This window comes from Corvus hawaiiensis, chromosome 6 (genome assembly GCF_020740725.1).
Source record: "Corvus hawaiiensis isolate bCorHaw1 chromosome 6, bCorHaw1.pri.cur, whole genome shotgun sequence".
Lineage (NCBI taxonomy): Eukaryota > Metazoa > Chordata > Aves > Passeriformes > Corvidae > Corvus > Corvus hawaiiensis.
The window spans coordinates 3,927,296-4,069,697 of NC_063218.1; the positions used below are offsets into that span (position 1 = coordinate 3,927,296).

General features: G+C 47.1%; 1 protein-coding gene and 1 long non-coding RNA gene across 9 annotated transcripts; both read left to right on the forward strand.

The window, feature by feature from the left end:
• The first annotated feature begins 26,292 nt into the window (after positions 1–26,292).
• On the forward strand, positions 26,293–37,182 carry LOC125328123. Of its 5 annotated transcripts, none has more exons than XR_007204548.1 (5): positions 26,293–29,192; positions 29,579–29,704; positions 31,127–31,294; positions 32,757–33,876; positions 35,109–37,182. It is a non-coding gene; the product is annotated as an uncharacterized LOC125328123 (long non-coding RNA). The 5 variants fall into 5 exon arrangements; XR_007204546.1 differs by lacking the exon at positions 26,293–29,192 and having other exon boundaries at positions 29,269–29,704; positions 35,109–35,293; positions 36,105–37,182; XR_007204547.1 differs by lacking the exon at positions 26,293–29,192 and having other exon boundaries at positions 29,273–29,704; positions 32,757–32,917; positions 33,636–33,876.
• Positions 37,183–55,344: 18,162 nt separating this feature from the next.
• On the forward strand, positions 55,345–89,420 carry TMEM260 (transmembrane protein 260). Of its 4 annotated transcripts, XM_048307765.1 has the most exons (16): positions 55,347–55,565; positions 60,552–60,583; positions 61,341–61,489; positions 74,099–74,276; positions 76,199–76,312; positions 78,555–78,734; positions 81,039–81,079; positions 81,440–81,523; positions 81,895–82,012; positions 82,260–82,435; positions 83,647–83,818; positions 85,241–85,389; positions 86,239–86,415; positions 87,147–87,200; positions 87,592–87,682; positions 88,766–89,420. In XM_048307765.1, the coding sequence occupies exons 1-16, from the start codon at positions 55,394–55,396 to the stop codon at positions 89,036–89,038; spliced, it is 2,160 nt and encodes a 719-aa protein (XP_048163722.1). In that variant the 5' UTR covers positions 55,347–55,393; the 3' UTR covers positions 89,039–89,420. The 4 variants fall into 4 exon arrangements, with proteins under 4 accessions (XP_048163723.1, XP_048163722.1, XP_048163725.1 ...); XM_048307766.1 differs by lacking the exon at positions 88,766–89,420 and having other exon boundaries at positions 55,345–55,565; positions 85,241–85,378; positions 86,262–86,415; XM_048307768.1 differs by lacking the exon at positions 61,341–61,489 and having other exon boundaries at positions 55,499–55,565.
• Positions 89,421–142,402: the final 52,982 nt, after the last annotated feature.

Consider the following 142,402-nt stretch of genomic DNA (forward strand, 5'->3'; position numbering starts at 1 on the left):
GGGATGTTTGTGTGTAACTGTGGGCCCTCCCAACAGAAGAGTGAACCCTTTTTCCTGTGGGATTGCTGTCTGTAGGGACCAGTTTCACTCCAGGACACCGTAAGAGCACTCCTGGTGGCATGGATGTGGTCCTGGGTTCCTGGACAGGCTGGGGAGAGGGCTCATGGAATCACTGAGTGGGTTGGGGTGGAGGGGCTGTTCAAACCCATTGCATTCCACCCCCTGCCATGGCAGGAACACCTTCCACTATCCTGGGGTGCTCCAAGCCCTGTCCAACCTGGCCTGGAACACTTCCAGGGATCCAGGGGCAGCCCCAGCTTCTCTGGGCACCCTGTGCCAGGGTCTTGCCCCCCTCAGAGGGAAGAATTCCTTCCCAATATCCCATCCAGCCCTGCCCTCTTGTCACTTTGAAGCCATTCCCTGAGTCCTGTCCCTCCATGCCTTGTCCCCAGTCCCTCTCCAGCTCTCCTGGAGCCCCTTTAGGCCCTGCAAGGGGCTCTGAGCTCTCCCTGGAGCCTTCTCCTCTCCAGGTGAGCACCCCCAGCTCTCCCAGCCTGGCTGCAGAGCAGCAGAAGTGTCCCAGCTCATATCCTAAAGCAACCCTCAGTACCCCTCACTACCGACCTTCCTTGAGCTTGTCATGAAGATTGTGTGGATTTCGTATCAATTCTGTCACAAGTTTGTTTTTTAATTGAAACCTTCGGCTTTGAGCCTATTCTCCATTCATTTTATGCAAGACAAACCAGACCACACATCATCCTAATGATCCCATTCCCTTGCTGCTTTTTTCCTCATCCCTCCAGCTCCCTGATTAGAGATTCTGTGGTCTTTTTTTCACTCCCCTCTGAAGGCAGCATCGATTCCTGGCTGTGTTACTTGGCTGTAAAATTTCACTACTTACTCACTGCAGCTTGTGCTGCTGGGAAATCACCTTTGTGAGAGGTTTCCAGGGCACCTGTGACTCCTGCTTTCCTTTGCCTTTCAAGGCATGGCTGCATGGATGCATATTTTTAGGAGGAACTTAAGAAATCTCTTTCATGTAAAACTGAGGCAGACAGAAGTTTGACAGAGGAGTCTGAGCCTGATAGTTCTTTTCTTTTCCACTCACTGAAAACTCCTGTCTGAAGACAGGCTTGAGATGAGAAAAGACTTCACAGCAGAAAGGAATTCAGTAGAATCCCAGTTACATCAGGGCTTAAAATCATAGGCGTGCCTGTAAATAATTAAATAATCATACTTGCAAAGAAATACTCTTTGGGGAGTATTGGCCTTAAATGCTGTATTTTTAAAGGAGACTGCAGGGCCTGGCCTTTGAACTGAGCCAAAATCTGCTAATTCTGGTAGGAATTGTGCTCTGCAAGGACAGAAGGGGACCAGAAAGGGACCCAGGGACTAGAAATGGGATGTGCTGCTGCCCATGCAGGTGGGATTCTCAAGGATGGGCTCTCTGTGTCCCTTCCAGGCTGCTGGGATCCAGCTGTGGCTCTGCACAGCCAGCTGTGTTAGCAGGGACAGGAGTCACAGCCTGGCCTCAGCCCCAAGGGGAACAGGATTTGGGCCAAGGTGCCTGTTGAGCCAAGGCCACAAATCCAGCTCAGCTGGGCAGGGAGGGCAGGGAGCAACATCTGGCACATCTTGGGTCTGTGGAGCATCCCCTCCCCTCTTTATTTCTCCCTGATTAAATGCAAGTGAGGAGCCAGAGAAGGGGTGGAGGGAGAACAGGCCAGAGTAATTCCCCTGATGAGAGGGTCCAGATGAGCATTAAGCTGAGCTTTGTCCAAACTGTGTCTGTACAAAGGGAGTCTGTTCTGGCTGCAGATGTGGTTTAGCAAACCTTACCTGTGAGTGGGCCTGGAGGAATCATGGAATGGTTTGGGTTGGAAGGGACCTCAAGGATGATCTCATTCCACCCCCTGCCATGGGCAGGGACACCTCCCCCTATCCCAGGTTGCTCCAAACCCCATCCAGCCTGGACTGGAATCCTTACAGGGTTGGGGCAGCCACAGCTTCTCTGGGCAACCTGTGCCAGGGCCTCCCCACCCTCACAGCCAGGAATTCCTTCCCAGTATCCCATCTCTCGCTGCCCTCTGGCAGTGGGAAGCCATTCCCTGTGTCCTGTCCCTCCATCCTTTATCCAAAGTCCCTCTCCAGCTCTCAGTGTCAGAAAGGCACCAAGAGGTGCTGCCACAGCCACCCCATGTCATGGGAGCTGCTTGGACACCTAAAGCCAAAAAATACCACATTTCCCAGTGAAGGCACAAGCTAACAGGAGGGCAGGTTTGACTTCAGGCTTTTCCCTGCTCAGCCCTTGGGTTGGCTGTTTTTCATTTCCTCTTTCCTATGCAGAGAATAGGAACTGCAGGGCTACCTGGCCCTGCCTGAAGCTATTTGAGATTTTTCTTTTAAAAATCTGGCTTTTGACTAAATGGTTTTATCCCCTCCTTGCAAGCAGATAATAAACATGTCCCTTTTTTCAGGGGGAATGTTCTCTGCAGAATCCAGTGTCTTCCTTCAGGTGTCTGTTCTTCCTTCACCCTCTGGGTGCTCCCAGGAGTCTTGTCCTTTTGGCAGGATCTATTTTCTCCCTTCCCACCCTTCCCATCAGGATGCACCACCCCAGCCCTGGAGTCCTCTGGCTGGGCCCTCGGTATCAAGATCCTCCTGCCTTTTCCTTGGCTGGGGAGAACTGTGCTGGCAGGGAGAGCCGGCCCCTCCTCGGGAGCAGAGCCAGGAGGGTCACTCTGAGCCAGATCAGGAGCGTTTGGGGATTTGAGTGCCTGTAACCGAGCGTGTCTAGACAGCCAGGAGCCTCCAGTGCAGGGAACAGCAAGTTTTCCAGGCAGTCCCTGGAGTACCAGAGGAAATCTTTCCTTCCCAGCACAGGTGTGGGACAGATGTTGGTGCTCACCGTGGCAATCCGCAGGATCCCAAGCTCGTGGGCAGTGAGTGGTGACAGTGAGCTCCTCTCCTTCCCACTGTGACATTCCTCAGGCAAGGACGTTCCCGTGTCCAGTGAGTGCAGAAAGGACTTGGACACGTGTGGAGCAGCAAGAACCTGAACCTGAGAGACTCCAGGTCTGATCTGTCCGTGCAGAATCCAGCTCAGGTCCGTTGTGTCCCACCTAAGGGCTCATTGCAAGCCTGAGATTTCCAGCATATGGAAGCACACAAATATCCAAACCTCTTTTTTCTTCACTTGGATAGGATTTTCAGGCAGAGGAAGAGGAGGTTCCTATTTACATTTAAATAATTCAAAGCCCCCAGTCAAGGGGCAGGTTCTACAGCATCAGTGTCAGGGTGGTGTATTCCAAGGAGCAACTTGTTGTCTTCATCCTAAAAATGATCCCATCCAGCTCCCAGAGAAGGTAATTTTTATTGGTCTTTGCTCAAAAATGCAAAGCTCCACTGCTGCTGATTGCTTTAAATAGAAAAACTTCAGATCTGGATAAAGTTTTCCCAACTCAGAAAACTTCCACCAGCTTGGTGTGAGTAAATTCCACAGTGAGCAGCATCCCTCCTCCATCAGGTTCCAAACACGTGTTGGGAGTGGTTGGTTCTGCAGCAACTCACAGCACTTTTACCTTTATCTCAAAGAACAAAATCAATTAAAATACCCAAAACATCCTTAAAGTGGCATTTGCAGAAAAATTCAGGGGTTCAATGACTCTGCAGTGGTTCTGGTTAATGGAGACATCACAAGTGCCAACAAACACACCAGAAATTCCGTCAAAAGCCCAAAGTCTTTTCAAGTGACTCAGGGTGCCAGACTGGCTGGGAGCAGAATCCAGACACTGCAGATATGGAGGATTTGGCATATTTTGTATTCAAGGTCTGCAATTAATAAACAGGAGCCTGGGCAGAGAGAGAGCAGCTCAGCCCACTGAGCCCATGCCCTGCTGCAGGGGGGGATGGAGCTGCTGCACTTCACCGCTCTGGGCCTGCCTTTTTTTTAAGGGAAGTTGTTGGAAACTTGGGCTTTGGCAGTTCTGAGAAGCTCAGCTGTGTTTAGCCTGGGGGGGAAAAGCACCTTCAATGCCTCCATGAGCAAGGATCAAAGCAGCCGGGTCCTGCCGGTGACAAAGCTCACGCTGATGGATTTCTCCGGAAGAACCCAAACATCTTGGGTTGGAAGCGAATAAATCCACAACGGGGGAGCAAAGCATCTGATGGATGCTGCAGCCCAGGGCTCACGCTGGAGCCCTGCCCTGAGCACAGGTTTCCTTTGGGACGCTGACCTGCAGAGCATCCGGCAGCACTAAAGAACAGCTCCCAGCTCTGGGGCTTCTTCAAACGCTTCTTTCAGCAGCGATGGGATGAGGGCTGAGCTCTCACATCTTCGCTGCCTGTGAAGCTGTGGCAGGGGCAGCTCGTGTCTCCCAGAAGTTGAGGTGTCAGCATGGGGCTTGTTTTTCCACTGGAATCAGCAGCTTCTGCTGTGTTTTTGTTGACAGAGAATCACTGTAGGATTATGCACAGGTTTGAGGTGCCTCCTGCTTCTCACTCCTGAGGAGTGTGTTGCTAGTGTGTCTCATTAACTACCCTGGGTAGATGAGTGCGTTAATTAGTGCTGGCAGCTGAAGGAAAATGAGGGATCAGAAGTTCATAGAATGGTCTGGGTTGGAAGGGATGTTAAAGCTCATCTCATTCCAATCCCCTGCCATGGGCAGGGACACCTTCCGCTATCCCAGGTTGCTCCAAGCCCCATCCAGCCTGGCCTTGGACACTTCCAGGGATGAGGCAGCCACAGCTGCTCTGGGCTGTGCCTGTGTCTCCCCACGAACACGGCCAAGCCACTGCCAATCTTCTTTCCCTTAAGCAGGATGAGATCCTTATGGTCCTTTCCACATGGCTTTTTCTCTGCCCTCAAGACCCTTTTGGTGCTTTTCCTTTGCCTTTTCAGGTTCCCTTTCTGGATCTGGGCATGTGGCTTCCCCGCTGAGCTCCTCAGTGGGACGATGTGGTGTAAGGCCACATCCCACCCTTGCAACCCCCCTGTCCCCACACAACAGCTGGGAGGTGATGGGAGTTGCTGGTTTTGCTGAGCTGAGCTGAACCTGGTGGGATTGAGGCTCCCCTGGCTGCAGACCCCCACCTAATGGAGCTGGAATCCTCCCCACATGCCAAATTCCCCCTCCTGCCATCAGCCCCGTTCCCTCACGGAATTGCTGAGGTTGGAAAACACCTCTAAGATCATCGAGTCTTAACAATTTTGCAGCCCTGCTTTCCACTGTCAGGGCTTTTCAATCCAAAATCCTCCTGGAATTCCTCTCTGGAGTTCCCTGCTGTTGGTAAAGCCAAGCATTAGCTCATGAGGAAGGAGAACACTCGTGTTTGGTGGTTATTCCCGCACATCCTCCCAGTGGAACCAGTTGTTTTTGCATTTCCTTATCATTTGGGCTGAATCCTGGAAAAATACCTGTGGTTTTCCACCTGGGACAGACATCTAGTGGGAAGTAGCCACCATCTGGTGGGTCATTCCTTTTGCCTTATTTGATCCTGGATCCACACTAAACCATCTTTCTAATTTTCCAGGACTTCCCTACTATCCACAATTAATTAGATGTCATTAACAGCACTGCGTTGGCTCTGGGAGGTTTCTCTCTCTGCACCCAACATTTGTTTTTCACTTCTCCCTTCCCTTCCCTTCCCTTCCCTTCCCTTCCCTTCCCTTCCCTTCCCTTCCCTTCCCTTCCCTTCCCTTCCCTTCCCTTCCCTTCCCTTCCCTTCCCTTCCCTTCCCTTCCCTTCCCTTCCCTTCCCTTCCCTTCCCTTCCCTTCCCTTCCCTTCCCTTCCCTTCCCTTCCCTTCCCTTCCCTTCCCTTCCCTTCCCTTCCCTTCCCTTCCCCTTCCCCCTTTCCCCTTTCCCCTTCCCCCTTCCCCCTTCCCCCTTTTCTCCTTTCCCCTTTCCCCTTCCCCCTTTTCTCCTTTCCCCTTTCCCCCTTCCCCCCTTTCCCCCCTTTCCCCTTTCCCCCTTCCCCCCTTTACCCCTTCCTCCCTTTTCCCCTTTTCCCCTTTTCCCCTTTTCCCCTTTCCCCTTTCCCCAGCGGTAACACCAAACTCTGTACTCCAGGATTTACAAGGTAAAGCCTCTCCTTGCAGAATCCACCAGCAGCCATCGAAGTCCCGGAGGCTTTTATTCCCTGCTGATGAGCCGGGTGCTGCCGCCGGCCCGTGCCGTGCCAGGCAACTCATCCATTTATTTAATCGGATTATGCAAAGTGTTTTGCCGTGGGGATGAGGCAGGCACCTGGCACGGCGGCCGGGATGAGCTCAGATTTGGGGATGGAGACGCCGGATGCGGCGGGAGGGGGGCACTGCTGTGTTCCCCGGCGATGCTCGTCGGGGATGCGTGGGGATTTCCTTTAATTCCCTCCGCAAACGGAGCAGGAATCAGAGCGGCTTTTCCTTTTCTCATCCTGGGTGGAGGATGTGGGAAATGGGGGTTCTCCCTGTCCCTGTTAATTCGGGGGTATTGATTCATTCCTGGGCACTGGTTGGTTTCACAGGCATCCCTGTCACCTCAAAGAGATTTTTCTAGGATTTTACCTGCACGTTTCTGGCCAGCTCCTGATTTTCTAGCAAACCCGAATTTGGCAGAACAAAAAGGTACCTGGCACACGCCCCATCTTGGTCCCTGTCCCTGCTCTTGAGCACAGGACATGGACTCCCGAAGCACCCTGGATTCCAGGCAGGATTTTGGATGTGGGGGGAGATTCCTGGAGCTCCCCACCAGCTATTGTGGCATCATCCTGATGGTTTTTTTTCCCCTCTCCTATCTGCTTTGTTTTAAGCATTAACATCTAGAGCTGTATGAATGTATCAGAATTGCAGCTATCTTTTATTTTTCATTTTTTAAAGCCTACCTGGTTGCAGGGGGAAACACAACCCCAAAGAGAATGCACATCAAAAGAAAGCCAAATATAGAACATTAAAAAAAAAAAAAATTAAGACAATTTTGAATAACAGCAGTGTATGAGTGAGATTTTTAAAAAAATCTGCCGACTTTGACGTCAGTCTCATGACTTATGAATATTTAGAGCTGACAGTCCTGGATACAGGCTTTTCCTTGAGCTTATTTGGGAAAGTGGTGCTAAACTCCAGTGTGTGATGAGCTCAAGGCAGCTCAGGGTGTTGGAGCTGTGTGAACTCAGTTCCTTTGGTTTTGGGGGTGAGGTTGGAATCATGGAATGCTTTGGGCTGGAAGGGACTGTAAAGATCATCCAATTCCACCATCCCAGGTTGCTCCAAGCCCCATCCAACCTGGCCTTGGACACTTCTAAGGATGAGACATCCACAACTTTTCTGGGCAACCTCTCCCCACCCAGAGGCGCTGAGGTTTTGGGAAGCAGCCCACCCTAGGAAACCTCCTCCTCTGAGCATTTTGGATTATGCTCCTGAGGTTGGAAAGGGAACTGGGGCTGGTTTAGCCTCCTGCATCCTTATCTGCCTCAGGAGACTCACAGAGTCTTCCTAAAATGATGTGAGGAAATAGCAATTTGGGGTTCACTTCCCCTTCGGAGCGTGGGGAAATCAGAATCCCAGAATGGTTTGGGTTGGAAGGTCCCTTCAAGATCATTTATTTCCAACCCTCAGCCACAGGCAGGGACATCTCCCACCAGAACAGCCCCATCCAGCCTGATGGGGGAGGGATGCTGCTGCTGCTTCCAAAGGATTTGGTGTTTTGGAGACTCAAGACTGCAGGCAGAGCTTAATAAAAAGGCAGGACTGAAGGAGATTATTGATGAACTGGCTGGATTTCCCTGTTTCCTTGTGTATCTCCAGTTTTTGGGTCTGGCACGTGTCCTGTGGGATACAGCTGTGGGATTTATCCACGTGTGTGGTGTTTGCCATGGGAATCCATCACATTTAAGCTGCAGGTGGGAACCCCCAGACCCAGCACCGTGAGATGCTGCAGGACCCTCAGAGAATCAAAGCTTGGCCAGAGCCACCTCAGTGCCTGTAAGCAGCACTCAGCCCCAGTCTGGGCACCCCCAGCCCTGCAGATCCCCTCATCCCAGGCAGACAGGGGTGCACCAGTTATTTCCATCAGGGATTTCCTGCTTTCCTCCCCTCTGCAAAGCCACTTGGCCCCCACAGCCAGGGCTGTGCCCCAGCCAGGCTGTAACTCATGGGAGAGCATCAGCTCGATGGAAGCAGTGGCCAAACCCACGGAGCTCTCAGCAGATGTTCAGTCCTGCAGTTCTCAGCACTGTGTGGGCACAGGTGATGCTCTCTCTGTCTGGAACCAGCCAATACACTGGAAAATATCATGGAATCACAGAATGGTCTGGCTTGGGAGGGACCTTAAAGCCCATCTCCTTCCAAACCGCCTGCCATGGGCAGGGACACCTTCTGCTATCCCAGGTTGCTCAAACCCCCCTCCCAAAAACAATCTGGAGGGTTTTTCCTGGTGATTTTGGCAGGAGAAAAAAGTGGACCTGAGCAAATAATGAGCCAAAGGTGCAGCTCGAGGCCTTGCTGTTGGTTTTGTGATAAAGGTCCTGGGGTGCTGCATGAGGTCTCTATTCCCAGGGAAGTACTGCTCTAATAAAGGGATTATACGTTTTTCCAGATGTATTTAGGGTTAGGAGGCTAAGAGGAAATTCCTAGCTGAATTCCTGTCTGTGGGATAATGCTCTTTCCATGATCCTCCCTGCCAAGAATCACTTAATTATGAGTAATTAAAAAAAATAACCCAACCTATAGCGGGGCTTTGGTTTGGCTCAAAAATGCTGAGGGATTTGGGGACAGGAAAATCGAATAAGGGAATAAACAACAAAAAAATATGAACTGTGTGACCTTCTGTACAGATGGGACTCGGCAAAGAGGGGGATGCTGGGGGACAAAGGGATGTGGGGGAGAGAGGGGATGCTGCTTATCAGGGCAGGAATTTTGGCTGCAGGCAGAGTGTCCCATGCCCGTGCTGGAACCAGGGATGCTGTTTGGTTCCTTAAAAAAACACAGCGCCTTCTTGCCAGAAGAGTTGCTAATTCTGTCATTTCCCTCTTTATCCTCCCTGCCAGACAAAAAAAAAAAAAAAAAAAAAAAAAAAAAAAAAAAAAAAAAAAAAAAAAATCAGTGTTTTCTGCAGGGATTTGGGATCGCTGCGGTGGACGGGGGACTGTTGGCTTGCTGGTGTGTGTAAAGATGCAGCTTTCCCAGGAAAACCTGATGTGTTTGGACAGGGGCTGGCTCTCAGATGAGGTGAAAAATCTGAACCTTGAAGCATTTGTGGTCAAAATCTGGGGGGATTCATGAATTTTCCCCTTCCCTGCCAGGGATTTGATTATGGACCCTCCAAAATGTAACACTTAAAGCAGCAAAATGATTCCAACATGTAACTTTATCCCTGAGAAATCAAAAGTTTTGCTCAAGCCTCATCTTATAAAAAACAGAAGAAGGAAGTTTTGAGATTTACATCTCTCAGCTGTGCCCCACCAAGGAAAGATTGGACAGTTTGAAAAGTGGGGTTGAAAATGCCCTTTGCCAATTGTTTGCCCTGGAGATGGGCACCAAATGGTTTTATTCTGAAAGTGCTTCGAAACCACACAAAGATCTGGTGCTGTTGCACACCTGTGCTGGGTTTGGGGATGGATTCCCCCATGCAGTGCCCCTGGGGCAGCCTGGTGTATTCAGAGATGCTTTAGTGGAGCATAAACCAAAGTGGGATTTTCCTGTGGTCCATCCATGTTTATCCTGTAACTCCGAGACCCTGGCACCAAGGGGACAGGGAGGGCTGGCATAGGGACATTTAACACTTCCAGGGCTGTGGGTTTAAGCTCCTGGAAATAATTTCTCCTGTTTTCTATTGGAGTGGGTGCCCAGAGCCCTGGGCACAGGGGGATTTTTACCTGGAGGGGTTGGATGTGTTGCAATGAGATATACACGGATATTGTGCACATCAAACCTGTTCAGGGCAAACTCCTGGGCTGAGGGATTTGGAAACCCTCCTGGCTTCGTGGCAGGAGAGGAGAGAGCTGGAATTGATGGAGGGAAAATATGATGCTGAGGGAAATGGGCGGGGGAGGATGGAAAAGGAGGGACATTTAGGTTATGATAACCACGAGGGCAATAAAACAAGTGTGAGGCTGGGAGGAGCCTGTGTCTGTAATCTCCATCCCCAGGTGTTGATGCATCCATCTGGTTCTGTGGCCTGGATTCTGTCCAGCCAAGGGGAAAGGTGGGGAGGGGGCAATAAAAAGTGCTTGTACTGATTGCATCTCTCCAAACTCAGAGTTTAGGGCTTGGGTTGGAAGGGACCTTAAAAATCATCTCATTCCTACCTCCTGCCATGGGCAGGGACACCTTCCACTATCCCAGGTGGCTCCCACCCCCATCCAACCTGGCCTTGGACACTTCCAGGGATCCAGGGGCAGCCACAGCTTCTCTGTGCTGGGGACTCCCCACCCTCAAAGGGAAGAATTTTTGTGGTCAATGCAAGGTACTTACTGTTCCCATTTAATTAAAATTTGGGCAGAGGTGGGATTGCAAGCAGCCAGGCTGGGATGGACTGGGTGGGCCAGATGTGCCTCTCTGCCTGACACCAAGGGGACAGGACCTCCATGCACCCACGGAATTTGTGTGGTCAAAGGTTGAACTCGATGATCTTGGAGGTCTTTTCCAACCTGAGTGATCCTGGGATTCTGTGAAATGTGGGGGGACCTGGGAGGGTGCCCAGATCCTGGAGCAGGACACGGCCAAATCCCTTCTCTTTGATCAAACCAGATGCCAAGGCAGAAAAATGTGGGGAAAGCCAAGGTTTTGGTGTCCTGAAGGGACCCACTGGTTGCAGTCTGTCCCAACAGCCAGGAGCATCCTCTCGGAGCCTGGTTCAGCGCCTGCCCATCGTCTCTCTGGGATGACCGGGAACAGCAGATTACAGCCTCACTCCCTGGCTGAAAAACCCTTTTAAACCTTTTGCAAAAAGCCTGGAGGCTCTGAAAACATGCTCCTCATGAAAAAAGCCACAGCAACTGTCTGGAGCAGCCCTGGCTGTGATCTTGAGCTGCCTGGGAGAGAGCCACCAGCACACGGATGCCTGCGGAATAATAAGGACTCCGGCGGCTGTGGAGGACAGGGCAATATATTTCTGCAGGGCAGTAAAACCCGCTCAGTGCCAGGCTCTGGCAGGAGCTGAGGCTCTGATCTGCTCCCTCCCCATCTCCAGAAACAGTTTTCCATGGATTCAGCCCCGTGCTTGGCACAGCACATTCCTGACATCCCATCCTCGAGGTGATGCTGAGCAGGAGCTCGCCTGGACCCAGCGGGTTTTGGGGAGCTGTGGAAAGAGGATCTACCTCAGGGTGCTCAATTTGTGTTTAACCCCTCCCACCCCCCCTAAATCATGGAGGAAGGGTTTGTCTGTGGCTGTTATGGAGAGGGATGCGGGAATTTATCGCACTCCAACTGCTGCCAGTGAATATTCAGGCAGGGCTCTGAGTGGTGAAGGATTTCTGGATTTATGGGAGAGGGAGCACAAATGCAAGGTAAGAGTCAGCTGGGGATATTCCCGGATCAAGCAGTTTAACCTGCAGGACTGAAGGCTTTTAGGGCTGGTGCAGGGGCACAGGGAATGCCATGAGGGATGGCCAGACACCCCCTCCCCTCCTGGGGCCAGGGAGGGCACGTGCAGGGGAAAAGCACAATTTTCTGCTGCCGCACTGCTGCACTGGGGAGAAAGGGAGAGATGAATAGGATTTTGGGGGTGGGATCTGATGCCCAGCACCCCAACCCTGAGCGATGCTGGCTGGAGGTGCAGGACAGGAGCAGAGGGCACCCACATTTCCCTCTGGCCATGCCAGGCCCGTCCCCAGCACTGGCAGTGCTCTGGGTCCTTGCTCCATCCCCTCACACCAAAGCAGCAGCCCTTGGGTTTGGGCAGGTGGGGAGAGAGGTTGAGCTTCCCTTGTACTCAACAGAGGCTGTGCTCCCCCAGGATTAACCTTTTCCCTGACCACGCTGGAATCCTGGTGCACTGCTTTTAGTGCTGGTGGGGATTCCCTGCAGCAACCCCAGCTCTGCATCTTGTCCCCAAACTCTGCCCACGAGTCCTGCACCCAGATCCTGCCTTCCTGGCTGGTTTTCCATTTTAATCTCTTGTACTCTCAATATCTTTGAGTCTTCACTGGCTTGGAGATGTCTTTTTTTTTAATTCCCTCTCTCTCTCTTACCCTTCACGCTGCCATCAGCTTTCTGACACGGGGGTTTTATTGGAATAAAAGCAGATTTTTATCTCCCAAGCCTGTTTATTAAACTCTCTCCCTTCTTTCACAGCGAGCTACCACCCATCCTCCTGGACGTTTGTCGATTCAAATCAGCTTTAATCAACTCACAATATTGGACACAGTAAAATTGGATTTTTGAAAGCCCAATAAAGTTGTGCCACTGCTCTGTGCTGTAGCTTGAGGAGCTCAGATTTCATCACATCGTGTCGGCAGCCACAAGGAACAGCCCATGAGAAACTCATCTGCTGGGAGCAGCAAGCTGCTAAAAATGGATGGAGCCTCTCCCAAAGAAATATTGACTATTAGTATTCCTATTAACATTCTGCTGTCAGAAATGACCAGTGGTAATAAATATGGCTGTGTCTTTTCATCCCCCTGCCCATTCATCACTGTCTGCCTGAGCTTCCCTCGGTGCCCAACCTGCTCCCCACTGTGCACATGACCCTTCACTTGGCCTCATCCCTCTGCCCAGGAGGAGCTGTTTGCCCTCATGCTGTGTCCTTTATTATTATTATTATTATTATTATTTTACTTTTAATTTTACTTTTACTTTTAATTTTAATTTTAATTTTAATTTTAATTTTAATTTTAATTTTTATTTTTATTATACTGTTTGGGTTGGAAGAGACCTCAAAGCCCATCTCATTCTAAACCCCTGCCATGGGTAGGGACACCTTCCGCTGTCCCAGGCTGCTCCAAGCCCCGTCCAACCTGGCCTTGGACACTGCCAGGGATCCAGGGGCAGCCACAGCTTCTCTGGGCACCCTGTGCCAGGGCCTCAGCACCCTCACAGGGAACAATTCCTTCCCAATACCCCATCCAACCCTGCCCCTTGGAAGTGGGAAACCATTCCCCCTTGTCCTGTCCCTCCATCCCTTGTCCAAAACCCCTCTCCAGCTCTCCTGGAGCCCCTGGGAATGGAGGCTGCAGAGCCTGATATTCACCTGTGGATTCCAAAATCTCCACAAGAGCTTTTGTGAGTCTGTGCCTGTGGAACAAAACCTTTGGGTGACTTTGGGCTGGGGATTCAGCATCACTTGTGCATTTAGCTGTGGGGTTATGGCATCCCTATCCCAACATCCCAATATAGCTGTGGCCAAAAGGACCAGCTTGGAAGGGACTTTGCTGCTCTGAAGGAATTCAATGAGCAGTGAGTGTCTCAGCTGTTGAAAAGCAACGTTTTAGTGGCTGGGAACGAATGGTGACTGGCCACTTTGGGGTAAAAAATGCCACAAAGGCAAAGCAGGTTGTTTTGGTGGGCCTTTTGGGATGGGATGGGCTTTGCTGGGCAGAGTACAGCAGCACCTGAGCCTCCTGTGGTCCCAACCCAGCAGGAACAGTTTAATTTTTAATGAAGAAGAAGCACTAAAGCCCATTTTAAAAATATGTTTTGAATGGCTGCATCATAAATTAAGGTCAAAATACAATTTCTAAATTCTCAAGCTATGACGTAGAATTAGCTTTATTGATCTTCTGCGTGATTTGTAGGAGCTCCCATCATTGTTTGGACAGTTTTATCCTGGAGTAATAGACTTCCTTTTGGATAATTACAGTTCCTACATTAAATTTCAGTCTTCTGTTGGATTTAGATAATCCCACTTAGATTGTGTTTCTTTCTTTGGTTGTACATACTCAGTAAACTCTGGATAACAGCACTAATTGTTTTAACACTGGAGTTTCAGGGCATACAGAGGCAAGTTCAGGGGTTAATCATGCAAAAAAACCTTTCATCTTCAACATCAGCGGCAACAAGTATTTTATAAGAAATGAACACCTATTTTAGGGAAAGAAAAAGCCAAATAGGTGATGTTGATCCACCACAGAAGAGATTTAAAGCTGGTAAGTTGCACGTGTCCCATTTCAGTGTGTACCTGTGTCTCATCCTAGGTCACGGAGGGGATGCCAGCAGAAGTGTCACCACTTCCCTCTCCCAGCCCGGCACCGTGGGTGTTTGAGGCTGTTAATTAACCTTTACCAGAGTATGAAAACAGATTCTCCCTCCAGAGCAAGCACAGGAAGGTGCTTTATGGCTGATGCTGCAGCCACCGCCGTGTCAGGGATATCTCTGCATCTCCCAGCCTGGAGTGATCTCTCCCTCCAGTGCCCGGTCATTAAAAGGAAATTAATTTCACCAGGCACTGACGTAAGTAAACCCTCAGATTTCCGCTCTGTTATGACTGTTAACCAGCTAGATCTCACTTTAATAGCTTATTTAAAGCATTGGGCTCCTGACAGGCCAGGTGATGGATGGAGCTGTCAGCGCCGCTCCATTTGGAGAGGAGAGGAACATCTCTTAAACCACGAGCTCTATAAATCAAAAGGATGAAAACCAGCCAGTGCATTTTCCTGGACAGGAGCGTCCTTCTCCCTGCAGAGTGTAACAGGCACTAAATTGAGGCTGGATTTATCAGGTCTGGAACCCCTTTGGACAGGTGCTGGAATGGGAAGGAATGGGCACGGAGCAGCAAAGCCAGGAGGCAGCCGGACCTTGGGGATGCCAGCCACGCTCACCAGCAGCCCTTTCATGGCAATTCCAGAGCCACTGCTCGTGGAAACAGGGAACTGCTGCTTCTCCCTGTGGTCAATGCTCCCAAAATCCCGTGTGCTCCGGGACTCCATCCTGCCTGTGATCCCTGGAGGTCTGGCAGCACCCGAACCACCACTCTCGTGCCAGTGGGAAAAGTTGTGCCTGGGGGGGTGGTTCTGCCCCTCATTCAGCCCATGGAGCTCCAGCAGGAAATGATCTCTTGGCTTTTCCCAGCCACAAAACCACCGTCATGTGGTACCAGCTTGAGCAAAATTAAATCACCATCCCTGGAGGGATTTAAAAGACATATGGATGTGGCACTTGGGGACATGGGTTCAGGGTGGGCTTGGCAGTACTGGGGGAATGGTTGGACTCAATCTTAGAGGTATTTTCCAACTTTAAAGATGCTAATATATCAAATATTGGCAGGACAGATCCGGGTTCTGCCAGGTTTGAGACCCTGCTAGCACTACAGCCTTTTCTCCACATTTTTTCCAGGCTGCCTTTCCCACTGAGCTGATGGATGGGAGCAGGAGCCACCCCCACCCCCCTGCAGATGAGTTATTCGCAGCGCCTCAGTTTTGTTTAATATTGAAAGACGTACAAAGCGTGGCTCTGACCTAGATTGGAGCTCTTCGGGGGAAGGCTGTCGGCGGGCTGGGGAGCAGCCAGCAGAGGCAGGGTCTGTGCCTTGCCATGGAATGCTGCTGCTGCTGTGATAAAATAATCATTTAGGGATGGGAATTAACCCACTTAATCAGCACCGCTCTGGGCTTGCTCCTCCGTGAGTGCTCAGAGGTGACTCGAGGTGCACAGACCCTGCTGGGCCCCAGTGGCTTCTGTGGCAGCTCCCACCCTTGCCTTACTTCCAGGATTGCAAAATGTTTGAGCCTTCCTTTTTCCCCCTTTTCCTTTTCTTTTTCCTTTTCCTTTTCTCCTTCCCTTTCTCCTTCCCCTTTTCCTTTTCCTTTTCTCCCCTTTTCCTTTTCTCCCCTTCTCTTTTTCTCCCTTTCTCCTTTTCTCCTTCTCCTTCTCCTTCTCCTTCTCCTTCTCCTTCTCCTCCCCTTTACCCTCCTCCTTCTTATTTTCCCCTTTTCCTTATCTCATTTCTCGCTCCCATTTTTCCCTTTCTGTTCCTTTGCTGGGCTCTCCTCTAGCAGTCCCCAGCTCCTTTGGGAGCACCTGCCCTGACACTCCAGGAAAGCAGAGGGGTCCTTTGGACTCCAAGGATGGACATTTTTTAGAAAGCACACCCAAGGAGCTCCTTTTAGGTCAGAAGATGCATTTTCAAACACTTCCCATCATGTCCCAGTCATCACAGCGAGGTTTGTGTTTGACATACAAACCCTGGAATGCTCCCACAGCTCCTCCAGGCTTGTTCTGAATCCCTTGGTCCTTCCCTTTTTGGAAGGAGGAGGCATTTTGTGTCACAGCAGTGGCAGATTGTGGCTCCCTGTTTGTCAAGTCCGGGGGTTTCACAGTGGAGCTGTCGAAGGAAAAGGGAAAACTGGTGAACCACATAATTAGTTTTTGATTCAGTGATTAATATCACTTGCAAACAGGTAATCACAGCCCAAGCAGGCTCTTCCATGATGTTCTTCCTAATGAACCAGTGTGGCTGGCTGGTCCTTTGCCTTTTAATGGGAACACAAACACCGGGAGTTGCCGCTGGAATAAACAGAGGATGTAACAGCCAGAGCAAAACTCTTCCTTCGGGATCAGAGACTCCCTGATATCCCCCAGCAGCTCTTGGCCTCTGCCTCAGCTGACACCATCCCCTTGCAAGCCCCCAGCCCAGCACCCTCCCGTCGCCATCTGGCAGCAACAGAGGCCCTGCCAGCCTTCCCTGCCAACTGAGAATTCCCGATGGCTTTCCACAGGCAGCAATCAGCCCATGGAATCATGTTTGCTGGTAGGACCAGGAGCTGTAATTCAGAGCATTTGTGCATAAACCACAGGTATGGGACCGTGATGGCTCCGTAATCGTGTCCCACAATAATCCCGGAGCGCGGTTGAGGAGCCCCGACCCCCGAGCCGGGTCCTGCCCTCGTTTCAATCTGATTTAACGAGGCCGGAGGAGCACGCTCCGATTGCTCCGGGTTTTGCAGGCAGGTGGTGTGGCCACGACAATAATTTGGGGGAATGCTGTTTCGGGGCTGAGCGGAGGAGCTCAGTGTCAGGATGAGCCCAGGATCAGCCCCAGAGTGTTCCCAGCAGGGATGGAGGGTGCTGCAGCTCAGTGCCCCATGCCCTAATCCCCATCCCAGCAGCTGGGGCTTCTCCTTTTCTCTTTCACCCCTCTTCTCCCTTCCAGGCGAGTTCTCCAGGGGGGTTATAGAACTGCCTCTTCCCATGGATATTTTGGGTGCTGAATTTCCAGGGACAGGCTGTGCCTCTCTTTCCCCCCCCCAGGTTGTGGGTACGGGGGATGCAGATGACCCCACTGCGGGAAGATCCAGGCACTTCTCGGGCATTTAAAAATAGCAACACCAATAACGATCTGTCTCCCTATCAAGCCCGGAGGGGAAGGAGCTTGATTAGCTTATGGATCTCCTCGTTTGCGTGAGAGTGACCGCGGTGTCCAGGGAAAGGGACGGAGGAGGTGGGGATGTGCAGGGGGATATCTGGGAGCAGCCAGGAGGGGACACCCCCTAGACACATCCATGGGTTGTGGGGTGTGCGGTGGCTCCGTGTTTTTGTCCCCAAAACGCCCTCGGAGGGTGGTTTTTGGCTGGTTTTGGAGCTGATGGATGAGCGGGAGCCTCCGGGGCGCCGCGCTGGGCTGCGTCACCGTGATCGATGGCAGGGAGACGGGGACACAGGGACGGGGAGAAGGATAACAAATGCAGGAATTTGCGAGCTGTGGCTGCTCAGTGCCAGCCTGCCACGCGTGCTGAGTGCTGCGGATCCCCCTGTGTCCCACCCCTGTGTCCCTGCACCCAACCCCAAGGTCCCCAGGGAAACCCTGCGAGGTGAGGCGGGGGCTGCTCCCAGCTCGTTTTTAAGCACCAGGGAAAAAGCTGCTTTGCCTTCCTTCCCAAAATCCAAGTTGATAACACGGAACAGATTGTTTTGCAGCCTGCACTCGCTGCCCTCCCGGGTCCAAATAAACCCCCAAAGGGGTGCGAGTGGGGAAGGAAGAGGGGCAGGTGGTGGGTCCCATCCAGCCGGTGTGGAAGGCACGGGCATTCCCTGGATGCGGATGGAACACGTGGATCACGGGTGGCTCCGTGCATTCGGCTGGTTGGAATCAGCCCCGCGGCCACCGGGAGCGGGGCAGGGCGGTGGCACTGCCGGGCAGCTCGTGGGATACGGCAAATGTTGTCTCCCGATGGCCGGGGAGGGCCTGGCCACGCTTTAAAAAAGTGATTTATGCTCTAATCGGTCTTGAAGCTTCATTATTCCGAGCATTAGCGTGTCTGAGCCACTGGCCTTATTTGTTAATGTACTGAAAGCGGCAGCAGATGCGCTATTTTTCATCTGTGACCCCATCAGCTCGCTGATTCATCTACTTCCATTTTCATTTCCCTGTCATTGATTTATTAATGATGTCTTACTTATCTGGGGCTCCTCTGGAGGGCTCCTGTGGCCCAGCCCCCAGAGGGATGCTGGAGGAGCCCTCTCCCCCTGCCCAAATATCCTGTTTTTCAAACCATATTCATCCTCGGCGTTTCAGAGATCAGATGCTTAAATCATTTAGTAACTGTGGCTTGTACAATTTGTGGGTGATTTGTCTGCTGAGACAACAACATCCCTTTTTTCTGTGGCAGACAGGGTACCCCATCCTCCAGGGATGTATTTGGGAATGAGAGCACATGGGGACTCCATCCAGGACTCCATCCAGGAGCTCCACAGGATGCAGAGGGCAGATGTCCAGCCTGAGAAAATTGACTGGCCTTTTCTTGCTTTTCTCTCCTCTCTGGGCTGGTCCAGCCTGGAATAATCCCAGGGGCAGATTTTGTGCAAGAAGCTCAATTTCCTTCTTAATTTGAAAATCTGGCGAGGAGCTTGATCAAACTGTGGGGAGATTATATGGATTTCCTTGGTCAGTCACATCCTTTCTACACTGCCTGTTTGACCTGGGCCATGCTGGATTCATGAGAAATTATTTATTTTCTGCACCCCATGCTGAGAAAATACCTTTATTCCCACACCTGTCTGAAGAGTGAGCCTTGAGCAGGTATTGGTTTGCTTTTGCCTTCCAGTCGGGATTTTCCTCCTCCTCTGATCCAGTGATGGATCTCCTGGACAAGCCACAAAGCAGAGGGAGCTGCAGTGACCTGGGAAGGCTCTTTCCCACGGGATGTCTGTCCCAGGCTTTTGGCATCTCTCAGCCTTTTGGCTCCTGACCCTTTTTTCCCTTGGCATCGCACTTTGAGCTGCCCAGAGCAAACCCTGCTCCTGCTCACTGAAAAGCATCTTTTCACCGAGCAGCTCTGACCTAATGCCTCCAGAAGCCATATTCTGCCATGGAACACACACAGAAACCCACTGGATCTAAGGAAGGGCATTCCAAGTTTATTCACTGACCCTCTGTGCCTTTATTCACCAGACCTAACCACCCCCCCTCGTCCCTGTGACCCGCTCCTTGCTCCCACCTTTCCTGCTGGGAAACACTACCTGTTTCTAGCTGCTCAGCTGGATCCCTGGGGAAACTTTCTTAGGCTTCTGGGGATATTTGAGGGATTTATGGTGTTGGTGTTGATCCCTGAGCCTCAGATGTGCCAGAGATCCCGCTGCTCCCTCTGATCCCCTCTTTGATTCCCAGCCTGGTTAACTCCTTGGCTCTTGGCAGGGTGGTCAGCTCATGGAAAAGCATCCCAGCCTTTGCTGGAAGGTTTAGCCTGCTTATTTTTCTCAGGAAAAATAAAGTTTCCTGGTTTTTTTTTCCCTCTTTGCATCCTTCCCTCATGATGAATTTTAGGTGCTGATAAGGGACTCGCCGGCCTGGAGCCATCAGGTGTGTTACATTATTGGCACTGCAGACAAGCCCTTGCTGATTTATAAATGTAAGTACCTCTCCTAATCAATAAATCAACATTAACACTGCTTTAAATTGCCACGACATGGCGAGGGAATTTGCTGGGCAGCTCTTTTTCTTCCTGGTTAATTTACTTTGTCCCTGTAAAATTCAGATTTTCTGGGGGCAGATCCTCATCTCAGCACCCTGGATTCTCACCAGTGCCATTTCCAAACACTTCCTTGGATTAGAGTCACAGAATCTTGGAATGGTTTGGGTTGGAAGGGACCTAAAAGAAAATCCAGTTCCAACCACCTTTCAAAATCTTCTGTGTCCAGATTGGGTTGGGAACTGTGAGAAGGGAAAACAAACGGACTTGAGGTTTTGTTCTCTTTCAGAACGGAAAATATCCAGTGCCACAACCAGGCACTGGTTATTAAAAATTCTGTAAATGTGCAAATCAGCCTCTTTCCACAAGGAAGGGGCTTAGAGGAGACCAAAACCCCAATGACCTGCATGGATAACCCCTGTCCCACTCCGAGGGAGACAAGACCTACTCCTGTGAGCCCAAAAAACACATTTATGGCCTGCATAGGAAACTTTCCCAGCTTCTCTTTTCCCTATAACATCTTGAAAACAAAATATCTGGGCACCTCAGGCTCACCTTCCCTCACAGGGGGTGAAGGGCAGATGCTGCATCCCTGGAGCACCTCGCTGCATCCCACATTTCCCCTCACAGCCCCTTAGGATCGGGGGTATGGATTAACCTCACACCTTTTACAGTTTTCTTGCCCAAAAGCAGTTTGCAATTTTACAGCATCAGCCTCTCCATCCCTCCAGAATTGGTGTCTCCTTTTGGCTTCCTCTCTGTATTTTCTCTCCCACTATTCTGACTGCCTGTTTTTCTCCATTTTCTCCATTCTTTTTTTTTTCTGTTTATTTTTTAATGTATACTTTTCCCCTCATTTTCTTTATTTTTTTTTTAATTGGTTTTTTTTCTTCTCGCTTCATCCTATCTGCTTGGTGTACAGCCTTGGGAAAAGCCAGGCAGCGATGTGGTGGCTTGGGCTGCCCTCTCTTGGCACTGCCGAATGTTGCACAGAGAAAAATCCCCAGCTGGGGAAAAAAAAAATCCACGTTTCTTGACAGCATCTTCCTCTCCACAGCTCCCTCCCTGCCGGAGAAGGGCTGGTTTGAAGCTCTTCCACCCCCTCCTTTCATTCCATGGTGGTCAGGTTCCCTGTTTTAAGGTCAGGGACCATGTTGTGACTCCGTGATTCGGGCACATCTGTCTGCCAACTTCCTTAATGAACCCTTTCAATCTCGCTTTTGGCCCGGCAGCAGCTCTGAAACGGCTCTTGGGGGAGTAATTAAGGATTTTTTTCCCCCAACATTTGTGAATGTGACCTCTTGCTCCGCCCGCTGACGGCGGAAAGGGCTGCAGAGCACATGTGATAAGGCACAAAAACCCCCGGAGCCGGGAGGGCACGGGGCTGGATGGAGCTTGGCACGTCCTGCCACTCCTCCTTGGCAGGCTGGCTGCAGGATCTCATCAGCCAGACGGAGAAAGGGCAAGCCCAAGGTTAAAAGCAAGCTCTTCTCTCTCTCTCTCTCTCACTCTCTCTTTTTTTTTTTTAATATGAATTTGGTGAGTATTGATCTGGCTGACTTCTCTGCAGCCTGCTGGCTTTTCCCTCTGCAAGGTGCAGCTTTGGGTGGAGGGGGACACGTGATGCCAGACCCCAGCCTGGCCTGGGACAGGGCTGCTTGCCAGGTTTTGAGGCTGGGCCAGCTCATCTGTGGTTTTCTCTGCCATATCTCCAGTTTGTTGTATTGTTTGGTTTTTTTTCTGGCTGTGAGGGCCTTGCATTTGCAGAGAAGAGGTTTGGAAGGTGTCTCTGTCTGGAACCAGATGGTTTTTAAGGTCCCTTCCAGCCCAACCCCTTCTGGGATTCTCTGCTGGTAATACAGCAGACACTGAGGATCAGCATCTTTCCTTGGGCTCCTGGAGCAAAACCAACTCCAAAAAAAAAGGTGATTTTTTTTGGCTGAAGCAAAGACTTTCTAGATTCACTTCATGGCCAAGCACCCTGTGGCATCCAGGGCTTGAACCTGCTGCTCCCTGCAGGAGTTTGGGTGTGCCGGGTGTTTGCAGAGGTGGGACCAGGAAAAATAAAACTGAGAGTCACGTCATCTCTCTGACCTGTTTTGGAAACAGCCATATGGTTTCCAGGCACCCCTATCTCTGGGGGGCCAAAGGACACACTGCTCCCTGTCCCTGTGTTTGTCACACAGACCTGATAAAGTGGCCCGTGATTGCTAATTTCTCTGCTGGGTTTTTCTCTGGGGCCCTTATCAGGATGGCAGATAAGATAACGAGAGGCTGAGAGAGTGGATACGTCAGATAAAAAAAAATAAATACTGTGCTCTGCAAGTCCCCTCCTGCACCCATGAGTTTGCTGCAGCAACAGCCAAGATGCCTTTTTCCCTTCTCCCATTTTTTTGCAAAGTAATGATCTGTTCCTGATGGACACAAAGCCAGAGAGCTGGGAGTGAAAACACGTTTGTTTGTGAAAATACCCATCCAAGGGCTGCTCTTGGGTTTGGGGCTGAGGGCACTCCTTGTCTGGGACTGCATTGCAGCTCCAAGCCAGCTCCCAGCACTGGGATCACGCTCCAGTGATCCTCATGGAGCAGCGGCTGCATGTCCTGCTGCCACCCTGAGCTGGTGGTCACAGATCCTCTGCCATGGACTGAGCACCTGGACCTGGGGAAAGGACCCACAGCATCTCCTAAAGCTGAAAAGCCGAGGACATTTCTTAGCTTAGGCCTGAGACTTCCCAGCACGTTCCTTTTCTGGCTGGTTGGCTCACGGGAATTACCTATTTTACTCCACCACCATCCTGGACACCCAATGCTTGGCCACCCTTCCAGTGATGAAATTTTCCCTCATATCCAACCTAAACCTCTCCTGGTGCACCTTGAAGCTGTTCCCTCTCCTCCCATCCCTGTTCCCTGGGAGCAGAGCCCAAACCCCCCTGGCTGTCCCCTCCTGTCAGGGAGTTGTGCAGAGCCACAAGGTCCCCCCTGAGCCTCCTTTGCTCCAGGCTCAGCCCCTTTCCCAGCTCCCTCAGGAATTCTCCAGCCCCTTCCCAGCTCCATTCCCTTCTCTGGACATGCTCCAGCCCCTCAATGTCCTTCTTGTGAGTGGCCCAAAACTGTCCCCAGGACTGGAGGCGCCTCCTCCATGCCCAGCACAGGGGACAATCCCTGCTCCAGCCCCTCTGGCCCCGCTATTCCCCATGCTCTGGGGAATAGGATACTCCAGAGGCCACGGCCGGGGTAACGCATCCAGGGCGACGCTGCCAACCCGCAGCTCTTTCCAAAACGCTTTCCTATCCTTTGCCGAGATCCCAAAGCTGTTCCTTGGCGCTGCAGGGAAGGGGGGGTGCGGGACTGCGGCTGCCGGGCTGCTCCATCCCTGAGCGCTGCTGCCATCTAATGCCCACGGCCCGAGCTCCGGGCACGGCCCGCACCCCGCAGGGAACGAGGAAGGCAGATTTTGGCAGCTGAGACAAAAAGAATGACCCCCTTTCTTTAACGGGTGTTGTTTGTGCGGGTAAAGGATGCTCCTTTCCCGATACCAACCTCATGGATAGTTCAGCTCATGCGAGCAGTGGGTGATGCCTTAAGAAGCCTCCTGGAAACAGAGACTGGACAGGAGTAAGGGAATAAGGCAGGGATTTATCTGAAAGGCCTTCAAAGGTACCCCTGGGGAGCCAGAGGCCACTGCCAAGATGGACCCCAAGAGGGACCCCAGGTCATGAGTTCTTCACCCTTTTATAGGTTTGGTTCATTTGCACAGCAGGGTTAATTCTCCAATTAAAGCTTCAGTTTAATGATGTCATTCCCCTCAGCTTACCCCCCTTAGAGGCTCTTTGGTTTATACTTTTTGGGCCTAGGACGGTCTGGGTGTCCTTGGAGAGCAGGCCTGGGGAGGCTTTGTTATGTCTGCCTGGCATGAGAGGGCAGAAATTAACAGGCTACAAGAAACTTCAGAGTTACACACCAGGCAGTACAGAATTTGAAAAATGTAAAAGTTAAAATCTAAGGCATCATGGGAGCATCTGGGCAGGGATGTGGGGTAGCCTGGAATGCTTTTAGTTGGTCCTTTGGGCTGTGCAGGAAAATTGCAGGAAAAACACCCTCCGGCTCACCACGGCCAGGACTTCAGTCCTGCTGGGGCTGCTCCCCCTGCCCTTTTTCTGCCAGGGAGGGAGAGATGATTTCTTGGATAGAATCGTGTCATAAAATCCTAGAATGATTTGGGTGGGAAGGAACCTTAAGGAACACCTCATTCCAACCCCCTGCCATGGGCAGGGACACCTCCCACTAGCTGGCGGCTGGGATGATGGGCTGGATGGGAGATCTGTGAATGGAGAAAGGAGTTTTTTTCAAGTCAGATCTTCATTAATCTCTGTATCTGAGTAGTGTTGCTGCCTGTAATAACTTTGTATTTATTTAGTACTCACTGAGGTGCTCGGGGCAGGTTCCTTCCCTTGTATCACTTCTGCAGAAGGTTTACTTTTTTTCCCCCTTTTTTTATATTCACAATCATCACTCCCCAGAAGGAGTGTGGGTGGATATGAAATGGATTAAAGACTGCTCTTGTCCTTCCCAAAGAGACCCTCAGAGTGGGGTCCAATCTCCTGAGGACCTTCCAAGGGATTTTGGTGATTTCACATTTCCGTGAAGGATGCAGAGGGCATGGGATCTGTGTGGCTGGACACAAATAAACACAGAATTTGGATGTCACAACATTCGGGGTGGCCTCTGTCTTTTGGGAAGGTGCTGCTCACCTGGGGGGTGAGGAGGGCAGAGATGAAGGATGCTGATACATCCGGGGCTGATGGGCCATGGGCTCATGGGACCCAACCAAGGAGCTTCCTAATGGCTGTGCCCAGAATCTAGGTTGGAATTCCTTTAGCTTCCACAACTAATTTTACCTCTGTGCAGGTCACGGCATTCCTGGTGGGAGCTCCTGGGCCTTATGCCAGCCAGCTGACCCCAGAATCATACAAAAATCATGTAATTGGGCATTGAAACAGTTTGTGGCCTCCAGGCTTAGTCCCAAGTAGGAGAAAAGATTTTTTTCCTTTATTTTTTCCTTCATCACTCTAAAGCCCTCATCTGCACATAGACCTTTGGTGGTCACAGGACATCCACCCACTGTTTCTGAAACTCCCCTTGTACCTCCTGCCAGGAAACCATTTTTTAAATCTTTGCCCATCCCTTTGGATAAACCCAGCATAAAAAGAGGTTTTCTCCAAAGCTTGACAAGCAGTTGTTTTTAATTTGGGGATGAAGCTCATCGTGAAGGAATGGTGACCTGGAGACGGCCGTCCTCTGTGATGACAGGGTCACACCATGGTTCTGCAGCAAAGGGGACCCTTGAGAGGGGGCAGCTGTGTTTGCAGGGAGCTGTGGGGATCAAACTGTGACACTCTGTGCCCTGGTGCTCCCCAGGGCCTGGCCAAGGCTCCCTGGGGCTTGTCCCCTCCCAGTAGGCGCTGGCCAAAGCCATGGCTGTGTGCAGAGGGATTAGGTAACACCAGCTCTGTGTTTGGGGTCTGAGTGCTTCTTTCAATTTAGCTTAACTCGGTGAGGAATTGACTTAAACTAGATTGATATAAGCCACTCTTAAAAGATTTAAGCCCCATCATAAGAGGATGTGCTCATGGGTTTACACTGTATTAACCCAGGCTTTTAAATAACAGCTCCAGGCTAGGTCTATACTTGGTTTCTATCCCAAATTATTGCAGCTCAGGCCTGCCTGGTGTTTTAATTGAATCGGTGAGAAGTGTTTATGTGGATTCACTTACACTGGTGGTGAATTGTCTTGCAGTGGGATGGCTCTGGGAGTCATCCAGTTCTCCCAAGAGCGGGAATGAAGAAGGCTGCATACTCGTAGGGAAGAGGGTCTGTCAGCCCAGATAGTGCTTAAAGTATTTTAATCAGCAGGAAGAAGAAAGGAACTAAAATTTCAATGAAAAAAAAAGATTTAACCTCCTTCACTCTTTCCGGTGGCCAGCAGCCTCTGAAAAGGAGGGAAGACAGAGACATCCCGATTTATGAGGCAGATGGGACACCTGGCTGGGATGAAGCAATGATTCCTCTCATGGGGGTGGTTTCCCCAGAGTTTCCAATTCTAAACCCAGTGATTTTGGCTAACGCTTGGTTTTTAACACCGTGCCCATTGCTGTGCCAGCACCTTGCCCTGCTCACAGCTCTGGCTGAGGGAGATGCCGGTCCCACACCGGGGAAAAGCCACGCTCAGCTGCAAAACCAGCAAGTTTTGGCTAATCCCTCTCCCAGCACAGTGTATCCCTTGCACGAACACGCCACTGCTCTCTAATAGTATTAATAATTCTCCCTTTATTTCTCACTCAAACACTCTTGGAAGGATCATCCAATTTAAATCACAGCTTCTCTAGTTAGCGCGTGTCACCACGAGAGGGCAATAAATCATCTAATTACAGTGATGGAGCCGCTGTCCTTTCACAAAGCCACCCATGATGAACTTAAATGGATTTTAAACATTAATATAATAGGCATTTAGTAAAGAATGGGAAGGAAAAAGAACATTTTAAACAAGCCAGCAGGTTCCTCTGAATGTATTTGGGATGCGGGGCTTGGATTGGCCACCAAAACCATCCTGATGTGCAGCGCGACGCTGGAATTAAAACCGGGGAAGGGAGTCCTGCCTCTTTGAGATGCTAATTCAGGTAAAAGCTCATTTTGAGGAGTGCAGACGTACTGACCCTAATGATTCGGAGCTATTTGGAGAGCTAATGGAGGGTTACTAATTTCAAAGCATATCAATCTCATAAAAAGTGAAAGGAGATGGTTCCTTACTCGGCTGTCCTGGGGGATGTCTGGGGGCTCCCTGGCCCCTTCCTGAGCAGTCCGCTGGCTCCACGTGCCAAAATGCTCTGCTACACCCACTGCTAAGGCTTGGCCCTGTGGAAGCCAAGGAAAAGTCACTTTATCTCCCAGGCTGATGCTGTCAGGAACGGGTACTCTAATCCTGGTACTCTGACCCACAGCTGCTCTAACCCAGGGGTGTATTTTTGCTGTAAAACAATCCCGCTCTTTGCTTCATTCCCCAGGGTGAGGCAGCAGGGTCCTGGCAGGTGTTTTGGGGCCCCAAATGTGGCCACTGGTGGTGGCAGGAGCGTTTGGTTCCCATGTCTTGTGGGATGACTTTTTGGGGTGACCTTGGCTGGTTTCTGGCTGGGAGCTGCTTGAGGGGCAAGGATGGGAGATGTCACTGAGTTGCCCAAATCTTGTCTTGGCATTCATCAGTCTCCTCAATGTCCTCATGTTCCCAGTCTTCTGAGCTTCCACAATAGGGCATCTACCCATGGGGCAGGAGCAGAAACCACCAGAAACAGCCATTCAAAGACGAGAGGAATTTAAGGGCTGCAATGTGAGATGTTGCTGGCATATTTGGGTCATTTGATCCCTTTCACTTGCCTTCCCATGCTTGGATGGATGAGACACCGAGCTGGTGCACCTGTGGCCCTTGGAGACAGGGAGAGACCAGAGCCTTTGTGCAGAAGTCCAAAATAGACCTGGATGAACTAAGATCAGAAATGAGCAGTTACAAATTCTCAAAGCCAGGGCTTCTGGGGACATTTAGGAGAGCAAAATTGGGCACACAGGTATGAAATGGAGAAGAGGTGGGAAAGCAGCGGCACGGGGGGTTGGGTTGTGAAGGCAGAACAAATCACAGCCGAAGGCTGATTGGACAGCAAAGAAAAACTTATTTAGGGTGTTTATTATAAAGAGAGCCACATGTGAGACCTGGCAGGAAGTGATCCTGCCTTGTGTGCTCCTACCAGGCATGAGAGAAGCCTTGTGCCCAGCTCAGGGCTTCAAAACCTTGTAGGCAACTTGTAGGGAGTCCAGAGGGAAGGAACAGAAGTGATGCTGGGCCACATCTGGTGAGGGGAGATGGACTATGAGCCTCCTGGAGCAGGATTTGGCTCTCCTGTTCCTTGGGGAAAGGTCAAAGCTGCACTCAAGGAAAAACTGGTTTGAGTTGGAAGAGCAATGACATGATGAGGGGACCATGTGCAGCCTCTGCCTTGGAGCTTTCCAAGACAGAGAGCTCCTGGGGAGGGATTGGGTCATTCAGACCTTCTCCACTTTGTGGCCACCAGGAGCAAAGTAAGACTGGTGGGAATGCTATCAGCTCCATCCTGGTGCCAGAGCTGGGAAGGAGTGGGAAATGGTGTTTGCAGTCCCCTCTGGAGCTCTCCTGCAGCTCTGCGTGTGCCTGAGCCCTGTGGCTTTGCACAAGGCTGGTGATTGGCCTTAAACCACGAGAAACAGCAGCGAAGCCAATGTCAGTCTGTTAACAAGGCCCACAGCACAGCCGGTGCCTCAGTGCTGCAGGAAAAGGGAGAAGCTGCCAGCAGGAGAAGGCTTTGGGACAGGACATTCCTGCTCTAAGTAGCTTTTAGGGAACACAGGCAGCCCCTGCCAAAGGTTGTCTTGTGAAATAAGGAGATGGCAAGAGCTGAGGGTCACCACTTGCCACAGCAAGTCCTAATGTAAAGGTTTAAGGAGCTGGAGGTTATGAGTTCATGTGTAGATTTATCCTCTGTGCCGATATCCATCCACCATGGAAGTCATGGTCACCATGGGGGTCACCTGGGTCCTCCTGGCAGCAGTTTTCAGCCTCTTCCACTGGCGTGAGAAGAGGAGGAGAACAGTGCAGTTCAGGCATGGTGTGGGTGATGGACACCCTGGTAGGCTGTTTGCAGCAGTCCTGGGTGGATACTCCCCGTATTTCCCCTGGACCAGCACTGGGAAGGCTGCAAAAGTGAGTTCAGTCCTGAACGGAGCATGAAACAGGGGAGGAGAACACGGAGACACAGAGCTCAGCCAAGTTCTGCACTGATTTTCATAACTAGTAAAGATCCGGTATGAATATGAGATTGAAAGGCCTCAAAGCTGATTAAATCTGTTTGATATTTGAGGGTTTCCTCCCCCTCCCTCCCCTTTGTTAAAGGACAGTCTCCTCCTTCAAAGTGAGTGATAGTCTAAAGTCGTAATGCCGATTATTGCTGAGATTCTCACACAAATGCGGTGGGGAGAAGGGGGGAAGAATAAAAATCCCTGTAGGGTAGTTTAAAGTCGGCGTGAGTAGTGTGTAATCTACCCAACAGGATTGATCCAGGTCAGGCATTAAAGGCTAAAATGGATTAAACAAAAGACATTCCCCTTGTAACAAGAAGGAAAAACTTCAAAGGTGGGATTTGTTCTTGTTATGACAAAGGAAGTGGATTTACCAAGTGCCTGGGGGCACACACCCCTCCGCGGCTTTCAATTTGCTCGAGTTGCTCTGAAGAAACAGGACAAAATGCGTGGGGGTTTTCGCCGTGCGCCTCAACGCTGCCGGGGCCCTCCCCGGGGTAAGAACGCTGGGTTAAGAGGATCGGCTTGGCATCGCCTTTTCTTGTTTTGTTTTGTTCTCTCTTTAGAGGGAAAAAAAAAAAAAAAAGAAGAAAAAAGAAAGGGCGGGGCGGGAACAACAAAAGGAGGGAGAAAGGGAGGGTTGGTGGTGTGTCAGAGAGATATAGTGGCTGAGGGTGGTGGGGACAGGTGGGACAAGTGTGGGCAGGGGTGAGATGGGATGGGAAATGGGAGTTTCAAAGCAAAGAAAGACCAGGTTGTCCCAGATAGGCGTGAAGGGCTGGAAAAGGGGCTGGACCTGTGTTAAATACCAGCCACCCTCTGCATGAAGATGCCTTTTCCCTCCTACTCCTCACTGGTCACACCATGGCCAAGGTCAGTGCAGATTGTCCCTGGCCAGTGGACATGAAGGTGTGGGCACATCCCCATCTCTGCATGGACCACGAGGGAAAGGACGGGACCTTCAGGCCAACAAATCTCACCAGGCCAACAAATCTCACCAGGACTCCAGGTGAGTGCTACAGCCACTTGTTTTTACAAGACTTGCACCCTGCCGTGGGGGGATTATTCTTTTCTTTCTTGTTCTTGAACCCACTCCAGGGTGAAGCTAATTCTCCTCCCTGGCTGGGAAAAGGTACAGTGGCAGTAGGCATGGTGACAGCAGGGCACGGTGGCAACCAGTCATGGCTGCAGCGAGTCCTTCTGCCTGCAAAAAACAGTCCCTCCCTCTTCCCCAGGTGCTGCCACCATCACGGGGGACGTGCTGTGACACCAAACACCTGCAGGACTCAGTGAGGAAGCCCATAACACTCAAAACCTTTCCCAGCATTGGGCTTTCATGAAGCCAAAAATGCTCCTTGGTGTCTGGTGCACCCAAATCCGGAGCATCTCAAGCTGGGCTGGACTGGGCTGTTGGGCGATCCTGCAAAGGTGCTGGATGGTGGGAACGTGGCGGCTTCCACGTTGTCTCGTACCTCTAATTGCTGGAATTCAAATTACAGTCCATTTGGAACCAAGCCTGTGTCATTTTGAGCCATTTCTTGAAGGGAACAAGCCCCACGGTCTAATCCGTGTGATCGCAGCCGGGTTAAGTTGAATGTGTCTGTGTGCCCGTGTGTGTGTATGAGTTTTCCATACTAAAGCCAGGTTAATTCTGCTAGGAAGTGGATCCTCGCTCTGGTGCAGCACAGGGTTGCTGTATTTCTATCTAATTACCCAGGTAATGCAATTAGAAAATCGGGTCTAAGCTGACATCAAGAGGAGAGGTCCCCAGGTTTGCACAGCAACAGGACTACGGTGATTAAATGTGCCACACTCAATTATTGACATGTGAAAGCGTCTTTGGGAAACTCCATCTCCATCCACATTCTCCAAGATAACCAACAGATCTGAGCTGCAACTCACTGCTTTGCGGATAGAGAAGAAGGGTTTTATGGGGGCCTGGAGTGACAGGACAAGGGGGAATGGATTCAGACCGCCAGACGGCAGGGTTAGATGGCATAGTGGGAAGAAATTCTTCCCTGTGAGGGTGGGGAGGCCCTGGCACAGGGTGCCCAGAGAAGCTGTGGCTGCCCCATCCCTGGAATTGTCCAAGGATGGGGCTTGGAGCAACCTGGGATAGTGGAAGGTATACCTGCCCAGGGCAGGAAGGTTGGAATGAGATGGGCTTTAAGGTCCAACCCAAGATATTCTGGGATTCTGTGAACATGAGCTGCTTCTCCCAAAGTGTCAAGCTGAGGAGCTGGGAGTGGGCTGACTCATCTCCTCAGGGCCTTCTGCTTGGGCTCAGCATCTTCCTCAGGAGACTTTCCCAGGCAGAGAGTGTGAGGGACAAGGATCACCTCTAGCTGGGAAGGGCACTTAAGGACAGATGGGGATAAACAGCAAACAAGGTGCCCACAGTTACCACAGAGCCCCTTTCCTTTTTCTGCAGCACAGTTATTTCTACAGAGCACGACCATATCCCTTTAAACACAAGTGTAAATGGCTCCTGCTGAGGTGAGGACAAATGATGGAGCTGTGGATTTCCTCACTTCAGGAGCACATGCAGGTCCAAAGGACCACCCCTGGCTGGAAGCAGGATCGTGGCAGAGCAGTGGAGGTAAAGAAAAGGTGTGAAGGTATCACTCCATGCTTAACTTCTTCTGACCTCCAGCAGCAGCTGGAGAGGGTGGCTGGTCCTCTCCTTCTCTGACACTGCTGCCTGGGCAGCTTTGGCTTAATGCACCTGTATTTAACCATGTCCATGCCGAGCTTTAATGACAGAATCATTTATTTCTGTTTGGAGGAGTTGTGGAGTGATTCCTGCTGTGGTTCATCCAGCTCCATGGCTCTCATCCCTTTCTGTCACTTCCTGAGAGCACTTAATTGTGCCCTTATATCCCCCAAGCTTTGCTGGGGGTATCAGCTCTGCTCAGTGGCTGGGTGGATGGACAGGGACGTGGGGTGGTCTCTCTGCCAGGGCTGTGACTGCAAGATGCCCCACACAAAGGCCCAGCCTGCTTGTCCAGAGATGGGTTGGTCCAGGTCACTTTATACCTCAGTTTCTCCCCTCTAAAGTGGGGGTGCTGCCACACCATCCTTCTTCCTGTCTTCTCCAAGCAGAGGATAAGACACCCTATGGCCCATTAACATCCTCCCACACCATCTCTCTGCAATACTTTATTCTTTGGGGTCTTCTTGGGGGTCTCAGTTTTATATTAAGGTCCTGGAAGTCTTTTCACATCAAATCACAGAATCGCTTATGTTGGAAAAGGCCTCTAAGATGGTCAAGTCCAACCTTTGACTGATCACCACCTCGTCAACCACATCAGAGCACTGAGTGCCATGTCCAGTCTTTTCTGGAACACTTCCAGGGATGGTGACTCCTGGCCAGCCCATTCCAATGCTTGATAACTCTTTACATGATGAAATTCCTCCTAATGTCCAATCTGAACCTTCCCTGGTGTAGCTTGGGGCCATTTCCTCTCATTCTGCCATTGGTTGCCTGGGAGCAGAGCCCGATCCCCACCTGGCTCCAACTTCCTTTCAGGGAGTTGCAGAGAGGGACAAAGTCATACCTGAGCCTCCTTTTCTCCTGTCTGAGCCCCACCCCCAGATCCTTCAGCTGCTCCTCATTGTCCTTCCTCTCCAGTTTTGCATCTCATGACAGGGCAGTGAGCATGTGGCCAATCTCATCAGTCCCAAACATGTTCCAGGTGGTCTCTCCTCACTCCCAGCTCACTCGGGGCTTTGAAAATCCCCTCTACCTAAGCCACACCATTGCACAACCTCTTTCTTTGCATTATCTCAGCACCTACCAATGCACTGGGGCCACCACACAGCATCCCAGCAGGAAGCCTCGAGGGCTGGCAACTCCTCCATCCTCCATGGCTCTCCCACCTCCTGCTCCTTCGCAGGTTTCTAGGAAATCCTGCTGGGTTTTGTTTGGGTTTTCACAAACACCCTCTTGCCTGGGTTTTCGTGTTTGCCTCCCTATTTTTTGCTTCCTTGGAAGGGGCTCGTGCGTCCCGCGAGCTTGGCACACTCTGAAAAAGACAAGCGTGAGTTTTCCGTCTCCACAGGTGAGCTTTCTGCGCTGGGATCAGCAAGGGGCCCTCGTGCATGGGGAAAACATTTGCCTGATTATGCTCTACCGCTGCCAAAGCTCTTGTTGGCACAAGGTACTCTGTGCAGTCAGCTTGAAAAAGGGGGAGAAAACACAAAAATCGAGAAGGCGAAGGAGGTGCGGAGTTCATAGGATATGGGGCAGCGGGGGGAGACGAGAGGTGGGGCTAAAAGAGAAGTAACATAGGGATGCTGGGCACCATGGGGCAGAGGATGAGGGCATAATTCCCTGTGGCAGAAATATGCCATCTGTAAAAACCCATTTGGGCTCTTTTTATAGGAAGCAAGGTGGTAAAACTACATTCTTTAGCAAATAATTTAAATATTGCCAGTCACGTCACATTGTGGTTGTTTGGAAATAATTATATCCATATCACAGACAGTAAATAATAGATGTGCTTTCACTAACATTTTATTCATGTTCTGTTTTAATATGGCAAACTTAGAAGTAATTTAATCTCCCAGTAAATTGAACTGGTAGGGGGTTCTTCACACAGAAGATTGCAAGTTATTAATTCTAGGCAGTCTTCATCTTGTACAATTAGTCACTGTTTGCAGCTGGAAATGTTTTATTAATTTTCCATAGCAGTTGATTTTCCACAGTTTTCTCAGTTTAAATTAAGCAGTAAGAGCCGCTGTTTCTTCTTAAATAAATTTCCTTTCCACAAAAATACATGCCTCTGGCTATGTCAATTTTCCCGTTTGATTAAAGTGCCAGCAGGCAATTAATAACTTAATGCATTTTAAAGTACTTTTGGAAAAGTAATTTGAATAGCCAAACTTGTATATTTGAATTGATTGTTGCAGAAGATTTAACACACATTCTTAAATCACAGAACCTTGTAAAGGACAAATGAAGAGTTGCAGAAGCAGCAGCCACTGTCCTACACTGTCTCCTAAAACCAGAGGGATCTTCTAAGGCTCCTTCTTTTCTGGGATTGTCACCCAGATTGTGGTCTTGGGAGGGGAGTTGAGGCCTGGTTCATCTGGAGGGTTGCAAGAGAAGGGATTTGCTGCATTGGATGAACTCATTGGAGATGAGGTCCTTGGGAAGCCCTGAGGAAAGGACCTGCTCTGGTAAATAATTGTCCCTTCTCCACTGCACGGGCTGGGACATTCCCAGTCCCAATACAGGCTCCCACTGCCAGCAGGAATCTGCTCTCAGGTGTGTCCCAGAGGGTCCTTATGGTGATTCAGACCTAATTTCATTGCACATCCATCACAGAATCACAGAATGGTTTGGGTTGGAAGGGACCTCAAAGCCCATCCTGTTCCAACCCCTGCACCGTGGGCGGGGACACCTTCCACTAGCCCAGGGTGCTCCAAGCCCCATCCAACCTGGCCTTGGACACTTCCAGGGATCCAGTGGCAGCCACAGCTTCTCTGGGCACCCTGTGCCAGGGCCTCCCCACCCACACAGGGAAGAATTTCTTCCTAATACCCCATCTAAACCTACTCTCTTTTAGTTTGAATCCATTCCCCCTTGCCCTGTCACTCCATGCTCTTGTAAAAATTCCCTCTCCATCCTTCTTGAAGGCTCCCTTCAGGCACTGGAAGTCACACCGAAGCCTTCTCCTTTCCAGGCTTAGAATTCCCAATTCTACCAGTCTTTAGCCATCAAGAATTTTGTCAATTAAAAACCATTCCCCCTTTTCCTCTCACTATCTGCTCCTGTAAAAAGTCACTCTCCATGTCCACACTCATGGTTATATCCATGCCCGTTCCCATGTCTATCCATGGCCAGGCTCAGCAGGAGCAGCTCAGTGCAAGCCCCTCCTGCAATTCCAACCCTTCCCTCACACAGAAACAAGGACCTCAAAAGGTCACCTCACCCATGCCTGGCTCTCAGGTGGAATCAGCAACTTCCAGACTAGAGAGATGAGCTCTCATGAGACCCCACCACATCCCCTGGGCACCCATCCAGGCTGTGCTGCCCTTCCAATGGCTCTGTCACGGCTGCACCTCCCGTTGGATGCATTTTCCCAGGAAGTTGTGCAGCGTGGCTGGGTGTGCTGAGGTCACGGCGGGCAGGCGAGCGGGGCGTTTCTCCTCCCACACCTGACACCCTGATCCAGCAAAGCCCTTAAGCGCCCTCATAAATATAACCAGATAAACACCCCCTTTGAGTCGATGGCATTATTCCTCTGCTTGCCTTAAAGCAGCCGCTTAAGGACTTTGTTGGATTGGATTTGAAATGCTTTAGCCCTCATCTTTATCTGCCTTAAAATCAATCTTGGAATAGGGCTGTCTTGTATTTGTTATCCCTTTCAAGACATCAGCAATTCTATCACGTTTCCTCCTTTTTGCAGAGGTTGAGGAACGCTGTGGCATTGCCCAACCGTGAGGAGCTGAGGGCACCGTGGGAGACAACTCTGAATTTCATCTGGTGCATCCACAAACTGGAAAGAGATTATTTTTCTTGATGCTGAGCTGACTTCTCTGACCATCTCAATGTAGACCTGGAGCCAACTGTAGGGTGGCAGGAGGGCAAGGGGTGGGTGATTCATGTTGTGGCTATCAGCGTTTCACACATCTGAGAGTACGGCATGCCCCAGCTGAGAACTTCAACTCACTCAGTGCCAGATGAAATGGCAGCTGTGTTGGATTGATAAAAAATAATAATCATGATGAAATAATAGGATTAATGCCAGCTAGTGCTGTTTAACCAAAAGGTCATTTTGACAGAGGTAAATTTTATCAGGAAGCACCAAAATATCAGATTTGTTTTTGATTTTTTGAGGAGAGGGCACTAAGAAGACAAAGTGGAGATGTTGAACACGCCAGGACTTTTCTGAGCTGTGGCATTTGGCTGGAAGCAGTTCCCAGTCTGCAAAGAGCAGGTTCCCAGCTCCAGGGACATCGTGGCCAAAGCTCTGCCATGACCAGCACCAGGCTCTGTGTCCCAGCCGAGAAACTCACCCTCAAACCATATTCCTTTGAACTCTTGGGGGTTTTATTTTTGTCTCATTTCTTGAAACTATGGGGTAGTTTCTGATTTCTCCACTAGAAAACACCTTCCCGCTGGTCTGGAAAACCCAATTCAGCATCACTCCAGTTCCCACCTGCCCCTGGTGACCTGTCTGGTCCCTGTGGGCAGCCTTGGCTCTCCCGGGACTGCTCAGGTTATGCCACCACTGACTACTCTGCCTTTCCTCCCTGGACTGGGTTTGTGCCCATCCTAAGGATGATGGGGCTAAAATATATTTAAATGAAAAAGAAAAGAAAAGTTTTATAGCTCTGCTCCAAGTTGATTGGGAGGAATAAGTCTTTAACTGTGTGTCTCCCTTCTGCCGGTGGTTTTGCAGGATCTCCCCCTCTCTGCTTTCCCAAGAAGCCTGTCCTGCAACCCTGGATTTTCCCAGTGGGTCTCCTGTCCCTCCTGCAGGTGGGACCCTGCTGCCAGAGGACTCCTTCTGGGCTCTCCATCTGTCCTTGCTGCACCATGCATTGCCCTTTTTGCCTCCTCTGAAGACCAGAGTGGTGTCCTTGAACCTCCCGTGAACCTCACTGCCACGTGCACCATGTCCAGGGACGTCACCAATGGCTTCCCCACACCATGACCAACCTGATGAGTTGAAGGTGTCTCTGCCCACGGCAGGAGGGTTGGACTGAGTGGCCTTTGAAGGTCCCTTCCAACCCAAGCCATTCTGTGATTCCATGATTCCATGACAGCCTGTACCTAGCCATGCTCCATCAGCCTCAGGCTCTGCATTTTTGGAAGTCCCTTGGCATCCCAGGACCAGAGCTGGGGGGCTGTCCCCTCCTTGCCTGCTCCACCTGCCACCTCCCTGCTGCTGAGGGTGGTTTGTATCTTGCTGTGTGTGCACCCTCCAGCACAGCCCAGTCACAACCAGCGCACCCCAGTTCAGCGAGTGAGTGGTGGATTTGCTTTATTTTTTTCCCTTGGAAGTGAGAGGTGGTTTCCAGCAAATGCCAAAAGTGGGTTTTCTCCTGGATTTGGCTGCTGAAGTGTGGGACTGTGCTGTTTCCATCCCAGGAGCTGCTCTCCCACTGCTCCCAGATCAAATGCAAACAGGAGCTGTGGGAGGCCAGCCCGTCTCTAACTGCATGAATCCATCTGAAGGGAAAAGACAAAATCCCCAAATCTCGAAATAATGAAAACAAAGATATCCAAGTAATAAAATCTGCGAGAAGCACAAAGACAACATAACTCAGATCTCAGCTGGCTCAAAGAAAGTGTCCATTAACAAGGGATTAGCGGGAGGGAAGTACACAACCAGTCAATAGGAAGTGAAAACACACCACACAGTCACTTCATATCACAGCCCAGTGCAGGGTTAGGATGAAGGATGAGTTGGTAAAGTCAGAATAACAGCTACTCCAGAAATCTATCAAATAAAAGAAAAAAAAAGTGCTGCCAAACCTGCCTTTGCTGTGGTGCCTTGTTCTTAAGAAAAAAAAAAATCTGTTTTCCTCTTGAAAAACAGAGATTTTGCTTGTCTTGGGGCTATCTCCTCACAGATTTGGAGCTTTGGGGTGCCTTCTTTACACAAATAGGAATAAAAAATCAGTGAGATTGATTATGTTCTCCCCAGTGCTGTTTTTCAGCTAGGCTGAAAGGGTCCCAAACTCTTCCTTCCCGAAATTGCATTGTAATCACTTGTTTGAAAGGCACTGGTGGCTTGTGGAGTATTTCTTCAAAAGCAGGGCAGGAGCAAGTGCTGCGTAATTAGATATGCAGAGAGTGTAGCGTGTGTGGGTGATACATTCATTTGGAGTAATTCACACACTTGCACTTCCATCGTTATTTAGAGATTAAACCAGTTCAGCTCCTCAGTGCTCACGTCTGCCCAACACCCCCGTGGACTGCAGGCACTGGGGTCCCTCCTGAAGCCACAAAATATTAAACCCCATCCTAAAACACTGCTCTTACATGAGTGCCCACCATCAAAGCCTTATTTTAGTAACTCAGAGTGTTAGCTGCTCTGTCTCAGGAGGATGGGGGAGAGGCTGGGTGGTACCCAACATCTCTCCACGGTGATTCACAGCCCCCTGGGGGGGACGGAGGGGGTCAGCCCAGCTGCATTGGAAACAGGGCCAGGTTCTAAATAGGGGCTTAATCTGAGTTAAAATTAAATGGGCTTAATCTGGTCTTAATCGGAAATAATACCTCCGGTGTTCTGGATGTACCGGCACAGGGCTGGTGGGACCAGCCGCCGTCCTTCACGAGCCCTGGGCAGTGCTGCCAGGCAAGCTGGCTGGGACAGCAGCATCCTGCTGCCTCCTGAAATGATCTCTGGGTCTCTGTGGCCACCAGCAGTAGGGGTGATCATGCCCTCATCCTGACCACCTTCTGTAGACTGGAGACTTCAGAGTGCAAGACGGAAATTTGTTGAATTTGTAGGTTTGTGAGTGCCCTCGCAGGCCTGCCCTGGTATCAGTGGAACTCCCAAACCAGTGCAGGTGATGTTGTAGGTGACACACAGCTGTGGGCCCAGCACCTGGAGGTGTGCTGGGTGTGGCATGTGCTGTCAGGGTCCCCTCAGGGCAGTGGTCACAGGAAAAAGGAGCCCTGAGGTAAAAGCTGTGGGTTAGCTGCCCATCCTGCTGAATGCAGGTGAAACCATTCACCTGAGCCTGGAAGAAAAGGAAAATGCAATGGGTACAACAGAGAGGATGGGAAGGAAGTGTGACACATCTCAGGGACAGGGTCACGCTGGCAGCCCAAGCACAGTAGGATCCTGGCGGGGCTCAGCCCAGCACTGGGATCAGACACTCGCTCTTCCAGCATAAGCAAAAGTAGCAGGGGGATGTTTCAGGAGCAGATGAGAGGCTCTCTCACCACCAAAGTCCATACATTCATAGGATATCCTGAGCTGGAAGGGGTCCACAAGGATCATCCAGTCCAACTCCGGGCCCCGCACAGACACCCCAACAATCCCACCCTGGGCATCCCTGAGAGCGTTGTCCAAACCCTCCTGGCTCTGGCAGCCTTGGGGCTGTGACCACTGCCCTGGGAACCGTGTTCCAGTGCTCAATTACCCTCTGAGTGAAGAACCTTTTCCTGATACCCAACTTAAACCTCCCCTGACTCAGCTTGATGCCATTCCCATGGCCAAAACCCAGTGAAAGCAGAAGGAAAGCTTTTAACTTCCTTACAGCTGCCTTTGGAGCCAGGGTACAGCTGAGCCCTTCTCCACCCCAAAGCCATCTCAGTGCCCTTCAGAGGCATCAGCAGGTCCTGCTGAAGACCTTTCCTAGCTCTTCCAACATCTCCCAGTGAGGGTAGGTTGTGTACCCAAAGCCTTGCACGCATTGCCAGAGGATCTGGGCACCTCCAGCTCAGAGGTTTCTGCTCCCTGGGTTTACAAACTTAAAGCAAAAGTGTTTTTCAGTACATGTGCCCTGAATCTTGCTCCAGCCTGATGGATTTAGGTGAGCATTTGTCCGAATGGCATCATGTGACATCAACTGGCAACAGCTCCTGGGTTGGGGGAGAAGTTTTACAGCTTTGCTTTGCTTTTTGCCTGGCAATTGGTGTGCAAACACCCGCTCCCCAGAAAATAATGTACATTGTCCTGAGGATTTATGTGTTGCCAGCTGCAATTTATGAGATTCTGCAAGCTCTGCTGGTAGCTTTGTATACTGGCGGTTTCATTTTAGTGTCATCAGCCACAGATTATGACTGCAAGGGGTGCCTGTCTTTAATCTCATTTTTGAAGGAATTAATGTTATTAGTTTTGATGAATTAATGGTATTTAGGTGTGCAAGGTTAGCATGAATTAATGTCCACCTATTTCTGTTGTGTGGCTGACTATTGTAAAAGGAGTCTGGTAAGCAATCTTTACACAGTCTCTTTTTTTCTTCCCTTCTTTCTTTTGTAATGCTCTTTTAGGAGCTTAAAAATAATGTTTGAGGGTTTTTTTTTCCCTCTTTCTTTTTAAGTAAAAAGAAATATTGAGTATTTTCCCCTGGGTAGAGCTGACATTAACTTAGCCACTGCTGAGTCACGGAAGGCTAACAAGCATTTGGGAGCCCAACCAAAAGGCTCTGATTTATGGATGCTGCAGGTGGAGGAATAATTCATGGCATAGCTCAGCTTTCTGGGGAGGTCTGGCATTGCTGAGAATTGTGGATTTAATGGCTGAGGGAAGAGCACGAGGAGAGGAGTTGCAGGGAACCTGTCACCTCCAAAGTGGGTCACAAGAGTGCAGGACCACATGGGATCTGCTGCCACATGGAGCCAGGGGCCACAATTCCCTTTATGAGCTGTTCACCTTCTGCTTAAACAACTTTGTGTTAATTTTACCCCAGAATCATTGAGTCACAGAATGGTTTGGGTTGGAAGGAACCCTAGAGACCATCCCATTCCAAACCCCTGCCATGGGCAGGGACACCTTCCCCTAGCCCAGGTTGCTCCACGCCCCATCCAACCTGCCCTTGGACACTTCCAGGGATCCAGGGGTGGCCACAGCTTCTCTGGGCACCCTGTGCCAGGGCCTCACCACTTTCACCCTCAGGCAAGAATTTCTTCTGTATATCTAACCTAAATTTCCCCCTTTTCAGTTTAAACCCATTACATTCTTCTTAAACTTCCATGTTTTCCATGTTGTTGTTGTGTTGTTTGATAATTACAAAGCCTCATTTCTCCTGGCTGATCCATGATCACTGTAACCTGGCTTGGTTGGGGTCCACGCTGTCCATCAGATCAAGGCAAGTGTGCTTGTTCCATTTGTTTGAGATGATTCTCTAGGTTAACATCACTTTTATGGTGGGGGGAAAAGAAATCGGTACAAATATTGCAAACTTCATGTCCAAATGATTGCAATAGGACACGTTTTGAATTTCTGTGCCTGGGCTGAGAAGGCTTGACTTTGAAATGGGTGGACAATGTGTTGAAGGTCCTGACTGCTGCTCCATCCTTCAAAAGAAAGGACAGACAGATATATCTGGCTCTTTCTTTGCCCACCCTGGAGAGAGCTTGGCATGGGCATTGCACAAGGTTACTGGGGAAAGATTAGACTGGTCTAATAAGTTTGGCCTCTTAGAAGGGGCCCCAGCTTTGTACTTGTGAGTACAAACAGCCTTTCTGAAAACAGGCAGCAATATTCACTTCCAAACCTTGAGGAATAACCCTTCTGGCAAAATCATTTTCTGCAATAAAATAAGCACAAAATTGGGTTCTGAGTCGACATGCCATGAACACCTAGACCAGATATTTATTTATAGATCCCTGGCAATGGTCAAGGCAGGTTGGATGGGGCTTGGAACAACCTGGGATGGTGGAAGGTGTCCCTGCCCACGGCAGGGGGTTGGAACGAGATGATCTTTAAGGTTCCTTTCAACCCAAATAATTCTATGATTCAATGATTGTCAACAACCTGGGGACTGAGATCATTAAAAACCCTGAGATTTCTCTGCCTTCCCTTGGTCCCATCAGCTGGGGACTTGGTCTGTCAAAAGATACTTAATAAGATCTGAGATCTGGCAGTGTTACCTGGATGGAGGGAACATTTTACTGAGGATTATTTTTTTCCTTTCCTAGCGAGGAGTCTCCAGGAACAGGCAGGGAATGCCTGAACTGCTGCAAGGATCCAGGTTTTATCGTGCCTGCCTGTATGAAATGCTGCATTGTCTGGTGACAGCTACAGAGCCTTCCCCAAAAATTGGGTTTGTTACAATGCATTTGCTGAAAAAAATTGAACACAGAAGATCTGAACCCCTTTACAAGGGAAGCACCTGTACTATGTGATAGGCTTCTTTCTCCTGTATAGGTATATTTAGGAATAACAAAAAGTCTGTGTAAAACTGCCTTGAGCTGTTCTTTAAGTTAATTATCACTTCTTTTGGTACTATGAATGGCTGTTCAATGACACTGTCAGCGAGTGGAATGAACCAAATTACTTTAATTATGGAGTAATTGCACAGAGTGATGGTAATTAAATCTTGATCAGTTTAAGTGAGTGAATTAATTGCTCCAACTTGGAATGCACACGGCAGCAAGAGGAGTTGTTTTGTAGTTTAATTAACACCAACCACTAAATTCTTATCATATCTAAAATGCAGACAATTAATGAGTTTGATTCTGCTCTCACCTTAATAGGAACTAGGACAGAATGCATGCTGAGAAAGGTAGTTGTGGTAGCAAGATGACAGAAAACTTAATATTCCTGTCAGTGGTGGAGATACATTAGCTATACTCTCTGCTTTGCCTTCCAGTGAAATGTGAAAATAGAAATATTTCCATATAATTAGCTCCTGGCCCCATTTTGTTTCAATACTCACTGATCTGCCGAACACGAGACACTGCCAAATTTGTTAATGTTTTAAACTTCAGCTGCCTGTGTTTCCAGGTGATTTTTAGCCTCTTCTCCCTGTGTTGTCCAGCGTGCTGCTCCCAACCTGGATAAATGAGCTGCCACTTTCCCTGTGCCACGTGCAAAGGGGCTGCCATAATTTTGGGTGTGTGATGGTCACACAGACCACTCCTTAATGCAATGTCCACCTTCTGCTTGACCTGACAGCCTCCCAAAAGTGACTCCTCTCATGGGGAGGTCTTTGCTTCTCTTCCTTTTACTCCTGCCACAGCAGTGTCTTGCTGAAGGGTCAAGGGGATATAGAGGTTGTGATGTTGACATTGGTGCCAACCCACAAGTGTTTGCCATGCTGGTGACACTGCTTAAGGGGCACTTAAATATAAAGAAGGAGGGAGTTCCCAGCAGATGATGTGTCTATGGGTTCAGAGTATTAATTTTTAGCTTAATCACAGAGATTAGAGGAGGGGGGGAAATCCCTGGCCTGGTACCAAATGAAGGACTCGGCTTAAAGGTGCTTCTAAATAGTAAAATATCTGTCCTGAACACCTTCCTGGGGCACTTCCACGCAGACAGACAGCTCCATCTTTCACTAATAGCATGAGGAGGTGCTAATTTACTCTGCAGAGAGCTGGTAGAGGTGTGACCCTGAGCTGGAGCTGCCATTCCGGAGTTCACACCCACCACCATCCCACCAGGGCACTGATGGCCACTGGCCAACATCTTGGAGGGCAGTGGCCACAGTGAGAATGCCATGGCTTCAGTGGCACCAAGGTTCTACAGGTGTCAAGTATTTAATTGGAATTTGCACCCCTGAAATCTCTGAACTTGTCCAAACACAGTAAATTTCCCAATACAGAAAAGCAGGCAGCGGTGTGACCAGGACCACTGCCCAGCTGGCAGTGCCAGAGCAGCTGCCTCTTCGTTAGCTCTGATTTCTGCCTCCTCTTTGGTTGGTGCTCAGAGCCAGCGCTGTCATGGATCTGCAACGCTGCTCTGCCCAAGGCCAGCTCTTGATCAAATTTTCCACATCTCATCCTGACCTTGGTCATGTTCCCTCACTCCTTCCACATCCCCACTTGGCTCCATGTCTTGGACACAGGCACAGCTACAGGAGATAATTCCCTGCTGAGTGATATCTCCTCTGATTTGAATTGCTGTTGGTGGCAAAACACCATCTTTTGGAAGTGAAAGAAAGAACCTGCTGAATTAGAGGTATTTCTCCATCCATTTGCGAGATTTCAGGGAGTTAATTCGAATGCATGGCTCCCGTGGCTGCCATGACAAAATCAGAGCCTTGTAGATGGCCAAGGAATTCCCATTTGTAGGGATTTTTGATCCCCTGAGGCATGCTCAGCTGCTGCTAAGGACACAAGCCACATAAGGGGTTTAGATAGCAGCTCTCTCCTCCTCCAACACCATCAGACTCACAAACTCATTTTCATTTACTTCGTTTTCCTATTGTTTTCCCAAAATAACACAGCCCCACAAGGTCTGGGGCTCACTATCCAGCATCCTAGATTTTATTTTTAATTTTTTTTCTCTTCCTTCTTTGGTGACTTTTCTCATGGACTGGTGCACGATGTTTGCCTGGCTTAACAGTTATGTCCTGAAGATATCTGAAGGCAAAAGGGTCTTTTCATTCTGAAAACTGAGCCTCTTGAGTGAAAGTCCCTGTTGCTTGATTTTTGTGGTGCTGGAATAGTTGGCCAAAGGACCTGCAGCAGCTCGAGGCTGCTGTGTTGAAAGCAGCATTACAACTTATGTCCATACCAGGAAGGGCTGCCTGAACTGTGTGACAGGGTGGGAAACGCCAAATCATAGAATCACAGTGTCCCAGACTGGTTTGGGTTGGAAGGGCCCTTAAAGATCACCTTGTTCCATCCCCCCTTCCACTAGGCCAGGTTGCTCCAAACCCTGTCCAACCTGGCCTGGAACGCTTCCAGGGATAGGGCAATCACTTTATTCCACATTTTCCTGGAAGTATGTGAAAATCAAACTTCTGGCGCTTTTTCTGATCTATCTGCCTCTTTCTCCACTCTTTCTTCTCTAGGCTTTACACAGCAGATTTAAGCCCTGAATGAAGGAGGCTCTGCCAGACTGAGGGGGCCTTCATCCCCTTTGGGACCTTCATCCCCTTTGGGACCTTCATTCCACTTTGCCTTTCCCCACAAAGCGCCACCTTCATTTTGGCCCTGGAGTAGAGGCCACATGACCACTCCACACAGACAAGGCCCTGTGCCACACACCAGCCACCTTTGGGCACCTGCCTGAAAGACCAGTCACAACTTTTGACTATGGAAAGACAGGGAAGGAGGGGAATTGCTTGTCTTTACTGTAGGGACGGTCTGGACCCACTTGGACCTGAATTCCTTCCAGGTCCCGCCCCTTATGGCTTTTCTTCTACTCTCCCTACACCTCCTGCCTGGGTCTTGGACTGTGCCAGCCCTCTCCAATGCCACTGAGATGAGGCTGACCGGGAGTGACTTGCAGTGGTGGTGGAAATGTTTGAACACCGCCCACTCCCTGTCCCCTCAGCAATACATCCCTTCTGCAGGACCCTGGCTATAAGGAACGGAGCGGAAATTCTGCTAATCCCATGCAGCCGTAGAGAGCTTTTCTCCCATTTGCTGGATGTACGAAATCCATATGTCATCAATCTCTTTCTGGTGGCTGGAGCCTGCTCATGAAGCTTAAATCTCTGGCATGTGGCTGGGAGCACGAGGGCCAAGTCCTGGTGCCTGCCAGCGCAAGCTTCCACCTCCCGCTTCTCCTGCTGCCCTCTCGTCTCCCTCCCCTGGCAGCCAGCACCCCCTGCAGCGACTCTTGGATCCATTTCAGGGGAACCAAATGGTTCCCGTGTAAAGCTGGTGGTGGAGCAGCCCAAATGTGCTGTTGGAGCAAGGAGGAGGCAGAGCTGGGCAGCTGGCTGTGTGCTTTCCCCCGGGAGGGCATCACCAGTGCTCCAAAGTCTGCTTCCCAAATCACCTGCTAGCCCCTAAACCCCCAAATAAGCAATTAAATGAGCTGCAGCAGGGTCAGCTGCCTGGCCTCCACCAGTGTTGGAGAGCTGAGGCTGCTTAAAAATGACGGCTTTGCCAAATTTGGGGGCAAAAATCAGCCCTTTGTCGATATTGTCTTTGCTTCAGTGCCTGGCTTGGGCTTTCCAAATTCCTCTCCAGAGGCTGGGCAAAGGAAATGGGCAAAGGGGGCTGGTCTGGGAAACAGCCCAGCCCTCCACAGCGGGAATGTGTGGCTGAGGAGGTCCTGCAGTTGGCAAGGAGGAGCTGGCAGAGGCTGGGCACCATGGAGAGGTGACAAACCCGCTGGTGGGGACCAGGGTGCCAGGAACGCTGCCCCAGCACTGCCAAGCTGCCCCGGAGCCCCAGCACTGGTCAGGCACAGAGCAGATGTGGGAGGATGGGGAATGCTGTCACAGAGAGGTGCACAAGAACAGGGAATGAAGCCCAGGAACAGCACAGGGCTGGGATGAGGGGAGAATTCACATGGGGTCAGAGCCCTTCTCCCTTTATCTTTGGGAGATTTGGGTAGCTTACTTTATTTTAGTCCCTTGCAATACATTTATATAAAGCTGCTTTGGGTTGAGTGCTTCTTAGTGCTGGTCTCTGCTCTATTTAAACATAAATGTTTTAAAGTGCACAGATAGGTTTTTAACAGGGAAAAAATTGCATGTGAATTATATTTATTTCTTGTTTACCCACACGGCTCCAGCTGACACTTATCGACAGATTAACTTTCACTAAACTTTCTATGTAATATGTTTTAAAAACCCACTTCAAGTACAGATTCTATTAGTTCCTGACCTTATGTTTTAAGAGGAAGAAAGTGGCTTTACACTCCATGAAATGTGTTAATGCATGGATAGAAGTCCTCTTATCCTCCTGCTTACATTAGGTCCAATCAGGAGAATGGATTATGTTTTTAATAATCTGACATTAGTATTAAAAGTAATATTTAAGGCATTAGGATCCATAACTGGTGCAGTGTGTTCAGAGCTTTCTCTTTGTGTGTGTGCACACACGGCTGGGCTAAAACATATGTTTATGAAACAATGCATTAGCCCAAAACCTCCCCAAATATATGGGGATAAATTGGGGCAGCAGATTACTGCTGACATCACTTTTTCAATTAGAGGCAGAGGGAAGATTTGATGGCCATTTTAAAACTGATTATGGAGGGCAGGGATTAGAGGCTGTTAGGAACAGGAGGTCTTGCTCTCCTCTCAGCCTTGGCCTCCTGGAGCTCTTGTAGACTTCAGGAGTGGGTGCTGCTTTGGGGGGATGGAATAAGGCCAGAGGCACTGGTGGCACTGGTTTTATGTACAGGTCATCTGTACATGGGGCTGGACCTCTCTGTCTGTCTTAGTCCCTTGGAAACATTGCATGGGACAGGGGAAGAAATTTGGAGTCTTTATCCCTAAGCTGAATGTTTTAGGGGAAAGCCAAGACTTCCCAGCTGGTCTGGGTGGGTAAACACTGAACCCTGCTAGACTGGATCTCTTCTCTCTGTCTTCACTCATGGTTTGAGGGACATTTGAGTCATCTCAAGCCCTGATGTCCCCTGCATCCCCTGGAAAAGACAAAAGGGAGCTGGAAAAGAAACAGGGAACACCAAGAGGAGAAAGTGGTATGTGTGGCCATCACCATGCAGAGGAGTGGGCTAGGATCTGCCATCCCACACAGATTTCTCCAGTGTTTAATTCCATCCACTCAGAACTGTACTTCTAGGTGTAGTTTGTCTAATTGCAGCTTTTAGCACTTCAGGCTCACTTCAGCTTCGTCGGCTCAATTAATCATCCTTCCAGTATCAGAAATCTTCTCCTCATGGGGTAGTCACAGCCCACGGCCACGTCACTGCCCACCCTCCTCTCTGCTAAGCTGTAGATTGCTAAATGGAATTACAGAAGGGGTTTTTGCACCCCTACTGGTGCTTACAGCAAATTTTAGACCTCTCCTATGTTTTAAGAAGCCTCCTTGGGAAGCCTAACCTGAACCTAACACTCCAGACAGTGCTGGATGCAGATATAACTCCACAACTGCTATTTCCTGTTGGCAGGAATTTGAGATCAAAGTGCTTCAACTTCCATTCCTCAGCTGCTGGGAGAGCATCCTCCCTTGTTTTCACACACACACACACACACACACACACCTCTCTTTCTCTCTCACGTCTCTTTGGACAGCAGGACTCCCGAATTGCAGGGAGCCTCTGGCTTTTCCCCCTCCGACGGCAAACAAGGCTTTATCTTCGCAACATATGTGCAGCAACTGTTGTTTGGTGGCAGAAGGGAAATCCACAAGCTATCCAGCCACTGCACCTGCCTGCTTGGACCGAATTCCCCTACTCGTGTTTGCTCACTGGAGTTAAGCAGGTCCTGGGCTGGGAGACCAGCTGGGAAATCCAGTGATTACAGGCACAAACAAACGAGCGAGGGGCGGGGATGGGCAGCCGCTCCCGTTTGACCACCACCGAGGGAATTTGGCAATGCACCATCCTGACTCTTCCTTTTAATTCCAGTCGGGGGAAATTCGAGCGAGCCAAAGGAGGTGGGAGACGGGGTATCCCCCACCCTCCAATCTGGACTGGTGACACACCTTGTCTGGAGTGCAGGGGGAGCGTGGTGGTTCGAGGTGAAAACCCTGGGGTTCACAGACTGTCCTGCCTTCCTCCTGCTCTGCCACGGCCTTTTCTTACTCTGAGCAAGTGTCTGAGCAGAGCCTCTTTGTCTCCAGCTTCCAGACACAACAGCTGTTTCAGGGGGCCCTCCTGGCAGCCTCTCACAGGTGTGGTTTTGGCCAGCACAGGGGTAGAAAGTGGAGGGTGAAGGGATGGGTTATGCAAAGCTCATGGTGTTTAGCTGAAAACTTCCCTCCCCAGAAATACTGCAACAGCTGGTCATCTCTGGGTAGGTAAGAGATGAGACCCCACAGATGTCTCCATGCTTGGTGTCTCCCAGAAAATAACAGGAGTGACTCCTTGAACTCAGCACCCAACAGATTTCATCCATGTATACAAAAACTGAATTAATTTTAAAGGTTTTTCTTAGTGTTCCTGGTGTTCTTTCCAGTTGGTCAGCTACAGTGTACAAAATACCAGCCCAGATAAACTGATATTCCTGAATACCGATGGATATTATTCTGCAAAAGCTTTGTTTGGGAAGGTCAAGTTGGACGGCATTATCTCATATTTGTGACTGAAAAAATCCACAAGGTTCCTAAAACACAGGGAAAAAGGCTGCAATTGCCTCCTATATTGCAGAAGAATTATCTGTGCTGATTAAGCTGTCGCTCGTTAGCTCGCCAGGCTTATCAAGGCACCAACCCACAAAGCCTTTGACCCCAGCAGGAATGATAGCACAGAACATTTGGACCACCTTGGGTCACCATGCACCCATTTTGCATTTTTTCCCGCTAATATCATGTGTAAATATATGCACAGCTGACCCTGCTGGAGAGAGAGTCCCCTGTCCCCTGCAAGAGGCTTCAGTTCCCCTGTGCTTCCCTTTGCAGTGTGAGTTCAGCCAGATTTGTGGAAAGCAGGAGATTTTGTTTGCGCCTAAATCTTTGTGTAGGATTTTCCTTAAAGGCCCTAATGCTGTGGAAAAACATCGAGAGGCAGATTCTGCTTTGGGTTACACCAAAAGGGGAGTAAATCAGCTGAAGGTGGTGAGGGAAGCTGGATTTATCCCAGGGAAGGCAGAAGAAGAGCTCAGCCCCTTGCACTTTGCTATTTTCTGCACCAGCAGTTCTGGCCTTTGAAAAATGAGATGCATTTTTCTTGTAGCTTGAGAGGAGCCTGCAAATGCCAGGTGACAGAAAGCAGAGGAGAAGTCTGAGGCTCCTAAATTAGAAGCTGTGGCAACTTCAGGCACTGTTCTATAGAAGCTGCCCTTGGCTGTATGTTAAATGTTGTTTTCTTGTGATTGTCAGCATTTGGTGTTAAAAAGATGCTCAGGGAAGGCTCATTCTACCTCAAATCCATGAGGTAGTGCAGTGCCAGATTGGAAGATTTCTCTCTTTATGGGATGGGGTTTGGATCAGCTTGGCCTAGTGGAAGGTGTCCCTGCCCCTGGCAGAGGGTGGAACGAGATGGGCTTTAAGGTGTCTTCCAACCCAAACCATTCCCTGATGATTTTGGGGTCCTTCCCACAACATTTCCCACAAGGCAGCTGGTTTGGGCATGGACTTCTCATGGAGTGCTCTGCCCACATGGGTGCTGAGCAACTGGTGATGTGAACAGGCAAGCCAGGTCTGGGAATACGCCAGGATTTAATCTGGATTTAATGTAATCCATTTAATCTGTTTCCTAGCCCGGCCTTCCACAGGAAATGGGAGACGGAGCCAAAGCATCCTGATTCTGTTTTTGTGCTTGCTGACCTCTAAGGAGAACAACTGCAGGACCTGTGCAGACCTTGAAACAAGGGGATGGAGCATGTTCAGGAGATTTGCCTGAATGTGTGGAGGGTAAAATTCCATCTGAGCTCCGGGGATGCTGCTGAGCTGGGAAATGCTCCTGTCAGCCACCAGCACGCTGAAGGAAACGTGCCTGAGGCTTGGCAAAGACATGTTTTTTGAAGCTATGGAGAATCCCACTGTCCCAGCCTGAGTTTTATGTGAAGTTTATGCCTAAATGGTTCAGCCATAACTGCAAGTGTAAGAGAAGAATATTGTGTTCTGTTCCTGTGTAATAAAAATGCCAGCTCTGGGACTGCCACCCACTGGGACAGGGACTAAGGGGGCTGAGCCACAGATCAGCCTGGGAAAAGCAAACCAGCCCACTCAGCCTAACTCAAAATCCTTTCCATGGATTAACCTCCCAACTCTCTCCCCTCCAAAACTTGGATTTATTACTCTGGAGCTCTCCAGGTAACATGAACCATCCACAAAATGGAATGTCCTGCATGCTGGCACACCTCTAGCAGAGTTTAGAGGGCCATCAGCAGGGCTGCTTGGATACAGGGAAATGGGAATCATGGAGTCACAGAATAGTTTGGGTTGGAAGGGACCTTAAAGATCATCTTTTTCCACCCCATGCCATGGCAGGGACACCTTCCACTATCCCAGGTTGCTCCAAGCCCTTTCCAACCTGGACTTGGACACTTCCAGGGATGGGGCAAGTCCACCATCTCTCCTCTATTCCAACACTGCCTGCTGCTCAGCATCTTCACCAGTTCATTTTGGCCATGTATCAACCACAGTCCTTGTCTGTAACCTCATCTGTGCCGAACAGCTTGGAGAAGAAAAGGTTCCTATTATAATCTTACCAGAGTGAGATGAATGCAAAAACCTTGTGGGAGAACACAGGTTTTTGGACTGACTCTGGAGCTGCATCAATTTCCAACTGGAATAAAAGACAATGTGGGGTAGCTTAACCACCAGTAGCAGCACCAAGGACTTATTCAATGGAGGAACACAACAAAGTATGGCAGGGCCAGGTAGTAAAACACAGGTTAAACCAGGTAAAGAGAGCAATTTTGGAGGGTACAATTCCTGTCCTGCTTGACAACCTTTGTGCAAAATCCCTGAGCATCATCCTCAGCTGACACAATTCTGATTGAAGCTTAAAAAAATAGGAGTGAAACAGAGACAACTGATGGAATGTGAAAAATTCTTACCTAAATGAGTTCCTTGATGAGTTTTACTGGGCCTCTGAGCACAGGTGAAGAAATGAGAGTTTTAAACCCTAGAGGCCCCTGAACTGCTGGTGCAGATTTTCAGCCAAGTGCTGTGTGAAGGCATTTCTTGGGCCAGGCTGGGAGTTTGGCCACCAAGGTATGAGCTGGAAATTCATGTCCTACACTTCTAACTAAAAGAAAGATGAAAATGTGTAAATTGGTAAAAAATGTTCCATTTTTCCAAACACTTACCAGAGAGTAATGGAGAAGCCCAGGGATGAAGGGAACAAGGCCCTGACGTGGTACAGCAGCCAGAGAAGATGGTCTGTGAGATGGTGGTGGAGACACTGTGCCGATCAGACACCAGACCTGAGTCTGCCAATAAGGCATGAGGATAAATAAATAACATTAGTCTATGGAAATCAAGTGTGAAAACATAGAGACGATTGTCAGAGTTCTGGGAAAACCAGCTGAGACAAATGGGATCTGTGACTGCTCAGTGTGACAGAAAACCAGCTGGGAGGCCACTGAGACTGGGGGAGGAAAGATTGGAGTCTTCTACAAGTCAATAAAGCCTTCCTGACAAAGGTGAAAAACTGTGGGAAGCAAGATCTGCATGGGGCAATTAGCTCAGTCCATTTTCCTATTTGGGGATTAAAACAAAGCCGAGCTCTGAAATAAAGAACAAGCTGTCCTGACAGCAGTGGAACCGAGTCTCTTTTCCCATGGAACTGAGCCCCTGTACTCTCCCAGACCTCTGACCCCTTCTCACCTGGGAGATCTTTACCTTTCTTTTGAATTTTGAGGGGTTCACAAGGCGGATGTGCAGTGTGTGAATCCCTTGGACGGCCAGCGAGAGCACAAGGAGCCGGCACAGAGGTCCCCACGTGCTTTGGGTGACCAGCTACATTCAAGCATGTCCTTGATGGCTGGATGTACCTTGAAAATGTGCTTTTGCAGGATGGGGCAGAGGGAAACCCATGGCCAAGCACAACAGGATGCTCCCTGGGCTGGGTGTGCTTTTATTCCACATTATTCCCTGTGGAAGCTCCCTCTGCACCACATCTACTGCAGCCATGTTGCTGTAACTGGGATATGGGAGCCTGGTCTTGCCCTCCTCAACAAGCAAGTCACAAAAAGCAGCTTATTCAAGCAACTTAAGAACAAATAAAAGCAGCATAACCTCTTTTCTTGTGCTTTGTGGGCAGCCATGTATATATATATATATATATATATATATATATATATATATAAAATCAGTTCTGCCAAACTTCTTGTTTAAATATTGGAGCTGTGCTTATTTGTATTGTTGGTGGTCCCCACAAGGACCTGCTCTCCTTGCACGGGGATATTGTTTAGAATGAAGCCCGGGCTGACTACTTTGCCATTAAAATTCTGTGCCAGCCCAGAGCTGACAATATTGAGGCTTTGCTAAATGTGTGTACGTGTAATTTCATTAAATGGGTGCTGACTGTTGTTACACAAGTACAGCAGTTGAGTGCTTTCTGTATTAACCTTATCACCTGATGGGCAAAAGAAAAGGTTTAACTAAAGCTTAGGACTAATTGAACAGTATTTCAGCATTTTCTTATGTAAAACTGGTTCTGGTCTATTGTTTTTATTTATTTGCAATAACTGTGCTCATTCAAGTTTGTAATGACACTGCCATGGGTGAATAGAATTTGCTTTAAGTATTATTCTCCCTTTTCCTATCTCCTGCCTTCTCTAAACTGTGTCTCTCAGGAGAAAATCTGCAACAGAGCCTGGTAAAAAGACAACTCTCTAAGTACACAGTCATTTTGGGGAGATACGTTCCCAAGCTGTGTTTTTAAAATTACTTTCAGCAGTTCCTGTTTATTTTCTCGGCCTGCCTTGGGTATTTCCTGTCGGGATGAGCACTGAGCGTGGAGCTGGAGGAGATAGGACAGAAAAAGCCTCCCGAGGAAAGGTGGGAGGCGTCTTATCATCAAGACACGGCACAAACCAGAGCACTTTCTTTGCTCGGTTGCCACTAGAGTATGCTCTCGTGCTACAAGTTCCAGGGATTTTTTAAAAATAAATCACTGTGTAGCACGAGGCCGTCTTTCAGATGCTTTCCACTTGCCCCAGTGGTTTTTTTCCTAAGTAATACTTTTTTTAAATTGCTGTTGAGCACATACTCAAAGCTTTGAGAAAGCCTGGAGGGTCGCTCTGTGGTGAGGTGAATCTACCTTGGGTTTGGACAACTCCTAGCTTCCAGAGCGTGGGTGAAAACGGCCAAAAAATATCTTACCTGTGTCTAAAAAAACCACAAAAAAAGAGGTTTGCACGTCCTTCCTGTCTTGGTCGGACCCCTGGGTCATGGCTGATGAAGAAAGGGGAGGCAAATCTCACGAATTAATAGGTTTCTGCTTACAGAAGAAACATGTAAATTCCCCTTTTCAACATAAAGTGTGCCTGTAATCCCAGCCTTTGAAATGGTGGTAGTTATTCAGTAAGATAAAGGCTGCTGTGAGCCTGCCCTACCACATTACAGCAAAGTACTTTGTCACTGGCACCCTAAAAGTTCCAGTTTCTGCATGACAAAGATATAAAACAACTTGCAGGACAATTAAAGAACAGTTTGTCCTCACCCTATTATTACCAGCCATTCTTCCACGTTTCGATATTTGCCTGTAAATTGCTACCTCCCCCATCAATATAATTGTAATCAGCCATGGTTAACATTTGTCTTTGGATGCCTTTTCCAAGGGAAACACAAAGAAGGAAAAATACGGCAAAGAAAAAAGCCACGCTCCGGATAAAGAGCCTCGCCACCAGCCTGCTTTCACACACAGGCTGCGCACTTTGCTGCTAAAATTACATTTTAGGAGCCCCAACAGGCACGGGAACAATGATCCCGCTCATTTCCATAGTGACAATGGCTGGCGGAGGATTGGAACATGTCTTTTTCCTCTCCCCGATGAACCTCAGCCAACAACGGCAGAAACCCGCCAAGGAGTTGAGTCCGTGGAAGCTCTTGGTCAGCACGGAGCTGGGAGGTTCCCTTTGGGATGGGAGGCAGCCACTGGGCCCAGCCGTTCTCCAGGTGGTGTTCACACCTTCAAGCACCAGTTCCTTCAGGCAGCCCCAGTGACTTCTGAGTGGGTCGAAACTTCAGCTTTCCTGCACAGCCCGGCTGAGTGCACAGAGCTTCCCTAAATTCATAAAATCGTAGGTGGTTTGGGTTGGAAGGGACCTTAAATCCCATCTCATTCCACCCCCTGCCATGGCAGGGAGACCTTCCACTAGCCCAGGTTGCTCCAAGCCCTGTCCAACCTGGCCTTGGACACTTCCAGGGATGGGGCAGCCACAGCTTCTCTGGGCACCCTGTGCCAGGGCTTCTCCACCCTCCCAGGGAAGAACTTCTTCCCAACACCTCACCCAAACCAACTCTCCTTTAGTTTGGAGCCGTTCCCTTTTGCCCTATCACTCCATGCTCTTGTAGAAAGTCCCTCTCCAGCTCCCTTGGAGCCCCTTCAGGTACTGTAAGGCCACAGTGAGGTCACCCCAAAGCCTCCTCTTTTCCAGGCTGAACAACCCCAACTCTCTCAGCCTTTCCTCACAGCACAGGGGCTCCATCCCTCAAATCATCTCGGTGGTCTCCTCTGGACTTGCTTCAACAGGTTGATGGCCCTCCTGTGCTGGGGGCCTCGGAATTCCCTTAACGCCTTCCTTGGTTTCATCTTTCAGGGGTTTTGTGCCGCTCTTTCAGCAGGGCCCTTCGGCAGCAGCTTCTCCAGCCCCCAGAACACGACGTGTGTTTCCTCAGTTGTGTCAGCCCTTAATCCTGCTCTTTTTTCCTTAATAAATGCAAACCTAATTTTCTAACGTCTCCACTTAGATCTAATCCATGAGGCTGTTTATTATCCTCGTTACCCTCTTCTATACCTTTTTCATTTGTATTCAAAACCCTCTCTTTAATCTGTCTCAATTCTCCAGGTATGGCCTCGCCGCTCTTTTGTACAATCCCATAATGATTTCCACGGATGTGTTTTAGTCCTCTATCGATAGGTCTCGGGATGTTATTTGCCTTCCTTAACTACTTCCCGCAGCGGGAATCGCTGCTTTTAATATTCTGGGTGCTGACACCTCCAATCTTTTCCTTCACCAGCATCTTTTGCCACCCCATCCTGGGGTTAAATATTTATTATCTGTGTACGAGCACACTGGGGCTGTGGTGGGGGGCTGCAGCCTGCACCCAGCACTGTCCGAGGAGGGGTTTGATGCGACAGAGAGCAGCCAGAAGGCGCTGATCCTTAAAAAACCTCGTCCAGAAGGGACGATCCCAGGAGCGAGGAAGAGGCAGGACGCGCTCCGGTCCCCTCCTCCCCCCCGCCTCTCCGCGGTGGTTTCGCCCCGTCCCCCCCCACGGGCGTTGGTCCCGCCCGGCCGCTCGGCCGCACTCAGTGTCCGCCACGCCCCCTCCGGCTGTACCAACTCCTTTCATCAGGGGAGGATAGAAGAGAGCGGGAGGCCGCGCTGAATCGCCTCACCGGGGTTGCGGCTCTCTCTTTTTTCTGTCTGAGAGCTGTAGATAAGGAAAGTCCCCAGAAGGCGGTTTGGGGAGAGAGAGGAGGCGAGCGGGACAGGGATGCACCCCCCGCGAGGCGGTGGGTGGCACAGCCCGCCCGCCCCGCGCGGCCGAACCCGGAAGGTGGCGGTGCACATGGGCGCAGGGGCCGGGACAGGGACCGGGACCGGGACCGGGACCGGGATCGGGATCGGGATCGGGATCGGGATAGGAAACGGGGCGGGAGGAGCCGCCGGGGCGCTGGGCACTGCCGTGGCTGCTCTCTACACGGCCACGCTGCCGCCCGCCCTGCCCGGCGGGGATGCGGGTAACGTACCGGGTCGCCCCAGCGGCGAGGGTGGGGACCCTCGGCCCGTAGCGGCCGGTGCATCGCCGTCAGCCTTCGGCGGGCGGGGTGGGGGGATGAGCCCTTAGGGACTGGTGCATTCCTGTCACCCCATGGGGTTGCTGTCACGCCATAGGAACTCGTGCATCAGTGTCACCGCTATAGGGTTGCTCACCCCGGAGGAGCTGGTGCACTGATGTCACCCCTGGAGGGTTGGTGTCACGCCATAGGGTTGTCGTCCCAGAGAGTTGCTCACTCCAGAGGGACCGGTGCATTGTTATCACCCCATAGGGTTGCTGTCATCCCATAGGGATGCTTATGCTATAGAGATTGGTGCATTGCTGTCACTCTTGGAGGATTGCTGTCACCCTGTAGGGTTGTTGTTACCCCATAGGGTTGCTCACTCCAGAGGGCCTGGTGCATTGCTGTCACCCCATTAGGTTGGCGGTCATCCCGTAGGAATGCTCATCCTATAGGGGCTGGTACTTCATTGTCACCCCATACGGTTGCTGTTACCCTATAGGGACTGGGGCATCAGTGTCCCTGCAGGGGGTTGCTGTCACCCCGTAAGGATGCTCGTCCTATAGGGACTGGTGCGTTGCTGTCACCCCCATGTGATTGCTGTCACACCATAGGGTTTCTCCCCCTTAGGGATGGGTGCACTGCTGTCACCCCATAGGGCTGCTGCTCCCATTAAGTCCTTGTAGTCACTGATGCAGTACAGCCACTTTTGGGGTGCTCACCCCATTGGGGTTGGTGCATTTAAAGCTCTCTGTAGGGGCACTGGCCCCACAGGTGGGTGCAGCAGGGACACCCTGCATTGGGATGTGCACCCCTCGGGGCCGGGGCAAGTGCCCAGTGGGGTCAGCACAGCAAGGTCCCCCCTGGGGCTGGTGCCCTTGGGCCACCCCATAATAGTTTGCCTGTATTTGAGCCTTTCAGCAAAGGATTTAGCCGGGGGCCCTGGGGACAGCTGGTGACTTTAGGAGACAGATGTGCCATCCTGCCAGATGTGCTGTCACTGCCATCGCTTTCCCTGGCCTGTGCAGCAGGGAAATCTTTGGATCTGCCTGTCTGGAAGTGCAGCTTCCTGACAGTGTCAGACTCTGAATTTTTGTGTTTGGCACTGCTGATCCCACAGCTGGGACAAAGTTCTCCTGTTTGGTCCTGCTGTGCTTTTACTGGTTTCATCTGGTCTTGCTTAAAAAATACTGTGGTTCTGCGTGTGTGGTTTGGGGATAGGAGGGCTTGGATTTTCTTGGGAATGTGTTGGTAATTTTTTTGGCATGGAACAAGCATCCAGGACACTTGTCATCCCAGAGCAATGTTCAGTGGCTCTGTTCAGTGGCTCCTGGCCATCAGTGGTTTCAAGTCCAAGCTGTGCATGAAATTCCTTCTCAATAAACGGCCTTTTAATGAATGCATGTATTTTACAGGCTCAGGATGTGTGGAGAGAGACACTGGCCAGGCTGGATGTATCAATTAATATGTCATGATTGATATATTTACAGTTGTTACCATTTTGTCTTTTATTATAATTTTTGCCCTTTTTTTGTCTTTGGAAAGCACCCTGTGCTCTGAGCTGTTCATGCTGCACAAAGCCTCAGGAACCTGGTTTTTAATTGTGCTTGAGCCTAGATTTTCCCTCTGGGATGCAACCATTAGCAGCCTTTGCAGAGAGGGATGCAGGTTCTCCTGATGATGTGATGGATGAATGCTGGGATTCACTTTCTGTTTGATGTGGATTATCCCAGTAGTCAGAGCGAGCAACCAAACAGCACATGGGTTCACCCCACTCTCCGTAGGTTATTGAGGTTGTTTTATCCCATTTTGGAAGCAGGAAGGGGGTTGGTCCTTGCTTAATTTCCAGAGGCATCCTGGTTCTTTATGCACCCCTCCTCTGCCAGTAACTTTGGCCAGAGATATTGAGGACACCAACTGGGGCTGTGCCACAAACAGGGGTGCAAGCGGAGAGAGGCCCCAGGAGTGGGGTCTGGGTGCTTTAACAGGCTCCCAGCAGCCCATGTTAGAGGGAATTCTGTTGGAGGGAATCTCTCAGGACAGTGTCTCCCGACCATCCCTTTGACCTCACTCCTTGTCTCTCCGTATTTATTTATTTTTTGGAAATTTCTTCTAGATCTGCTGCCTGGCTTCCATGCGTTTACTGGCACTGTGCAGAGACAGGCTCATCCCTGCTGTCCCCTTGTGCCTGTCCCAGCCAGCATTGTGTCCCATCACATTGTGTCAGGACTTTTTTTGGCATTATTCCCCTGGTTTCTCATGGCTTGAGCATGGAATGCTCCAGCTGGAGTCTCTGCAATGTCTGTGCGTGGCTCTGCTCGAGGTGCTTGATTTGCCTGTGCCTGAGCATGGAGCTCAAACTTGTGCCACTGAAAAACCTGAGACTACTTGTGTGGGTAAAGAGCTGCTTAAGGATTTGCTGTATCTGCTTTCAGGCAGGGAGCCTAGTATTTTATTTTATTTTTTAAGCTATCTGTATTTTTAATTGTTCCTGAAGTTTGCAGTGATCTGAAAGTGTCAGAGGCAGTCGGTATTTCCACTGCCAGCTTGCTCGTGTTGCTTAGTGTTAGAATAAAGAAATGAATGAGAGAATAACAGGGGGAGAATGAATTATACGTCAGAAACATTCACAGATGTTAAAACAGCTTAAAAAGGGATCAAATAAAGTTAAAAAAAGAGAAACCAGCCAAATGTTCCCTGTGATGTTTCAAACATCAGCTCTGAATGTTGCTGGGGATAAATCAGAGTTCAGGCAGCATTGGGCCTGTTGCCTGAACACCTTTGTGAGGGAGTCAGGTTGGGCAGTCAGAAACTTGTTTACATCAGGAGTCATAGAATATTCTGAGTTAAAAGGGACCCACAAGGATCACTGAGTCCAACTCCTGGCCCTGTGGAGTTGGAGGGAATGAACTCTTCAGTTGGAGCCAGTGTCTGAAGATGTCACAGGTCATTCTGTCTTACAAGAAATACATTAAAACCAAGTTTCTGGGTGCTGTAGTTCTTCCTCTGTGTGTTTTGTTATTTAATATTGGTGTTCCTCACTCCTCCAGCCCGTGGAGGCTGTAAGGGATGCTCAGGTGTGTGGGTGGGAGATGGAGAATTAACCTTCTCCAGAGCAGTGGGTGTTGTGTACTTATTTTGATTTTCCCAATGGAATTCAACAGGCCTGCAGCCTGGGAGCTTATTTTTTGCAGGTCTTTTTGTTTTGTTTTTTTCCCTTAATTCTTACAAGGCAAAGTTGTGCTGGTGTATTTCAGAGCTTGGCAGTGGCCTCCACCAGTGTTTTATTTATATTATTTTTGCAGCTTCCTAGTTGATTTGTGGCTGTATTTCTTTGGGGTTATTCTTGCCCTTGATATGAATGTCACAGCAATGTGAATGAACTTTAATTTTTGCTGTTTTAGATGCACATATTTCTGTGTCCCAGAAGGGCTTTAGTGGAGGTGAATCCATGCCTGGCTTGGGAGCAGCATCCCTGGGATGTGATGGGTCATGGGCATCACCAGCTGCTGCACACTGGGGAACCCCCACAATGCCAAATTTAGGGTTTCCTTTATTATCATCGTCCTTTGCTGCATGCAGGAGGATTGGTCCCTTCCCAGCCTCACCATGCCCTGGAAATGTTGGAGCTGCTGAACACTGAAGGGCTCAGAATTGGGATGTGTGGTTTTCTCATCGAATCTGCTGTTGGGGGGCTGCCTTGCAATAGGGTGAAATTTTCCTAAAATAAAAATAGCCACTGTTTGCAAGTGCAGGAAACTCCATATCTGAGAGATTTTGGTGCAGGAAGTGGCAGGTTTGGCCCCAGTCATTGCCAGGCCACCGCTCTAATTCTGCAGCAGTTGCCATGGGTTGACTTGCATCTTCCTTTTAAAATGCACCATTTACTGGTGGTGTCAGGATTTAAAGGTGCCATTTGTACAACCCCCCTCCTTTGCATGGCGTGGTGAGGACGTGATTGTACAGAAATTTAAAATATTGTTAATTTAGCTTTTAAAGCCACCAGCTCCCTTTGTTTGAGTCTTTCCCATCTAATGATGGGACAAAGCTGCCACGACCTTGGCACTTGCAAAATTAGCAGGACCAGTAAAATTGGATTATGGAATTTGAGGGAAAGAAGGGAAACCAGCTGTAATTTTTAATTTTTGTTCATCCCTGAATGTGTTGTGCTTATTGAATATATTCAATGTATGTTCAGGAGTGGTTGCTGCAAAATGCTCCAGTGTCAAGTGCTCTAAAAATGCCAACTGTTCTGCTAACTGGGTCTTTGTGTGGCAGTTATTTGTCCTGGCATAAAATACAAACAAAATGCAAAATCTAAATGGTGTTTCTAATGGGAACTGGGTGCAGCATTCACTGACAGGTAAAGGAGTTACTTGTGAAGCAGAATTGCTTTAACATCAAGGGAGAGCAGCATTCCCAGATAAATGGATGCAGATTTGCACAATCAGTGATTTTATTTTTCCTCTTTAAAAACAGTAAAGCTCTGGTTTTGTGTTGGGGTTTTTTTTGTTTTTGTTTTTGTTTTTTTTTGGTTCTTTTTTTTTTTTTGTGAGAAGCAACTGGGTTGTTGAACAGACAATGCAGCTTAGGCGTTGCAAACTGCAGTGCTTGAAAGTTATTGAGTCAGATGGTTTTAAATTAAAAATACACACACACAAACGTCTGCATTTTGAGTATCTCAGGCCATTCTTTGCCCGAGCCTACCTATATTTTCACTTATCTGTTCATAAAAGTCTCGCGAAAACATACAAAAGATATTTTGTGCAATGACATCAGAGGGAGAAAATATTCTTAGAAAATTTCATGCTGTTAAATCTCCACAGATTTACAGTTTTATCCAGTCAAATTAATGCAAAACCCCAATGCAAGCATTTGGATTTTGAAAACTTTGGAGGAGTGTCATTTCCTAATAGTAATTATTGGTTTTACATTATTTTTTCACAGGGGAGCTGATCACAGCCGCATATGAGCTTGGAGTAAGTATTAGTTTTATTGTTTAATCAATGCTCTCATTAACAGTTTTAGGAATTAAGGAAGTTTAATTAAGCATGGAGTAAAGTAGATTAATTTATTTTCAAACCACAGTTTTTACTAACTTATAAGTACAGCACGCGACAATTTACTTCAAGTTTTAAATCCAATTAAACTAAATTATAAAGCAAAGGCTTTACTGTATATACAGTAGCTGGCTTATTATCAACCCAAATTTTGTATAAGCTGGGGAGAATAAAATAAATCGGGTTAACAATTTTAATAAGTTTTATTATTTAATAAACTTTATTATGGTGCATGATCCCTTTAGGCAAGACCTTAGGACTGTCAGCACGGTGGTAATCCGATAGCAGTGTGGTCTTTCAACTTGCTAACCAATAAAATAGTTGAGAAGCTGCTTTTTAAAAAAACAAAAAACAAAAAACAAAAAACAACAGCCTTTTGAATGACCCTAATATACTGTGAACCCAAACAAGGAGCCCTTTAAGGCACGCTAATGAAACGTGGCACCTCCTTTTCCTCGCCGCCTCATTATTATGGGCGAGGCGTGGGGCCAGGTCCACGGAGGAGGAGGAGGAGGAGGAGGAAAAGGAGGAAAAGGAGGAAATCTTTGCGGGGCTGGGATGGGTACCGAGGGTGGCTCAGCGAGAGGAGCCGCTCGGGGCTGCCCCGGCTGCGCTGCTCCTCTCCCATCCCCAGCCTTTTCCCCCCCTTTCCAACCCCGTCTCGCTCTGTCCGTAGGTCGCCCACCCTCCCGGCTACCCACTGTTCACGCTGCTGGCCAAAGTGGCCACGGGGCTGCCCGGCGGCTCCCCCGCTTTCCGAGTCAATCTCCTCTGCGGCTTGGTGGGAGCAGCTGCCGCCTCTTTGCTTTTTTACACGGTTTTCAGGTAAAGTCCTCGGGGGTGCTTTTTCCTTGGCTTCGTGGTGCTTCCCCGGCGGCTCGGGACGTTCCCGAAGGCTCCCTCTGCTCCCCGCTGGCCTTCGGACCGGCGTTTCCACCCCCCCCTTCCCTAATTAGTTCCTCTGATTAACCTAACAGCAACTTAATCTGAATTTGACCTTCTTTCCCGCACAAAAGCCTCCCCCTCTTTATTTTTTCCCCTTTCTTTTCTGTTAAATAATAATAATAGCAATAATAAAAAGTGCGCCCTTTCCCTTGCCCGGCCGTGACAGGTTGTTCAGGCTCATTATCACAAATCACCGCTCGGTTTAACTAACCAGAACTAATGAAGTTTGTCGTTCTCGAAAGATGCAGATGGTCTGTTTAAATTAACAGGATGAGCTTCACCTATCGGGAAACCGTGAACTTGGTTTAATTGCAGCTCCCAGCGGAGGCGGATGGGCAGTTGCCTGCCCGTGGTACCCAAGGACCAGGGAGAGCATCCCTGCCTTTCCCTGGAGTGGCTCCGGGCTGGGGGGGATGTCCGGAGCCTTCTCTCCAGACCTCTAACCTTGGGAGGACCGGGAACAATCGGGATGCGCACGTGGTCGTGGGGTTTTATTAACCCTGCTCGTCTTTGATGTGCAAGTTCTGGCTGCTCTTAACCTCAGCCTGACCCATATTTGAGAGGATTATGGCAACCCATATAAACAATTTCTGATGTTCTTTTGCAGGGAAAATAGGGCACGTTTTGAGGCTGCGAATGGTATCGGGGCGCTTCGGGATGAGACGGGGCGCTTCCTGACCGGGATTATTTTGACAGAAGCCCTTTTCTCCCACATGTTTCCAGGGCCACCCCTCAGGAAAACCTTCCAGGGAGTGAAAGCAGCCTAGAAATAAGAGCAGGAATAAATGGGGAGGTGGCAGGGGAGCAGATTCTGCAGAGCCTGAGAGCCCTGAGCTCACTTAAGCTTTGTTCCATGGGGTTCATCTGCCCAGGTGCATCTTCCTCTGCTGAAGAGGAGTTGCTTTTTGCACATCACCTTGCACATAGCATCAGCTCCAAAGCACACCTACTGGAACTGCTTGACTAGTTCCTGAGTATTTCTGTAGGCATTTAAAGTGATTGCTTTCACTGGTGGGTAATATATGTGATTAAGTCAGCGTTATTTAATTTAATATCCTGTATTTCACAGCCTATTTGGGGAGCTGGAAGTGGCGCTGCCCTCCCGTGCACAGCACCCAGCGCAGCGTCAGAGTACAACTCCACTCTGTGAAAAACTCCTGCAAGGAGTTGCTAAAGGTTTTCGATATTGGGTTCTGATTTCTTTTTTAATGATGGTTATTCCCGTTATTGCAGTTACTGGGAAGATCTTCCCCAGTTTTTAGTTGGAACCACGGTGTGACAGTTCCTTGGGTGCCCGCTTTGTGCTTTGGAAATGATGCAATCGTTCCTTTCGAGAAATAGGGATACAGGAGAGAAATGACAGGCTAAATTTGAGAATTATTTTGGGAATTACTTTAGCGCTTCTGAAGGTTTAGGTGTTTTGTTGTTGTTTAATTGGATTTGGAAGACAGCGCTTCTGTCAAATTTAAAATTTGCACGAGGGAATGGAAGACCTGGAAGCGAGAGATGATAAAAAACTATTAGGGCTTACAGAAATTATTTCATAGATACTGGCAGGATCAATTATTTAGCCTAGCAGCAATTGATTTTTTTTTTTTTTTAAATAATTGTAAGGTCAGTTTTATTTCCAAATGACAGTGTTACATTTTTCCTTTCAAGCATCTTAAAACTGGTTTATTTTTTGTGATGTTCATTTGGCAAAAACAAAAAAAAATTGCTTTTTTATTTACTTTTAAAAGCAAAAAAATTAGGAAGTGTTCACTGGCGCTGTCTGCTTGAAGCTGTAGCTGTCTGGGGGTGATGTGGTGTGTTTTAAACCGGGCTTGTCCGTCCTCACAGAGAGACTAAACGGGTCTATCAAATCCCCCCTTACTTTTGCGTTTAAATAAAATTATCTGATGGGGTGACCCCTACGAAGTACCAGCGGAAAAATCAGCACCTGCTCCTCTCGCTGTGCGAAACGTGGATGTTAATATGAAAATATGTAGATCTTAGGAGTACAAATAATTGATGAAGTACACATCCTTCGGGAGCAACACGGTTCAAGTGGCAAATCTGCCTGCTCAAACAATAGCCACCCTTCAGCGGGGAGGAAGCCATCTCTATGGAAATGGGGCTGACGCTGCCCTATTGATCGAGTGAAGAAGACATTATACAATGTCAGTTGGGTTGTTACAATTTCATTTGTTGTCTGACCTGAACTTAACCTCTAAAACCTTTCTTTTCTCCCCGCCAGCCAGGCAGGGTTGCTGTTTACCCTCACACGGGGTTTTGCCATGCCTCCCTCCCTCCCAGCATCCCCATACAGTAAATCTCTCCCTTTTTTTTTTTTTTTTTTATTAATTTCCCCATTGATTCTTTTTGTTTGAGTCATTTCCCGAAGTTTATTCCTCGGCAGGTTGGGACAATTTCATTGCTTAATGAAAAGAGTCGTGGTTCCCTCCGTGGTGTTTGGGATGTTGTGGCACGTGCGGGATTAGGGTGGAATTTATTCCTTGAGCAGATTTCTCCTTTGCCAGGTGATGGCTGGCGGGATGCTCCGCGCAGGCAGCGCTGGGGTCGAGAGGAAGCAGCCGCCGCATCGTGTCTGTTTGTTAATTTTATTATATTATAATATATGAAATTATTCATTTAATTACAGTAATTTTTAAAGCCCTGGATTGTTCTTCTCGAAGCAAAATTATGTCGAAGCACGTTGGTGCAGAAAGCCCTTTTGTCAGTAATCCAGACTATCGCTGAACGAGCCATTTGCTCCTTTGAGTTACTTCTCGAGTATGGATTTTTTCCCCCCCTCTGCACAGTCTTAATAAATTGCTTGTAATTATCGTAAAATGCCATTTACAAAGAGTTTTCTCGGACTGCTTGTAACTGAGGCAAATAATTCATCTTTGCTTTGAAGGAGGGGGGAGCTGCTTTATGTTTTTAGGACTCAGCGAGTGCGGCTGTAGGATTGTTTCTTTAAACAACTATTTATTTGTTTTACTGTGGGAGGCAAAGCATAGCAAGTTTACAAAGTAAACCAATTATCTTCTTATAATATGATTGCCAAAGTGTCATTTTCTGCACAGGGGATGCATTCTTTGCATTCTCTGCTGCAAAGAGAAATAGGAAGCTTTCCCCTGCTCTAAGTGCATTTTTGTTTTTTCAGTGTATACCTTTCGTAGTTTGGCTGTTTTGGGGTTTCTAAATACACGAAGCTGTTTTATTGCAGGGGCAGTAGCAGAGTAGATGGTGTCATTATCCAAGTATTTGTAGGAAGTTCTTGCCAGTTTCATTCTGGCTGAGTTGGGCACAGGGTTTTGAAAAGGGCAAAGATGTTGCATTAAATTAAGCAGTTCACATCTCTTTGGTTTGCAGTTGTGGGTGTCATATTGACTTTGGGACTAATACATTATACATCCATCTATTTTTATATGTTACATATTTTTTTTATACGTATGTGTATTCCCTGCCCAATAAACCTTCCAAGCAACAAACTGTGGATGTATATAAAACCCAGAGCCAACTCTTCTTCCACCGCCAACAAAAAGGAGAATTAGGCATGTTGGATAATGAAAGCATCCAAGTGATTCCATCATTTTGAAATCCTCGGGATGTTTTGGAAATGGCACCTGACCCTCTTGATGGCACTGAGCTTTCTGGCTCCCAGGATGTGTGTCCTGGAGCTCTCGTGGGAAGGTCTCTAAGGAGGACCAGGAGGATGGGTGACCTTCATGGCCATCCCAGAGGAACCTCATGGCTGATGCTCCCTTAAAACTGACCAGTGCTGGGAAAAGTTTGCTGCCCCTGATGAGTGAGGAAATGCTCCATGTCCCTGGAGTACATGAGTTTGCCAAAACAGGATTCATCCCCAAGCAGTTTGACCCCCTTTTTTTATGGACATGGTTTGGGGAAGATGGAGGGATGAGAGAAGAGCCACTGCCCACTCAACCAGAGTGGGAAATTGAGAAATTGGGCTTGGGGGAAGGAGGAATCTCCTTACAGGGCATGTTTGGATTTTTCCAGATTACAGATTATCGTAGATTATCTCTATTGTGGCACAGCAGGAACGTCTTAGGGGTTTGGAAAGCAGCTGTGCTTAGTGAGAAGTAGTTACAAAGTTTTAGGAGGGAGAGAAGAAAGGAATGTACTCAGGTACTAATTTGCTTTTAGAAAATCTACCATGACCTCTGGCTAATTGATCACATATCAATTTTTATTTTTTTCCCACTTGTCCCCAGAATAAACTGGCGCTGAGTTCAGTCTGTTTGAAGATGCTGCCAAATCTGTTCATTTGCATTTGGCTCTAAAGTAGGCACACAAGGCTGCAGTAACTCTGCTTCATTTTGAAAAGGGGTGGGGGGGGGAAAGCAGGGCAAAAAAACTCTTTTTTTTTTTTTTTTTTTTAGAAGACTGAAGAGTCTTTTCTGACAGCTAGTCAGAGTTAGAATTAGTTCAAGGAAATGTTAATAATGCACTGCCTGGCTTAATCCCTTTGATATCACCAGGTATCCTCCTGTTCATGGGTTAATTGCTTTAAAAGCGGAGGCAATATTCTGAGCGGTGGGCCGCTTCACCTTTTCACAGCTGTTACCATTGAGTGACAACTAAATCCCATGTGTAAGATGAGGAAGAGCTCAATCTCCAATTGGGAGAAAATTTATGTAAACCGCAATCCCTTCAGAATGTGCGGAAGTCACAGACTTTCTTGATTTACTCTGCTTTTCCCAGAAAGCTCCATTGTTCCCTTCCCTAAGTCCCATCAACCCTTTGTAGCAGAATATCACAGCGGCGGCAGATAGCTTGAAATATATAAATGCTATCATAGCTCTGATTAATAGCGGCGCTTATGAGTCAAGTCTGATAACGGAGCAGCTCTCCACTCAATTTCAGATACCGCTAATGGAATCTGTCTCCTGCAATTGTAATGTGAGAAGGGCTAATTTGCCATGGAGCTTGGAGCTGTCACCAGCCGGGGATTGGGGGGTCAGATGGGAGCTGCCAGGTTTTTGCCCTGCAGCTTGTATCTCTCGCTTTGAATAGCGCAGCCCCCTGCCTGCCAGGGAGCTGATAGGCCGCCGGGGGGTTTATGCCACTTGTACAATAGCGAAGGGCTGCATGGGCTGACTTGGTAATTGTGAAGCCAGCTCATTTTTATTTTATTTTATATTTTATTCTATTTTTTTTTTACTCAACTCCTTCCTTTCCCCCCCCTTCCTTTTTTTTCTTTTCTTTTTTTTTTTTTTTTTCTGCGGCTGCATAATTTCTAATAAGGGGTTTTAACAAATGTCAGATTAGGAAAAGTTTCTGCAATTACCAAAAAAAAAAAAAAAAGCCAACTTATAAAACATTTAAATAGCTCAAGTCGGCTCCTACTGCGGGTTGGGGTTTTTTGGCTGCTGGAAGCAGGCGCCGGTTATTACAGGAGCCTGGGATAAAGGTGTATCTATTTTCCAAGGATTGTGAATCAAATAATGGGTCGAACTAATACACCTTTTGCACTTGCAAAGACACCAGGAGAGAAGTTCTCATTTGTAATGGCTGGAAGCACAGTTTGTACACCTCAAGTGTGAGTATGGGGTGAGATTTCTTAAAGCAGCGCAGCCCTGTGTGCATTTTATGGATCTTCCATGAGCTGTTCCACTCGTTGAGCTGCTCTGGAAGAGCTTGGCATGGAGCTGTTTAATTTAAATACCCGACTTTCTTGGGAAGGGGTGCCTGCAGGCAGGCTCTGCTCCGATGGTGATGGACATCCTGGAGCATGTGAGATTTGAGGTTGGGATGTCTCATTCCTCACTCCCCTGACGAGTTGTCACGAGGGGCTCTTCCCATCCCTGGTGTCCAGACCCATGGTGGGTCCACTCAGGTCCTTGCTGCCATCCCAGAGCAGTTTGATCTTCCCATCAAGAGGAGCCAAGTGAGTTGACCTCAGGACACAAGGGACGGGGTGCAAGATGCCTCTTGCATGTTCTGGGGACCTTTACAGGTCCACATTTCCAAAGGGATGGGCAGAGACAATATCCTTCAGAGGTGGTGTCCTAACTGGACACCTCTGGTCCAGGAGGATGCATGTAAGAGGGTGCAAGGACCAGTTCCCCTTTGCCAAAATCCTCACTGGCTCAGCACTCCTTAACCACCCTGGACCATACCCTCTCCAACCAATATCCAATATTGGATATTGTAGCGTTCCAATAAAACAACTAAAAGTCAGGAAGTGGAGGCAGTCCCTGGCTGGGTGTGAGGGGAGTGGCATTCTGTTCATGTGGTGGGAGGTGAGGGTGCTGCCTGCTCGCCCCTATCCCAGAAATCACGTGTCTGTGGGAATGCTGAAGCTGTGGGATGCTGAAGTTCCTTTTGACACGAAGGACAGCAGTTGGTTATAACCAGGCTGGTTTGGTTTTATTTTATGGTGGCCCTGCCTCTTTGCTCCGTCTCTCTTCACTCCTTGTGACCGTGGAACTCAACCAAGAGAGATGAGCCAAGCCGTGCTCTCCTTCCTCCTCCTCCTGCTGCAGGCAGGGCTTAAGTGGCTATTGAGCTCCAGGTCCTTGAGGAAGAATAAAATCTGGTTTGCTATTCCCTGTAGTACCTGAGCTGGCTCTTCAGTGCTGAGAGCAAGAGAAACTGCCTTTTGTCATGGAGTGTTTGTGGCTAAGAGGCAGGCAAACCCAGAGGGATTGGGTTTTTGGGGATAATTATTGTTACTTAAGCCCTAAACTCGTGTTTGGATTTTCATTTTTAAACAATTCTTCTATTCCAGCACCGATGCTCATGCACACTTAAAATTTATCTGTGGGAAGCTTGGTTGTTGAGTCTTCTATGTCCCTTTCTGTTTAGCCTGCATAAAAAAAATAGTTGGGTTTTTTAAATTGATTGACTAACAAGCAAAACCTCTTAAATTCAAAATGTTAACTCTTTAGTGCACTGCCTTGAAATAAAAATACATTCAAGGGATGTATCTTTGCTACTGCAAAGCCACAGAATTGCAGAGGCAGAAGTTGCTGGTGATGTACCTGGAGTCTGTGGAAGTAAACAGGGAACCACTGACATCAGGGTCGTCATCTGCAGGTGTAGGGAGAGACTGAAATTAAGAAAACCAAATCCATTAATTAGTTAATCAGTGGGGATTTTAAAAATCAGGAGAGTTTTTTCTTATTCCACTACCTAAAAAAAAAAAAAAAAAGATACAAGGCTAAGATCTGCTGCCTGTAAAGTTTTGGAGGGAAGAGAAGGTAGAAATAATCAGCTTATTTCACTAGGTGCAGATAGGTGTTGCCAGTGTTAAATACATCAGCTTCAAATATAAACCATTCCAATTATCTTACTTTTCTTAATGAACCTGGTGCACTGGAGATTGCATTTAACGAAAACATTTTAATTAAATTCCAATTCCCATCCATGTGTAGCTTTATGCTGATCATTTAATACGTTTTGGGGAATTATTAAATATAAAACATCTGCCATTATTTTCAAAATAAAAAGTAAAAACGCTGGTGGAGTTTTTTTGTTAAATGCATGTGACTTGTAACCTTGGCTGAAGGAAAGTTTTATGAAACTTAGAGGAAAGGCTAAATTTTAAATTTAGCAAACTTGCGTGTTTTAGTGATTTTCAGCAAATGAGAAGCAAAAAACTATAATTGCAAAAAAACCTCAGGTTAAAATATTTAATTTCAGTTTTCCCAAATGTTCCCCCAAACCCTTAATAAAACTTAATAAATTTTACCTGCAGGTAAAATAGTTCTGATTAAGGCAAATTCCTACTGGCTTCATCCTTGGAGCTGAGGCCCAGCCACACATTCTTTCACTTGTGTGCTTGAAAAGGAAAACAAAATCATGATTTTTTTTTTTTTTTTATTTTAGTCTTTTCCTCTTATGTTTAGGGATGCCATGGGAAAATATTTCTCACAAAGGACTGTGTGATCTCTCCTTTGCTGACTCTTTCTGTCCCTTCTGAGTGCATTTTCAGATGATGGTCATGAAGACTTTCCCACTTTTGCCGTGGTTTCAATTCTTTTCTTCTTCCATGGGCTGACTCCTGTGTGCTGGGCTATTCTTTCTCATACTGGGCCCAAAGACTGGGGAAACAAGCTGGATTTGGGGGAGCAGCTGTCTACCCTCCCTTCTCACCAGAATCATTGGGATAAAGCCCTCCTAGATGTTGCTTTTCCATGAGGCCAGTTGAGGATTCAGCTGTTATGTGTCTTTGCTGTGTTTTGTAGCACCTCGACTCTGTTTGAAAAATGTGTTCAAAGACAGAGCAGAATTTGAGTGAGGATAGGATAAATCTCTGCTACTCTCTGCTCTTTGGTCCTGATGTGCTGTCAAAAGGAAAGACAGTGTTAAGCAACTAGAAGGTATTTCCAGGAAAAAACCCAAATATTTCCTCCTCCCAACCATGGCACACCTGGGAAGCCTCCAGCCAGTGTGGATGGCAGAGTGTGGGTCTCCAGGATGGGTGGCTGAGCCCAAAGACTCTGTGATTCTTCTTGTCCAGCAGGGCTTCACTGCAGGAAATATTTGCATTGTCAGTGCCAGGCCTGGTGTTTGATTTTGGTGAGGGAAGTGCCTATTTGCCATGAAAAACTTCTTAACCTCCGCACAACAAGTGGCCTCTTGGTCTTGTTCCCTCTCTGTCTCCACTTTGGTCACTGGGTTGTTGAGCTCTTACTGGAGTTATGCACCTTTAGCTCTTGCATTAACCTTCTTCCACAAAATACTCTGTGTTAACCACAAGAATTCTCTCTGTGCCTGTAAGTAAAGCAGTCGTTATCTTCTGGCTCCCTAATGTCCTGCTTCCTGATGTAACATGTCAGCAACATCTTCAGCTGTAGATTGCACTGCCCTCCTTTGCAAAACTTTTCATGCTTTTTAGAGAATCATGGAATCCCAGGATGGTTTGGGTTGGAAAGGACCTTAAAGGTCATCCTGTTCCACCCTGCTGCCATGGGCAGGGGTGCCTTTCACTAGGCCAGGCTGCTCCAATCCCCATCCAACCTGGCATGGAGCACTTCCAGGGATGGGGAAAAAAGTTCTTGGCTTTAAGCTTCTTGACCTCAGTTTCAAAGCTCTGCCCCATCCCTTTGCTTTTTCATTTTTTTCCCATCTCTATTTTACTCTCAGGTTTTGTGCCTTTTCTGGAGAGTTCCTTCATCTCATTCTGCCTTGCATCACTGAACACCCACCAGTGTCTTTTCCACGTTGAGGTTGGTCTTTGGTCCAAAGTGGTGTAGGTGGCTGAGCTGTCCATGCCTGAGGTTTATTGGCACCTCCTTGGACAATGTATGCATTTGAGGTTGATGCCTTAGGATTCAGCTTTTATGTTGTTCACATCCTGTACTGCTTTAGTGTGTAACTCTAAAACTCCATAGCCTGTTAGCTACTGTTCTCCCATTCTGGTTAGGCATAATGAATCTTCTCTAGGCCTGAGTCTCAAGCACACCTTGTTGTCCCAGGCCCTGAAATATGTAAACTAAGCCTCTAAAAAGGGGGAACAAACTTGGGGTATTGACATCATTACCTGAAATTGTAATTGGAGAATTAACCCTGATATGCAAATGGACCAAACCTGTAAAAGTGTGAAAAACCTGTGACCCGTCGTCTATTTTGGGTGTAGCCCTAGGGCTCTGTCTGCCCATAAGTGCACCTTATCAAAGGCCCTTCAATAAATACCTGCTTTTATTCTCTTAATTTTGTCTAGCCTCTGTTTTCAGGTAGCCCCATCAAGGTCATCTTGGCTTTGAGGCAGGGGAGATGTGGCACATTGTCACTCTGTGCCAGAGAATCCCTAGAGGCTGCAAGATGGCAGAGGAGCATGGAGACCCTCATGTTGGTCAAAATGAGCTGTATAACCATGTTACCCCAGCTGCAGGCTGGATTGATTTAATTTGCCCCAAAATCGTGCTGGCAATTGCATGGGATTAATTTCTACTCATCCTGCTGGTGCTGCTTTGCACTGTGGATTGTTGAGTTTCTTCTGCCAGGTGCTCTTCATCCTCCTTTGGAGATACCTGCTCTGTTTGCTTCCACTTTTGAGGGTTTTCCTCTGAATCAGCAACCTCACAAATCCATCATTTCCATTGCTGGTAACAGAACCTGCTGGTCTCCAGCTTGCACTTCCCAAAGCTGTTTTCCTGATGTTCTTCAAGAATGCAACATGTTCCCATTTGGTTTTTTGGCATCTGTTGTGCTTAGATGCACTGTCACAAAGTGGGCTCAGCAGCCTGGCTTTCCTGGGAAAGTTGTTCGGCCTGGAGAAGATTCCAGGGAGACTTTAGAGCCCCTTCCAAAACCTAAAAGGGCTCCAAGAGAGATGAAGAGAGACTTGGACAAGGGCTTGGAGTGACAGGACAAGGGGGAATGGCTTCCCATGCCAGAGGGCAGGGCTAGACAGGATATTGGGAGGGAATTCTTCCCTGTGAGGGTGGGGAGGCCCTGGCACAGGGTGCCCAGAGAAGCTGTGGCTGCCCCTGGATCCCTGGAAGAGTTCCAGGCCAGGTTGGACGGGGCTTGGAGCAACCTGGGCTAGGGGGAGGTGTCTCTGCCCATGGCAGGGGGTGGGACTGGATGAGCTTTAAGGTCCCTTCCAACCTAAGCCATTCTATGATTGTTTCTGTGATTCTGTGGACAAACAGGTCTGTGGGCTGTGCTTGGTTTGGGATCCTGACCCTGCACTGCTTGGTGAGCAAGGTGTCTTCTGTCCCACATAGCTGGGATAAATCTTTAAACTTTGAGTTGAGTGACTTTTGCTTAAGCCTTATTTCATAAAACTCGATGCACAGGTTTGAGACTTGATTTTATCAAGAGGATGGGATTTCTTTAATCTCATTTGAACTCCCATGATACACTTGAGTCTTTCCTGGGAAAGACAAGGAGAGTTGGTGAATGATTGGGTCGTTTGCCTAAAATGCTGCTTTTCAGAAGATTTTTGGAAAAGTTGCTTCACCATTTTTTTACCTAATTTCCCTGCAAGAATTTCAAAGGAGTTGATGAAGTTGCTTCGTTATAACTAAAAGTTTGAACTGTTTAAATGGTTTAGTCAAAACATAGGAACGTTATAAAGTGGATTTGTGTATTGGGGATCTACTGGTTTTTAGTTACACACAGTCCTGCTGCCCTTTCCTGGTATTTTTCTTTAGGTTTTTTTCCTAATTCCATTGATTTTTTTTGAGATTTCTTCCCACAGTCTTGATGTTGAACTCTCTGTGTCACCCTGAGCTTGGCCTGGAACACCTCAGAGTTGTTGCCTTTTTTCCCAATGTTAACTCCACCCTTCTCACCCTTCGGCTACATCCTGCAGGTGCAGATCTCAAAATACTTCACAAAAGAGATAAAAATCATCAGTCCTATTTTCCAGATAGCTTCAGATACTCTGGCAAACCAAAGAGAGGAGCCCTTGTAGAGAGTGCTCTATCAGGAGCTTCCTCATCTCACATGGAAATCACACGAGTAGCTCGATGAAGAAGTTGGGTAGCGTATAATTTTTTGCTTAAACCTTCTGGAATTGTCAGGACTAAATGGAATTGTGCCTGTCTGGGGTGGAATTAGAAAAATACCCAGTATGTGGTAGAGACTAGCTGAGTCTTACAGGGGAATGGTGACTTTCTGGAGAGGAGCTTTGACCACAGCCACAGCTATTTGTGTCTTTGGATAAGGCTTAATTGAGCATGTTGTGGTGCCCTACACAGTGTCTTTTCAGGGTGACTTCCTAAAGGGTAGAGCTTCCAGACAGGCAGAGCCAGAGCTGCTCCCAGTGAGAGTGGGTGGGAAGAGCCACTGTGGTGGAATGGGTTTCCTGGGCTGAGTTCCACCTTGTGGGCTCCCTGTGCTGGCTGCAGCATCCAGCTGAGTTGGTGGCTCTGTGGGGAGTGTGTGCCATAATCCCATCTGGGAGTCACAGAGCCTCTTGGGCTCACAGCCATCCCAACAGTGGGTGCTTCACCCTCTCCCTCCCTCTTGCTGGAGCTGGCACCCATTTCCCACACTCCTGACCATGGTGGGCACCTCTCCCTGCTGGGACTGTGGGTGCTGCAATCCCCACCCACCCCCAGGACACCAAACATCCCCCAGGAAAGCCCTGCTAATGCTGTCCATCCTGAATAGCTCTAATCCACTCTTAATTCAGCTCCTTGATGAATTGAAGGCTGCACCCTTGCTGGCATCTCCTCCAGAGCATCCCGTTAGAGCCGTGACTCCCTGGCTCGGTGCATCATGACCCGCTGGGCCATCACTCCTCAGGATTTCTGAACCAAATTCAATCCTGGAAGTTTTCATGGCGAGAAGAAGCAGATCCTCTGGTGTTGGGTGGCTGGCAAACAGTCTCTGCTCTTCCCAATCCTTTGCAGAGAAATTATTAGGGAGATCTTAACCATATAATGTTTTGGCAGGGTGCTGGGTGGCACTCATTGCTGCTGCTACTGTATGTTCTAAAAAAAAAAAATTAAAAAAGGAAGGACAATAAAGTAAGCTTTTTTTTTGTTGGAAAAGGAGATTTCATGTTATCTGTGTTTGCAGGCTTTCTGGCTCGCATGCTGGAGGAATCCTTGCTGCGGGGGTGTTTTCATTTTCTCGTCTAACATGGCAGTGGTCCATCACGGCGGAGGTTTTCAGCCTAAACAATCTGTTTGTGGGGCTGCTGATGGCTCTCACTGCTCATTTTGAGGAGGCATCCACTGCAAAAGAGAGATCAAAGGTAAAACATCTCAAGCAAAGTGAATAGTTCTTTTTTTTTTCTTTTTTCTAAATGGGTTATCACCTGTCTGTTTAATCTCCTGTTCATTTACTGCTGATTTAGTTGTGTTTAAATAAAAAGGCCAAATTTTGGGACTTGGTTCAGCACCTGTGCTGGGTGGGGTCCATCCCTGACCTACCTGGATGTTCAGAAGTGACAAACACTGAAAAAAACCTGCTCACTTTGTTTAAGGATTGAGTTGGGACCTGTTGAATGGGTTTGGGGTGGGTTTATTTAATACCCACAGGGTGGAAGCAGGAAAAGCAAAATGATTTTCATCTAAATGTTTTAGTTCATTCTGCATCAAAGACACAAACTAGGCTGTGGGTGTTCAAGGTTTTGTTTTAAGAACTGGTGTTTTTGTTTGGGATAAATAGATTTATTTTACAGAAAACGTCGTCTAATCAGAAACCCAGGTTTCTACTCAAAAAATGGGAACAAGCAAATTTTCAATCAGTTTTTCTTTTGAAATTAAATGTGCCCCTAAAATAATAGCATTGTTAAATACAGAGACTTTAAATTTCGTGCTGTATTTGCTACTTTATAAACAGACTAGGCAGCCAAATGATATTTTTGCTCAGCAGTCTTGTTCTTTCTACTTTTGTTTGCCCGAACATCTGATCTCTTTTCCTCCGATAGACTTGCCTGCTGTGACTCCTGTAAATTGTGTGAATAAAGGGATTTTTGTCGGGCTAGCCTAGAATTTCAGGAGTCTGCAGTGGTAGTTTACTCAGCTTCGTGAGTTCTCAAATAATATATTTTGTCAATGGCTACAGAGACCTTTTTTCACCATTGGATTTTTATCTTTTTTTAAATTTTGTAATGAGCACTGTCCCAAGATCCCCACAACCTCAATTCCACAGACATGGAGTTGGGCATTTTCCAACCTTCTCCCATGTTTCACATGCCCGGTTTCCAATGGGATTTTCAAAATTAGATTTTCAGAAGCAGTTAAGGAGCTTGTTCCAATGGTTTTTGGAATGTCTGGCATCCCACGCCTGGAAGAAGCCAGGCTGCCAACAGCAAGCTTGCAGTGCTTTTCTTAAATCAGATGTACAAACATCATGTTGGAGTTCACCAATGTACTTAAAAAATTACTGAAGTGGTTCTGAGTCCTGCTCCCTTTGAGGGTGGCTCTGAAACCCTCAAAGGCTTTTCTGAACCTATGGGAAGGTGTTTCTGTGGCAAGGCAGTGTCCAGCATGGAATGCTAAGCAGTTAATTAAAAATTACAAGGTGATCCCATCACTACACCAAGGCAAGTGTTTGCATCTCACACACACCACCCTCACCAGTGAATGAAACAAGCAGGGGAGGTTTAGCTTTGATATCAGGAAAAGGTTCTTCTCCAGAGGGTGGTTGGGCACTGGAACAGCCTGGAGCTTTTAGACTAACGAGGGGTATTTAATTCCCTTAGCTTAGGAAGTTTGTGCAGCCCTGACTTTAGCCCCATGTGCCTTACAAAGAGGAAAAAAATCATTCCTGTTATAAAAAACGAAATTTCTGTGGATAATGGCTTTATTTTAGGGCATTTCTGAAAAATCATTCAGAGTGAACTGCTGGGCATCCTCCCCTTTGGAGCTGAGGTTCAGGAATTGGACTCTTCACATCATTAGCATGTGATGATGCTACATGGGATCTCTGTATGCATGGAGGCTGTTCAGCTGGACACTTCTTAAAGAATTTTTTCTGTTAAACAGTTGAAATCTCCCTGTAACTAACAAAAAAGCACCCCATGTTCTGTGTTACAACTGACCAGTGCTCATTGGTGGATTTGCCTTTCTCCTGTAAGGATGCTGTGCTGAATCTTTTTGATCTCTGGATATTTTTGCAAACTTGTAAATAGTAATTGTGAATTTTTATTTGTTTTTTTTCCCCTTTCAGATCTCTAAATTGGGAGCTTTTTGCTGTGGGCTCAGTCTGTGCAATCAGCACACGATAGTGCTTTATGTTGCCTGTGTTGTCCCCTGGGTTCTCTCACGGCTTTTCAGAAAGAGGGTACGTATTTACTGACCCACATCTCTGTTTTCATAAGGCTGTGATTAATTCTTCTCCCCCAGCACTTGTGCTGCTTCTAAGCTGATGTACATGATAGCCATAACCCACTGGAGTTACAGTCTGACACCACAGCCACTGATCTCAAGGGGCCTGATTTAAGGAGGGTCTCCAAGAAGGCTTTTGGCAAGGGCATGGAGTGACAGGACAAGGGGAGTGGCTTTAAACTGATAGAGGGCAGGGTTAGATTTAGATATTAGGGAGAAATTCTTCCCTGTGAGGCTGCTGAGGCCCTGGCACAGGCTTCCCACAAAAGCTGTGGCTGCCCCATCCCTGGAAGTGTTCCAGGCCAGGTTGGACAGGGCTTGGAGACACCTGGGATAGTGGAAGGTGTCTCTGCCCATGGCAGGGGTTGGAACTGGATGATCTCTAAGTTCCCTTCCAACCCAAACCTTTATGATTCTGTGATCACAATTTAGGGCCTTGGCTCATGCCGGTGATCTGCGACCCCCTTGCATCCCCTGGCAGAGGAGTGCTCTGCCCCAGCTGCTTGCAAAAACCCTGTGAGCTAAAATAATACTTGGAACTAAAAACTCTGGCTTCCTCATGCCATCAGCTCACCTGAAGATGAGTTTCTGTGTGTTGGCTCCCTGGTGGTAACCAGCAAAAGCCACGTCCACTCATGGCAGGGCATGTTCTGCCTGCAAACCTCTGATCCCTTCCAATACATCCCCTTCTCAAGATATCCCTCCTTTTTCACCTCTTGTAATGAAGACAAAGACACATTTTTGCGTGCCTGGTGTATGGAGGTGATATGTACCCACCTGGATGAGGCTCCTGGGTGCCTTTTGGAGGCCCTGCCATGCTCTTTTCTGCTGTTGCTGGTCTTCTGTGGGTCAGTGCATCAGGCTGGATGCAGAGGTGTTGTAGGAATTCTACTTTGAGCAGAAAACAGCAGCAATCTCAGCGATGCAGATGCTCTGATGATTTTGCAGGTGGCTCTGGGAAGCCTCCATCACTCTCCCCTCTCTCTGTTGTCCCTGTGAAGGTGACACTTGGCCAGGTTGCTGCCAGGCCAGTCCTGCCTGTATTTTTCCACCCTTTTCCAGATAAATCCTGTGTGGTTCTCAGCCGTGGCACAGGGCATAACTAAGCCTGGGTGAAGCACATGAGCTGCAAGAGATGTGTTGCAACTCAGACAAGCTTGATCCAAAATCTGTTCATCATCCCCAACAACCCCCTTTCTGGCCATATATTTCCATGAACACAATGAAGACTCATTTCTGCAATATATTTGTGTCCTTTAAACAGAATTTTATTTTTTTTAAGCAGGGAGATCCAGAGAGGCCTCAGTGATTTCCAGCAAGGGCAATGCTGTGCCAATATAATAATCCTGGGAAATACTTTCGACAGCCCAGTAGTGCCTGCTGCAGGAAACCACTGAATAAGATGGGTAATTGATGGAAAACTGCCCTTTTAAAGTACAAATGAGCCATCTTTCTTCTGAAGGAGCTCTGACCACCACCATTATCGGGCTCCTTTCTCTGCTCCATAGATCATCACTCCCAGTAACCCCAAATGCTGAGGAAGTGCTTTGATTGACAGGGCAGTGGCTAACGACAAAGCAAGCGTGCAATATTCTAGGGTGGGATTTTCCAAAGCACTTAAAGGAGTTAGGCACAGAAGTCCCTTTGAAAGTCTTGTCTCCCTGACCCCTTAGGCAGTCTTGAAAATCCCACCCCAAAAGTTGGCCTATCCAATTTAGCCAGCGTAATCACGATCAAGTAAATGGCAAAACTGACTCCTGATGATGGTGGTGATGTGTGTAGTTGTACTAGAGCAGCATTTATGTGAGGTTTTTTTTTTTGCCAGATGGAAAACCAGCCAACTCTTAATCGCTGCAAAGTGGGTTATCTCAGCCTTGCAGTGCTTCAGCCATCTATGCATGTCATGCCATGATTTAAATGTGAAAGATGCAATGAGTATGATACTCATGAGTCCTAGCTAATATTATTTGCTTCACTTAAATTTCACCCTGCCATGCAAAGGAGATCAGTTTGATGCAGTTTCCTAGTAATCCACAAAATCGTAAGGTTTAACATAGCATTTTGTAGGGACTTACTATAAATTGAGAGATCAGCTCTGTGTAAATATATTTGATGTTTTTTCTTTATCTGTTCTTGAAGTTCCAGCGTGATTAAACTAAAATAAACATTGTTATGCAATATGACATATTTTGGTGCAGGAATTGTCCCCAGGCCATTTGCTGAAGTTGGGTTTATGCTTCTTGGCTGGTTTGCTGCCTTATCTCTATCTGCCGGCTTCGTCCTACCTCAATCGAGCCCGCTGGACATGGGGAGACCAGACGACTTTTCAAGGATTTTTGACCCACTTTCTGAGGGAAGAATATGGGACATTCAATCTGGTAAACAAGGGTCATTGCCTAAATTACTTTCTTTCCACTTATGCAACAGCAGAACTGTTCTGTTTGTGACGATTAAGGGCTTGCGGGGAAGGAAATTGAAAATGTTTCATTTTTTTAAGCATTTATTTCTGATTTTGACCTCCTGACCTGTCAGGTTTTCTGGGAGTGGATCATGTGGCTGGGAAAGCAAAGAGATAATTCTCTTTTCTTTATGGGATGAGCCCTATTATTTCCTGGAAGCTGTGTGGGTGTCTTACGTGTGTAGGAGCCCAAATAGCAAACTGTGCTAGAGGAAGTTGGTGACATCAATTTTGTGGTGTTTTTGAGATTAATATTGTCTTATTTTTCTATTTTTAACTCAGACATTTAAAGAAATCACAAGCAGTTTTCATTTAAAAGCTATTCCTCTTTAACTTACTAATGTTGATTGAGTGGTTGGTTTGAGGGTTCTAAATTATTCCTCCTAACTTATTAATGTTGAATTTAAGTGAATGGTTGGTTTGAAGGTTCTCAGGAGCCTCTGATCTGAGTGATTGAGGTCTCTGCTCTTGCCAAGGGAGGGAAGTATCCATGGTTGCTTGCTGAACTTGCTGCCTCCTCCAGCCCTGACTTGGATGTTGGGCTCTGGCCACCCAAGGAAATCACCAGCCCATCAACCCAATTTCTGTCCTGCTTCAAAGATTTCAGGGCAGAGGGCTGGGAAATCACACCACTGGGAGGAAAACGATAAAAAGGTGTGGTGTACATGTTCTGTCACTCCTTGGGGTCCTGGAGCCCCACATCCTCAGAAATTACCCCTCACATGCAGCCAGTGTGACACAGCATCACTGTCACTGTGCCATTCCACCCTTCTCCGAGAGCTGTGTGGCTTTAGGATGTGTGTCAAAAGACATGATAATTCCTGCTGCTGCCACTGAATCTGTCCAAAAATTCCTACAGAGATCAGGTCCACCCTCTGAAGAACTTGTGTGACTTCCCCTGTTGTCCTGTTCCCAGCTGTCTCCTGAGAATCAGCCTCCACTGGGCACAGCAATACCAAGGCATACAAATCCCTTAACTCCTCTCTCCATCAAATGTGATGAATTCAAGTTGATGTTCAGGAGGCTTAGGGATGGACTGCGTGTAATCCTACACCACAAATCACATTTAGGATGAACTTGTCTGAAGCAGGAGCAATAAATACAGCAAAATCCAAACGTTTGGTCCTGGTGCCAGTTGGGATAATGCCAGAGCACTGCTGGATGGACAGACAGCCCTTGCATCCGATAGCTCTGTTTTAAGGGCAGGCAGGGTCAAAAAAAAGCCCAGGAAATATTTTGGAGAGGGTTCTACCTGTAAGCCATAGACCAGAAATGTCATTTCTGCAAAGGATGTGTCTGGGGCCATCAGCTGCCAGCAAGTTGGGGCTTCAGGAGCTCTGAGCTGGCTCTGCATCCTCTGACACTTATTTTTTTAATCAAATCCTGAATGCAATGAACTATTCCATTTTTATTGAGATTAAATACTCCTTCCAGACCTCCTGAACCCGTTTACCTTACCTTTTCTCTGGTAGCCACCACTTTTCCAACAAGCAGCAGTGAAGGTAATTCCTCACCTCCACACAGCATGTCTTTTTTTTCCAGACTTGTGCCATGGATTGCAGATCACTGCAATAAGAATTCTCATGTATCTTATATAAATCTCATAGCTCTCATAGCATTTGGCAGGGCAGAGGAGACAGGGGCAAGTCTGGTAATCAAGGAGGAACTGAGCTCATCTTAGGCTCTGGGGAGATGTCCCAGAAAATAATTCTGCCATGAAGATAGAGGACATGGCCTCAGGTTGTGCCAGGAGAGGTTTACACTGCATATTAGGAAAAAAAAAATCACAGAAAGAATGGTCAGGCATTGGAATAGGCTGTCCAGGGCAGTGGTGGAATCACCATCCCTGGAGGGATTTAGAAGATGTGTGGATGTGGCACTTGGGGACGTGGGTTAGTGATGGGTTAATGGTTGGACTTGATGATCTCAGAGGGATTTTCCAACCCTAATGATTCCATGATATAGCAGAGATCATTATTAAACCAGATGACATGCTCTAATCACAGGGTAATGAGTTGTCAGCACCTTAGAAAAATATTTATCTAGGGGGTAAATCCTTCAGTGGCATCACATAAAACAGGAATGTGGGAGAACATCCTGCAGTGAAGGTTTGAGTAGAGGTTGCTGCCTTGCTTGCAGACAGAAAATGAGAAGACTTCCCTTGCCCCAGTGATACCCAATCAGTGTGTGGGTTTCTCATGGGTGTCCTTTGTTTTTATTTCAGGCCAAGTCTGAGACAGGATCCAGTATGAGAGAGATGCTGCTGTGAGTAACACCTGGGCTCTGCCTTTCATGGAGAGAAACCTGTTGCTGCTGCTGTCCTTTGGGCTCCTGTCCTGCCTTTCCTCATCCTGTCCAGAGCTGGGGCCCTGTGTGTCCAGCACAGGGACAGCATTCATACCCTCTGTCTTCCTCACTGATGGAAAAACTCTGGATCCCCCTCCCCAGTGATCTTTCCTTCAAAATCCTGCTGTGTAACCCACCCTCATCCCCATTTCTGGTAGACTTAATCCCAGAAGAATGGGAATATGTTCTGTTGTGCATGTTCCCTGTTACTCCTGATAGTTTAATTGAGTGCAGGGGGTGATTTGGGGGTAACACATCCACGCTTTAATTTCTCCACAGTTTCCAGCTGGCACAGATGAAGTCAGAGCTCTCCCTTCCTGTCCTTGCCCTGGCACTCGTGGCCTGTGTGAGCACAGCACTGCCGTAAGTTGGACAATATTTGCTTCAATGTGCATTTTTTGCACATTTCTCTTACTGCCTGCATGGGCAGCTTGCTTTGCCTTCTGCTTGCTGCTGCAGAAATTGCGGCAATTGGCTGTGGTCATCTATTATTAAGAGCAAAATATCCCTTAGTCCTGGTTAACCCCGTGGCTTGGTAGATGGCAAGCTTAAAACTCCTGAAATCCTGATGGTTTTGTGCTTTTAAAACAGAAGTTTCATAAATGGTGAGGGTAAAGAAAGGCTCATCAGCTCCCTGTGTTAAATGCATTTAGGTATGCAAGGAGTTCAAGCACATAAAATTTTTGCTTCATTTTTCATCATGTCTCAGGAGTGATACATCTTTTTTTTTATAGGTCAAAGCAGCAGAAATCAGCTGTGATCTGGCTCTTCACTGGAATGCTCTGCCTTTATTCCCTTTTCTTTGCTTGGAGAGCAAATTTGGATGTTACAAAGCCTTTGTTTCTAGGCGTGGTAAGTTGCACTCCGAAAGTTGCTCTGGCATGTTAATTTTTGAGAGAAACATTCAAAACCTTAAAACCATCTGACCAGGAGCAGGCACTTGTCTTGAAGCTGCAGAAGGTGCCAAAATACAGCTCCAAGGCCAGTTTGGATGGAGCTTGGAGCAACTGAGATGGTGGAAGGTGTGAAATATGGGGTGGAATGGGATGATCTTTAGGGTCCCTTCCAACCCAACCCCAGTTCTGGGATTCTCTCCTAGGTGGAGCGGTTCTGGCTGCAGAGCAGTGCTGTGGTGGCCGTGCTGGCAGGGCTGGGGCTGGCCACACTGGCCAACTTTGGAAGGAGCACTGTGCTGGAGGGCACCCGGCTGCTGCCCTGGCTGGAGTGGCTTCCTGCTCTTGCCCTCGTTGCTTCTCAACTTTGGGCAAATTACAGGTGAGGAATTCCCTTGGTGCTGCCTCACAGGGTGGGTTGGGGTGCTCCTGGGGTTTCTGTCCTTGTCTGGGAGTGGGAAAGGCACTTTCCACACCCCACCTAAGCTTGCCTGGTCACAGCCTGCAGGACTCCCTGGTTTGATGTCCCTCAGAGTCACCAGCTCCAGGCTGTAACTCCAGGGGGTGTCATGTAGGTTGAAGGAAAAAAACTCTGTAGATGCATAAACTTCTAATACAAAACCCTTGTAAATCTGTGCTTTATCTCCTAAGGAGATTTGCAGAATTCATTTGGCCTTTGCTTTCCTTCAGGTTACTTTGGGCCCTGAGGTTTTTTTCTATTTTTTTTTTTGAAAACTTAAATCTGTAGTTTGGGGCTTCCCTATCCCATAACCACGTGCAGTCACTTGGATAGGAATCAGTGCACTCGTAGGGATGCTCAGGTAGAGGTTGACCAAGGAAGTGTAAATTTCATCCTCAGGAATCCTTTTCTTGGCACACCTTTTCCAAAGGCTTGTCCACAGGTGAGCCACTCATAGCTCCTGTCCTGGAGTGTTACCTGAGTCCGTACCTGGAGTACGTGCATGTAACTGTAATGAAAAGGATCCAGTCTCAGTTGATGTAAATCTGCTTCTGCCTGATACTACAAAAACTTGGCTTTTTCAATCTTAATTGAAACATTAAAGGATGAGGAGGATTTCAAATGCTCTACAGAGCCATCAATGTACTGGCACTTCCAGCACCAACCAGTAAGTATGTAGATTTAGCCCAAGAAGAAACCAGAATTAAGGTGAAGGTGTGCAGTGAGTGTGTTTTGGCAAAACTGTTGTGGTTTATGGATCTGGTGCTGCTTTCTGAGGGCCTGTGCTCTAAATGCTTTGTTTCTGTATCTCACTTTCTCTGGAAATGGGGATACTAAGTTGTTGTAGTGATTAAATTGTTGACACGCTCCATCACTGGAAGTTCCAGGCCAGGTTGGACGAGGCTTGGAGCAACCTGGGATGGTGGAAGGTATCCCTGCCATGGCAGGGGGTTGGAATGAGATGTTCTTTAAAGTCCCTTCCAACCCACACCTTTCTGGGATTCTGTGATGTTTTCAACCTGACCAGCGTGGATTTCCCCTATGGATCCCCAGTGCATAAAATTGTTCTGAAATTCTGCAAAGCCATGCAAATACCTGGTTTTAAGATTCTGTTTTTCATCTGTTCTCTTCAGCACCTGTGATCAGAGCAACAACTATGTTGTTGATAAGTTTGCAAGGAACCTGCTGTCCTCTATGCCAACGGGGGCAGTGATCCTGCTGAGAGGAGACTTGCCTGGGAATGCTCTTCGTTACCTTCATTATTGTGAGGGGATGAGGCCAGATATCACCTTAGTGGACCAGGAGGTACGTTCAGAAAGTGCTATTTAGAAAGGCAGATTTAAACATGGGCAGCAAAAGTTCAGTTGTTCCTTGATCTCCTTGATAGGGTCTCTCTGTCCAATAAAACTCATGATGTGGAAATAAATAAAACTGATTTTTTTTTTTTTTTTTAACACTTGTGGGTAGCCCTGGGATGGAGTGTGGTGTGCATGTTCCTTTTTCACTGAGAAATGGGAAAAGAGAAAAAAAAAAGTTACAGGATGGGTCACCCACACTTCCACTGCCACACTTGGCTTTGCAACAAGAGTCTGTTGTAGGAGCCCAGAGTGCTGAGAATATTTCTCTGCCTGTTTTTAAGGGTTCTTACCCCCCTGAACAACACTGTTTTAGCCTCAAACCTTGGAAAAAATTACCAACGGTCAGACAAGAACTAGAAAATACAGTTGTGTGAATTAGGTGATAGACTACTATGTAAGGTTGCCACAGGGTGAAAAATTTAGAGGTTTTGGGCTTCTCTTTGTAGTAAATAGATAAGAGTAAAAAATATCAAAATGGAGGATTGTTGTTGTTCTCTAAACCTTCTTCTCCTTCTTCTACTACTCCATGTTCTGCAGTAAAAGTAGTTTGGAATGATTGGATAGAAAATTCCGCAGTTCCTGGTCGTGTGACTGAGTAATTGGTAGGAAAGTAAAAATAATGTACGTTTTTAGTAACTATTGGTTAAATTATCGTTAAAAGGCTGTGTAAATCTTGATAGAGAGGCCTCACTCCTGCTTTTCTGTGCTCTATGCTGTACCTGGGTCACGCTGGTGGCTCTGTTCCTCTGATAAGACTTAATAAACAACTATCTGGAAGCACTGAAACTCAAGGAAAAGTCTTGGTTTATCTTTGAAACTCCTTGCAAGGACTTTCAGCAAATTCTCTCCCATCCAGAGGGACTTGATTTACGGCACGGTACAGTGTCAGTCTGTGACTTGTTGGCAAACCCCAAACCCAATTCCTTGTGTTTAACCAAACCAGATCCCTGTTGTGGGTCTTACCAGCAGTGGCTGTTTTGTTGTTGGAGTGAGAACCACGTGCCTCTGATCAGAAGGCACTGGTGGCCCAGTCTGGTGCTGTGATCTGACCACAGTGACCCAGTCTGGTGGTGTGGGCTGACCACAGTGACCCGGTCTGGTGGTGTGGTGTGACTCTGGTGACCCAGTCTGGTGGTTTGATCTGACCACAGTGATCCAGTCTGGTGCTGTGGTGTGGTGTGACTGTGGTGACCCAGTCTGGTGGCATGGGCTGACCACAGTGACCCAGTCTGGTGCTGTGGCCTCGTGTCACTGCTGACTTGGGGGGTGACTTCCTGGAGCAAATGGTTATTACTCCTGCAGAAACCATTTCTTCTGGATGTAAATCTTCTGATTCTTGTCTTCATGGTGATAATATCTTTTATTCTAGATGATGACTTATGAATGGTATTTACCCAAGCTGGCCAAGCATTTACCTGGCGTTTATTTTCCCGGGAACCGGTGGAATCCTGTGGAAGGAGTATTACCCGACGGGACACTTGCCTTTAATCTCCATCGTTTCCTCAAAGTAAATAAACAGTAAGCATTCCTTTCATATGTAACAGCTTTCCTAAAATCTCCGACCCTTTTTTTACTCCTGAAATTTTTTATGGATCAGCTTGGTACTGCATCCAAAAGACCAATTTTCTCCACTGACTTCCTCCCCGGTGGCGAGATTATTTTTGCAATTAAAGCAAAATACCTCTGCAGAAGTAACTCCATCTGGATATAATATTGCCTCTTGTTTTGAGGTTGGTTTGGTTTTTCAGGAAGGAGGGGGAAAAAAGGTGATCTGCAGAGTTTTTTACTGATGATTTTTTGTTGTTGATGGTACAATTCATCACAGAGAAAAGGAACGTTCCCCTGTACTCAGAACGACGATGGTTGGAGAGCAAATTGCTGCTGCTTCTCCTTTGTGAACATTGTGGCCAACTGATTAGCATAGAATGAATGTATTCCAGGAATAATCATCATATAAAAATAGCTTAGTAAGAGTGGAGAAAGGATTAGATACTCACATGAATAAGAATAGCATCTGCATTTAGACTAGCTGGGGTGAGCCCTGCGAGGATGGGGAGGCACAGGAGCAGAGCCAGGTGCCAGTGGGGAGAAATGGCCTTCTCCTGCAGCTTCTGGCCTGTTTGGGAGGTCCAGGAAGGGGGACAGGATGTGCCACCTGTGCTGGCAGGACAGATGGGCAATGCCAGATGGGGAATTCATCTGTTTTCCAGACTGCCCCAGAACGTGCCCGTGCTGATGGGAGATTGCTGGATGGGCGTGTTTGCTGCACAGTGTGCTGTGTGTGGTTTGGTTTGCTCAGGGACACGGGGTAGCCCATGGTCTCTGGGGTGGCTTCACCATTGCTCTCTCTGTTGGTTTTTTTGGCAGTAAGGAAGTGTTTGTCTGCATAGGTCTTCATGAAGGGGACTCGACCTGGAGAAGGAGCCACTCGCTCTGGCCCTGGGGTACATGTGAAAAGTTGGTTCCTTCTGGAGCTGTGTTTGACCCAGGAGAGTGGATTCATCTCACAAGGAACCTCTATAACTGGACTGAAGACTATGGCAGGTACGAGGCAGAGGAGCCTCTGCTCCTTCCTGCTCATCATTTCCTGCCAGCAGCATTGCCACACCTGCTGCAGGGTTAGAGGAATTAAACAAGAGCCATAATCTCAATGTTTTGTGTTCTGGATAGACAGCAGGAAGAAATTCTTCCCTGTGAGGGTGGTGAGACACAGGCACGGCCCAGAGGAGCTGTGGCTGCCCCATCCCTGGCAGTGTCCAAGGCCAGGCTGGATGGGGCTTGGAGCAACCTGGGGGAGTGGAAGGTGTCCCTGCCCATGGCAGGGAGTTAAAATTAGATGGTCTTTAAGCTCCCTTTCAACCCAAACCATTCCGTGATCCATGATTTTTAATAGTGTAAAAAATAGCAAGGGCATCTCTAGTCAAGTATTAGGTCCAATTCTGACCTTAAAACTTGATCAGGAGCTGAAATTATTGAGATATCCATAGGTCTAAATGTCATAGATTGACCTGCAATGGCAAAAAACATCTCTGGCTTTGAGAACTGGGATGCTGTGAAACATCTGATATACCAGAGGCTCCTTCTATGGAGAGGGAGGAATAAAGTTTTTTAAATGACAGAGAATCAGCTGAATTCCCTGCTGTCAGAGCCACAGGCTTCATGCCAGGTTTTCTTCTGCCTGGGAGGTCTGTAACTGCCTGGGTTGGAAGGGTTGTGGTGGGTGAAACCCAGCAAGGTGGATCTGATGGCTGAATTTAATTTCCATTCCCATTTAGTTTCAGTCCCTCTTCCTGGGAAGCTGTCGCCAACGAGGAGATGTGGCAAGCCAGGTAATTTTCCTTTGCTCTCTTCCAACAGCCAGTGGGCACTGCCAGCTCACTGGTGTGGAAACACACACCAAAGCAGGCAGCTTGATGGGCCATGGCCTTATTGGGTCTACATGTGCCAACCTTTAGAAGGAAAAGGCTGGCAGGATGAGATGAAGCGTGCAAGGCCTCCAGCAAAGCCTTCAGGAAAGTGGCTGTTTTGTTCCCCAAAAGGTCCTGCTCAAAGTCTCTCAAAGGTAGTTGGGTTGTAAGGTGAGGAAATGTATTACAGGGAGAAATTCATCTCACTGGTGACTGAAATGGAGATCCTGTGTGTTGTCCCACATGTGGATCTATTGATGTGAGCTGGTTGCATTAAGCAGTTACCACATGGAAGTTTTTCTTGTTTTCCTAGGATGAAAACAGCTTTCTTCATCTTTGACCTTGCAGAAACAGCCAGTGTGACTGCAGAAATGAAATCACAACTTTACACATTTGCGTACACTGTAAGTCCTGGATTTGGGTTAGGAATGCTCCCTGCAGCCTCCATCGTGGATTTTTTTTTTCCCCCTTTTCTTTTAAATTTCTGGAGTCCATGGAAATACAGTGTTTCCATACAGGCCCTGTAATCTGCATTCCCCTTGTTTATCCAAACTGGGAGCGTAGCCGATTCAAAGAGATTTGTTCAGGGATTTTATCCATTCCTACTTGCCCCCTCGGTCACGGAGGATGCCAAAAGCAAACCAGTCAACACCCTGCTTTTGCTATAATTATGTTGTCTGTGCTGGGCTCCAAACCCATGCCAAGAGATTGCTTGTCCTGAAGTCCCCTCTATGCACTTGTCCCCTCTGTCATTACACAGTCGTGCGTCTGAGCCAGCAAGTGTAAAATCCGACAGTCTTCTCACTGCAAATTAATTCTGCTGCATTTCACACCAAAGAATAACACCCATAAGCTGGTGTAGGTATCTCTGGAAATACTGGACTGCCTGAGATGCCAACAGATGCACAAAGTGATCAGTGTGTGTCAGCAGAGAGGAGCAGTATTTCATACTCCAGCAGAGAATCAACAAACAGTTTCCTTCATTCTTGCCCGTTTTGCTGGGATTTTTGCTATTCTGCAAAGTTCCCAGGCACATGCTTGCTGTTGAGCTTATGAATATTCCCACTCAAGTCAACACACTGCTTAAGTCCTGTGGAAGACGTCCTGATCTCCTGAAATATTGAGTAAATGTCTAGCAGGCACGACAGTTAAATCTCTTTTTTCCCCCAGCTTGGTGTAACACCTCTCTGGGGGAAGCACAAAATGTGCCGTGGGGTTATCACCATCATCTGTAATGTTTCTAAACAAACAGCTGCTGTTGGAAGGGAAACGTTTCAGCCCCCCTTGGATTTCTGATTCATGCTGCTGAATGGCAAACACAGAGTGAATTACAGAAATACTCCAGCTCTGGACTTGGACATCTAAATAGCATCTGTTTCTTTCCAGGCAGTTTTGAAGCACTGGTTAAAGCTGTTGCTCCCCCTTCGTTCAATTAATTTGCTGCCCCCTCCTTCTTTTTTTTCCTTTTCTTTTTGTTCCTTTAACAGTCATACAAAGAAATTGTCAACTCCCATCCCAATCACCCGGTGAACTGGCACAAAAACTACGCCATTGCCTGCGAGAGGATGCTGCGCCTGCGCCGGGGGGACGTGGATCCTGAAACGCTGCTCTCCGAAACCGTGAAACATTTCCTGCTCTACACAGAGAAAGCAGAGGATGATCCCCAGCGCCAGGACATCCTGCAGGCTGTGCAGCACCTCAGGGAAGAGCTGCAGGGGCTGAGGAGAAGGAAGGCGGAGCTGAGGCGGGGAGCTGGGTAGCACCCGGTGCTGCTGAAATGTTGAAGTGGAGGCTTAAAATCTGAGTTAGTCCTTGGCAATGTGAGAATGGTTTTAAAAGGTGACAGAAATGGCAGCAGAGAGGAAATCAAGTGTGATTGTCTCTGCAGGGACGTAGTGGTGTTTGGTCTTTGATTGCTGTTGTCAAATGAACTTTTTTGGGGGGAGAAGCTCATCACTAAATAAAATAGTGGGTTTCAAAAAAGAGTTTTCTTTTGCAAGAAAACTATGAGCTTGTTGTAATGTGAATATCTTTTTTTTTTTATATGAATGTAGCATCCATTCTAGATGTTAAAATGTCTTTAGCATTTAGTTGTTTCCTCTGTTGCTGAGCCAAGAGGTTTCCTAAGGCCATTTTTCATTAGCTGTGCTGTGTCTGTGTGTTTTTTGTGGTGGGTTTCCAGCAGGACAAGCTATGGGAGGGTGCCCTCCCAGGAGCCTGGTCCTTCACTGTTTTGGATGTGCTCTGGGACCTGGCTGTGCCTGTGCCCAAGGGCACTGCAGAATCATAATCACACAATCCCAGAATGGTTTGGTTTGGAAGGGACCTTAAATCCAATCTCATTCCACCCCCTGGGCATGGGCAGGGACAACTTCCACTGTCCCACGTTGCTCCAAGCCCCATCCAACCTGGTGTTGGACACTGCCAGGGATCCAGGGGCAGCCACAGCTTCTCTGGGCACCCTGTGCCAGGGCCTCCCCACCCTCCCAGGGAAGAATTTCTTCCTAATATCCCATCTAGCCCTGCCCTCCTTCACTTTGAAGCCTTCCCCCCTTGTCCTGCCACTCCATGCCTGTGTAAACAGTCTCTCTCCAGCTCTCTGGAGCCCATTTAGGTACTGGAAGAAGAGGATGTCCTGCTGGAATGGAATGGATAGAGACCAACCCATTTTTTCTGCCTCCCTTGCTTTGCAGGGATGGCTGCTTTCATTCCACTGGGATTTTATGATGGGATGGTCTTTATTGCTTAGTGTTCCAACAGTGAGCAAGCAACGCAGGTATTTTCCCTTGCAGAGGGACTCTGCTGGCAGCAGTGAGCATGTCCTGCACTGGGGTGGAGGGACCGTGGTCCTGAGACCCCACATGCAGCTCCCCTGGGATGCTGCTCTCCCCAGGGCTCGTGGCATCCGTGCTGTGGCTGATGCCTTTTCCTGGTCTTAAAATCAAGAGTCAAACACTGTTAGAAGGGAAAAAGGGATTTTACCTTGGTATTTATTTTAAGGATCCTTAGGTGCACACATCCAGGTCGTATGCATTGAAATGCACCCCGCCAAGTATGCCCCCAAAGATTGGGTATAACATTATAGGTTTTACTAATTAGCACATCTATCAAAAATTCCCCAATGAGAGGCTCGAATGAGGCCCCCCTCCCCAAGGAGCCTTCTCCTGGATGGTTCTATCTTAGTTTACAGAATGTGTTCTGGAGAGGACCTTGGGGTCTGGGGCACACTGATCCCCAGCTACGAAGCTTCTAAAATGTTTAGTCTCTTAGCTTGACAAACAAGTCCAAGAATGTAGGCAAAAAGCACTGGGAATACAGAAGTTGTAAAAAGGTATAACAGGGGTATAAAAAAAAAGGCAAAAATCTTCATGGCATCATGGCCTTTTTCCATGAGAGCCCAGAATCCTCATCTGCTTTGCCACATCCTCATGGCTCCTGGGGATGCCAGAACTGCAGTTTCGGAGATGTCAGGGCCTTTAACCAAAAGAACAGGGTGTGAATTCAGCCTGCTTTTCAATCTGCTGCAACAGCAAAGCGACTTCATTAACAAGAATTCAGCTGCTTGTTTAAAAAAAAGAATAAAAAGACATAAAATGTCATGTTTTTCAACATGTTGTCAGTTAAAAGCACTTCAAGTGCTTAAAACAGTCCCAAAACTCTGGTGGTGTTCCTGTAAAGCTCTGTTCATCTAAAGCTTCATACTTTATTCTATGGTCTGTGGTATCTCAGCCCGGTGTTTTGCAGGAGACAAATTGCTGCCAGGCCAGGATTTTTTTTGGATTGGTAAAATTATCAGAGAAGGAAGAAGTAAAGTTCACATTACCAAACAGCATCTCTGGAGCAGACTGGGATGTGGGCAGGAGCGAGGGCTGTTGCAGGTGGATGCTCTGCTGCTCTGGAGTTGGAGGTGTGTGTAGGGACATGTGGCCACTATTCCTGATAGATCCTTTTAATAGCAGACCACTTCTCTCTTTCTCTCCAAATGCTGATTTTCCCAACTTTCACGGAATGTTTCCCATATAAAAATCAAGCTGCTGTCTAGGAATCTCTAACTCCAGCTGCAAAATAACACCCTTTACTTTTCACCCTCTCACTCCTGATTTATTTTTGTAGTATATGATTTCCATGGCAGTTCCCCATTAATTCCTATGAGCCATTCCTGTATGAATGGCAGATGAGGAATGAGCAATAAAAAGATGGAAAACTGCGGCTTCTGGCTTGCAAAGCCACAAAGCAGAAGGGTGAGAGGGAAGAGGAGCTGTTCAGGGGTGTCATTTTAGCTCTTTGTGTTGTAATTGACTACATTTCAGGTCAGCCGTGCCTCACTTAAATCTCTTCCTTCCTCTCAATCCCTGCAGAAGTGTTTGTACAGAGAGAGGGAATATCACACATTCCTCCGTGCAGCTTTCTCAGGGCTGGCTTTCTCCTTCCCTTCTCCAAACCAGTCCTCCAGCCCCAGCAGAAAAGCATTAGGAATCCAATTTTTGAATGCTTTTGTTACCTGCATTATTGCAAATCCATTCAACCAAATATACTGAGCCGAGGGTATTCTTTATCTTGATTAGATGCCCCTCCTTAGCTGCATAGTCTTGAAATAATTGGAAGCTTTTGTGGATCCCACTATCTGCTTGGGAGAAAAGAGGGGCCGTGCTGAGTAAAGTATCATCCTATATTGTAATAAACAGTGGCTACAAAAAGAACTTTCCCAGTGGCTAAAGCCTTCCCAGGTGTGAAGAGCAGTGGGAAGGTGATGCTTTCTTAGGGAGAAAATCAGAACCATGTTGATGTGCTCCATGTCCATATAAATCCTGTGCACATGAGAATGCAGGGCTCTGTGCTGGGTGTTCAGCAGAAGATATACCACGGAGGGGGAAATACCTAGCACTGATGGAACTTCCAAAATTCCTCCCCCTGAACCTGTTCAAATGAGATTTGCTGGTACTCACAGACGGAGCCGCTGCGTGGATGTTGCTGAGCCTGTTGGCTAAAAGGCGGTGTGGAGGGATGCTGGCAGAGTTTAATTTTTATCAGCTCCTCTTAGGTGGCACCCTGAAGTTTATCAAACAAGCAAAGCTGATTTGCTCTTCGTTAGTCTCAGTTGCATGAATCGGTTGCCAAGTAAACAGGATTTTGCATTTTCCTAATTACTTTCATATTTGTGTTTTACCTCTATTTGTTCTCTTGCAAAACGGGTCCTAATAATTAGTCAGGCTCCTGCTGCCTTTTTTTTTTTTTTTTAAAAAAAAAAAAAAAAAAGGGTGGGGGGGAAAGGGAAAAAAAGACTTCTGAGGGTTTTTTCTCCCTTATAAATTCATTTTTGTTACAAGCATCTTTTATACATATTACTAAAGGGAGCACACTAAGAAATGCAAATAATAGTTCTTTATTTTATTATGACAGTTAATTAATAGCAACCTGTTTTAATGAATAAAGTCACTCAGAGTCCTTCAGCACTTCCTAAGTAGAGGCCAGAATCTGTAGGGATTCTTTTTTCCCCCCCATTGTATAGCTCCAAGACTCGGCGCACTATATAGGGGCTGTATAGAAATGCTCGCTAATGAAGAGGGAGGGTGAGGAACTTGTCTGCATTCAAAGATCACTGGTGAGTCATTCAGCGAGAAAAGGCCCCTTGCTAGGAATAGTCACAGTTCCGCGGCATTGTGCTAGCAAAAGGGTTTGATCAAAGGTCTCCTGCCGAGCTTGCATGGTTTCCTTTCATACGACGACCATAATTAAAACCACTAATTCTCTTTTAAAATGCTGCAGGATGCCATGTAGGCATCTGTCTGGAGTGTCCTTTGTGCTGTCGGGAGCTGTTAAGGACCAGCGCCGAGGGCTTTTCAGCGACATGCCAGTCAGGAAGGTGATTCGACATAAGGGTGCCTCTGAAGGCTTGACAGGGCCTTGACTACACAATTCCAGCTGAATTTGCCCCTTGTCAGCTGCCAGTAAATAAATCTCAAAGAAGAAGGAGGAGGGGGGAAAAGCTGAAGTTTCATTACCTGATCCCCGGGGCTTTGTTGGTTTTGGCATCGCCCAGGGGGAAGCCCTCGCCCCTCGGGGCCGGGAGCTGGAGTTGGCCATTGGAGACCCCGGCGCCCGGCGTTTGAAGACCGTCAATACTTGTAACAGTTCAGCTGTTAGGAAGACAAATAAATGGAAGAGCCCATTAATCCCCTTTGGGTACTCGGTGCCTTTTGCCCTTTTATCGCAGCCTTATTAGGTTCCTACTCATCTTGAACCAGGAGGGATGAATTGAAGTTGTTGAGCGCTAATTGGCAAAGACTTTTCATTGCGGGCCAAGAACTTTCACTGACTTGAAAGTAACTTCGCCACGGGGAGGATCAGCAAATTTTTGCCTCGCCATTAAAACAAAACCCCCAAAATCCCGTTGGGATTCGATGTGGTGTTTTAAAAAAAATTAGAAAAATAAAAAAAAGAGGGAACTGCTAAATTGTTGGGCTTATCCTTCGTGAGGATGTTGGCAACTTGTGTTTGCTCTTTAAAAGAGAGTGATGGAGGCAGATGTGGCACAGGCAGATCTACCCTGAAATGCAGCTGGAATTCACGTGTCTTATGTGTGTTCACGTGCATTACCCAAACCTACTCATGGGACAGGCTCCCCAAAAGCAGTGGGAGATGGTTTGTGAGGGGGCAGCACTGTTCTGAGCAGTTTGCAACCACTCCAGGGTCAGACAGAGCAGTGCTGAGGTTTCCAGGAGAGAATTCTGGCTGCCCTACAGTCACCCCTGGGTTTATTGGTGGGATTTATAGATGGGAAGTATTTCAGTGGGTGTTCTCATGTGAATTGGTTTTTAATGTTGATTTTGGTAAGTGCTGCATGAATTTGAAGGTACTTATTGCCCTCTCTCCCCGTGTCCCTCCATCGCGTATTTTAAATGAAGACGAAAACTTTTGCAAAGTTGTGAAAGCATCTTGTACAAGAAAAGTGACAATGTCACAGGCAACCTCCACCTGGAAGACATTGAGTTGGGGGTTTTAGAGAACAAAATCCCCCTGATGTGTCCCCCACCTCATGTGGAACCAAGGTGCCCACACTAAAGACGGCATCTCCCACTGGGATGCTAATGCTTGAACCCTGCCAAACCCTCACCATTTTTCCAGGGACTTCCAGGACTGGGAGCTTGGTGTGGCGCTACCTGAGCAAGCAGGCGGCTGAAGTTCTCCCATCACACAGCGGGGAATGAAGACATCATTGTCAGTACCCTTGGAAAGGCTGTTTGGTTTGGATCTGCCTCATGGAGCCGGAGCGTTGCCCCTGCCAGGTGGCTGTGGGACACTGCCCTGCTCCACAGCCACCAAGGGCCACACAGAGAGGTTGGAGAGTGCTGGTGGCATCACATTGTCCCTTCTACAGGAGCATTTGAGTGTTCTTGGGTGTTCTAGAGTTGTAACACATCACTGCTGGTCAGATAGAGCAGCAGCTAGCTGAAATTTGGGGAAAAAGCATGTAAGAGGAGCTTGAGTGAGTTTGGGTGGTTTTGGGGGTCTTTCCTGTCATGTTCTTTGATTTAGTAGTAAAGCCACTTAAAAAAAAATCTGAAGGACTCCTCTGCTCATGAAGTCCAAGGAGGATCTGCTGACCTGCTTCATTTGCCTGCCCAAATTTTTTCCTAAAATTTATTATTTTTCCCTGCTGCCTCTTGACATTCCTGTTATAGTCAAAGTTGAACTTCTCAATAAAGGGTTTTTTTGAAACAGAGTGAAAACAAAGAATGAGTATAAATTGGAATCCCTTCATTCACATGAGTGGAGCTGGGGGAATTTGTGCTGGTGGAGTGCTGGTTGGAGAGGGTGCTGTGATGGACAGCATCCATCCATCCATCCATCCATCCATCCATCCATCCATCCTTCACAGCCTGCTTCTAACAAACCGGAGATTTTGCCTTTTGTGGGGTTGAACAAACCCAAGGCAAACATACTCGTTCCCAGTGAGTTTTATCAGTAAATCCTTGATGGTGCCATTCAAAACTGGGCTTTGCTGGTGAGTGAAGAAGAGACACAGTGGCCTTGAGGAAGATGAAGGTCAGCCCAGATACCTGGTGTACACGAGGGTTGCCATTATTGGAGAAAGTGAAGTTCTTTGTAAGTGATTATTTCCAGCATCTGGGAGAGAACAAGTCAGAATTTACTACTCAGTTACAAGCTGTGGTTTGGCATCGATAAAATGAGATTCTTTTAGAAATCCACAATCATAATTTTGATCTTTAAACTTAATTGAACTAATTCAATTAGACCATGCCAGTCTTGCATTTGATTGAAGACTGCAGCTTGGTTTTGCTAGAAGGTAAGAGTGAACCATGGATAATTCTGACTAGATATGAAAGAGGATTTTTCTCTCTTGTGGGGGCCCAGGAGGGAGGTCGGAGCCTCCTTTGGCTCAGTCTATCAGCTTATGCTGATATTTGATCAATACACCCTGCTCACCCATCACATTGACTCTCCTCCAGACCTACTGAGACCTGTTTTCTGTCACATAAAAATTGGAATCTGTGACATGACATGAAGAGGATTCAGCTTCTTCACTTGCTGTTTTTTAGGACCATTTGGGCAACGGTCACCTTCAAATAAACTTATTTGCAGAAAACATGAGAAATGTGGTCAGTATGGGCTACATATTTTGTCCTCAATTTCTGAAGGCAGTGTCCTATCGAGGTCCCTGGCACATGAGTGACCTCAAATATCATTGAAAATGTTTGGGTTCATTGTGCTTCTAAATTCAGTGACATCATTCATAACACTTTAATTCTTCCAGTTGTCCCTGGTGCTAAAAGCAACCAGTTTGAAGAAACCCCGGGGACCCCTAAATACCCCCTTTTTTTCCCTCTCCCAACTGGGATCTAGCTTTTTACCATTTCCTTAATGTTTGCAGCTAGAAATACAGCTTAAGTGGCATTATGCTAAGTAATTATTCTTACAGGATGTGAAATGAAACAAATTTTGCACAGCATGAAATTATTCCTGCCATGGATGGCGTTCAGTGGCAGATTTCTCCGTTTGGACCATAAACAAGGCTTGGTGGCAGTGACACAACGTGGAGCCGGAGGAGGGGGGGATGAGCGGGCAGGAAAACACTACCAAAGGTAAGTCCTTGTAGCAAAAAACCATTTTTTTGGCTGGATCAAATATTAAACCTGCTACTACAAATTTCACGCTTTGCATTCCTAACGCAGATGCCAAGGGATGATGCCAAAAATTAATTGGAAATAATATTCCTTGCCTTTGTGTGCTGCATCCAGCAGAGGGCACAACGGATAAGTGATGGGTGCGACGCCGGATCCGCCACCGCTGATAAGGCTGTTCGGAATTTTTTTCTGCAAAAAATATGTAGCAACATGCTTTGGTGCCTATTTCCATTCGGGGATGTGGTCTGGAATGGAGGGTTTAGATTTATAACTCTTCCTCTCTCCCCATCCCCATCCATACGTAGGAGACTCCAGTGTTTTGCCCATTTTATGTTTCGTTAAAGCGCTGGGGTTGGTTTGTTGAAGTGTGGGGGAGCTGGTTTGGTCTTTGGGTGATAACTTCAATTAAAAATTCAGATTTTGGCTGCTGATAGGGAGAGGATGCATCTTGTGGTGGCATGTTCTTCCAGCAGTATTTTTATGTGGGTTTCTGTGGGTAAATAAAAATGTTACAGAGTGAAAAAAAAACAAACCCCAAAGCAAAACGAGTTGAAGACAATTATAAGGAGGGGAATATTGTCCCTTTTATTTATGGAAAAACGTGAGTCACTGGCTTATATATAACAAGAAGAGAAAGTTTCCCATTAGTTTCACACACCATACAATAAATCCTGTGATTGCACTAAGCAGGAGATAGGTGGGGAGAAGATGTGAGAGAAGCCTAAACCAACAGATTTTTAAAGAAATTTGCTATTATTTGCCTTCAGTGAATTATGCAATTAGAAAAGTGGACCGCAACAGTGCTTTCACTAGTGCAGAGAGGAGAGATATTCCTAAGTACAGCCAGTATTCAGAAACACATCCCCCAGGAACAAGCACAACCCTTAAATCAGCCTCTTTGTTTAGGGGAGAATTTTTTTCATAAATAATACAGATCAGAAAAAAACCCCAGTTAACATGTTCTTCCCACCCATCCTCGTTTGGAAAGCCTGATTCTTCAAATTATTCCCACTGCTTCCAGCCCCCTTTGCACTAGTGGGATGAAGTGGGAAGGAAGGAAGAGAGGGAAACGTGTGTGAGGAGAAATACAACAGCACAGTCTTTCTCAAACAACTGAAAAATGTATTTCACGCTGGTTCCTTCCAGTTTCACAACATCTAAATAGATGCTGCCTTGGAACAAGTCAACATTTGATGCAAACAACCTCAGAGCTCAATCTGTGCAAGAAAAAAAAGGAGTCTGTTTTCATGTTCTAGTCTCTCCCTATCTTGTTTCAGGGTTTTTGTTTAAATCAACACTTTCCAACTGTGTAGATTTTAGCTGGAGGTTTTTTCTCTTGCTTGTTTGTTTTGGAGAGGAGGGGGGTTGTAATTTCCCAACGTATGGGAGATAAATGAGATGTTTAAAGCGCCTCAGTGGAGTGGCATAAAAGCTGGGAAATCAGAGAGATTGTAAAGCTATGTTTGTTTTAGAAATAAAATAAAATAAATCAAGCAAGAGCAGGTTAGAGCTGCTAATACTGAGCTGATTAAGAGCAGCAGTTACATAAAAAGCAGCTAGAGTCCATATTGTAAGTAAGTATTATTGCAGCCATGAGAAATGCAGCTCCAGAGCTTTTAAGGGCTGGTGTGAGTTGGTTTTTTTTTAATGTGAATTAAGTGCTGATGAAAGGTACGGGATTGACAGCTCTGCAAACTCAGTGTTGCTGTTTAATCACGTAACCCGGGGTAGTGCCTACAAGATCTGCAGGGGCAAGTTGTCCCAGACCTCTGTTGGCTCTGTTTTTAGGGACAGAGATCACTGAGTCCCCAGTTCAGGCTAGGAGGGTCTGGGATCCATTTCTAGATCTCTACAAGAAAAAAGCATCCACAAATTTGTGAAGCTGGGAAGTAGTGGAGTCCCCATCCCTGGAGGGATTTAAAAGCTGTGTGGATGTGGCACTTGGGGGCATGGGTTAGTGGTGGGTTTGGCAGTGCTCAGTGATGGTTGAACTCAATGATCTGAGAGGGCTTTTCCAACCTAAACAATCCGTGATTCCAACTCGTGCAATCCAAAGCCATTGTGCAACCAACTGAGCTGTCTCAAATGCCTCCCACACCTCTGCCAAGCTTGGGGCTGGTGAGAAGTGGAAACCCCCAGCTCCAACGAGGCAGGAAAGCAAAGGATGCTGCTGTTCTGGTGGGACTGAACCAAAACAACCCTGGGAACTGGATGTGCAGGATCTGAGGAGGAGGGAAGGCTGCTCTTCCCCTGGGTTTCACCCAGTATGTTGGAAATGTGCAGCAGCCCTGGCAGGTAATTCCTTTTCCCTTTAGAGGGAGTAAAAGCCACGGGGATTGGCTGAACCCATTGAGGGAGGTTTGGTGTCTGCTTCCTTTGGAGGAACAGGGTGGCTGCTTTCCACAAGCTCATGGCAGGTTGATGGTAGTGGATATTTCTACGACTCACAAGGCAATGGTAAGCAGGAATTCCCACGGGGAATTATGAAAATTATTAGAAGTCAGTTTAGATTAGACTAAGTCACTTTTTTTCTGCTATTGAAGCATTTCTTTGCCATGCTCCACTCACCAGAAGGGGAATAATTTGCCCTGTTTGGAGCATTATTTAAACCTTTTGGTTTCAAAGGCTTCTTCTTCATAGAACCATTTCAAAATGGAAACTGTCTGTGTTCAAAATGAGAAGCAGTACATTTTGTTTTTTAAAAAAACCCAAAAACTTAACCCCTGAATTTTCAGTCCTAAAGTCTGAAAACATAAAATCATGATAAACATATGCTTGGTAGAAAAAAAAATCACATCTCTGCAGGTTCCACTGGAACTTCCTACAGTTCCCTCTGTTTCCTCTGCTTCACTGATGTCTCCTGGAAAACATCCTGCCCTCCAATTCCCCCTTGCATGATCCCCTTTGCATCTCAGCCTTTCCCAGGGAAGACTCTCCTGGAAGGGCTGCATCCCAGCCAGCGCAGCACCAGGTGATCCATCCCATCCTAAGGCAGCAATCCTGGAGGAATCAAGGGGATGGGGTGAGTGGTTGGGGGTCCCCTTCTGTCAGTCCATGCTGGAGGAAGCCCAGGTTGGCAGCTCAGGCATTGGCATCCACAGTGTGGGAAAGCCCACATGAGGTGGCAAAACCTTCTGCAGCTGGAATTTGCATTTTCTGACTGCAAACAAGGAAATAACTCCTTTTAGCTCTCTTGCTCTACAAGGTTTTGAAAAAACCAGGATTTATACAGATGTGTAAAAGCTAAATATTGAAATATGACTGAAACAACGTTTTAGAGCTCAGGCCCACCGGTATATTCCATTCCAAGCAAATGTGCAGCACCAACTGGCAGCTGCCTGGAAGAAAAGATATGAATAGAGACTGCAGGAATAAGTTGCAATGGGCCAATTGAGCTGTTTTTAAGAGGAGAAAATAAGGGCAATTGCTGATTTCTTTGGCCTTGCTCTCAAGTGCTCTGTGCCACGGTGAAGACTTGCGATGAATTTGCATGGGCTTAGCTGTTATGTAAGGAAAAGAAATGGATCTTCCACTGTTTTATTTTGTTTTATTGGCAGGAAAAATCCACCTCTCCCGTGCAAGATGGTGCTAAAGGATAGAAGAAAGAGGAGAGTGATGTCCCTGAGCACTGCTACGAGCAGCCAGAGCAGGGAGTGAGTGGGATGGGAGGGATGCAGAACCCAGGGAGGGAAAGCCTTGTCTAATGCACAGGAAAAGTGATATGTGGTCAGTGGTGAGGCAAAGGCAACTTCTGTGAGTCCCTCCTGTCACACACCCCTGATCCTGGTCCCCCTGAGGAAGGCTTGGTGTGCTGAGAGCTGTCCAGGGTCACTCAGCTCAGGGTCCCTGGGAGAAGTGAGGGGTGTGTCTGCATGCGTCACAGTGGCTGATGAGGAGAAGCTCCGGGCTGGGTGTGTAAATGTGTAAATGCTCAGGTGGTCTCTTCTGGAGCTCAGGCTTTACCATTGGACAAGGAGCATTTTCCACCGTGGCACGTTGCTTTCCATTGAGGTGTGGTGCCACAGCATTATCCTGGAGGAAGTTCCTCAGCTCTCCCTGCAGGTGCAGAGGATGTCCAAAGATTCAAGGATGGAGCAGAGCTTTGCCTGTGAGCAGTGCTCATGAGGTGGGTGCCACCTCCAGGTGGCAGAAGGTGTGTAAGGATAAGCTACACCAAAATCCACTCTGGAAGGTCTCTCCACACCTTTGTGCATCGTTCCCAGGCATTCCTCACTCAGCTGCCTGTTTGGCATGTTCCTGTGGCTGCATGGTGACAGTCTCCCTGGGCTCTCCAGGGTTTGAGTGTCTCTGAGGTGACATCGCCACACATGTCAGAAATGTCATGGAGCCAAAATATAGAGGGGATGGTCCCAAATGCAGCATCCTGGATCAAGGCATCCCTAAAGCCCTGATTGCTGGATGCAGAGGGATGTGGTGGGGAAGGCTGCTCTGTGCTTCTTCCCTTAGCTCATTTCCAGAGTGTGGCTGGTGCTGGAGATGGAAGAGTACACCTACTGGACCCAGAACTGGCCCAGCAGAGATGTCAGCCTGTCCTTACCACCGATGTCACCTTTCTTTGGTCCAGGCTCCAGGCTCAGACTTCCCTATGGGTCTGCCTGTCCCTTGTGCTTTGACCTGTGGCAGGGGACAACTCCCACCTTTCCCCAAGCAGACGAAGGGATAGCGAAGCTGTGCCTCCCGTGAGGGCAAACACCTTCAATTCCAAACGGGACTGGACCAGATTGGAAGAGCCATAAACTCATCCATCTCTCTCAAACCTTTTTGGCCAAGTCCTGGCCAGCTTGGCCACATGCACTGGAACCCCTTGAGCGAGGGGATGCCTGCTATCCTTCCTTTGACACGGCCAGTGCTCTGTGGGGTGAGAGGAAGGGCTGGAGCCGGGCAGAAAGCACGCACTGGCACTGCACGCATTCCTTCTGCTCCCGTCTCTAAGTCCCTGACACATAATCTTGGTCCTGATTTGGTCTCCACCTCATCTGGCTTGTGTAAGCTGCTTCCCGTGACCTTTCCTCAGCGAAGGGAAGGAGGGGGAGGGATGGGGGGCATGTTAACAGAGCCAGACCCTCCTGCCAGCGGGCAGAGGGTGCTCTTGCCTTGCATATCCCGCTCCCTCCGGATAGCCGAGGCTGTTCCCCTATAAACCAGCCCTTCCCAGACGCTCGGGCCCAGGGATGCCCGAGCATCCCCGCTGGCGCAGCGCTCCGGCGACGGATCTGCTTCATTAATATTCCTGCTCGGATGGGCGGGTGGAGGGAGCGCTGTGTCTAACCTACTTTATTCAAATAGCAAATGTGTGTGGTGGAGTGAGAGGGAGATACAGGCTCTGCCATAATTCCAGGTTTAATTGGAAATTTAGTAAATCTGCTAAAATATTTAGTGGTTTCAATTTTTTCCCCTCTTCTGTAAGAAACAAAGGATCCCGGTTTATCGTGTGTCTTTCAACAACTTTAATTTCATTTGTAGATTAAGGATGGAAGTAGCATTTCCACTCGATTGCATACTGGACATTAAGGAGACAAAAACGTTCATTGTTTGCCCGAAGTCGGAGGGGTTTGTGCAGGCATTAAGCTGTAGGTGGCATTCTTTATACCTGACATCAGGAGCTTTTGTCAGCCCTTCAGCTGACAGGATTCTCTGCTGACCCCTCGAAGGTGTGTGAAGCAGTAAAAACAACCAAACCATTTCTGCCAGGTGATGAGGACTCAGGAAGAAGTGGGACAGTCTTATCCCAGCCCACTGGCAGCAGTGCTTGGAAAAATTGGTAATTCCATTTTTTTTTGGAGAGAGCATCTGAGAGAATTAAAGAGCCAAGAGTTGGTGGCCTTTCCTGTAACATAGTCAATAGCAACCGTGGCTCAAGAAGTGAGCATGAAACCCTTGGGTATATAAAAACTCATATTCATGGGTCTGGAGCAAAAACTGTCCCATTGAGCACTTCTTGGGGCCAGAGCTGAGGTTAGAGGGTGGGATCCTGGGCTTCAGACCCTAGAGAGTCACTGGTTTGTGGGTAAAACCAGCCTCAGGCTCATTTCAGGGTGATATTTGTACCCATCCAGGACAGGGGGTGACTGCAGATAACAAAAGTTGTATTTCCATGTATGATTACACAGGTAAGATCCTGTTTTGGCCTTAATTGTCCAGCTTGGTCTTAAATGTCCACCATGCATGAAAGTGATATCCCAGCCAGAGATGTTTTTGGGGCTCTCTTGCAAGTTTTGTGTTGTTTGTTTCCCAACAATGACCATTGCTCCCATGAAAATTAGTGGGAGTTTGGCCCTCAGCTCAGATGGGTGGAGGGTGCCTTTTTAAATCCAGTCTCTTCAGTTTTATTATTTTTTTTTTTAAATAATCCTTTGCTTGTATTTTCTCTCAAAAACTCAGCCCAGCCCCTTCTGAAGCCATCCTTCTGTAATTCCCTTAACTACTGTAATGCAAACTCACCACAAAAGCTCCTCGAGAAATCAAGGCTTTTGTGAACACCAGGCATGAGGAAGAAAATTGTCACCTAACCTTTCAGCCATCCTCATTTTCAGGGGAGCAAAGGACAATCTCTGGAGACATAGCTGGTTTTTTTTTTTTACCTGTGGTGGTTAAATCAGATTTATTAACATGCCACATTATGAAGGTGGGAAGTAACATTTGTTTTCCTGGGTCTTTAGGGAATTTATCCTGCCATCATTAAACTGGATTTTAAACCACCATTTAATGTTTTGTTATTTTTCTCAGGTGGTTGGTTTTTTGTTTTGTTTTGTTTTTTAATTTTTTTTTCATCCAGTGTTAATCCTGCAATTGGAAACCGCAGTGGATGGAAGTACTGTGTAACTTGCTTCCAGAACAAATAAGGTACAGCAGCTAATTTTAGTTTCAGGTTTCAAGGAGGGGGAGAGGAAGGGGGTAAGGCAGCACCTTCCCTTTATGCTGTGAGACAGCCTTCAAGTGCGAACGCAGAAATTCCCAAGCTGAGATCTGGTGAATGTAGAAAAGGTTCATTTTCAAAATTGCAACAGCCTGTACTTAGGTGATATTAGAAGACACCATGACAGTAAAGTAGTTTTATGCATAGCGGCTTAGCTAACATTTTGAGAACTAGTTTAGTGAAGCTATCAGGTTTAAAAATACCAAGCCACAAAGTTTTAATGAAACTATGCTTGGATCAAAGTACCATAAAGAGCATCCAAGAACTGCTTAAAAGATCCTTGAGTGGAAATTAGAATGGATCTTCAGGATTTATTCTGTAAAGCCTGTCTATTTTGACCTTTTTTCAGTCTCATATTAAGGCAGCTGAAAGTGTGTTTTGTTTGGCTAATGCTGGGGACTCGCTGGAGCTATTAGGTCTGTTAAACTGAGGCTGCCACTAAAGTTTTAGTATGCATTAATTGACTGATAAGGACTTGGGAATCAAATGGCTGAAGGAAAGGGCTATCATAGATTTCTTTTTTTCCCCCCTTTCCTTTGCTTTATTTCTCTTTGCACTTCATTTACATCCTGAGCCCTATTGGTGATCCAGATTTGAATAAAGCCACAGCTTAAGCAGCGATTAGATCTCAATAGCTTGGATTTTCAATGAAATTGTGGCATCGTTTTTTTTGCCACGCGTATTTAGCGGGAAGTGTGAAAATTGACACCTGGTGCAACTTTATCTTTGCAAACACTGCCTCGTTTTATGCACAGACGTCCCCACGTGCACAAAACATTTGCAGATGCGCATAGATAGATATGTGTATAAAATCCTCCTGAAATTAGGGTATTAGTTGATAGGCCTTTGACTCTGTCAATGTCAGGGGTTAGTGGGAAACAAAGACAGAGCTAAGCAAAGCTTTGCAAGAATGGAGAGAGATAAGAAGACCTCCCTCTTCTCCAGGTTAATTTTTTTAAGCATGTCATCCAAATGTTCAAAGCAGTGATCCTGTAAATGCTATTAGAAGAAGAAAGCCATCAGGAATATATAATGCAGTAAGGGGGGTTTATTTTTTACATTCTGATAATATTATTATTGTTATTATTATTACTATTATTATTATTATTATTATTATTTGGAAGCAATATGTTTAAAGTTCACCTGCTAATCCTTAAGCTGTTGATACGACAATGTCAAAAATGATGGGATTTGGTGATTCTCATTATTGTTATGTATTGTTCTTCTCTAACATTCCAAATTAATATTTATAAATGCCAGGAAAAGTAGTCTTTTTATAGACATGAGAGCTCCCCAACTCCATTTTTATTTTCTTTTTAACAAGTAAACATTGTATCCAATATAGATGATTGCATTTAGGAATGAAAATTATTTCCCAAGCAATCCACTTGACGGTGATTGGAGGTTTTTTTAAGCTTATTTTTCTGCCAGCAAGATGACAACCTGTAGATGTGATCTTCCCTTACCACCATTCTCAAAAATTTTGTCCAAATTCAAATAAATACTGATTGCAATGAGCGTGAGCAAACTGACACAAATACTGCCATGGGTTTGGAATTCTACCAAAAGACTCTTCAAGCAGCAGTGAAATAAAACCAATGGCTGGGAAGGAATTTTGATGCTTGGTCACCTTCTTAATTTGAAGCCCTTCATTTCTAGGGGAGTCCTGTTTTTCTCCTGTGTGATTTGTCCCAAGGACGCAGCCCTGAGGACCAGCTCCCTGCAGACACAACCATAGAATGTGGAATTTGTGGACAATCCCAAACTGGAAAGGACCCACAAGGATCATCGATTGCAACTCCTGACCCTGCACAGAACACCCCAACAATCCCACCACATACCTGAGAGCATTGTCTACCAAAGGAGACTAAGTATCCTCTGGCTGCTTTTAGCCAAAAGAGGAATTATTATGCTGTTACTCCAAGGTGAGGAATGGGATTGGTCGGTGGGAGAGACACGGGCACACACAGCCTTGGTGAACAGTTTTGAACTTGCCTGGAAGTGCTGAGGGAAGCACATTCACCCCTGCAGTGGGTTTACATAGCTATTTTTAACCAGTGCCTCCAACTCAACAACAAATGAAGAGGAAAAGAAGAAGAAAAAAAAAATAGAAGAAACTCCAGTTCCTGCTGACCTGCACAGCTGGCTTATTTGGGGCTTTATATCCAGTGGGGGAAAAAAACAGCGTGCCCCAATTACCAGGCGAGCAACCCAGATCCAGACTGCTTGCGAAACTCATCTCCAAAACATGTGCAGTAAGAGCAGCGATCACCTGGCCCAGCTTAGGAGAGGTTCCCAAAATTACCAGCACTGTATGCAGAGGAAACATTCTGCAAAGGATGAACATCTTCAAGGTTGCATTGGGCTGGTGTAACTGTCCCAGCATCTGGAGGTTTTGTGGACATCTGTCCACCCCAACTTCATCTCTGCAGTGAAGGACATGATCTCATTCTTGCATCCCTCTCTGCTTTTTGGGATAAATCTTTGCATGAGCTCCTTTGGGGCAACGTTTGTGTTTGTGACTGGGGACATCTGATGGGAACAGGAATAGGGGACTGGTTTAAATTCAGACAGGAAAGAAGGGAGGAGATGGGCACAGCCAGGATGATTTATCCTGGCTTGATGTGTGCTGAAGGCTGCTGGCTGTGCAGAGACTGACTGTGGGAGGGCTGAGGCTGCCGAGCTTTATTGGACCGTGCTGCTGCAAATACAGAGAGACGGGAACTGATGGAGAATATATTCAGGCTGGATATCAGAAGGGAGTTTGAGACTCTCAGACAAGAGAGATTTGGGAATGGCCTTGGGGCAAATGCTCCAGTTCATTTGAAGCTGAGGCTTGTTCAGCCTGTGAAATGGGATTGTATGACTTGGTTGCCGGGGAATGTGACGGGAAGGACTTGGTGATTAAAGGGGGCCCTTCTTGTCCTCAAATGGGTTTTAGGATGTTTTAGTTTCCTCTTTGGTGCTGGAGGTGCTTCCCAGAAAGTCCTGGAGCTGCTGTCATGTTTTGATGACCATGGCAATTGACACCGCTTTTCAGGCTTTTGGCACGTTCTGACAGTCGTGGCTGAAGTGAGTGTGCCCTGGCTGAAGTGTGTGTGCCCTGACTGAAGAAATACCTGCCTTTTAAGGGTTGGCACACTCTGCTTGTAGAATGAAGGGCTGTGGTTTTGGTAAAATTAAAAATTCCATCTTGACTTCTCAGTGGTCTCTGCTGCTTTCATATCCTCAACAGACACGAAACTCCTTTGAGACCTTCCCTTGAACTGGGGTCTCTAATGTAACATCACATGCACTGCACTTTAGCACTTTCAGCATTTTAAATGTTGTATTTGAAGCAGCCAGTCCAATGGCTGCCTATTCTGCTTTCTACAATACAAACTTGGCACTTGGTTGGAGGAAGGGAGCACATGACACAAGTCTGGATCAGGAGTCTGGATTCGATAACTCAAACTGCTTGGTACTCATTTTCTGCTGCAGCCTTGTAGGAAGAAACTCATTCCTTTTTCCTCTCAGCTGCTCCCCAGCCACTCACTCCTGGGATCTTACAGACCTTTTGTTTCCTAAAGACTCTGGGTTCTCTCAGAGGCTTGTATCCTACAGTTTACTATATACAGACACATAGATGCTCTAAGCAAGAAATATTTCTTTCTGAAGTTGTTTCCCTCTTCTTTAGACATCTGTAAAATCAGTGCCATGGGAAGAAATAATGCATCAATCAACACCAGGCAAGTAGATAAATTACACTGAAGACTTGAACAAAGTGGGACTGACCCTGTGAAATGGGGCTGCTGCCGGTGTGCAATGAAAATTTGGGGCTAAACTCATCTCTGAAATGGTGAAACCTTTTCCAAGAACCTGTACAAAGTTATTTTTCCCTTGGATATTAACAAATAAGGACACTCTTGGAAAGAAAAGTGGTGCTTTGCCGAGAGACGCGCTGTTGGCAGGCACTGCAGGATCAGACAGGATCAGATCATCTATTATCAGCTTTTCCCCATGTCAGGGACCCCCTTGCACCCCAAAACTTCGAGTGTCCTTGGGACAGATCTTCCATGTGTTACTGATGGCAGATGCAGCGAAACCACTGAAAAGCAGCAGCATCAGCAGGTGATGTGCCTCACTGTGGGAGGACAGCAAAGTCATTTCATTGCAGGAGATCCATTTTACCACCTCCTTTCCAGAAAAGGAATTCTTTTATTCACTCCAGCCTGCTCCTGGAACTCGTTCCCCAGCCCAGCCAGCAGCTTTGTGGCAGGTATTGCCCTTCTCCTCCTCCCTGCTCTGCTGCCTGTGAAGGGTGGTTTGTAGCACAGAAAGGACATCACAACTCACAAGCATTTCTCAGGAAATCATTGAGGATCTCCTGCCAGTGTTTTTCTTCCAAGGTACGCTTCTGCCACTGCTCTGCTAAGGGAGGAGTTTTGGAAGTCAGCCCAGCCACCTTGTCATTGCTCATGACAAGTGTGTTGCAAGGCTGAGATGAAGGACATGTGCAAAGGAAGGGGAAAAAAATGGGATGGAGGGAACTGATGTCCAGGCTGCTCAGCAGAAGGCTCATTCCCATCAGAGCAGGGCAGAGGGGAAGCGGAGGGCTTGGAAAACCTTTCCCATGAGGAAAACTGATGCCTCCTTTGGACAACTTTCCTTCTTTCTTTCTGTGCTTATCATTTGTTCCGCCTATTCACGGGAGGGACTCAAGCAAAACACGGGGCTTTGTGTTCCTCCTCCGTGCCCTAACGAGGGGGGAGTTTCGGGGCTGCCACTGGGGAGTGTGTGCTCACACACCATGGAGAGGGGACCTGCCCCACCAGGCTGCAGCAGCAGGGCCCAGCCTCCCACCAGAGTGGGGACAAGCAGAAAACTGAGGGATAAAAAAAAAAGGGGGAATTTTATGGCCAATCCGCACCTTCTGAAATGGGAGTTTCTTAAAGATGTTTTTGGGAAATACTTTCTGCTTGTGGAGGTATGGATACCCTGAGCCAGCTCAAATGCTCATGGGTTCCTCTTTCATCAGAGAGTCTGTGCAGCATCTCCCAGGGATGCTCTGGACACATTTGTGCCTCACAGAGGGTCAGTCCCCTTCAATCCTACCAATTTATGGACAGCATGTCCATAAATCCTAAAGGCACAGATTGCCAGATGCAGGAAGCACAAATACATATTTATTCTCTTCTTTTCCTTGGCATCTCCATCCATGGTGGGGGGTTGGAATGAGATGATCCTTAAGGCCCCTTCCAATCCAAACCCTTCCAGGATTCTGTTTGGTTCTATGATTCTATAAATAGTGGCCAAAGTCATAGGTCTGGCCATCCATTGCCTGATCCAGAATGCTTGCTATGAAATATTTCAGGCCAGCAGTCTTAGCAAATAAATTGTTTGAAAGCAGAATCACTCTGGGTGCAGGTAGAGTTGACAATTCTATACCAGGGCATCTTTAATGTGTCCTACCAGAAGACCAGCATGGGGTTTTTTTCCCTGCCAGTGCTTCAGACTTGTGTGGGTTGGATGTTTGCCTTGCTCATTTTGCTCCTGCTGCTGACAATGGACATTTCAAAGAAAACAATGATGATTCCTTGGAATAAAATGTGCTTGTAAAGAGAAAAAAAATCTCAGAGCCATTTGCTGAGCTTTTATCATTGCTCTTGGGAGCAGAAAGGAAATTGGCCGTGTGCTGCCTGTGAACAAAGTGCTTTTCACGCCCTCCTTGAAATCCACCCATGTTTGGCCAAGTTATCAGTCGAATGCATGTTCTTTAGAAGTTTGTTGAAATTTGGCTGCTTCATTTCTCTGAAGACACGGTCTGCCCAAGGCTGTTGAATGGGAGAGGGACTTTTTTCCCCAAAACGTGCCTGACTTAACTCCCTGTGTTGATTGAGCACATCTAAGGGGAGCCAGTATGTGAGCCAGCAAGAGCCCAACACTTTGTTCCATGTGAACGAACCACTCCATTTTTTTATTTATTTTTTGTGATATAAATGATGCCTCAGGTTTTAACTTTTATATTTTTCAAATCCTGCACTGCCTGGTGTGTAACTCTGAAGTTTCTTGTAGCCTGTTAATTTCTGCCCTCTCATGCTAGGTAGACATAACAAAGCCTCCCCAGGCCTGCTCTCCAAGGACACCCAGACTGTCCTAGGCCCAAAAAGTATAAACCAAAGAGCCTCTAAGGGGCGTAAGCTGAGGGGAATTACATCATTAAACTGAAGCTTTAATTGGAGAATTAACCCTGCTGTGCAAATGAACCAAACCTATAAAAGGGTGAAGAACTCATGACCTGGGGTCCCTCTTGGGGTCCATCTTGGCAGTGGCCTCTGGCTCCCCAGGGGTACCTTTGAAGGCCTTTCAGATAAATCCCTGCCTTATTCCCTTACTCCTGTCCAGTCTCTGTTTCCAGGAGGCCTCTTCAGGCATCGGTTCTTTGGCACCGCATAAAACCCTGGTATCTTGGATAAAATCTCACTGATTACAAATCTGCGTTATGAACAAAATTAAAATGAGTGATAAAGTTGCAATACTCAGTGGCTGAGGAGCTCTCAGAACTCACGCTACCTCTGCAGGCTTAATTTGCTTTCCTACTGCCTATGGCTTATGATAATTTTTAATTACCCAATCACACAATATCTTTTCCCACAGGATCCTTGCTCTTTTGCCACACAGGATGGACAAAGATCTCTTCACAAGTACCCAGTTGGTTTTTCTTTTCATGCTTATCCATCATATTGTCCAAAGCCAGATCTAAATATGGATCTACTAATAAAAACCACACAGATTTTAAATGGCATAACAATTTTACTTCTGATTTATTCCATAATGTAAACATGGCCCATCATGGAAGCAGGGAAGAGAGGAGGCACCTGTAAAATCTGACTTTGACCAGTCTTAGCAATCATTTTTACCTCCTCGAAGCTGTTTGCCTTCAATAATTTAACTTTTTATAAAAATGGAATGACAATACAGCACTATCTGTCTGGAAAAAGTCAACCTCTTTATTGCTTGAGAAGTGTTGCAATACAATGGTGATGGGGTCCTGTATAAACCAAGATAGGCAGCAAAACTCCATATTTAATACATGCCCAGCACACAAATAAAACGTGAAAAATGTTTCATTTTGGTCTTTAAGCAAGAGAAGGAGCTGAGGAGGAGGTAGCAGGAAGCTTAGAATTGGAAAGTGATAGCTTTGGCAATGCAGTGCAATGATTGAAAATGACATCTTCCACACACCCAATTAAAATTCATACCTTTTAACCTCCACAGCCATCTGAGATCTGTATCATTAAGACTGATTCAACAAGATGCCTTGATATTCCAAATTATTTGTATGCCTGGTATTCCAAATAAACATTTGTGAAATTCATTTCAAAAGATGTTAACACTCGTGAAACCCATGTGCCCCAGAGGGATTATATAAATTTCCATGTCAAATATTTGAAGCAAAGCACTTGTACAGAAACAGTGTTTTTTGTGTTTTGATGCCTTTCATTTCCATAAACTAGATTACTTTCTGAAATTACTTTCACACAGAGAACAGTTTCTATTGAATTCCAGTCAGTGAGCTCCTTGGAGTGTGATGTGAATAAAATATGACTGGGTTATGTAGCTTCCAGGATGCATATGCATCTGTGCTGTACAAGCAGGGAAAACCAAGTTTGGATTTTATCTCGAAGTGGGTTCATACATGGAGATTTACTGTCTTAAAGTAATTGCTAAACAACTCCTTCGTTTATAACCTAACAAGGAAGCTCTCTAGATTCCCAGATGCAGCCCCTCTACCTGGCTAACAATGACATGATCTCCCTCAGTAAGCAGAGATTTGCTGGCAGGCAGCAATTCCTGCCTGTCCGTGGCTCTTCAACAGAAAAGTTTTATCTGCTTCTTGCAAACACTGATTCTGCCAAAAATTCGCATGCACATATACACACAAAAATAGATCTGAGCAAACATTGCCTCCATTGTACTTGTTTTGCCAGCCCCGTGAAATGATCAAATACCAGGTATTTAAACGGGAGATGGAAGGAAAAATTTTTCCCAGGGTGTAGGGAAGGGAAGCAGCTGTGAGATTAAGTGTTTTTACATAAACCACACACACACAATCTCCATTGTTATATAATATCCCCCACGCGGGTGTCTTAGGTCAGCTTCTGGAATTGCTTCTGGAAAAGAGGGTGAAATGCCAGCTTTGGTGAAAAATTCAGGGTTCAGCCCTGAATCCTGCAGCAATTCCTCTGAGTACTGCTTGGTAAGAGCACAGCTAGAGCTGGGTGAGCTCCCTGAGCACCCTGGAGAACCACCTTGCTGCTCAGATCTGCATTTTTTTGCAGTTGTTCAGAACCTGGAGCTCCCCCATTTACATCAGAAGAAATTTCACATGTGGGAATTGAGGAGCCAGGTCACTGCAGCCAAGACTGAGTGCTGGGTCCGAGCTGTTCTCTCCTGCTGTGGCAGCTGTCCCTCTGCCCAAAAAGCAGATGCCTGCCCAGGTTGGGGTATGTAAAGATTCATTTGCAGCCCAGTTAGCATTTGGTTTGCTTTGCCTCGTGGCAGTCCTGGGGTCAGATCCTCTAACCAAGAAAGAGATTCCCTTACTTTAGCCTGGAAGTGCTGAACTGTTTTGAGTGGCTATCAGGGGTGCAAATGCCGTGGCTGAACTAAGCCCGCTGCTTTGAGCTCAGGTGGATGTGGGTACTCCTGGGAGATGAAATTTGCTTTCACATGGTGAGAGGTGTGAGGTTTTTCATGTTTTTCTCTGGGGCTCATACCAGCACTGTCCAGAGGGGATGAGGGAAGGAGTGAGTTCCAGGACAGGCAGAGATGTGGTGATGGGAGACACTGAACCAGTCACAGCTCTCCTGCAGCTGTGGTTACCCAGTATCAAAGGACAGGCTGCTGGGTTTTCTCTCTTCTTACTTTATAGCCAACCAGAAACCTCCTGATGTCCTTGACAAAGCCAAAACTAGGGGGAAGAATGTCTTTCTCTGTCTTTTAATGACTTATCCTTCTCTCTATTGCCTCCAGACCAGCACTGGCTCAGGACAGCAGCATCTTATTTCCCCACTTGTCACCTGCTGTTTTCTGTTCCCCAGTGTTTGGACAGATCCTTGATAAGGAGAAGGGAAATGAGCGAATGCATCCCACAGCTGAAGTCAGGAGAATACAATGTTCCTGGTTTTAGGATGTTTCACACATTTTGTTAAATACGGCTTCTGTGTAGCAAAAAACACCCAGCAAATGTTGAAGGAAAAGGGAAGGAAAAACCTGAAACCAGTGATGCTGAAGTTGAGCCTCGTAAAAATGTCCCAGAAGATTTCAGGCTTGATTCCCTTCTGAAGTGGCTGGTTCAAAGCAGTGCTGAGGATGCCCAAAGCCTGCCCCAGGCACAAGCCAAGGGGGTGTTGCACCCGCAGAGGGGAACAAGATGCCCATGGCTCTGCTGTGGCTGGCGTGGGCAGGGGCTGCTGAGGGAGGGTGAGAACAGCAAACAGGAGCAGGAAATGCAGCTCCCAGGTGTCTCCTGGTTCTGCTCCTCCTCCTGCTCCTCCCCATGGCTGCAGTCCTTTGGCTCTGGTAGCAAAACCTGTTTTGCCTGCGAGGCAGCAAAGCTCATATTGCACCGAGGCACATCTGCCAGAACGTCACTGCCGGCTCCTGCGCCTGGAGCTCAGGCAGGGCAGGTGGAGGGATGTGCCACTGCACCACAGTTCCCTTGAGGGGGCCAGGTGGAAGCCCCCTGCTTTACACACAGCCCCCAAGGCATTCTGCAGCCACCTGGCTTCTGTCCTTTTCAGGCTGCAAGAATTCCTTACCTCATACTTTTCCACAGCAAAAGACATCTGACTGGATCAGGAGAAGACCAGCTCTGCTCCCACTCAAACATCAGTCCACAACCTCTCCAGTAATCATTCCTCATTACCCAAGGCTGGCAATACAGGGAGCAGAGTGTAGGAATAAGGGGAACAGAGTTGTGAAGTAGGAATACATTAAATACAGCCTCCCTACCTTTTCACATATCCACCAGTTCCCACTGGCACAGCTCACCTGAAGGAGCTGCAGCGAGAGGATTTTTTTCACTGGTTAGTGAAAGATAAAATGCTGATTTCCAGCAATTGCCAAAGAACATCAAGCTAAGAACTAAACAGGGTAAAAAGAAATGGGCTGCAATATATGCTCAGTCTTTGGTACATTTATTTAATGCCAGTCTTTAGGGGCAGACTTTGCAAAAATCCCCAATTATTTTAGCTGGTTAATCTGGTCCAAAGTAGGCTGTTGGCCAGCCTATATGCTCTGCGTATGATCTGGCTTAGCTAATCTGATAAATTCCAGTTTATTCTCTGGGTAGGTCCTGCAAATCCAGGACTATTTTAATTAGAGAAGCCAGGCAGCGACAGTTTATTGGGCAGTGGAGGTAAATTCGCAAGTCCTTGGGTCAGCGCTCGCCAGAGCTGCAGGTCATTTGGGTTAATGAGTTGCCACTGCCCTAAATGATGGCTTTTCCTTCATCTCACTGCTGCGAGGCTTCTTTTAGCCTGTTTTTACAGATGAGCAGGCCCCAGAATATTACTGGCTCCAGTCTCGGGCTGTGGTTCAAGCACTATGCACTTCCTGCTCAGTCCTTTCTATTTCCCAGCCTCGGTGTTGCTGAGCCTCTTTGAACCCAAACACAAAATGAAGATTGATTTCTAAGAGAGAGGGTTTGAATCTTTGGTTTTCCTTGTTTTGTTCCTTTTGTAGTGGAGCCTGCTGAGATAAAGCTTCCAGGTTGTCAGGACTGCATCCTTCTTTCAGGGGAGAGTTTGGACCGCAAAGATCTGTGGTCAGGGGAGACAGGACAGACAGAAGAAACTTCTGGACCATGGTTCCGTGAGGAGAAAGGAGGCTGCAGAGTCACTGAGTGCCTGACATGAGGCAGTAGAGCTGGGATGCTCTGCCTTCAGCCACCTTCTCTTCCTCATCACAGAGCAGGAAGCTTCTGCTGCACACAATACAGGTCCACTTTTATTGTCAAAGACAAACAATTTGTCATTATTTCTCTCTGATGAACTTCATGCCATTAAAATCGAGGACGAGGTGCACAGGACTTCCCAATTTCTAAGGCAGATCATTTGTCAGAAAGCAAAAGCTTCTGTTCTTTTTCTTCAGAAGGATAAGTGAACTGTGCCTATACTGGGACAAGAGACCATAAATAAAGCTGAAATAATGGGAGATCACTCAAAAATTCTCCACGCTTTGGAAATATTTCCACTCACATTTGTAACGCTGAAGAAAGTGGAGTTTTATGTAAGAAACAGGCTGCGGAATAAGGACATTCCTATCTTTGCCCTAAACTTCCTGAAAAAAACCCCCTTCCAGGCTGGTCTTTGTCTCCTCTCCTGCGAACTGAAATTCCTTGTCCTTTCTTCCATCAGAACCAGTTGTGAAAGATTTTGATCTGCATGTTCAAGGTGCTGGAAAAGATCAGGGGAATGCTTGAAGAGGCTTCCCAAAGAAAGGGAACCAAAATGCAGCCCAGAGCTCTGTGAGTTGTGATTCTGTGGGGACAGAGACCTTGTCCTTGTGTGAAGGACTTTAGTGGGGGGATTTTACTGAGTGCTCCAAGGTGGAAGCACTCAGCACGTGTCCCAAACTTCATTTTAAGGACAGCCGAGAGGGATCCCTACCCGGCTTTGTTTTTCTCTCCTGACTTTGTCCCAGTGCTGGGGCATTTTGCTGATGTGGTGGAGGACACGAACACCTTGATGGGCCCCATCTGTTCCAGCGAGGCGAGTACAGCTGAATGCTTGGGGGGTGCCCCGCGTGCAGCTTGGGAACGCGCCTTGCCTTATCCATGGTGAAGCAGTTGGCATCGGCCGAGCTCCCTGGCAGCCGGAGGGGGGAAATCCTGAGGTAAATTCGAGTAGACGTGATGTTAGAACAGAACTAACCGTTAGGGCACGCCGGGGTCGCCAGGTCTCCCAGCAGGGACAGGTGCCTGCCACTCCGCGCCTGGCCGCCCGCCAAGGCCCGAGCGCTGGGCCCGGTGCCAGTCACGCATGAAGAGCAGACACAAGGCTGGGCCCACCGGAGACAATGAGTGGTTTCCTTTGCTCTCCCCGCCTCTCTTAGCCCGGGTTTGTGCGTGGCTGGTGCCCAGGTTGCTATGTGGCATCTCCAGGGCTAGCAATGAGGATGCTGGAGGATGCCGTGGCGCCGGCGGTGACCCTGCGCAGTGCCTGGAGAATATTCTGCTTGTCTCCCACTGGTGACGGGGGTGGGGGAGGCAGGAGGGGAGTGAAAACGGGCCTCCAGAGTCTGAGGTGATTTCTGGGCTGCGTGCAGCACGTCCAGGCTGGAATTTGCATATGCAAGTGTCCAGCTGTGCATCCCGACACTCGCTGTGCATCCCGACACTCGCTGTGCACGAGTGAAGGCAGCCCTGTGCATGTTTAATCAGTCCAGCTCCAGCTCATGGTTGTTGCTTCTGCCTGACTCCGAGTCCAAACATCATGGGAAGGGTCTGAAAATCCAGGTGACACATAGCATGGTAACTGGAAGCTTTTTCTTCAGCCCTGTATTTCCGAGGCTGTACGTTTTACATCTCCAGATATTAAGAATGTAGTTTCTAGTGCCTTCTTTTTAGTGGAAAACACTGAATAGTTTTTTGCCAGATAGCACAGATCATCCTTAAGAGCTCTGAAAGTCGTGCCCTATACATTCAGAATGGTACAGGCAAAAAAAAAGGCAAGTCTGTTCAAGTCACAAAGAAAAAATAAATTTTTTTTCTCTTCACACCACCTCTTCTCTCCCTTCTCTGCTTTCCCGTCTCTCATCTGCTAAATGAGATGTTTCCACAGTTTCATTCAACACAGGATGGCAGTGGCAGAGCTTGGCAGCTCTGGGAGCAAATGACTTACAACCAAAGGACAGCTTGAAAGGCAAACACACGATTCACTGAATGTCTGGCAATCCAGAGCCTGTCAGTGACCCTTTCCAACTTGCAGCTAAGGAGCACTGGACAGTTCCTTAAATAAAATGAGTTTTGCTTTAGCGTAGGAGCTGACCATGCTGACTTCTGTCATCTCTTACATCTTCTCCTATTTTCTTTTGCATTTGCCATGTGTGTTGTTCTGCTGATCCCAGTTCTGAGGGGAAGCGTAGCAATACAGCTGCTGTGCATTTCTTTGTTGTTTCCTTTCCTGCCTTGGCACCTGTAGCCACTGTAACTAAGCACTTTACAGTAATCTTAAAAGCCTTCCAAAAATACTGTGACTCATTAAAACTGACTCAATAATAAAATCGATGGCAGCCTTCTATTCCTTCTGGAAAATTCATCTGCCCTGCAGTTCCAGACAAAAATAAACGAGATAGTTTTTAGTTCTGGGCTTTTTCTTCCCCCCAAAGCTTGACTGAAGAAATAAATAAAGTCTCACGTGATATCAGGACCACCAGACTTTGAATTTTTAGGTGTTGTTCCTGTGCACATACATTGCTTCTGTGCTTCCTCTCTGTCGCCAGCCCTGAATTCAAGATTGTGGGGTTTGAGGGAAGCACCGAGCCAGTGCTGCTGCAAATATTTAATAAAAGGGAGTGATAGGGAACAGCTTTGTCACAGCAGCATTTACCAGACAAAGAGCTGCCATCTCTGCAGGTGGAATGTCCACAGCCACATGTGTTATCCATGAGTGTGCTTGCTCCTGGCAAAGACACCCTTGGAAAGCATCAGGACAACAGGATGGTGCCTTCAGCTCTACTTCTCCTCCACCCCATGACCTGTGGGGTGAACAGAAGCCAGTTGCTGGGGCTGTGTCCATGCAGAGTGGTGAGGAAGAGGAATGAGAGCAGTTCCCGTGCTCTGCGACCCACACACGCTGCCAGGCAGCCAGGGAGGCACAAAGCATCCGCAGAGTGCTAAGAAAGAGCTGGTCTTATGTTGTCTGCTGATGGACTTAGACATGGCCAGCTTAGCTCTGCTGGGCCCCAACTGATCTGCCCACACAGATGCACAGGCTGGAGGTGCTGGGCTCTCCATCTGCAAGAAGCCCTGAGCACAGCCTGCATCTGCCTCCCAGCAGGGGAAAACAGCTCCCACCCTTTCCTCACCTGGTGCCGCGGCCACAACCCAGACCTGCACACCTGTGTGCATCAGCAAAACAGGATCATGCTGCTGACCTCCTTAGCAAAGATCTTGGAGATCAACTGAGAAAATGTTCTGTCTAAGAGCTGGAGATTATCTGGTTTAGAGTGTCTCTTTCTCCAGTCCAGAGGGGATGGAGTTATTTTAAATCTTTTTTGTGCAAAGAAGAAACCAGAAGATTATTTTCTTTCTTCAATGTCCTGAAACTCCTCAGGGCTGCTTATCTCCAATTGTGCTTGTCAAATACACCCTTCTGCTGTGTGCTCTTCAGGGGAATGCATTTAAGAGCTTAGAAGGCCCAGCCAGGAGAGGGGACTGGTGCCCATGTGAGTTAACGTGACAAACACACAGTGAAACAACATCTACAATAGTGGGACTACTCCTAAAACCAAAGAATGCAGCTCAAAAGGCCTTTAGGAAGCTGTTCAATCTGTCTCCCAGTTCCAGCACCTAACAAAACCAAAATCTTGCTCTTTCCTTAACCTATTCTTAAAGATCTAAATTATAGAAGAAACTGTGCCACCACCAGTCTAGTTCACCACTTCCCAATTCTCAGTCTACAGAGATTTTCCTAATTTTTAGAATCCTAGAATCACAGAACGGTTTAGTTTGGAAGGGACCCTAAAGATCATCCCATTACAACTCCCTGCCGTGGGCAGGGACACCTTCCACTAGACCAGGTTGTTTGTATTTTCCTTTGCATCTTGATCCTGTTGCCTCTGGTTCCATCTTCCTCGGAAGAGCAAAGCAATCTGGTCCCTCCTGCAAACTACACAAAAACACTTTGCATGGGACTGAGGTAATGTCAGTCACAGTCAGACCTGAATTTCAGAAGTAAATTATCATTTTAATACTGACAGGTCTTTTTCTGCAAAAAAAAAGATAAAAAGAGCTCAGTTCTTCCTCTCTAAGTTTTTTGCAGCTATTCAGTTTGGGCTCTAACTTCCCACCCAGCTCCCAAATTATGAGGTGATCTGAGCTGTCAGCCAGCAGGCAGGGATAAATCCCCTGTCCCTGACTTCAGTGCAGCTTCACCCAGCCAAAAAGCTGCAAAACCCTCCTGCAAAGTTGGGGGCAGGAAGCAATGGCTTGATCCAACAGCAACCTCAGGTGCTGCAGCTGCCAATGGTTTTTGTTACTGCTGCAATTAGCAACCACCTACCATCCAAATGAGCCTTTCCAGTAGTAAACTTTGCGACATGAGGACAAATGGGGAAATCACAAGACCTAATTACAGCTAATTGCCAATCCATGGGAAACACTCCAGTGAACTGGCACTCTGTAAAGGGAGGAGACAAGCGGCATTGTTTTAAAACACAAATTTACCAGACATATAATTAGCTAAATACCCACATACTCTTCTAGCCACTTGTTTTATTCTGAATCAGAGCTCCTCTGAGTGCCGAAGTGGGGAAGGCAACCTCAAAGGGCAACTGCTTTGCTGTTAGAAAGGTTTTAAAGGGCTGTTAGCAGGTAAAGATCAAATCTAAATATACTTTGTGATTTCTTCAAAGCTTGCTGTGAATCACAGGTTTGTTGCAGGCTCTCCCAGGCTCCACTGATGTGTTGTCATTAACCGAAGAGCTCAGCAAGAGCTGTCCTGGCAATTTTCAGGGAGCAGCCTGTTTCCAGGTGGTGGAGCATCTCCTCCCTGTTGGTGGAGCATTCAGGGACACGTGGGCACGTTACTCACCTTGACTCTCCACGTGGTTTGCAAACTTTGAAATGTTTGTTGTTTTCACATAACATTTGCCCAAAGTGGAATTTCCTGCACTGTGCTGACACTGCTTCCCCGTGAGTTGGTCTTAGATCCCATGTGCAGAAGAATTTGATCCCATGGATTGCTCTGGCTGTGGGACTGCCACAGCTCAGCAGTGCTGATGTTTTGGGGTGATCCTGGCTGGCCACTCCTCTGGTCATACAGAGAATCACAGGTTGGTTTGGGTTGGAAGGGACATTAAAGTTCATCCAGTCCCATTCCCTGCCATGGGCAGGGATACTTTCCTCTAGACCAGGTTGCTCCAAACCCTATCCAATCTTGGACATTTCCAGGGATGGGGCAGCCACAGCTTCTCTGGGCAACCTGTGCCGAGGCCTCACGCCCCTCACAGGGAAGAAATTCTTCCTAATCTCTAATATAACCCTGTCCTCTGGCAGTGTAGAGCCATTCCCTGTTGTCCTGTCACTGCAGACCCTTGTCCCAAATCCCTCTCCAGCTCTCTTGGAGCCCCTTCAACCACTAAAAGGGAATTTAAAGTCTCCCCAGAACCTTCTCTTCTGCAGCCCTAACACCCCAATATACTTGTCACATATTTTGAGGTTTGCTGGTGACAAATAAAGCCCATGGATCTCCCCAGTGAGCTGTGGGTGAGTTGCTTCCCCATCTTTCATCCTCATACCCCTCTGTTTCTAATCCACAGCAAAGCCGTGGTGGCACTTCCCTGTATGAGCTACCAGTGAGTGCAGGTGAGAGGGCTGAAACTGGGGCTGAATGCCCTGGTTTTTAAATCTTAGCATCCCCTTCTCTGAATGACAGTTACATCTGGCTGGTTTTGCTCATTTTCAGTTTAATGTAAATACCAGCCCTGGAACTCATTTGGGAAGCTTGCATATGCTAATGTTTTGTAGCTGAATTATTATTGTTTTTTTACATTAAACAATAAAATTGATATTTTCAAACTTTGCATGCCAAACACTGAAATTGAATTAAGTATTGTTTAAAATAACAATAATATAAATTTGTTTTAAATGAATTTAGTGTCATTTCATTGTTTGAAATGTAATGTGGGAAAATATTACTGCTGGGGCAAGAGTAAATATCTAAGTCTGTTAATTTTATTGAAGTAGTGGATAGATCCACATGAACTATTTCTCTGTGTGTTTGGTTAATATTTTATTGAAAATTGGTGTTAGCTCTAACTAATGAAAATCCAAACTCACTTCACATATGAAGGTGTAAAATGCATCCAACAACTTAATAACCCATTAACTTCAGTGGAATTTTTAATGCTAAAATAAAAACTAAGGTGTTTCGAAGAGATGTATAAAGAGTGGAAATCAGCCAAAACAAGTCAGTCCTTATTCTGAATTAACAGGAATGGGTGTGCAACCAAGATCCTTCATTATCCAGCAGCCAGTTTGAAAGGACACTGCGAGAAAGCCCTGAAAATAATTACAAGAATGTGTACTTCTTAAATAAATGCTTTCCATGCGTCAACACTGGAGCATTTTGCAAAGGGCAGCGGAGTTCACTCAGTTTTCCAGGTGGTGAAACTGAAGCCTGGAGTGGGGATGTTATTTGCCTGGGCTCACCCTGCCAATGGCCAGGGCTGGAGCCAGGAACAAATCCCTGTCTCTTGACAGCTAATCCAGTGCCTAAGCCAAGATGGTCTCCTGCTTCAGGAAAATGCTTCCTTTGTAGGTAGCACTTGAGCACATGTTAAAGTCAAGGGGACTTAAACGTCTGCTCGAAGTTAAGCCTATACTTAAGTACTTTCCAAACAGAGGGTAAACTTAAAGCCATGTTAAAGCGCTTTCCAGAATCCGGGCAAAATCTGTCCAAAGCGCTTGATTCTTCTAACTGCCACAATTAATGGTGTGGAGAAGTCGAATTTTGGAGATTCTGATCTCTTTCCGTCCTTTGCTTTGTTGTTATTTGCCCAGGTTCTTCATTAAGAAGGGAAGGTAAGGAGTCTGTTTTAGATTTTTTTGCAGTCCTCCTAAATCTAGTTCTGCACGTCCTTCTTATCTAGATGGAGTTTCAGTGCTGATTATTAGTGTTTTATTGTGGGTCCTGCTACACTTGAGACTCACATGCTATTATGTAATTAACAACTCTCACATTGGTGTAAAATGAATAAATGTGTTTGTTAAGCGAGAACTAAATGGTCTTAACAATACAGGGGAAAAATATCAGGAAGCCTTAAACTGAACCATGTTGGGTTTGTTGACTTTAGCAAAAACCGCATCCTCGCTGCTGTGTGGCACTCATGAAGTTATGAAATTGCTGTCATAGCAGATCAGAGCACATATCTTGTGTGACAGAAGGGGAGGGTAGATATCAAAGTGCTCTTCTTCCTTCCAGCAGGTTTTACACAGGGTTCCACTTGAGAATCCATCAAAAGGCAACTTATTTCTGTGAAGCACCGATAACGCCTCAGTCATGCTGGCGTGGATTTGAAGAGAGACGTGCGTGGCCTCGACCATACAGGGAATTGGATCTGTGGGATGATCCTGGTACAGAAGGGTTGGTACCTGTTAAGAAAGGCAAAGAAAGAGTCCCCATACTGTCTAAAGCAGGTGAAATTAGGGTATCATAGAATCGTATCATAGAATCACAGCATGTCTTGGGGCAGAAGGGACCTTCAAGATTATCTGGTTGTAACACCCCTGCCATGGGCAAAAGCACCTTCTACTAGACCAGGTTACTCAGAGCCACATCCACCCTGGTTTTGGATACTTCCAGAGTGCTCAACACCTCCAGGGTATAGGACAACTCAACGGTTTGGACGTATAAAATGCATGGGATTTCTTCAAAAGAAGGTGTAGGAGTTATCTACAATTGGCATTGTTGACCAACGAGAAAAACAAAACCTGTCAGGAAGGGATTTAGACCTGAGCTTTAAAAAAGAAGTGGGCTTGAAATGGGTATATGGAGTGAAGTGGACGGTGCTAGGAATAGGAGAAGGGGTAGATCAGGGAAAGAAGCCCTGTCTTGAAGGTTAGGAGATGAAGGTCTGAAGTTTGGGTATGGAACTGAAAGGATCTTGCATAATAAGGAAAAGAAACAATAAAAGCAAAACTAGCCCTCTAATGAAAAGAAAAGGAGTGGATGGATCTACCATGAAGCATGGGTTAGGGATTAGTGTGTGTCATCCAGGCATTGAAGAGACACTACCTGGGCTTTCCCCAGGGATGAAGATGGATAATGGGAATGAGTGGATAGAACTGGAGAGGGCCACGTGCAACATGCAGAACTCCAAGTACTTCATGTGTTCAAGTCTGTGAGGATCAGATCAGCCCCAGGAGAGAGAAGGAACTGCCATATGAAATCACCACTCCTGTGGCAAAGACTCTCAATAAACTGTTCAAAGCCTGAGTAATCTGCCCTGAGCATTTGACTGGAAAGTAGCAAACACGGCACCTGTAATAAAGGATGGAGCAGCTGTTGAAAATTGATTAGGGAAACTCCTGGCTGTACCTCAAGACTATGCAGTGCTTTAGAGCATCTTTTTAAAAAACTGAACATGTGAAGGCACATGACAATGGGATAAATGCAAGTTGGGTTTGTGAGAGACATAGTGCTGGGCTCCTTGGAGAGCTTTCTCTGAGAAGTTAAGAACAGTATGCCCCAGTCTAGCTGGGCTCCTCTGAAGAATTGAATATATTGTGCTGTGCAGGAAATATGAGATGATGATTAAGGTGAGGATTAAAAGCAGTGTTCTGTCATGGGTCAAAGTGTGTTCAAAGGGGCAAGGGTGGAAGGTGACTTGGGAAGAGGAAATGAGGAGGTGGAAAGTGGTTATGGCGTTGCTTGAGCTAATGAAACACAGAGCTGATAGAAAATTTGGAAACGCTGTTGATTCAGATCAACACACAGAATTTGGGTATTGTCAAGCACAAAGGCAATGCACGTTGGGACCAATAATAGAAGCTCTGCCTTAAACCGTGGGCTCTTCAGCTTGAAAGACAGACGTAGAGGAGGACTGTGTTAAATGCTTAGGGAGTGGAGATGGGCCACTGTGCAACCTGGCTGTGAGAAGAACGGGCCCAGCCCTCGAATATTTCCATTTTATTGCAGGGCTGTGGCAGAGTTAATGCTGCTGCAGGAGGCATGGAGGAAAACACAAGCGGGACAGTTGTGGTTGTCCATGTTTAAGATTCAGACTGGCAGGGTTACTGGGGTGACTGGGGAAATGGAGAACCTATTCTATGAAAGAAGGCTGAAAGAGCAGGGCTTGTTCAGTCTAATAACATGAAGGCTGGGAAGAGATAGGCCTGTTCTCCAGAAATGCTCTGAGGGGGGGGTAAACACTAGGGAGGGATAAGAGCTATATAAGCTGAAATGCTGGCACAAGAACAAATAGGCAGGAACTGGCTCTGAATAAATCAAGGCTGGAAGTTGGATGGAAGCTTTTAACTGACAGAGGGAAGGGGATCCACAACAGACCCCGCCAGTGTGAGTGGGACAAAAATAGTTCAGTAGTTTTAAGATGGTGTTTTATAAACTCATAGAACCTGTGCATTTTTTCTCCCTGTGGTGTAAAGAGCCAGATGGTCCAGACTTAGAACAGCCCTCCAAATTCTACAGAAAATTTAACGCCTTAAGATGCACATGACAGATAACGCATGTCAGAGTAATTATTTTAGGCTCTGTGCAGCCTCTGGCAAGCTCTAATTACCTGAAAGCAGCAGCACAGTAGGAAGGTAGATCAGGGCAGGAAGGAATCAGCTCCTGTTCACTGCTGCATGGAATGTAACTACACTTAGTCACTGAGAGCAGTGTGCTTGTCCTGTGCTGGAGCACAGAAATTTTTAAGTTCACCAGTAAAGGCTTCCTGCATCATCCATGGTGCCTTTCCTCAGAACTGTGACTCCTCTTGTGACTTCAGCAGGAGCAGAATCCCACCAGCCAGCAAAGCATCTGGTAACTGTCACCTGAAACACTCTGTTCTGCAGCACTTTCCTGTCTGGGGGAGTCCAGTGGATAATTGAGGCAGGTTAGGGATGGGTGTTACCATGACAGGCTGCAGCTGAACTGTAACATATTTAACTCCAGGCTACCCTGTACACTACAAATATTCCCAAGTATCCTGTAGGTGTTTTTACCCTCCTCAGAGGTTGTTTCTTAATTTCATTATTTTCCTTCTGAGACAGCAGGAGTTCTGCAATCTGCTGTATTCTAAAATGATCAATTAAAACACCAAGTTTGCATAAGGTAAAGACAATCTGATGCAAACCACCTGAAGGTCACAGAGCCTGAATGTAAGGTCACCAAGGGATCTCCAGGTTCATGTCATCAGGTGGAAGAATAATGAGGGATGTGTTTTGACAATGTTTATGTTTAATTTAGCAATTAACACTGGCCTCACCTATTGATCTTTAAGCAAACATTCGTTATGGTGCATGATGACATTGTAGTTAGCAACTTTGGATTGTCTTAGGGGGGGCTTCAGCTGAGCTGCATTAAGACATGCTAATTGCAAGTCATGAGGAAGGAAAACCGAAACAAAAGAAGCCACACATTTTTGTTGAATGTCCCTGCTCTGGGCAGAGATGCCATAACCAGAGGCCTTAGATGGGAAATGGCTCTTTTATTTTTCCAGCTTGGGTCATATATGGTTAAGCTTTATCTCACTGCCAGCTCTGAGACTGATCATTTTTTCATTTACCAAACATGATATAACCCAGTTTCTCATTGATGTAAATATTACCAGCCTTCAGCTTTCATTATTCCAGTGTGGGAGAGTGAAACTTTGCTGGCAGGGAGCCCTGAGTACCCTGAATGGGCAAGCACTGGAAGAAGCTGAAAATACAGTGTTGGGAAAGCCTATGGATGGAGCAACACAATAAAAAGGCCGTGTTCTTTTATTGTCAGTACTATCCTTACTCCTGGAGAGCTCAGAGGAGGAATCTGAAGCCACTTGCTGCTCCCATCTCCAAATGTGCACATCCACCTCCGCCCCTGTGTCCACTCCAGAGTTTCTGTAGCTCTGCAGTGAACTGTACCTTGATCCTGAAAATAATTAAAATTTGAGAATATCAACCAGCATGAAGGACGAAGATGAAAAATGCATCCCTGCCCTTTGTTGGCAGATGTGCTGTTGGACATTGGTTCTGAAACTACACCTGGGAGGCTGTGCTGTGCCTGTCACACCACCAAAACAAGAGGAACTCCCTGGGGAAATTTTAGATGAAGCAGTTAGGAGGCTTGGGGAGGGCAGGAGGAATTGAATAGCGGAATTGAACAGCAGAATTGAGGTGATGCACCTGGTCACACTAAGAGTCAGTGGTGCAGGCAAGAGAGAACCAGAGCTCAGTATTTAGCAGGCTCAGCTCAGTGACTATCCTAAAATTTTTAACCATTTTAAAAAGTGATGCACATTGGTTGTGTCTGCTCTGGACCCATGATATTGTATGATGATTGAGTTAACATCTCTTAGCAAGGACCCCTCATCAGCTGAACCCTGGTGATGGCTGCTGTGAGAGAAATGAAGCTCCAAAGAGTGCATGGAGACCAGGCCAACACATAGTAAAACAAGGAAAGGAGTTGGTGTTTTGGACAGGCTGGAGGAGAAGGAGAGGAGCTAGCAAGACAAGCAACACAGAAGGGTGACAGCAGAATAGAAATAGATGTTTTAGCAAGGGAGCAATTGAGAAAAGGGTTGGCTTGAAAGTCTCCTCTGGAAGCTTCCTAATCTATTTTTATAACCTTCCCCTGACCCTTTTTTCCCCGTGTCCTCAATTATTTGGGGTAAGCAATGTCCCTATCTTCGTTAGCTCATCTATATGTGCATGCAACCTAATGACATCGGTGAGCTACTTAATCCTAGTCTGTCAGTGTCATCCTGGATTAATTTACTCCCTCTTCAGCACTGACTGTCACTTGGATGAGTGTCTCCTGCACCTTTTCTTCCCTTCTGCTCTTTTCTTCCCCTTGTGCCTTTGGCCAGGGACCCTGTTGGCTGAAGTGCCCCCCGTGACATTCCAGCAGATCCCCCGTGCTCGGCGCTAAATGCTGCAGACGTGCCCTCTTTGTCTGCTACCTCCATCTTAATTCCTTATCTGCTTACGGGTTAGTGTCTCCCCCCCTCCCCATTACTGACCTTGTGGATTAATGTATAGTATGGGACTGTAAGCTTTCTTGAAGGCTGGGTGAATTGTGTCCTCAGCTCCCCATCTGTCGACATCGTCCCTTATTGCCTTCTGCACAGTGACACAGACGCAGCTGAGACTTCATAGGAAGCAGATGAAAGAGCTGGGTTGCTATTTTTTTCCTTTTTCTTCTCTTTTTTTTTTTTTTTTTTCACAGGGAATTTCCAGTTTGGCAACTGGTAACTAGTAGTGGCTTCCTTGTGGGTGTCTTGTTTAATCAAGGGATTGCCAAGTCTGAATATTAATCAGCTCTATTTAAAGAAGTTGGAGACACGAGATGTGTAATTGCTGTGATAATAAGGTGTAGCCAGAGGTGTCTGGTTTGTGTGGCTGGAAGGTAAAGGCTGAATATCTTGGAACAGAAAGAGAGCAGAAGATGAGACTATAGGATGAATAACTGGGAAAGAGTTCCTTGCTCTGAGAATTTTCAGGCCTCTTCCAAAGCTAAATTGGGGAAAGCCTTTCCATGGCTATCTGGGGAGAAAAGCCCTCCCTTGGCCAGATGCAATCCCCTGGCAGCAAGACAGAGAAAGCAGGGGACTACCAAAGATACCAGGGACTTCATTCTCTGGCAAGAAAGGTGCAGCTTCCCATGGAAACACAGTGTTAAAGGCAACCAAAAGAGCAATTATCCCAGTGTAGCACATCTGTTTTGTGAGGGCTGGTTTGTTTGAGAGGGAAAAGGTGCCTAGACTCGTGATAAGGGCCTCAAGAGAAGGCAGTCATGTGTAGTTCTTGTTATTCACACTGGATCTGTGGGGCACTTTCTGCTGGCCTGGCCTTTGAGATTGTTTTTCCCGATGCCACTGTTTCTCCACGGAGCCCTGGCTGGAGGTGTGCAGAGAGCTGGCCTCCCTCTTTTGTTTCCAGCTCTTACTTTGCATTAAAAGATGATGGAAAGCTGCTTGAAAATGCATTTAGCATTTCCCTTGCAGTCAGCTTTGTAGCATGACTGCCGTGTGCTTTGGTGCAAGGAATTATATATTGCTCTCCTTGACTATTTGCTTTTCCATTTCTCTCCACTCCTGTGCTGGGATCTGCCACCCCCCTGCCAAACACACACAATCTCCTGCTCTACACACTGTTGTCCACTTATGAATTCCATAACTGGATTGTTCTCCCCAGGAACACTGGCTGTGTCATTGGTTATTTTGCTGCTTGGAGTAGGTGGGTGGGTGATTTGCAATCACCACTTCAGGGGTTTGGATGGGAATGGTGACGGAGTTGCCCAGTGCTCAGCCAGACTCACCCAGACCAGGGGTAAATCATTTTGTCTGCTCCATTTTGAAGGCCACAGAGTTGAAAGGGGTTATCCTTGACGTGCTGGTAAGAGCAAGAAAATGCCATCAAACCCATCACAGCCCAGACTGTGCTGCCAAGGAAAAGAAGTGCAGGGAGCACATTCAAACACCAGACCCCTTGTCACCTATGCCAGTCACTGAGTAAATGTGAAGATCTGTGTAGAGTTTGGGGTGCCTTGATCCAACAGCAGAGGTGATCAAGAGCCTGCAGGGTGGGCACACAGAGCCTGAGAGCCCTGGGTTTGATAGGCCAGAGGAGGGTGAGAGGGGATCCACAACCTGGCCTCAGTGTGGTCACTGGGGGGACAGAGCCAGACTGTTCTTGGAGGCACATTGCAGAAGGACAAGAGGCAGCAACTACAAATCACATCATGGAAAATTCCACTTCAGCATTACAAATAACTTATCCACACAAGGGTACTCTGGAACAGGGGTCAGGACCTTGTGGCATCTCCATGTACGTTCAGGAGGCCAGGTGGCCATCTAGCTTTGAAACAAGTCCTGACTGACTTTTTATTTGCATTTAGGCACAGCCATAGAAAGCAATGGCTTTGTAATAGAGAAATGACCTCTCAATGGATATACTTCCTACTGCTCATTGAAAAATAGAATTTCTGTCCCATGGGAAATTCTGGTATTTTCATATTTGTTTTCATCTCAAATTGGAACAGATAATTCCTGAAAAGAATTGATTTGCAAATGTCAGAGTGTTTCGTGTTGACATTTTGAGCTAAAATGAGATATTTTTGTTTGAATCAGGTCATCACTTGCCTCTGCCTGAACAGCCTCTTGCTTGCAGGAGCTGTAGCTCTATTTCCTGTGATCCCAGGAAAGCCCACGACTGGTTAAACTGTCTCTACCATAACCTGCCCTTATTTCTTCCAGCAGCTGATTACTCAGGGGAATTACAAGTCTTCCAGCCTGCACCGTACTGGCTCGAGCAGATGGAGAACAAAACAAGAACCATCACTTTTTTGAAAACCTCATTTTTTGAAAACACTTTTTCCCTGTGTGGAGAATCTTGGTTTGACCGAAATCTCATTTCTGAAGGGAAAGCAGTTTGTTTCCCTGTTTATCTTAAGGAAAATCCATCATGCAATGAATATGTTCACATATATGTGTGAAGGTGCTTCTTTTCTGCTTTAACAAATGCTGCAGCCACGTTCTGTTCTCATTTCCCACACACAAGCTCAGACTTTTCCCTGTTAGTTTCAGTGGAATTAATCCAGTCACGGAGACATAGCTGGGACTAAATTTGGCCCAAGGAAGAGATTTATTGTCTTTTGTAATAACACAGAGATGGAGCCACAGCTGGTATGAACCAAGGAAATCAGTGGAATTTGGATGACTTATACCTGCCGAGGTTCAGCCCCAGAAATATTAATAACTAACTACCTGTAGTGCTTACAAATGTATTTACAGTCCATTCCCAGGGCTGCTTTGTGCAGAAGACAGCACATTTGCAGGCTTGCTTACTCGGTCTGGCAGGAAGGGGTTTTCACACTTTCTGCTCTGTTGGCAGCAGCCACGGTGGATCTCCTCTCCCATTCCTCTTCTCCCAGCCAGGGCTGTTTTTCCAAAGCCTCTGCAATATCCACCTGCAGATCTTCTGTTCTGTCCGTGCTCTAAACCCTGTGTTCTGCAAAGTCAGTGTGAGCTGAACGCAGGCATCTGAGGACATAATTTGGGCTTAAAATTTGTAGCACATTAGGAGCATGCTAATTGCCTAGGGTGACATCCAGCTGACAGCTGATTTGCTGGTAACTCTGTTCTTATTCCTGTTTAAAATTCTGTCTCCTAAATAAATGAGTGATGGGATCGATAGCCTCACTCTGTTAACAGGAGGGCTGTGGTGCACCACTGTGACTTTGACTTTGCTGTTTTCTTTGCCAACTAATTATGACCAAAGTGGCATCACAGGTGATCTTTGCTTGTTCCTGAGACATTTTTAACACCACCTCGTAGGCACTTTTCCCAGAACCAATGGCTTTTGTCATCTGCTGCTCTGGTTTTCTGTTCATTACATTTGTTGACAAGTGGAGAAAAGGAGGGTCAAGGGGGACCTTCTCTCTCTCTACAACTCCCTGACAGGAGGGTGCAGCCAGGTGGGGGTCAGTCTGCTTTTCCAGGTGACCGGTGACTGGACATGAGGACACGGCCTCAGGTTGTGCCAGGAGTGGTTTAGGGTGGGTATTAGGGAAAAAATTCTTCACTGAAAGGTGGTCAAGCATTGGAACAGGCTGTTCAGGGAAGTGGTGGAGACACCATCTCTGGAGGGATTTAAAGAGCATGTAGATGTGGCACTTGGGGACTTGGTTAGTGGTGGCCTTGGCAGTGCTGGGCTAATGACTCGATGATCTCAGAGGGCTTTCCCAACCTAAAGGCTTCTGTGATTTTTAGTGCTCAGATGAACTCATCCAAGTTGTGTCCTTGCTGTTTCCTTGCCTGGCTGGGACATTTCCTTCTTCGTGTGCCAGGGTGGGCATTTAAAAATATAACTCACTTGATTGCTTGCCCAAATGTTTGCTGATGGAAGTATCTACACAGTGAGAAAATGTCAATCAACTTAATTGCATGTGCAAATTCCACTCTGCATGTGTAAACACAGGATCTGTGCGTGGTTTAAGTCTCTGCACTGGGAAATTGGGCTTTGCTACCTTTTAAATGCAGTCATTAAGGGTTTGTACGTGGGTTTGATAGGACAAGGGGAAATGGCATCAAGTTGCACGAAGGGGAGGTTCAGGTTGGGTATTAGGAAAAATTTCTTCACTGAAAGAGTGGTTAAGCCTTGGAACAGACTCCCCAGGGAAGCGGTGGAGTCACCATCCGGAAGTGCTCAAAAAGCAAGCAGACTTGGCACTTTGCAATGCGTTTTAGTGGGTTTAGGTTTTGGTCAAAGGTTGGACTGAAGATCTTGGAGGTCTTTTCCAGCCCAGTTCTATGATTCTTTCTGTCAGCGCTGCCTCGGATGAAGCAACGGGCAGGAAAAAATATTAAATTGAATCAAGGCAGCAGTGATGTGTCGTCTGTGCAGCAAGGACAGGCAGGGCTGGGTGTCGGATCGCACACAGCCCTGGGCTGTGAGCTCAGGAATGGACAGTTGGGAAGGGTTAAAGTCTCATTTACATGACTGAGAGAAAACAACTACGGGAAATGCCCGGTTTACAATAAAAAAGATGTGGATTGGGAGGTTCAGGGGAACAAGACTCACAAATAACTTGAAGCAGTATATCCAGGAGAGAGAACATCTATTTCAGTGGCCTGCTAAGCATCAGAGACCTTATATCTGTGTGGTCAAATCTCTGCATAGTTGGTTAACCCGGTCATAATAAAAGAAATTCAGTGAATTTCTCTCTCCACAATCCTCGGATGAGATTTTCTTACTTTGCCCAAGCACTTTCCATGGGAACTTCTCTATTAAATCAAAGCAGACATCCCTCTACCCCTCTATCTGATAGTAGCCAGCACCACTTGCTTCAGACTAAGGTGAAGCAAATCCTGCAATGGGAAGCTAAGGAATAATTTGCTGTAGATAAAGTTACTTTGCTCAGAGGTTATCTTCAGCCACAAAGCACAATTCTTGCTATCTGATCCCAAGCAGCATGAATCTTTACCTGCCACTCTGCAGGAGAATGAGATCTCCCCGTTGTTCCCGGTCCTGGTTTCCAAAATCCATCTTTTCTGCAGGATGGATGTACCTTGTCCCTAGGTGGAGCTGTATTTCACCGGTGTCCTGGGTACAGGACCAGCAATGCCAGACCCCGTTTCACAGTTTATTGTCAGGAATATTGCAATTTGCTGCCTGTTGTTCTCCTTGGTGCTCAGTTCTGCCTCTGCTTTTTTTTTTTTTTTTTTCCCTGAGGATGTTTGTGCTTAGGAAGAAAAAAACCCAAACAACACAAAACAAAAAGAAAATTATTGTGTAACCCCCAGTACAGGAATCTGATTAGGAATAGAGCTCTGGGAGAGGCAGGGGCAAATTCTCTGTCCAAGCTTCGAGAATTGTCATGCGTTCTATTGCCATAAAATAACAATCAGGAGTTGGAAGAATAAGGATTATTCCCATGAAAAGCCACTTCTCCCAAGCAGCAGCACTGCATGAAACCAGTTGTGTACATAATATTTCATTAGAATTAATATTGTTACTAACAGATGTCCATTTTCAGCAGAGCAAATGGAGATGGGATTTCATTGTTTCTCACTTCCACATAAATGGATCTTGAACAGTGATTACGAAAAGCAGCAATTAAACGTTAAAGCAATAAAGCTCAGGTTTAACCATCTTCCTCTGAAACTTGCGCTTCTCCCCAAAAGCAGGCAAATAAGAAATGTCAGATTTTAAAGTGCTGCAGGTTTTGGAGTTGTTTTTGAGGTTGTGTGTGCCTCCTTTTCGGCTCCATGCAAACAAACCTGCAGATTAGTGAGTGTGTGTGTGTGCCCGCGTGTGTGCGTGCGCGAGTAACCCAATTTCTGCCTTTCATACTTTGCCCAGATTAGAGGCCAAACCCTGCAATGTGGTGGTGAAACATCCAAGCTGGAATGGGGGCTTAGTTTTTCCTGCATTTGATGTAACAGGTAAATAGAAGTGTCCCCTCATGGGGACAGGTTTATTTGGTGCAGCCCTGTCGTTTTTTTTATTTACCGATAGCCGCGGCGTTATTTTGATGCAAAACTCTGCCTGCCTCCCCCATCCCCCCTTCCCCTCCTGCCTTCCCTAGAAGTGACATGATCAAAAGCTATTTCTTCTTCAGAGTGATTTCCAGTAACCTCCGGAGCAGTTTTTTTAATTAAATAAACCTCATCTTGTCTAGCTTTCTGGTCAGCATTTTGAACCCCCTGCAGATGGGTCTGAAGGATTAACAGCAAATCCTCCTCGACCCAGCTCAAGCAGATGGGCGGCATGTGTCTGATAAATACTAGGACAAGGTCTGCTTCCTCGTGTTTCCAACAGATAGACGGTATACCCTGTAAATTAAATTTAAAATGGTGGCCCTTTCAACCCTCAGAATAGCAGAGGAAAAGGAATACAAATGATATGAATTTCCCATTCCTGGCACATTGTCACCTCCCGACCACCCGAGTCAAACATCACCTGTTGGGCAAAGTGGTACCTCCAGGGAAGGTCAGGTCAGGGAAATGCTGAACTTGGAGAGCACACAATGTGAGTGTGAGCCCTCATTCCTGGCTGCTGCATCTCTTTGCTGATGGCTTTTATTTGCATATCAGTTTGCAGAGTATCCTCTTTCCAAATGAATGTCTCTTTAACATTGGCACCCATACAGCTGCTGCAATGGGAGGCAGACCCGAATTCCTGCGTGTGCAGAGAAGGGAAATGCTCTGCCCTGGGCAGGGAGTTGTGCTGAGTTCCCTGAGCAGAGAACCGGCCATTTCCCTCACCTATTCACTTGCAAGGGGTCAGGAGTGATGACCTTGGCTTCGGTGGGGGGGGGGGGGGGGGGGGGGGGGGGGCAAGGGCATGGGGATGGAGGGGGGTCTCCATCCAGCTCTCACTTTCTTCCACAGAGGCCCTCCAGGCCCAGGCATTTGCCAGTTTAGCAAAGATGCTAAAGAAACAACCCCTTTCTCCTTATTTTGTGCCTTTTTTTTTCCCCTCAATTTTTTCATTTTAGAAGGAAAACCAGACGTTTTTAAGTGCCGTGCTTTATCTGCCATTCCTCCTGCCATCTCTTGCCCTCCAGGCTGGTGGTCACTCGGGAACAGAAAGATTTGCCTACAATTGCTCTGCCTGACAGCATTAGTGGAAACTGCCTTTCCCCTGGTGACCTTGATGCTAAGCTGGAGACTGCCAGTGACTGTCACCTCCAGTGACACTGCTCAGAGGGTCCTTGTCAGAACAATTACCACTGGTATGTCACTAGATTGTCTTGCAGAGCCTTGGGCTCCTGAGTCGGGGTACCTGCGGTATTTTGGGGTAAAAAGTACTGTGTTTATTGGCCAGATCTTGGGGATGTGGTGCACTTGCGAAGTCGGTGGTTCTGCACCTCTGCAAACAGGTGAGGAGGTGGTGGGAGCCATGCAGAAGCAGCAAATGAGATGTCATTTGAAGGCTCATTTAAACCTCAACTTGGAGAGACTGGGTTTGGGGACATATCTCCTGTTAGAGGCATCAATACATAGTGGAGAGTGTGTTTTCCATTCCTAAAACATTGGTTTTCCCTCTCAGATAACTCAGGCTATGATTTAAGAGAGTGAAAAAAAAAATAGCTAAACCAGTTTAAGGGTAGCAAGCCAGCCAGCCTTTCCTCCCAGTCCATCCCAGTCAGCATTCAAGGGTCATATCTTCTGCAGAGCCCTTTGTAGATAAGGTGTTGTGGGATGAATGCTCTCTTGGAAGGGTGATAGCAGTGGAAAAAATGGGAGAATTCAAAAGAGGAGTCTAAAGTGCCATAAAGCTGGTGGACTAAATGTTCAGCTGTTGCAAACCAGCTTACTCTTGGCTGTGGGTGGACTTGCATCGTGTTACTCAGCTAAAATCTGGTCCACAAAATCACAAACAGAATAACAGAAGAGGCCCCTGGACAAATTTTATATTTTTTGTATGTTTCTGGATGCTGTTTCTGCTAGTTCTCACTTTTAATTATCTAAATGACACTTTCCACTGATGTTTTCTTCAGCAGGATCACTGTGGGCATAAAAAGCACATTTCCTTAAGCACTGCTTGTCTCTCAGGATTGTAAAGTGCCAAGGCACAGAAGAAGCAGTTTCTTTTATGACATATGCCCATGTCAGCTCACCTTTAATCCTTGTGATGAGAAACACACAAACTTTGTAATGATGACTGGGAAATCTGAGTGAATGAACAAGAGAGAAACAAAACCATTCACTAGCTTATTTTTCCAAATAACTGGAACAGTTTAGAAAATGAGACAGCTTTTTTTTTTTTCCCTTGACTTGCCCAAAATATTTTAATTTTCATCACTTTAGCTGTCCTCTTTATCTGCTTGCAGAGCTGAGATGTTGGAGTTTGATAACTTCCTTCCTTTTCATGGCCTGGCACAAAGAAGCTGAGATAAGTGGAAGGGAAAAGTTATGTTTTGTGATAACGTGGTGTCCCCCACAGCACATACCTGTCTGCCCACTGAATATTTCCTCATTTGCCTACAGGACATAAGAATATATTTGGAGCCAGAGGTTGCCTTTAGTTGCAAAGTCACAGGGCAAAGCAAGGCTCATTTGTCAATTTTAAAAAGCACAGACCTCATCTATTTGAGACCTGCTCAAAGAAAACTTCTTTTTCTGTGATAAGTGGAAAATTTGATGTTTAAAGTGTCCATTTAAAGCAAGTTTTTCATAGTTGAGAAGGTAGCAGTTGAACAACTTGCAGTGAAGTAGTTTATCTTTTTTTTTTTTTAATCAGGATTGCAATTTTAAATTTTTTCAAGATGGACTTTCCTTGGTTTTGTCCAAAATATTGAATGACAAAAATGTCAATTTCTTTCAGCTTTCGAGGTTAAAAACTTGTTTTCTTTTTCATGTAAAACATTTCTGGCAGCACATTTCAACACATTACCACTGGTATGTTACCAGATTGTCTTGCAGAGCCTTGAATTTAAAGAGGGTTTAAAATTTACTGGTGCAGGAAAAAGTCGAGAAGATTTCACCCAAACAATATTTTGTCTATAATAGAGCAGAACCCCAATACTGTCTGGTCTTTTCAAGTGCATTTCTGTGAGAGATTTTTTTTTTTTGTATTTTTTAGTTTTTATACAGCACTTCTGTGTTCAGGGCTTGGAGCAATGGGATCGTGGAAGGTGTCCCTGCCCATGGCAGGGGGTGGAATGAGATGGGTCCCTTCCAACCCAAACCATTCTGGGATTCTGTGATGCTGAGACTGGAAAGATGACTGGATCTGTTCCTTATCCAACCAAACCACCCTGGGAGAGAAGGAAGTGGCCCTTCTCTCTCCCTCCCTGCTCTGGCCCAGGGACAGGGAGACACCTTTAGAGCAGGTAGGCAGCAGGACAAGGTGTGGGAGGCTGCACTTCCACACACTCTTCCCACTGCAGGGCCTCCTGGAATGGAAAAGGCTCAGGAACAATTCTGAAGAACAGTGATTTATTCTCCACTTTCAAGTGATACTGTGAACCTTTTGAAGCAAAGTGAGGTGGTTATTTTTTTGTGTGTTGTTTCTTTTTTTCCCAGGGATTCCCCAAGTGGATGGCTGTCAAAGATTTTAATATACTGCAGGCACAGCAGCTAATTCTCAAATCTCTTGCAGAAGGATCTTACAGAGGGAAGCTAGGATGCAAATCCTTTTGAAGGCTTTTTCCATTTTGAAACCTATAAATAGGAAAGTAGGGCAAAATGACTTTGACAAGTTTAGACCTCACCTTCTTTAATTACTCTCTTTGGATCAACAACCTGACTGCAAATGCTTATCTGCTCCCACATTACTCACAGGTTTGGAGTTTATTTTTTAAGAATAGTGCATGACAATTCTGCATAATATTTTTAATACCCCTGGCCTCCAGAGATTTCCATATTCCAGTCGATCTTTAAGTTTATAATTGATATAAATGGTGAGCAGGGCTGATTGCTTGAATTGTCCTTTCAATGTAAAAAGTCTGTCTATTTATTCTTTAAGAACTGTAAATTTTCTTCCTTATTCTGTTTATGCATTTCTTCTTCCTTTTTTGAAAAATGTAAAGATTTAAATTGAATGTGCTTTGCTTCTGCTTAGTAATAATTGCTAATATAAACTGTAAGCTATGAATAGTTGCATGGGTGCTGTTTTTATAGATGTTTAAAACAAAGCTTGTCTGGTCACCCTTCTATAATGCATAATGTTGTTTTAATAAGTGAGATAAATGATGATCTTTGTGGGTCTCTTCCAACTCAGAATATTCTCTGATTATTTCCTATCTCTGTGACTATTGCATGTACACAGTGTAAGGAGGAAGGTGGTTTGTGTCACTTTACACAGAGCACACATGAAAAATAACACAGTTGTGTTAAATACTGTATTTGATTATGCTACAAGACCTGAGACATGGCTACTGTAGGGTGATTTATGCTTTTCTGTGGTATGAAGGGCTGTAAAACATATTAATCTAGTACAGTATTCCTTTTTGCCTCATTTATCAGGCCAATATCCCGCCTTGATGAACACAGGAGAAACGCTGAGTTCAGGGGGCAATGTTTTGACTGCTGTGTGGTGATCAGGCTATGAGGTCAGGGATGCAGGAGCCACCACACAAATTTACCATCTATAGGTCTCTGTGCAGAGGAGCAGTTCAGTGCTCCAGGTATGGAGTTGTCAGATCAGTCCCTTCTCCTTCCTCAAATCAGGAGTAGTGTGGCAGCAGGACTAGGGAAGTGACTCTTCCCCTGTGCTGGGCACTGATGTGGCCATACCTTGGGTACTGTGTCCACTTCTGGGCCCCTCAGTTCAGGAAGGACATCGAGGGGCTGGAGCATGTCCAGAGAAGGGAATGGAGCTGGGGAAGGGTCTGGAGCACCAGGAATGGCTCAGCCTGGAGAAAAGGAGGCTCAGGAGGGATCTTCTGGCTCTCCACAACTCCCTGGGTCCAGCCAGGGGTGATTGGGCTCCTCTCGCAGGGAACAAGGGGCAGGACAAGAGGACACAGTCCTAAGATGTGCCAGGGGATGATTAGGTCAAATATTAGAAAGAATTTCTTCACAGAAAGGGTGATTAGACATTGGAATGGACTTCCCAGGGAGGTGGTGAAATCTCCATCCCTGGAGGTGTTTAAGGAAAGGCTGGACGTGGCCCTCAGTGCCATGATCTGGGTGACAAAGTTGGTGCTCAGTCATAGGTTGGACTCAATGATCTCAGAGCTATTTTTCCAACCCAATTGATTCTGTGTGATTCTGTGATTCTCTGTGGTTCTGTGATTCTCTGTTATCTCCCTGGCATGCAGCACCTGCGGACCGTGGTCTGTGAGAGATGCCACAAGGAACAGTGTGGATTTGACAGGCAAGAAACCAGGATTGAGACACAGAGTCATTTGCCAGCTCAGCCCAGACACAGGGGTCATCTAAGCTTTGGTGACTAAGGTGGGCATCAGAAGAATCAGATTCTAGAATTTCCTGTCTCACTCCATTTATAAATGATAAATAGCTTGGAGAGAGACATCTCCGTTTTGGACATCTGTGTTTGCTCATGAGGCCCTCTGTGCTAGGCCATATCTCACTCCATGCATCCATCTATCCAAATTCTTCATAAGAACTGCAGGGATTGTGGAGGATTGTTCCCTTAGTCCCATGCAGGAGGGACAAGCTTTGTCCTAGGTGCTCAGTGACAGTGGTTTTGTCTGGTTTTCTGTCATCTTTCAGCGGGTTTTGTTGCCATTTCTTATGCATTGTGATTCTTTTTTTTTGCAAGAAGGAACAACCTCAAGTTGTGCCAGGGCAAGTTTAGATTGGAGATTAGGAAATATTTCTTTACCAAAAGGGTTGCCAAGCACTAGTGCAGGCTTCCCAGGGCTGTGGGGGAGCCATCATTTCTGGGAGGACTTAAAAGATGTGAATGTGGCACTTAGGGACATGGGTTAGTGGTAGCCTTGGCAGTGCTGGGGGAGTAGTTGGACTTAGTGATCTTAGAGGCCTTTTCCAACCTAAAGGATTCTATGATTTTACGATACATTTTACGAGTTTACCCCTTGCTGCTGCTTCCCATTAGACCAAGACGTTCTTACAGGCTGGGAACTCCTAGAACCTTTGTCTGACCCAACCAGTTTCCAGTTCACCCCTTTACCCCATTCTGTGAAGTGAGTTACTTCTAAACCTTGGTACCTGCTGGAGAAGGACAGTGAGCTGAATGGTAAACAGACATGCACCATAAATTTTGAGTCAAAATATGTTCCTGTAATGCATCACCTTTGGCCACAGTTGTGTTACCGTGAGTGCATGGAGACTTCACAGAGCTTACAGGAGAGAACTTGCATGTCCAAGAGGAGCATCCACTGCCAGCTGTAATTCTGTGCTGTCCTATGCCATTATTGCACAGTTTGAGAATTTGACCACCAAAGTCAAATTATTTTCAGTTCTCTGAATATTGCTCACACTTGGACCTACAGCACTGAATTTTTTTACAGTCGTATAAATAATAGCACAGTTTACCTTCAGTTCTTTGGAGGATTCTAGTGCCAGCTAGCACTGTCAAGGTCTTAGACAGAGTCCAAGCTCCATCAGATGTTTTACTGCTCATGTGGTCTGCTAAATGTTGTCTGCCAAACTGTTTTTAAGCTCCTGATGCTATCTTGAATCATAAAGCATTAAGGCAGCTAGCTGGGTTTTAATCTAAATATTTTAAAGGAAATGTGTAATAACCATTACTACCAGATATTTTCCTTGTTGTTCTGATTTTATTTCTTCGGTGTGCTGGTTTTTAAAACAAATGTTTCAGTTTCTTATTCTCAACAGGGCTCTGTGATGCAGGAACAAGTTCTAATGATCCATTAGGTCATTGGTGCCTCCAGTCTGCTGGCCCCAAAACAACCAGTCAAAACCAATGGATCTCAGTGATTTAGGCTGGTTTTGAACCAAGCTTTAGCATTTTCTTATTCTTCACCTCTGCCTTTTTATGTTAGAGCCTCCCATGTTGAATGTGTGGCAGCCAGAAAACAACACTCACAGCAAAGCATGAGAATGTAAAGATTTAAAACAACATTTGTGCCACACAGTGGGAACTCTGATCCACGTTTTCTATGTAGGTCTGTACTTCCTTGTACATGATCAAGACACAATTCTTGGTCAGGTCAGAAACCTCATGGAAAGGTCCTGAGCTTGCAGATGAGCCAAGTAGGAGGATGTCTGTGTGGCTGTGCTGGTTGTCAGTGGTGTGGCTGAACACGTACCCATGAACTGCCGTGCCCGTAGGGAAGGCAGAGGTGGATGGATCTGCTCAGTCAGTGACTGTGGATACCCATGAAGGTGTAGTGGGGATGCAGAGCCTTCAACACTGACATTTAGCCTACAACTCCCTTTTCAGGGGGTTATTTTGTGAGCCCCTTAGAGCACAACCTTTGCAGACTGCAAGTTAAAGGTAAAGCTCCCTTGTCCCCCCTGCCCCTTCCTCATGGAGTTCTGTGAGCAGAGTGTGCAGCAGATCTCTCTCTTACTGAAACAATCTCTGACATCTCTGATCTTTTTTTGGGTATTTTGCAGCTGATGCAGATGTGGAAAATGCATGGAACAGTTCCTGAATTCCCACTAGTGGGGAGAGAACAGATTTAAATATAAATTGTATATAATACAGGAGAGAGGTGTTCCCTAAATACAGATATATTGAACAGCTATGATAAATCAATGGTGTTGCCTTTGATAAGGCCAGCACCGAAAACCCTTCCATGGCACGACCTGTTCTTCTCCCAAAAGTTTGGAAGTGTTCCTGGGAAGAACATAAGCTATCCTCTGCTCATCTGGGCTGCATTTGATGCAGATACTGGAAATACAAAACGACTGTTTCTGGTTAACTGAACCAAGGAAGAGCATTTTTCTCTAATTTTTGAGGTAGGTGTGCCCTTGTGCTGCATTAGCTCCCTCTTATTTTCTATAGGCAGAAGCTGTGGCCACAATTTTGTTTTCCTAATTTCCTCTGATTTTAGTAGCTCTTGATTGCGGTGCCCCTGCGTAATCATTCAAGGTAGATTGTTAGTGTAAGCTGCATTGCAAGGTCCGCCTCTATTCAATGTGTTGCTGGCTATAACAGAGGCCCCAGACTAAGGTCAAAATTATTATGTGGAGATTAAACTGTAGAATTTAATTATGTATTCTGTTGCTCCTAGTACATTTATTAATTTAGCAGTACAAACTGACTGGAGCTAAACAAGCAGGGCTGATTAATTTGCAAAGACATCTAGGTAACAGATTGTGATCAAAGTGGAGACCTGATCCTGTTAGATTGAAATGTGTTGTTTTGTGCTACATGAAGGACATAGAGCAGCATGGTTTATCTTTATCAATGCTTTCCTCTGAAGGAAAGGAACAAGCTTGCAGATATAATCAGCGCTGAGGCAATGCCACTCAATAATTACCCACTGTCTCATCATAATCCCGGAACTAAGCCCCTGCCCAATCCATCTGGGACACTTTTCCATCTATTGCACAGCTCAAGAATACGTGTGTAAGCTATTACCTCTGGTTGTGCTATCTGTCCCCTGAGTAAAGAGTCATAGCAGTGACCAATTATGTTGCAGGGGGCTTCTCTGTCTTTCTGGGTTTTTTTTCTCTTTTTGCACTGAATCACCCTGTATTTCTTAATTACAGTAATGGCACATCAGTGCCCTGCTACTTCAGGGTGCAGGAGCCTACACAGCTACAGAAGTGGCGTGTCTTGTCGCTTGTAAAGCAAATGTAAAAGTAATGGGGGTGTGAGAAAAGCTTTTGTTGATGTGATCAGGCATCTGAAAGCTAATTGAATGCTACAGGTAGAAGTTTCTATTCTTGGGAGGATGAGAAGGACCCAGTTTGCATGGCAACTGAGATAGTGGAAGTTCACAGCCCCAAATCTTTATTGTAAAAAAAAAAAGATGGTAGGGAAACCAGTGGCCAAAGCATGGATTTGGGATGGCATTACCTCAGAAAGGATGGAGAATGGACCAGGTTCCCGTTCTCATGGGCACAGGATGCAAAACTGAGGTCAGTAGTGTGCCAGCAGCTACTCTGCTCTGCACCCCCAGTGCCAAGAACAAATATCCAGCCCATGGCCCAAAGGTCCCAAAGTTCAAGCCAGTGTTTAAAAGGGGAGCAGAGCAGCTTCACGGAGGTCTTTGCCTTAGACTAAGCAGGATCAGCAGGGACAGCTGCAGGGTCTTGAAAGTCAGGACACTCATTTACCACGGATTTAAGAGGGTCTCTGGTGGTGTTCTCTGTTGATAATCTGGTGATTCTCGTGTGCTGGGCAGAGAAGAAAAGTGGAAGGAGGAAAGAGATGGCTTGAAAAGGATGAAATCCCAAATAATTGCTTTATGTGATTGCTAGAGAAGATGTTTTGTTGGCGCGAATCAGATTTCGCCCTCCAAGGCTGATCATCGTGAGAAGTTGCTGTGATGTCTATTTGTGTCTGTTAAGTATTGGAGTGAAACGCTCTGAATCACAGCCCTGCCCAGCACTGTCATCATGGGGGATGGATTCAAGAGGTGACTCTGGATGTCTCTTTGCCTGTTTCCTCTTGCACAACCAGGAAGGGCACCTGCACCTTTCCTTTCCCTTGTCTCTCCGCTGATGGAGCGAGCACACACACCTATAATGAGATGTGCAGTTGCTGATTATCTTATAGACAGGGATTTTTGGCCCCAGTGGAGCCTGAGGCATAGAGGTCCTCAAGGTCTGTGTGATCCCTGTAGGCAAAACAGGAAAAATGTAGAGAATTAGACATAAAACCTGAGAGAAGTGTCCTGGCTAACAGGGCAGGTCAGTGATAAAACCAGGGAGGCAATTCCAGCCTCCCAGCCTAGTCAAGCCCTAAATTCTTGGAATTTAATAGCAGAAGCATTTATACCATAGGATTGCAGTGATTTCAGCAGAGGAATCTTATTCATGTAAGTGTGACACTTTTTAGATGTGGCAGTTTACAGACTGAGCAGAGTTAAGTGCAAAGACACAACACTGAATTGATCTCTGAAGAGCAAAACCAAGTGGGTTTGTTTTTTCCAAAGACTGAGAGATAAATCCATATTTTGGTTATCTAACAAGTGGCATTTCTTTCAAGGAGAAAGCAGAGCGAGCAGAACGAGGCTGCTGGATGATAAGAAATACTAAAAAAAACCAGGTAA

Excerpts from the sequence above, each read along its gene's own strand:
- TMEM260 (XM_048307765.1), top strand. The coding sequence starts at position 55,394 with ATGGGCGCAGGGGCCGGGACAGGGACCGGGACCGGGACCGGGACCGGG. Across the intron at positions 81,080-81,439 it reads AGTATGAGAGAGATGCTGCT|TTTCCAGCTGGCACAGATGA; the intron begins GTGAGTAACACC and ends ATTTCTCCACAG. Across the intron at positions 83,819-85,240 it reads TCACCTTAGTGGACCAGGAG|ATGATGACTTATGAATGGTA; the intron begins GTACGTTCAGAA and ends CTTTTATTCTAG.